The sequence below is a fragment of the Cryptomeria japonica genome, chromosome 7, assembly GCF_030272615.1.
Source record: "Cryptomeria japonica chromosome 7, Sugi_1.0, whole genome shotgun sequence".
In the NCBI taxonomy this organism is placed as follows: Eukaryota; Viridiplantae; Streptophyta; class Pinopsida; order Cupressales; family Cupressaceae; genus Cryptomeria; species Cryptomeria japonica.
The window spans coordinates 651,395,334-651,539,512 of NC_081411.1; the positions used below are offsets into that span (position 1 = coordinate 651,395,334).

General features: G+C 36.3%; 1 protein-coding gene across 1 annotated transcript; it reads left to right on the forward strand.

Moving 5' to 3' along the window:
- Positions 1–3,078: 3,078 nt before the first annotated feature.
- On the forward strand, positions 3,079–62,972 carry LOC131856892 (uncharacterized). Its single transcript, XM_059208848.1, has 6 exons — positions 3,079–6,637; positions 7,750–7,819; positions 7,903–8,413; positions 8,530–8,739; positions 8,861–8,948; positions 62,887–62,972. Exons 1-6 carry the CDS (start codon positions 3,079–3,081, stop codon positions 62,970–62,972), a joined length of 4,524 nt encoding a protein of 1,507 aa, XP_059064831.1.
- The last annotated feature ends 81,207 nt before the right edge of the window (positions 62,973–144,179 follow it).

Consider the following 144,179-nt stretch of genomic DNA (forward strand, 5'->3'; position numbering starts at 1 on the left):
ATACAGTAATATACTACGGTTTACCCTTCCAATAAATTAAATTGCCTTGTTTTGCTACTGTCCTCACTGCCTCTCCAAAATAGGAGCTTTCAAACAGGGTATAGACATCCATAGAAGCAGAAAGCACTTTTGTAAGATGTTATAGTTTCAATTGCCTTGGTGGACAGGTATACAAAATGTAGAAGGATAGACGAGGCATGTTAACTATTTGACAGAATGCCTTACAAAAATGCGGTCTCATGGAATGCCATGATCGCAGGGTATGTGCAAAATAGTTACAATTTAGGCATGCATATAAAAGGTAAATATATATACTACTGATTTAATCTACATTGCAATTTTCAAGAAATTGAGATGATAAATTGAATAAAAAATGATTTAACCTTCTAATTTATATAGTTAAAATTTCATGGTTATTGCTTGTTGAAGTAATCTTTTTATGCTATACTTTAATTTTCAAATTAAGAAGACACACTTACATTGATGAAAATTTGATTCTACACGGCACATGGATTGTTAGCTAGGTTTCTTTCTTTGGTCAATAAATTATTATTTTTTTTTATAGAATTTTGTTTAAACATAAATTCACATCTCAGTTCACTGAGTGGGTACAATTAAGTTTATGACATTGAATAAAATGGTTTTCTGTTTGAAGCTGAAAAAATCCCTTTCATATAATAATTGTTTAGAAGTAGTTTAATGAGTCAAATCAAATTTAATGTATATTATATAGTACTGAAATTATTATTATTTATTTTTTATATTTCCAGTTCAATAAATTTAAATTATTTTTATTCTTAACTATCATTATGTGATTGCAAAATTTGTTTTAAGACAACAATAATATATTTTCTATAATAGTTTTTTTTTATTTTAAATATTTTTATTTATAAATTTAATAACAGATTTATAATTTGAACATATTAAGCATTTGTTTTGAATAATTAAAAAATTATTTTTAGAAATCAATAATTTTAATAAGAAATCTTATTTTTGTATAAAATTCAATTCTTTTTAATGTTAATACTAATATATAAAAGTTTCACTTGTTCCAGGATTTCATATACAAATATTCCACATCAACTATCAATATTGAAGGTATGTCAAATACTTCCACAAAATAGTATTTCTTTTGCAAGTTAAATGGTTTTATGCAAATTTATTACATTCTCAAAATTTTGTTCATTTGCATGCCATTGTCATACATACAACACATTTTTGTTTTTCTATTTGCATTCCATTGTTAGTCATAGAACATTTTAATTGTTAAATAGTTTTACATAATAGTCTTCTTCCTAAAAGATAGAGGCAAATTGTCTATTATGATCTAGGATTTTAAGGAAATATTGTTTTCTCCAATTGTGTTATATAAAGAATATTGTCTCGATTGTATTTACAAGTACTTTTTTAGGTAACCATAAATCATTAAGAATATCTATATACATAGACATATCTTTCTAGAAATATATTTACATACTTTACCATACCATCAAAAATAAAGAAACTGTTCACCATTAGTCTACTTATAAGCATGTCGCCAAGTAAGTTTGCGCTCAGCTTTACGAGAATTTTCAAATTGTCCATGACAATCTATAATTTTTTTGCATTGCAGGTAACGAACTTTGTAGGTAACAAAATTGGTGAGTAGACAATAAATTTAAGTGCAGTATATAGTGTTCAGTACTTAGTGCCCAAAACTTGGAATTGAACAATTGCAATTAATTCTAACTTCACAATTTAAAAACAAAAACCTCTGTGCAAAAGGAAACTCAACAAAACTTAGGAGTCATAGAAATCAAAACATCTCAACATATGACAGGTGCTAATACTTGTGACATTGACAAAGTGTTAAAAGACAATGGCCTATGTCGAATTACAAATTTCAAATACAACAATGGCGATTGCTTATTCGATTCTCTAGAGTTCCTATTACAAAATCGATTCACCTCCATAGAATTGCGAAATGGTGTAATTGACCATTTCTTAAACTGCCTTGCAAGATGCGAAGCAGAAGCAATCAAGTCATACAACGATGAGATCAACCCTGAAAGTTTGTATGAAATGCACCATCTTCGAGATAGAAACACTTATCTACAACGCATGCGATTGTCCGCAATGACAACCACAAACGAAAAAGAAACAGGACTATGGGGAGATATTTTTTGTATCCATTGGATATCAAACTGGCTCAATATACAAATATGTCTTTGGTCAAAAACAACGGGAAAAAAGTATTTGCATTTCAAAGAATTTTCAAACACAAAATGCTATTCTTTACTCTTCCATGACACAAATCCACTTTCAGGGCATTTTGAGCCACTGTTAGAAATAGGAAATGAAAATACCAAATACACACAAAAGCTAACACTGCGCACATTAAAAAGAACACTTAGAGATAAGATTATGCCTTCGTGTTCTACAAAAAAACAATTGGAACAAGTCCTAGCCATTAGTAATCAGTCAACGCAACATATTGAACATCAACAAAGAAAAATAGGTAATATGACAATAAGTACAAGAGCAAAATCAACCAACACAAACTCCTCAACAATCACACTTCGTCAACTAAAAAAACAAATTAGAAGTGAAAAGCTTATAAATATTGAAGCTGCCAATGATTACAATATCCCCAAACCAATAGCAATCAACCCATCATTTCAACAAAAAACTAATAAGAGGACTAGTTCACTGTCACCAGTAAGAATTTTTAAAGACAGAATACAAGATACTCCTAAGTATACTTGTTCAATTTGCCTAATGTTACACTTTAAAAAACAAACTAGGGTATTTAAAGACAAAGAAAAAAACACTTATCAAACTCTATTGCAATTTGATCGTACTACAACAAGAAATACAATATGTCGAACTTGTAACAATGCATTACAACAACATGTGCTACCAAAATATTCAACACCACACAACATTCGTACTAATAAACCATTGCAACATGTACAACATCTATCCCAGCTAGAAGAACGATTGGTCTCACTGAGAATTGCATTTGCACAAATTTGGGAACTAGGCCATAGAAGACCACAACTAGGCTTGACCGGCTCGATAATTAATGTCCCAGCAAATATGGACATAATACAAACAGCACTACCACAATCTACTGACAGCACAACAACAATTGCAGTATCGCTAAAGAGGCGCCCGGAGTACAAAAACGCATTCCAGAAAGGAATGGTGCACCCAAACCTTATAATGCAAGCTTTGTTTCAACTATCAAGCACACCACTTTACAAATTACAAAATGTGCAAATCAACAAAGATTGGCAAGCCATCGTACAACACAATTCAAATAACCAAGAAACAATACAAATAAATAATACTGATACTGACACAGATAGTGACATGGAACAAGAACAACCATCAGAAACTTTGATACACGGATTCACTGAATCTAGGTGCATACACCAAATGCAGGATAAAATACTAGAAATTTCTCCCGCACAAGACAATTGTCCCATAGGCATTTTCCAAGACAAATATGCTGAAGAAATGAACTTCCCAACACTTTTTTTTGGCAGCGCACGTGATGATGACATTACGAAAAGGTTTACATACCAAAAGATTGCACAATGGGAACTCTTAACCTCACATAGACAATTTGCATATCACACAACTAACCTGTTTTTCAAAACTGTCAAAGTCCTTATACAACAAGTCATCTCAACAATGTGGGTAAGAATACGGAAAGGACAACTTAAAGGCAAAAAGCTAATTGCAAAAGATGTCAAAGAAAAGCCAAACCTAGAAAGAATGCTAAAATCAAATATTGGTTACATTGACTTTAAAAGAATTAGAATTTCTCCAGATTACACACATCAGCTAAAAAAAAATGTCTTTGCAATGATCCGACAACTAGGGCCACCAACTTTTTTCCTCACATTCACTAGCGCGGAGCAAAATTGGGAACCCTTGATGACAACTCTTCAACAACTGCATGATTTACACTACTCAAAAGTAGATGAACAAAGAGACATTACTCAAATTGGAAACCATAAATTCCAACTTATTAAAAAAGATCCAGTGACATGTGCACGATACTATAGGCATAGAATAAATGCAATGAAAAAACTAATACTATCTGATAATAGTTTCTTTGGAGACATCAGTGACTACTTCTCAGTAACTGAATTTCAAAATCGAGGAAATGAACATGACCACTTCCTCATATGGACCAAAGATGCACCAATCTACGGGAAAGCCACAACTAAAGATATAGTGCAGTTTGTTGATAAGTACATTACTTGTAGCACAGAACATTTAGACAATTCACTTGCAAATTTACATAAGCATCACCACACAAAGCAATGCAGAAGAAACAAAAAGACAAATTGTAGATACAATTTCCCATTTCCACCAATGCAAAACACAATGATACTTGAACCATTATTAGAAAAAAATGAAAAAATAATGTCAAATTCTACAAAAATATATTCCACATTGCAAATAGAAAATTATGATGCCTCTTGCACCGTGCAAGACTTCTTAGATGAAATCCAAATAACTGAGGATGAATACATCCTAGCACTAAGGTCAACAATCCAGAGGCCAACGTTACTACTACAAAGAAAGCCCTCACAAATATGGAACAATAGCTTTGCCAAACAAATGCCCTTGCTATGGAACGCAAATACAGATGCACAATTCATACTAAATGCATATGCAGCAGCAATGTATTGCAGTTCCTACATTGCAAAAGTTGACAAGTCAATGACACAAGCATTCAACAAAATACGTAAAGAGCATCAACATGAAAACATAGATGCAATACAAATGATAAAGAAACTTGGCAATGCACTACTAAACTTACAACAAATGTCATCACAACAAGCTGCCCACATTGTCCTCTCCCTCCCATTGAATAAAAGCTCACGCAAATGCATATTCATTGACACAAGACCTGATGATGAAAGGACATTTATACTAAAACCTCCAAAACAATTGAGAAAAGAACTAGATGACTCTGAAGATATTATTTGCAAATCTCTGATGCACTACTACATACAACGACCACCCACAATCGCTGCTATTTGCCTTGCTGAATTTGTTGCTACCTATAACAAAGATGGCACCAAGATCAAGCAAAAAGCAAAACCAAACATAATAAGGTTTATCAATTACAACAAACATATTGACATAGAAAACTATTGTAGAGAGAAACTAGTGCTATATGTACCATTTACCCTCAATGAAACCACACTAAAAGATAATTTCCTATCATGGGAAAGTGCATACACACACCATGAGAAAACAATACTAAAAAACTGTGCAAAATTTACATTTACTATTAACCCTACATGGGGTGACCTTGACAAAGCCATCAATGAACTCGATACAGAAAATCCTAACGATGTTAACGATGTCCATGTACCAAACAAATTCAATGAAGATGAGCTATACGACATAGGACCTGATATCAACAAAAAAAGCCTCAAAACTACAGATACAGTTGTCCATGGTGCATTTGAAATTGCAAAGCACACACAAATCATTGATAACAATGAATACCACAAATTAAGACAAATGCTAAACATAGAGCAACAAGCAATTGTCAAAGACATTGCCATTAAAAAGATGAAAAACATGCAAACACCTTTGCATTTATTCCTCACTGGCGGAGCAGGAACTGGAAAGACATTCACAGCAAAAGCTATCTACCAAACACTTCTCCGCCTTTACAGTGCTTCCATTGACAATGATCCAGACAAACCAAAAGGACTACTCACTGCATATACAGGAAAAGCAGCATTCAATGTTGGTGGAACTACACTACATTCAACATTCCACATACCTTTCAACAAATCAAACTTTGTACCACTTAGCATTGACACTCTAGATACAATGTCAAAACACTTCAGCCAATTACGCATCCTGCTAATTGATGAAATATCTTTAGTTGGCTCAACATTCCTCCGTTACATAGACAAACGTTTACGTGACATAATGCAAACACCCACAACATCCTTTGGTGGGTTGGACACAATATTTTGTGGTGACCTCTACCAAGCACTACCAGTACTTGACTCCATTATCTTTGAAAACAAGCCAACTGCTACAGATTTGTTGCCATATAATTTCTGGATCGACAATGTCAAGTGCTACCCACTAACAAAAACTATGCGACAAAAAGATGAAACTTTCATCTATATCTTAAACAAAATGCGTGTCGCTGCACAAACAAGTGATGACATTGACTATCTTAATCAACATTGCTTAAAGGAACCACCAGTTGACCCAACACTACCTCACCTCTTCTATAGAAAAGTTGATGTACACAACCACAATAATAAAATGCTAACAAAACTTCCAGGAGAAACAATTGTCCTCAATGCATTGGATGAGCAAGAAACCAATATAGACACAATTCGTTTGTATGACCACACAACTACTTTGCCTTCCGAAATTCACGTCAAACCAAATATACTAGTTGAAATATATGCTAGCAATTACAATACTCAAGATGGCCTTGTCAATGGATCTGATGGAATCTTCAAAATATATACAAAACACAATCACATTGACATCATTTGGATTGATTTCAATGACCCAATAGTAGGAATACAACAACGCAAAAAACTTGCACCCTATTACAATCCCACCATTCAAACAAACTGGACTCCAATACTCCGTATAACTAAAGCAATACAAAAACTAAATAAACAACCACACACTACAATAAGGAAACAATTTCCAATTCAAGTTTCATGTGCACGTACTATACATCGATCACAAGGCCTTACAATGGATGCTATGGCATTTGACCCCACTGGCATTAAACAACATGGCTTAACATACACAACACTATCACGAACTAAAACACTTGATAAATTATACCTCATACACCCATTGACTCCAGCAAATTTTAAAGTTAAAAAAAAAGTGCACATAGAAATGTTGCGTCTACTTTCAACTGCACAATGGAATATTGACAACAAACTTATTTGTTCCAACAACATTGACCACCTGCAAATATGCACACTAAACACACGTACCTTACAGGCACACACACTCGACATACTCAATGACAACCTCTTAATGTCTTTAGACATCTTGTGCCTACAAGAGACACACATACATCCATCTCAAACAAATCCTCTAGCCAACCACTTTAATATGTATACAATGTATAATGTCCATGGAATCTCAACATTAACAAATACAAAGTATCCTATTTCCAAATCCAAAACACATCATTCCACTAATATCGAAGCAATTACACTAACAATAATATTATCAACTACACAACTAAACATTTGCAATATTTATGCAAAGCCAAATACTCCAATTACACAAATTACAACAATTATTGATGAAATACTAAACATCATAGACCTTAATACACTACTCTACATTGTTGGCGACCTCAATATTGACATGTCCACACAAACCAAATCCAAACAAGTGCTTGAGAAACATATGCAAAAGTACAATATACATTTACTCTTAAAAGAAACGCACACCATAAATAAGCCACTAATCGATCACATATGGTCAAACTCAACTACTAACATATGCACCATTAATAGGATGGAAGCATATTGGACTGACCACCTCGCAGCTATTCTAACAATTCACAATCCTTAAAATTCAATCAATCCGCCTCAAACAAGCAAAATTCAACAAAAATTTTCACAAAACTCACTTTCCCAATAGAGCACTCACAATTTACAACTTTTTTTTCCTTCCCAAAAATACGCAAATAACATAATCATTACTCAACACTCTACTATTTTTCTGCAGCATTACGAATGCAACAACATACAACAATAGCACCAAAGTCTGAGATAATGGACAAGAACACAAGCAAAAGGTAATATACATGCACTATCTAAACATTACACATTCTCTTTTTCCTTACTACTATAGTACTAATACTCTTCCTTCTTTGCACAGGTCCAAAATTAACAATGAAATTTCATTATCAATCGACGACCTAAATGCCAGAAAAGCTGGAAACAATTTTCAAGGAGATGTTCTTGTCATCTACAAAGCAACATTGGACAAAGTGAACAAGACTAGAGAAGTTCTTCGTGCAGACCTCACAGATTTGAAGGGTGAAATGACAATAACCCTCACTGTCAGCAACAACTTACTACACAAATTTGAAGACAAAATCATCGTAGGCATGGACCTCTCTATATCAGATTTTGACGTTGTTCCACGCACTGACTACGACAGAGGTGATTGTGACTGTGTTCTTCTCCTCAAGGACACAAGCACTCTCCAAGTAATTCCACGTATTTTACATGACTACAACTTCATCCCAAACACCACAATCAGGCACTTGCTAAATAACACAAGTGACTATCCTATTGGCACAATAGGCGCTTTGGTAGTTGCAGCAAAGAGATCTGGTGTACAATACACTTTGGAAATAAAAGATGCACACAATGATAACGCTCAGGTTCACAGCTCTCACACTTCTTTCCCTTATCTCTACTTTTTTTTCAAACCAACCTCCATCATTCTTTACTTTCCCTTTACACACCATGCTTATGTATTTTCTTTCCTATTTTGCAGCTATGGATGAATGCTAACTTCACACAACACTATTTAGAAATAGAGAACAAACTACAAAGTAATGAGCTTCCACAAATGTTGTTCAAAAACATTGTGAAAAGAACTGATCTCAAAAATGCATTCCGCACAGGCATTGCTACATTCATTTGTACACTCAAAGACAAAAGAACATTGCAAAAGCTAACAGCACTCATGGAATCAACCAACAAGGTAAGAAAAACCAAATTTTACACAGTTCGCATGCCTTTTGTATTGTTCCACAGTTTGCACATGTTTGCCAACAAACCATCGTCTTGGCAGCTATATAATTGTTTCCTTCTTATGGTTGCAGGTCACAGGCAAATTAACTATTACAAATGCATTCTCCAACCCCTTCATTGCTTCTTGCACTGCCTGCAAATACAAGTTTGACACATTCGGCATGCTCCATGGCAACACTGCCTACTGTCCAAAGTGCCAAAAGGACATCAAACATGAATATTCCTTGCACCTTAAGTCAACTCTCACAATAGCTCCTGACCAGAAAATCAATTGCATCATAGAGAACACTATAGCAGTCCAGCTAATGCCCACTCTACAAGACTTATCACCTCAAGATTACATAAACGACAAATCAAAAGTGATCGAAGTTCTCCGTGACTTCTCTGCCCAAGGAGAGTTCACTCTCAACCAAACAAATACAATCATCCACACTTCTGCCACCACACACTAATCCAGAAACATACAACACAGGTAAGCAGTTGCTCCTCCTTACAACACCTTCATCAAATAACACATTCCTCTCCTCTTATTCTCAGATTTACCATCTTACACTTCTCCCTCATATTATTAAATATTGTCTACCCACTTTGCAGGTCTTCGACTCTTTGCTACAATCTCAATACGAACACAGCAAATGCCAGCAGCTACAACTTTTATAGCATGAATTTTGACTCCACAAATTAAGAACATTCACGTCTTCTTATTTCACTGGAACTAAAAATTTTCAGCAAATTCTATGATTACCTATAATTAAGTCTGCTATTGTATCTTTCAAATCATGTGACAGAAAGCAGTCCTGTATGTTTGTATATTTTAAAAAGTACAACATGTATGTTTATATATTTTAAAAACTACAGCTATGTAGCCTACTACTTAGAATTAGAACAAAGTGGAGTAATTTTGGATTTCACTGAGCCTTTGCCTTATAATGGAAGATCACTAACATGAATAGTCAGCCTCAGTTGTCTTAAAGATAAGTTCTTCTCATTTGCTCTGCATTTCTGTAACATTATTTGAATTTACATATCATGTACTCATATGGCTATTTCAACCTTTTTCACTATTTGTTTTACTTTTTATCTCTATATTATGATGTAGTGGTGATTTTAGTTATTTTGTTATCTTCTTGTTTCCAAAATTTCCATATATTGATAATAAAGTTAAAGTCATAAATTACGCTATAAGTTCAACAATTCTAGTGTGCTGATTTCTTTCAGTCTGTTCACATTTTAGGCATGGTATCTATGGACTGGTATCATATGATTAGTCTCATAAGATCAACACTGAATGAGAACTGTAATACATTAATATCCATGCGGTAAGCTGACAAAATATAAAGAGATTACATTAGAGATATTAAACCCATGTTTAAACTTAATTATTCAAGTGTCAGGTTAGATTCATATTTATATCGAATAGCCGTTAATTTTTAATTTTTTGCTTGTACACTTTATAAGTATGCCTGCTTGAATTGTGATTTGAACTTGAGTTGCTCTTCTTATGATTAGGCATTTTAAGCCATTCGACTACAACTCTTTGGACCTATTTTTATTTCGAATCTTTGAAGATACTTAGTTAAAATGTGTCTGTAGTTCAGTTCAGTTTAGATTTATTTCATACACCTATTCATTTTTTTTTATTAAAGTATAACTTTTTATTTTTTGAGATAATAAAGGAATGCGTTCTCTGGATTGCTGGGTCTGGGTTGGATTTTATTCCAGCACCAGTTTCTATATTTTTCTTTAAAAAATATTATTTGGATTACTTAAAAACACACTTCTTGGGACACTTAATGACTCTGTATTCTTTAATTTGTGACACTTAATGACTCTTTGTGCTTTTGTGGCATACCGAATGAACACATCCATTCTTTGGGTAACCAGGTTTAGGTCTGTTTTATTATTGCAATTTTTTTCTGCTATATCCAACTAAATCTCCAAATGGGGGTAACAGATTCTACAATACAACTGATTAAGGTGTCTACATGCATTGAAGTTTTAGCCCTATGAGAAGTCTATGATCACTGTGAAAACAGTCTACTAATACTTTGTACGCTGTTCTATTTTTCACAAAACCAGTAATTTGCCTTACAGTTTTGCATTTAATATATATACCATGTTTCTAATCACAGGTTGAGCACCTGTACTGTATGATTCGAAGGCGCCCTGCTATCAATTAATCATCATTTATTTCATTCCACTCCATTGCCTTAATCTCTTCTTGTGTATTTTTTTCGGTTTACTTGAATCTGATTTAGCAGCTATTATAAATGCCCAGTTCAGAAAATCAATGCCTGAAGTCCCTCCTGGCTACGACCCAGTAGCACATACCAAACACAAAACAAAGTCTCCTAAGAGGAATGAGCGAAAGAAGGAGAAGAAGCATCAGGTACAATCTTATTTGTATCCGCTTGTTTTATTTTAGGAAAAGTTGAACTAGGGCACATAAGCCAAGCACCATCTAGTTCGATGCAACAGGCTACGTCTGATTTGCATTGCATGATCTTTGCCCCATCTTTATATCAATGGAAAAATTGGGTTTATCGACTTAATTTGAATTGCAACATTTGGACTTCGAGCTCTACCCCCTCAATTGCCTTGTGCAGGAGTACAGCAGATTCCTGCTACAGTGCGGATGCATCCTATATGAAACAGATAGGGGGACCATTTAATGGGGATCCACTCAAGTAAATACATATTTTCTGTCATTATGTATAACCACAATCAAATTACACATACTTGGCATAGTGAAAGACTTGCCTATCGATCCCATGGAAAAGGGTCATATATACAATTTAGTCTTGCTCAAGAGATATATCCTTGTGACTGCTACAGATAAATTTAAGCACTGTTCTCGATTGATACTTAACAAAAATGCCTAAATTAATAAATTTACTATTGCAAATATTCATGCTACCATTCTTAATCTGTTCTTCTCAGTGATATGAAATATTTGTTTTTTATATTTCTTTTCAAAAAAGGTCTCTGATTTATAAATAACGATACACATCAATTTGATACAATGTTATTACAGAACATAATAATATTTCAAAATGTTTATATGAAATATACGAGTTAATATTGCTTGATATTAACTTTTTTTAATTTCTTATTAAAAAGCACCATTTTCATTATACCTCCTTCAATAAACAAGATACTCAATTTTAGTTAATATAAATATACTATTATTATATATCATATATAATTACTTTACAACAAAAATTAAATCCACTTTCTAACTAACTCAAACAGATTTTAATCAAAACATAAGATCACCATACAACTTCTACTTTTCTCCCCTCCCATCTACATTTCAATCATACAGACACCTAACTTTTGTTGTTCTTTACCATTATATCTAGCATATACATTAACACTCCCCAGTACCATCCATACATTTTCTATTCTCCTCTCGGCAGGAACATGACGCTTTGCGTCTCTTGTTTCCATGACGTTTCTTGTTTTTTCCTTGCCGCAATGAAATAATGAAAAATTAAAAAGAATGAAAAATTGTTGGCCACCATTTTTTAGTTGTGAATTTTTTCAGGCATTGGACATGAGGAGAAACCAGTGGGGTTTCACTCTATATATAGCCTATCGGCTAATTACTTTTCTCCTTAGTTTGGCATACAATACAATAAATTTTCAAAAATTAAAATTTTAATGTGTTGTATTTACATGTTATTAGTAGTTTTATGGAGTAAATGGCTTGAAAATCCTAAAATCATTTTAACAAAGCTCTACAACCACATCAAATTAGAAGTCACTAATAAGTCATTTTTATTCACATAAGTGTGGATTTGAGAAGAATATATGATGAAAGTAACTCAAATTATATTTAATATAGTGGTTAGGATTTTCCTCCATGTTTTCTTTTTGTCATCCCTTTATAATGTTTTTGTAACAAATTTTTTGACCTATTCACAACCAAACATATCATACCTAGGGATGTCATTAATGAAAATATATTTTTTAGATTTGTGACATGTTTCTCCATGTTGCTTGCGTGAATTTCAACACATTTGCAAGTAACATATTTCTTCACGTGATGAATATTTTTAGGGTACAACTGCTAGGAAGATGATGGTTGTGATTAGGGTGTTGTATATTTCTTCACATAACAAATATTTTTCATCGTCTCGTGGATCCTATGGGATAGACAAAATGCAACAAGTAATCAATAAAAAATAAGTGTCCATATTGAAGGTTGTTTTTTAAACAAATTTTAGTGTCTAGTTAATCATATAGGTCATTAATGGGTTTCAAAGGTTGAATGTTGTGGTCCTACACTATAATGCCCAACATTTTCTACATGAAAACTAGAGTAAATTTAAATAAATAAAAACCAATTTAATAATACTTATACCCTTAGAAGTGTGTTTTTTAAGTTCTTGGTATAAACTTCCTTCCATTGTACATCATAATTTTGGCATGTGTTCTTCCTCTAGCCTTAGTGTGGGCGTGTTGCCAACAACACTTCTTCTTGAAACATTGTTTCTTAACCTCCACACACCTTAAGATCCCCACTTTATCCTACTTTCATTTCAATGGTTTTATGGTTTCTTAGGAGACCTTTAGTCATCCCTCATAACGATAGTGATGAGGGATTGGCACCACAACCATAGGGTGTATTCACATCTCAACCTATAACACACATTCATTTAATAAATCGATTCCAACTAATATTTCCTCTCACTCTATACTTTCATTAGAGGCATTGGCTCCATAATAGGTTACTACAATTTCACAACAATTCGGCTAACCTAGTTAATACCCATATGAAGATGAGCCTTTGGATTTCTTATAATGTTTCTCACATCTTATTTATTCAAATAATTCTTATAACTCAATATAACTATAGGTTGGGTAATCACCAACATTCTAATTTTTCATAAATGTGGTGCTCTTTGGCAATATGATTATTGAAACATATTTATATAAAATATATGATACTTTTCTTAATCTTATCATTAATGAGATATCATTATTAAATTAAGACTATTCTTTCAAAATAATTAATTGAGATACTAGAATTCGCAATTATACAATGAGTCTAAATTTCCAAGAACATAATTCTCTATTACACCTATGAGATGGCCCAATGCATAAGTTCATATGTGATTAAACTACCAAGCTCCCATTTTGAAATTGAAGGCTCAACTAGTTACCATATGGAGATAGAAGTCGAATAATAAACTTGAAATGTCCTAATTGTTCAAACATAACAAACTAAATTTATTTATTATGTATATGTTCTCGTGCGCACGCACATACACACACACTGTGTGTGTGTATCGGTAAGTGCAAGAAGTTGTGTCCACTTAAGCGGATAGGCGATGAAACGGGATCCCGATTAGGCACGGGATCCCAAACCAAAAAATGATTCAAGATCTTGTATGCTTTGGGATCCTGAGCCTTATTAAAAAAAATTGAAATGAGACCCGGTTCATTTTTTCTAATTGGGATCCCGATTCTAGCCTCCACCAAGCCCTCCAGGTAGGCAGCCTACTCCATTTTTTTTTTCAAGTTTTAGTTTTTAATATATATTTTTCAATCCAACACAATAATTTTTAAGTTAAATTAGATTTTCACTTGATTATGAAAAGATTTTTTTTTGAATTGATTAGTTTAGGTTTTTTTTTAAATGTTAATTTAGGTTTTCATAATTAAGTAAAAAAATTTATATAATTTTTATTTTTCTTGATGAGAATTTATGTTCATAAACTAAACCCAAAATAAAAACAAAAATAAAAACAAAAATCAAAACGAAAACAAATAGCAAAGCCATAACAAAAATCAAAACAAAAACAAACACAAAACCATAACAAAAATCAAAACAAAAACCAAAATCAAAATGACAACAAAAATAAAAATAAAAATGTTGAAAAAACAAAATGAAAATGAAATTGTTGAAAAACCAGAACCAAAACCAAAATGAAATTCAAATTATAATAGGACCTATTATGCCCCCTTGAGACCTATTGGGGCCCCTTAGGACCCATTAGGACCACTTACCCTTTAAGACCCCTTAGGACCTGTTAGGTCCTATTTATGGCATATTATGATCTAGTTGCACCTATTAGGTCCTATTATGCCTAGTAGGACCTATTAGAACCTAAAAGGTCCTATTATGGCATATTAGGACCTATAAGGACCCATTAGGTCCTATTATGGCATATTAGGACCTATTAGGTCCTATTGTGCCTAGTAGGACCTATTAGGTCCTATTATGCATAGTAGGATCTATTTGTCCTACTAGAACCTATTAGGTCCTATTATGCCTAGTACGACCTATTTACAGTCCTAGTACGACCTATTAGATCTTATTATGGCATAATAGGACGTATTAGGTCCTATTATGGCATATTAGGACCTATTAGGTCCTATAATGGCATATTATGACCTATTATGTCCTATTATGCCTAGTAGAACCTATTACGATCCCTTAAGACCCCTTAGGACCTATTAGGACCCCTTAAGACCCCTTAGGACCTATTTGTCCTAGTAGGACCTATTAGGTCCTATTACTGTATAATATGACCTATTAGGACCTATTAGGCCCTCTTATGCCTAGTAGGACCTATTAGGACCAGTTAAGTCCTATTATTGCATAATAGGACATATTAGGTCCTAATATGGGATATTAGGATCTTTTAGGACCTATTAGGTCCTATTATGGCATATTAGGACCAATTGGGTCCTATTATGCCTAATAGGACCTATTACGATCCCTTAGGACCTATTAGGACCCCTTAAGACCCTTTAGGACCTATTTGTCCTAGTATGACCTATTAGGTCCTATTGTTGCATATTAGGAACTATTAGGACCTATTAGGTCCTATTATGCCTAGTAGGAGCTATTTGTCCTAGTAGGACCTATTAAGTCCTATTATGACATATTAGGAACGATTAGAACCTATTAGGTCCTATTATGGCATATTAGGACCTATTTGTCCTAGTAGGTCCTATTAGGTCCTATTATGGCATATTAGGACCTATTTGTCCTAGTAGGTCCTATTAGGTCCTATTATGGCATAATAGGACCTATTAAGTCTTATTATGGCATATTAGGACCTATTAGGTCCTATAAATGCCTGGTAGGACCTATTTGTCCTAGTTGGACAAGTATCAGGACCTATTAGGTCCTATTATGGCATAATGGGTCCTATTACATGTCTTAAGACCCCTTATGACCTATTAGGACCCCTTAAGACCCCTTAGGACCTATTATGTCCTATTATGACATAATAGGACCTTTTAGGACCTTTTAGGTCCTATTATGTCCTATTATGGCATAATAGGTCCTATTACATGTCTTAAAACCCCTTATGACCTATTATGACCCCTTAAGACCCTTTGGGAGCTATTATATCTTATTATGGCATATTAGGACCTATTAGGTTCTATTTGTCCTAGTAGGACCTATTAGGACCTATTAGCTCCCATTATGGCATAATAGGATGTATTAGGTCCTATTATGGCATATTAGGACCTATTAGGTTTTATTATGGGATATTAGGACCTATTAGGTCCTATTGTGGCATATTATGACCTATTAGGTCCTATTGTGGCATATTATGACCCACTAGGTCCTATTATGCCTAGTAGGACCTATTACGACCCCTTAAGACCCCTTAGCACCTATTAGAACCCCTTAAGACCTCTTAGGACCTATTAGGTCCTATTAGTGCATAATCAAACGTATTAGGTCCTATTATGCCTAGTAGGACCTATTTACCCTAGTAGGACCTATTAGGTCATATTATGGCATAATAGAACATATTAGGTCCTATTATGGCATATTAGGACCTATTTGTCCTAGTAGGACCTATTAGGACCTATTAGGTCCTACTATGGCATATTAGGACTTATTAAGACCTATTAGGTCCTATTATGCCTAGTAGGACCTATTACAACCACTTAAGACCCCTTGGGACCTATTTGTCCTCGTAGGTCCTATTATGGCATATTAAGGCCCATTATGACCTATTAGGACCTATTTGGTCCTATTTGTCCTAGTAGGACCTATTAGGTCTTATTATGGCATATTAGGACATATTAGGACCTATTTGTCCTAGTAGGACCTATTAGGTCCTATTATGGCTTATTAGGACATATTAGGTCCTATAAATGCCTATCAGGACCTTTTTGTCCCAGTAGGATAGGTATCATGACCTATTAGGTCCTATTATGGCATATTAGAACCTATTAGGACCTATTATATTATATTATTGTATAATAGGTCCTATTATATGTCTTAAGGCCCCTTATGACCTATTACGACCTCTTAAGACCCCTTAGGACCTATTAGGACCCCTTGGGACCTATTATGTCCTATTATGGCATAATAGAACCTATTAGGACCTTTTAGGTCCTATTATGGCATATTGGACCCTATTATGTCTATTATGGCATAGTAGGTCCTATCACATGTCTTAAGACACCTTAAGACCCCTTATGACCTATTACGATCCCTTAAAACCCCTTAGGACCTATTACCTGGCCCCTTAAGACCCCTTAGGACCTATTATGTTCTATTATTGCATATTAGGACCTATTAGGACCGTTTAGGACCGATTAGATCCTATTATGCCTATTAGGACCGTTTAGGACCGATTAGATCCTATTATGCCTATTAGGACCTATTAGGTCCTATTATGCCTAGTAAGATCTATTTGTCCTAGTAGAATCTATTAGGACCTATTAGGTCCTATTGTGGCATAATAGGATGTGTTAGGTCCTATTATGGCATATCAGGACCTATTAGGGCATATTAGGTCCTATTATGGGATATTAGGACCTATTAGGACTTATTATGTCCTATTATGGGATATTAGGACCTATTAGGACTTATTAGGTCCTATTATGGCATATTAGGACCTATTAGGACCTACTAGGTCCTATTATGCCTAGTAGGACCTATTACGACCCCTTAAAACCCCTTAAGACCCCTTAGGACATATTAGGACCCCTTAAGACCACTTAGGACCTATATGTCCTAATAGGACCTATTATGTCCTATTATGGTATATTAGGACGTATTTGTCCTAGCAGGACCTATTAGGAGCTATTGGGTCATATTATGGCATATAAGACCTATTAGGACCTATTAGGTCCTATTATGGTATATTAAGACCTATTAAGACCTATTAAGTTCTATTATGCCTAGCAGGACCTATTACGATCCCTGAAGACTCATCAAGACTGCTTAGGACCTATTAGGAGCCCTTAAGACCCCTTAGGACCTATTTGTCCTAGTCAATTTGTGCTATCATTTTGGAGCTAGAATAGATGCGTTCGCGTTTAATATTGTGTGATATCCACCTTTGCTATTTCATGGACTACGGAGCCGACATTTTCTTTTGCCTCGCAAAACGACAAATGTGATTAACATAATGTGTTATGCGCCTTCGATGTTTCAAGGGGCCATGACTATTTTGGCTCCAAAATGGACCTTTCATACAACGTGATAGCGATGTGTTAGTCAATCGCAATTGTTTATTTCAAAATCGACAGTGTAAAACACGTGACTAACACGCGTGTTAGTAATCCGTAATGTCATTTTGGAGCCATAATAGACGCATTTGTTTCAAGGACTGCATGGCCAACATGTTTTTTTATTCTCATGAAACAACGAATGCGACTAACATTGCGTGCTATCCACTTTCGCTATTTCACAAATTGCGTGGCCAACATTTTCTTTAGCCTCGCGAAACGGTGAATGCAACAAACATAACGTGTTATGCACCTTCGCTGTTCCTTTAGCCTCATGAAACGATGAATGTGACTAATATAGCATGTTATGCGACTTCGTTGTTCCGCGAACTGCGTGGCCAACATATTTTTCACATGTTTCAAAACTTTGTCGATAATTTCTAGTATATCTAATTTATGTTCAATTTTTAAGTTTCTTTCTTGATCACTTATGAAATTATTTTAAACTATTTGTTAGTATTATACATGGAGTCTAGTTCTCTCTTCAATTATCTTGCCCCATTCCCTTTGATGATATGTAATGGATTATTTATATTGTAATAATAATGCATTTCTAAAACCTAACCTCAAGTAATCTTGTTGATCTATCTTAAATCAATCATTGACATACTTGCATTATCATGAAGGAGAGAAAATTGTCTTCAATCCAAGTCTTCACAATTTACACATCTCTATTCCATATCTCACATTAATATCTCACATCTTGCTCAATTTCATTGTATATCAAAATTGCATTATTACAGAAATCAACACTAATCCTTTTAGAGTAGACTTAATGATATGACATGTTTAGAGAAAGGATTATATTTATTAAATTTAAATTAACATATAAAGTGTATTTGTTTGTAGACATATAAAGTGTATGGAGACAAACATGTAAATTGTAAACATAATCGAGACAAATGCATGAAGATCAGCTATGTAACCATAGAAATGAACCGTTTTATAAAAAGAGCATAGTCATACAAGAACAGTTATACAATTTTAATGAGAGGACCTCCTCTGCGTTGGGAATCTCCTCTGTATCCTAACAAACCTCAGTGCTGGATGAGGACTATCATAACTAGTGAAAAAGGGGGTGTAGTCCAAAATAACAAAGTTCCATGGAAAGGTCGTGACATCAACAGTACTGTCATCAAGGCATGGCACCAAGGCCTGTCCACATCTCTAATGGGGTCTCACAACACACATGATGTGAATGCAAAGGAGATTCACTGGCTAGTATGTAAGGGCAAAATATACTGGTCACAGTTGCCTATACAAACTGACCGCCCCCGAATCGTGATTCGGTGAACAAGTACACTTCATCTATGTAAACGATGTACATATAATCCCTGGTATAATATCTTGGTGTAGTCCAAAATAATGAAGTTCCATGGAAAGAAGGTCGTGACATCAATGATACTGTCATCGAGGTGTAGCACCAGGGCCCTTCCACGTCTCCAATGGGGTCTCACAACACACATGATGTGAGACCGAGTTAGAGTCACTGACCAATACGCAAGGGTGAAATATACTGGCCATAGTCGCCTATACAAACTGATCATCCCCCGAATTGTGAATCGAGTGAACAAGTACACCTCATCTATGTAAACGGTGTACATATAATCCCTGGTATAATATCTTCCCATGCGAACTTCCCACTCATCGACCCGTCTGGGAGTTACTCTTTGGATAATATCCACAATAATAATATCGGGGAGGTGCTGAAATAACGCAGAGTCTTCGTGGTTCTCTGTGGTCTATAGCAATCTACATATACATACGATAAGAGTTAGTAATATAACTACAACATTCAATAAATGTAAGACATAAGAGTGTTAAGCACTAAAAAAATGTAAGACATAATTATATCGTAAGAGTATTAATTATTTAACTAGAGCATTCAATAAATTTAAGACATAAAAGCATAATATTGAAAATTAAGTTGCATAAAACCTACGCCTGTCACCTGATGTGTACGTGAACACCATTACCAGATGAACACGATGACAAATGGGACTTGCATACAAAGATACATTATAAAAGATGGTTAGGGACAGTAACAGTCAACATTACAACGAAATTACAATAAACAAAGTTGTTCCATATTACACAACATGTTGAATGAAGAATGGCTAAACATGAAGCACACATATGACCTACTTACAAATAGAAAGCTTAAGCTGAACAAATAATACCAAAATTTGTATCAGTGAGCATCATTCTATGATCCTTGTCCATTTAAAAGACCATCAAAAGCCAATCGCCGATGAGGACTCCTATGGCAAGGTGTTGAGGGCGTAAAACACTGTCACACGTGTGGATCACTTTCACTGGCTACAAGACATGACGACTAAATAAACGCGATGGAAAATAAAACACATTAAGATCAGAGTGTAAATAAAACCAACTCTAAATAACAATTACATAAGTTTGTGGCTATAAAATTAGAAAAAAACATATGATTGTTACTTATATAAATTTTCACTGTATTACTTTATCATGACAAAAGCAAAAAGTTGTATCTGGTCATGATTACAACGACAAACTAAAAATTCAATGGCTCGTTGCAAAAGACATGTCCATGAAACACTCTAATTGAAAGTGCACCAGATTATGCTCCCCTAATTTACTAGACAACCATCGTGTTTTCTACAAAGATTAATGTGTGGAAAACCACAATTTTGTTTATTGTGTTTTGAATTTACACTATGTGTTGTGGCATTTATGATAGTTTAATTTAGATTAAAAAATGAAAGTGTTTAAAAAATTGCACGTAAGATTTTGACAAGTACAATCTTAGGGGCGTAGCTATTGTGGCTCCAAAACATTAGCATCGTATCGATGGCATGCATAACATACATGCATACCCATGCTCAGTTGCAGGTAGGCCCCCACATGAGCTGTGGTGATGTGGACATAGTGGGACATCAATTACGACAGTAGTGCAGACTAAGGTTAAGTTAGATCTATGAAAGGTATACGTTTTCATGGTCGGCTCTGGTTTTTATCTATTCTTGGTTGAATTTTGGTAGAAAAATGGTTAAATTCCCATGCTCCTATTGTTTGTACTACTGCAACAATAACACTATTGTCTTTTACTTAGAGGGTTTTCTTATAACATGTATCATAACGCGCCTTGTTAGTCGATATCTAAATGAAATTTTTTATTATTTGTGTGCATATGATGAATCCAAGGTCTTCGAAGGATAAGATTATATGGGGGGGGGGGGTATAGGGGACATGGATAGGTGTAAGTGTTTAAACACCCTAACAGACTATGGTACCGAATATGTGACAAGTACTTAGATTCTAAAAGGGCAATAGCATGGAACTTGTGGTAGATGAATTTAGTTATTAGAAAGCACTTAAAAATTAACGCATAGCTTGATAAAAATTAAAATAATTTATAGACGTTGTTGTTAGTCTGACATAATCGCTTGTCTATTTTGGAATTACAGGTATCTCAAATTGAAATATGGAGGCCAACTTTTCTTTATAGACCAGCAAAACACAGGTCACATTTTGGGGAGGAACACTCGATGATAGGTTGGTGAACCTATTCATCTATGAAGACAACACATTCCTTTCTGCGGTAAAGTTAATCCTTGGACCTGAGTATCTAGACGGTGGATAGAGGTACAAAACGAATTCAGACATAGTGTCTCTGTTTATGGCATGGTGTTTGGAGCTTCGACTTGTTGTGAAAGTCAGAGAAATCATGAATAGGTGTGTCAAAAATGAATGGCTAGGGGGAATGAAAGGTTTATTGGGTTTGGCACGAGACATGGATGACTTTGATAGTGTGGACGGAGCATGGATTCACGTGAGTGAATTCACTCCTCCCTTGCGACCGTTCTTTCTCTGAAGCACCACATTCGATAGAGGCCACCACATTCAATCTGTACTGTCATTTTGGAGCCAGAATAGACATGTCTGCAACTAACATTGAGGGTTATCCACCTTCACTGTTTTGTGAACTACATGGCTGGCATTTTCTTTAACCTCGCGAAATAGCGAATGTGACTAACATAGTGTGTTATGCACCTTCACTGTTTCACGGACTGCATGGCTAGCATCTTTTTTTATCCTCCTGAAGTGGTTAATGCAACTAACATTGCATGTTATCCGCCTTCGTTATTTCGCGGGCTACATGACCATCCCATTTTCTTTAGCCTAGTGAAACGACAAATGCGAAAAACATAGTTTGTTATGTGCCTTTGCTATTTCACAAACTACGTTCCCGACATTTCCTTTTGCCTCGCGAAACGATGAATGTGACTAACATAGCGTGTTATGTGCCTTCATTTTTTCGTGGACTGCGTGGCCAACATCTTTTTTAGCATGTTTGAGAACTTTGTTGATAATTTCTATAATTGTAATTAAGCTGAGAGGCTTCCTACAGTCATATATATGGATGTCAGCCATCCGTGTACACACTTTCATCTCATTTAATGTAAGAAATTAGTTTAATCACCACCATTGAATTTCAAACCATGGTTTATTTTAAATTTGAAAACATTATAATTATTATTTTAACCGTTTAGAAGAGGGAAAGAGAGATGTGGACAGATGCGATTAGCAAAAATTATAATATGCAAAATTTCTAAATTGAAGTAGTGCCCTATTTTAATGGGGTGCAAATAAAGCCGCTTTTTGTGCCAATAAATATATACAGAATAGTCAGATATTAAACATGACAATATAAGTGGTTAATAAGTGATTAATTGGAGAATTGGTTTTCTAATTCAAAATCATGGCCAATAGTAATTTTATAGGCCAATAAATTTTAACACTATGAAAAACACATTTATAGCTCCTGACACGTTTATTGCAACTATATTACCCTAATGGTTTTTTCAACTGTTTATTTAATATCAATATAAACATAATGGCTTCGATTTTGGATTGTTAGTTTCATTCTACGAAGTAGAATTCATTGTGAAGATTGGAAAGGTAGCATAACAAATAGATGTTTTTGAAGGCAAGAAAATATGTGCTTTAACATTTTGAATGTTTTTTATGCATCTACAAATAGAGATCTTTATAATATCTCGGAAGATATAATTTACATATTAATTTATATTTTTAGCACGATTTTAGACGCCTATTTCTAATGTTTCTTCTTTGCTTCTAGAAATTAAGTCAGTGTCATGTTTTACACATTAAGTTTTCAGAAGGTGATTTGGAAATTTATTTCACCCATATTCACATAAAAGTGAATAAAAGTGAGGAAAGCGAATTTGTAGCGATGCATGATTAGCTATATTGTAGAGATACATACTCGATTGCATGGCAAATAGAGATAAATCTTCACAAGTTTCTTTCTTATGCAGGTCATTTCTTGTAGACAAGAACTAATCATTTTGATAGAGCATTTTTGGATGACACATTTTTACAATTCATCTCTCCTGCTTCCTCTTTGCCCGATTCCTCTTTTCAACCCTTTTTATAATTGGCACTAATTTTGATTTTCTTACTAATTTTATTTTTATTAAAAAGGTACTAATTTTCATAATTTGTGCATGCTAAAAATTTGAAGTTTACAAGATAGAATCCGTTAGGATTTTATCAAGCTTTAATTTAAGTATAGCTATTTAGAGTTATTAATGCTTATATAAATTATAATCATAATATTAAAATTATTATTGTTATAATTGAAACTGTGCAGTGTGCACATCCATCATTAATTGAATAAATTGATCTCTATGGGATCAGAAGGATGAAATAATTAATGAGTATCTGAATGTATAAAATCAAAATTTGTATCAAACCAATCTATGATTTTACCTTGAGAGTAAATTGTAACTTCAAATGTTTTCAATTGAAATAGGGTGAAACGTCTCTATTCTTGCATCATAAGAAGAAATATAATAAGGAATTTACTGTATTTTGAAAGTGAAACATTAATTATTATATAATATAATATAATATAATAATCAACTATGTTCAAGAATTGGGCAGTCTCTTACTCTGTCACATATGTACTTAAGATGGGTTCTTGAATTGCAGATGATAAGTTGTTTGATCATTTTTTAAAGAATATTAAAATCTTCACTTTTTCTTTATTAACATCATAAACGGTTTGAGATAGATAAGAATTTTTGAATTTTATTTTAAATTAAAATAAAATTATTTTTTAATAAAATAAAAGTAGAAAGTACCATTGAAATGGACGAATAATGTTAATGAAATAGTTTTGTTATTTAAATAAACATAGTATGAATTTATTTTGAGGTTTCCTCAAACACTACAAATATGTTCTTTCCATTGTGATTTTATTGGGAACTATTATTTTGAATTTTGAGCAAAATAAATGTAACTTGTATTTAGAGATTTTAAAAAGATTTTAATGTTAGAGAAATATTAAAATGATTAAATTAGGAATTAAAAATATGATCTAATCAAAAGATAGATTGTATATATAATTGTTTCTAAAATTTAAAATCTATACTTAACATATTTGTATTAATTTCAATTGTTAAAAATATGCAATAAGACACTTGGTAAATTAGTTACATCACTGCACTTTGCATTGGTTAAAATGACGTACAAAATTTTTTTGAACAAAAATGCAGAAAGAAATAAATAAATCAAATAACTAAAAAAATTCTTAATATCTTGGAAAAGTAAAAAAATCTATCCATGCAAATAAGGATTTTACTCTCGAGTCAATAAATCAAACATCTCTTCATGCAATTAAGGTTTTTAAATGCCCAATTATAATGATTACTGCAGTCAATATGTGTAAGTTAATGTATCTTCTAACTTATTTCCTCACAGAATTTATAAACGTCCAAGAAAAAACTTAAGCACTTTCATGGGTGCATTAAGCTACAAAATTCCAAGAAAAATAGATTGAAATATTACAATACTTAAAAAGAGCTAGAAAACAAAGCATGGAGGTTTTTAAAATTATTGAGATAATAGTATAAATAATTCATGAAACCTATTAAAAAATGTTCTAATGTATAATGAAGGGAGCATCTCCTTATATAGAAGACATTGTAAGAAATAGAGGGATAAGATTGAGAGGTGTAAAAGATAAATGGTCAGCTAGGATTAGAGGGTAGGTAAAAGAAATAAGATAATAATACGAGGATAGTCTATAAGATAGACTGACTCGGGAGAATAGGGCTAGGGTAGTCTATAAGATAGACTACGAGGGAAAACATCCTCATTGTCATCCACACACCTAAGAGATCCGAGTGCAAAGAGAGCAAAGAGTGCAGTCAGCAGCGATGGCATTGGTGCACAGATTTGATCACGTTCGTCGATATCAGAGGCCAGCAGATGCAGGAGAGTCAAAAAGTATCACAAAACCTCCTTGTACCTTGATGCATTAATTGTTGTCATAAATGCATGTTAGGTAGTGTAATAAAAAATATCAAGCGGGTCAAAAGATGGGAAGGCACGTTTGCATTGGTGCCAGGCACGTCTGGGTAGGGTACGCACGTCTATGTAGGATGCAACTGTGTCTATGCTTTTAAAAGTGTATGTGTCATATGCAAGCGCGTCTATGCATTGCAGGCGTGTTTATGCAAGGTAGACACATCTGTGTGTTTCAAGCGCGTCTGTGTAGGGTAGGCGCGTTTGTGAAGTATGCAAGCACGTTAGTGTTATAAAAGTGCATTTATGTCTTCAAGGTCGAATCGACAGTTTTGTGATAAACATATGTTGTTGATTGGATAAGTTGTTGAGAGGATACACTCAAGCAAGTCCTCTAGGGAATACTAGGATAGCAAATAGGGCTAAGATTGACAATTTTGTGATAGAACATACGTTGCCAATCAGGTAACTACTCAAGAGGATACACTCAAGTAGAGACCCTAGGATAGGATATAGTGAGGCACTTTGTGATGAACAGGGGGTACCATAGAAATTGACAATTCTGTGATAGAACATACCTTGCCAATTGGATAAGCTACTCGAGAGGATGCACTCAAGTAGGTGCCCTAAAAGATAGGATAAAAGCAACACTTTGTGATGAACAGGGAATGCTACTAGGATAGAGTGCCATATGAGAAATATAAGCACTAGGATAAAAAGAAGCACTTTGTGATGAATAAGGAGTACCACTAGGATAGAGCGCCATATGATAGATATAAGCATTAGGATAAAAAGCAACACTTTATGATGAACAGGGAGTACCACTAGGATAAAGTGCCATATGATAGATATAAGCATTAAGATAAAAACCAGTACTTTGTGATGAACAGGGAGTACTACTAGGACTGACACAGGTGATTTATTTGACTGCAGGAGGACCTACCTATGCTGGAGTCACGGGAGAGATTCCCTTCGACTCAGAGTTTATGACCAGAGCTGACATTTGAGGATAGAGCAGTAGTTGAGGCCATGGGATTGAGATATATTTTGTATGTGCCTAAGTTTCAGGTGAAGATGGGATTGCTGACTACATTAGCTGAGAGATGGAATTCAGAGACATGCACGTTTCATTTGTCGATGGGTGAGATGACAGTCACCTTGGAGGATGTATACAAGATACTGAGGATACCGATCATTGGGGAGTTAGTTCCTTATGATCGAGAGGGAGACATGGATGCACTGAGATGAGTGTTATAGGATCCAGGATTATAGATGAGGGTAGGACATGTGGCTTGGGACACTATGTCAGCTACATGGTTGGCTCTACCGACGGTGCTGGCAAGAGTGATCAGTGGGTTCTTATGTCTGGACAGGGAAACACAAGGGTTGGCTGTGGGATGGGGGAGGACTTTGGAGACATTGGTGACTGATCACACCAAGTTTGCATGGGGGTCGTGTCTGCTGGCACATGTGTATTATGAGTTGCATCAGTTTGCACATCATGGATCAACAGGATTAGGATGTGGAGTGACATTGTTGTAGGTATGAGCATATGAGCATTTGTCGGTCACATGACTGATACACTTTAGAGGTAGGGGGCATGGGCGTAGTTATGTGCATCTATACAATATGATTACTTCTCAGCCACAGATTGGGAGGCTAGAGTATTGGCACCGAGTGATCGATGAGGTAGATAGTGTGGTATGGAGGCCTTACTAAGACTGTGAGGAGTGGGAGGATGACGCAGTGGAGCTGTCGTTTATATTCTAGAGTAGGTATTTGATATGGAGGACACCATATATTATTGAGAGGCAGTTGATTGACTGAGTTTGCAGGCAGTTCGGTAGGATACAATGGATGCCATGGGGGTCAGGGATGTATGCACAGACAGTGAGGGATCAGGTGCATTTAGGGCCATTATTGTCGTATGATTAGGTTGTGACACAGATGCTAGAGAGGGTTCCCATGCCTTGGGACATCTGGACAGATGTGGAGGATGTAGGGATGGATGCAGAGTACATTGCATATTAGGTAGAGCATCCGTTTCCACAGTTGATGAATCTAGGGGAGCCAATAGAGGGAGACAATGGAGATGATAGTGGAGATGGTGGAGGCAGAGGCCGACGACGGAGGCGGGGTGCAGTGGTAGAGAGGAGAGTGGCTCAGAGGAGAGAGCGCAAAGAGGAGAGACAGGTGCATGTAGTAAGGGGTAGAGGTGGATTGCTATTACAGGTGCCAACAACATAGGTTCCCAGATAGGTACAGGGATGGGGACAGGGACAGGAGCAACCATAGGGACACGGTGAGGGGAGGGGGGAGGAGGAGGATGAGCTACTATCCTTGAGGGAGATTTGCCAGGGATAGGCAGATGAGATCCAGGATTTGGAGAGGGATACAACTAGGCTCAAGAGACAGTTGAGGGACACTAAGCAGGAGAGGGATCAGGCTATTCAGTGCTATACGAAGGCTGAGACAACACTGAGGGCAGGCAGGCAGGCAACAGAGGACACACGGACCGAATACACATATATTCTGTGGCCCGGGGAGGATATAAATTACTGGAGAGACCTGTACTATGGAGTGGTGCCACCAGATCAACGAGCTAGGAGCTTTCAGAGACCATCGCATACTACAATGACCACTGGAGAGAGAGATAGGAGATAGGCGTCTAGTGGTGGGATCATGGGTCCTACACCACCACCTGATAGAGGGGGCAGGAGAGATGATCCTGGGGCAGGGACTTCCAGGGCTCAGACTCCATGAAGGCCAGCTAGCTCCGAGGGAGGGAGTTCATCATAGCCTTAGAGGGCTCCCTATGTATCAGTATTTTGTACCATTTTTGTATGATGATGTAGACACCTTCGGGTGATTTTGTAGCCATATGCATTTTGACATCATTGTATCATGAGACTTATGATTTTTGAGATATATATATATATATATATATATATATATATATATATATATATATATATGAGATGATTCATCTTTGCGGAAACTATATGCATGTGTACCTATGTGGTGTTACTTCTATGTGATGCATGTATCTATGTGATACTTATGATGTGGATACAAATATGTACATGATGAAATGCAATATATTTTTGTTCTTTTATGTTTTTCATGTTATGCAGATGAATATGATAATGGAAATAATTATTTACATGATGAGAATGTAACATGTGCTAACATGTGTCGTGTGCAAGATGTGATGCAATTGTGATATCTATATGTATGTATGAAATGCTAAAATGTGGTAATGCAGGTGCAAACTATATGAAATGAAAATATTTGTTTCTTTTGGCGTGTCATTATACTCAGTCATATGATAGCAGGCTACACGGACTCAAGAAGGATGATGGAGGTCAATCAGAAAGGGGGATGGAAGATAGAAGATATGGAAGTGAAAAAGCTTCTTGTGCTATTATCATCATTGAGCTTTGTGTCGACTTGAATTTCATCCCCAGAATGCTACCCGCAACAAGTTAGTTTCACAAAATGCAAATGGAAATGCTACAAGAAATCCAAACTCAACCAATAAAACTACATGAAATACATATGAAGGAAAAATACTAATAATACCTTCATGGTTTATGTCTCATTGTGTCCTAACTCCACTGTTCCTGGTTGCAGATGGTGTGCTCTCAGACAATGCACTGATAGCTTCCAAGATGGCATATGAATAATGGACTGATAACTGGTATTAACTGATGCTATGATATGCAATGCTACATGATTATGCTATATGATAATTGCTATTTGCTTCAAGATTAAAACTCACAGATGCATAAGTTTTACAAATGATTTGCTTGAAAATGCACTTGAAGTCTAACTCTCTCTCAACTGAAGCTCTTGATTTTATAGACCTTGAGAGGATGAGATGATGTGGCTTAGATCAACGGTCATGATCAGATCTACAGATTTGGATGGTTGTGAGAAAAGGTGAAGGTTGAAAAAAAGGGGGAAGGAGAAGACAAGTGTCACTCATCTCACCTTGACTGGGTTGTTGTCTGAGGGAATCTAGGGATGGTTGGAGAAGATTTAGGCATGATAGGACAAGTGGACTCAAGTTCTTCCTAAGATGTAGGAGGTGTTGGAGAGAATATAGAAGATGGTTATGAAATATGTGTATGTACACCATATTCATTAAATTTGGTGGTTGAAGATAAATGATGAATTAATATTTAAGAAATATTAATTTCTTTAGCCACATGTTTGATGAGTTGGTAAAGGGAAGATGAAGTGGAGATGGAAGGTGAGTTGGAAGAGGGGGATTAAATAATTTAAGAAATTATTTAATATTTGAGACTATAGGATAGGAGAATACCTATTAAATATTAGATATTTAATTGATTGAAGGAGATAATTAAATATTAGATATTTAATTAACTTAGTTCGAGGAATATTTAAATATTAGATATTTAATTATTTTAGAGGAATATAATAGATGAATTAATTAATAAAATATTAATTAATAGAAAGACACGAAATGAATTAAATAAATTAAGCTTTTCAAATTAACTACTTAATAGAAAAATAAACATTAAATAAATATATAATATTTATTTAATCACTCATAGCCAATTTTATGTGTATACATTTTTCCCCTCTTTGAAATGATGTCGAGACAACATTGTTTCAAAGATTAAATCAAGTCTCGATAGTGCGCCTGGCGAAGATTAAAAATCCTGACTGTGTGCCCCAGATACTAATTTTTGGATATTGATTTGATGATGATGCCCCCTTGAGAGATCGTTTGTGCATTAAAGACATGGATGATCTCTTGATAGAGGAAGAATGTTATATGAAAGATAGATGAGTGGAGAGATTGCAGATTGATCAGATGAATTAGATTGATAAGATTGATTGGATTGAGATCAAGTCTGGTTTCAGGAAGGACATATCCTGTATAAGACAAAAGATGATCAAAATGTCTGGTTTCAGGAAAGATACATCCTATATAAGACATGATAGATGATCAAAACGTCTGGTTTCAGGAAAGGTACATCCTATATAAGACATGATAGATGATAGTTGAATGAATGATGAAGATATTAAAGTGAAGAATGATTCCATTGGATGATGATGTTGGTGCAGGTGTCGTAAGTGATCCAGGTGTTAGACCCACAGGCTCGAGAGGTAGTCATGATTCTTGACTTGATTTGTATCAATGAGGCACTTGTATTGTTTATCTGATATCATTGTATACTTGGACTTTTATTGTTTTATTATGATCTATATGCAGACATGGATTCTATATGATGATGATCTTTATTATGTTACTCTATTTGATGATGATGCTTTATGCTTTGATTATATGGATGCAGTGATATTTATGCATGTTATTCTATTTGATGATGATGCTTTATATGATGATGCAATGATAAATGCTTTTGTTGATTTTCGATTTTGATGATCTTGGATGCAAATGAAAATATTACTAACTTTAATGATATGTAAATGATGCAAATGCAATGATCTATATTGAAATGCAAATGAATGGCTGCTTTAATGATTATGATGATGTAAATACAAATGATCTACATGAAATGTTTTTGATTTTATATGTAATGTTCATGAATCTAAGTGTAAAGATGCAACTAAATGATTGTTAATGGAATGATAATGCAAATAATAATGATGATACACTACATGATGAATGAAATGCACTTAATTGAATGCAAATAAATGCAATGATGTATATACAACTAAATGAAATGGAGGATGATTAAAATGATTCTAAAAATGAATGCACCTACAATGATTAAATGCAAATTGTTTTTGTTTGTCCAAGTATACTCAATCTTTATTTATGACCATTGATCTGTTAATGAAATGATATGCTTATAATGCAACTGACCATGAATGCTTATAATGCAGATGAATAATGAGCTAATCCAAAATCATCTAACTAAAAATTGTACTGCCATTCTTCATATGCTATCTTGTAACAGTGCTTGATTTCATCATTGAGCTTTAAAATGTTGTAAGAAAATACAAGCAACTTGACATAATGATTCAAGATGACCTGGGTATTCCTTACATGGATTTCGATATAGCAAGTTAATACAAGAAACTTGATATAATGGATCAAGTTTACCCGAGTATTGCTTGCAGAACAAACAAGGATTATCCCCTTTCATGCATGACTTGGAACGTCCTCCTTGATCTTTTGCCGATCATATCCTGAGACAAGTACATACCATAGTAAGAGATAAACCAAAGACAACAATCAAAGAAAATAATCATGCCCCATCATAGCTTCTCTAGTCATGGACATCCTTGAGTTGTATAAAGTACATGATTAACAATAAAATCAAGATATAAACACCGAATCTTGCATGTCATTCACATGTTCTTATGGTCATTAACTGATATAATCATCTTGATGAACAATCTTTAATAATCCCATATTATTTGCTGATTAATTCTTCATTTTCTGAGTTTCACGATTCAGTTGTTGATGAAATGCCTTGATTTTTGTTGCTTTGTTGCTCGTTATCTGTTTCAAAATCCTAGGTGTTTTTGGTTTTTCTAAGTTTTTCGAATGTTGGATTTTCAAAGATTCAAAAGATCACCTTAGCAAAAAGGAATTAGGATTTTTCCCCCAGTGGAAACAAAAATTATTATGAATGTATGAATTGATCAAGATCCAAACCATGGTGGGATACAAATGCAGATTGATTGATTCTGATAAGATCCAAGACAATGACTATGACAAGTATGTCAAAGATTGATAATTGCTGGTAAGCTGCATATTTCTTGCTAAATGGTTCAGAGCAATGGACGCAAAAGATGGAATGGATAAGCTAGGATATGATGGAAGCGATAGATGCGATAGGATGGAGTGGATAGGTGCGCAAAGCGATCTCATAGATGGAGAACTCACTTTTTAGATAGCACCTGTTTACCAGGTTGTTAGGATCTAAATTTATTGCATTTTTTTCTTTCTTTTCATATTTTGATTTTTAGGGATTTTTTGTTTTGCTTTTCGGATGTTTACTGATTTTTTCAGGACTTTATATGCTTTTTATTGATTTTGTTTAAGGACTTTATATCTCAAGCATAGAATTTTTTGAGATGGACAGAATTGATAGGTTCATCAAACCAATCACCTTCAGGGGTAGATAACTTGTATGCTCCTAATCCATATGCTGCTACTATGACAAAAGGTCCTAGCCAATTTGGTTCAAATTTTCCTTTCTTGTCTTGGTCTTGCTGATTTCTTGGATTCTCCCTTAGAACTATATCACCAATTTGAAAAATGTGTGGCTTGACCTTGTGGTTATAGCTTCTTGCCATTCTTTGTTGATTTACTTTCAAATGATCTGTTGCATTTTGGCGACGTTCTTGAATCAGTTCTAGTTCCTGGAGTTGAGAGACTCGTTCTTCTTCTTCTGGTATAAGACCTTGCAAGGATACTCGTAGAGAAGGTATCTCTACTTCTATAGGTAATATGGCTTCTGATCCATAGACCAAACAATATGGAGTTGCCCCTGTTGGAGTGCGGATACTAGTTTGGTATGCCCAAAGAGCAGGATTTAGCTAAATGCGCCAATCTTTTCCAACTTCATTGACTGTTTTCTTCAAGATTTTCAAGATAGTTTTGTTTGATGCCTCAACTTGACCATTTCCCTGTGGATAATAGGGAGTAGAAAACCTATGTTGGATATGAAATTATTCACATAGTTCCTTCACATCTTGATTTTTGAATGGTCTTCCATTATCAGTGATAATGGTCATAGATAGCGACAAATTATATAATTCAAAATAAATGATGATATTTGTTTTCCTGTCACTATTGTTAAAGGCACTGCTTCAATCCATTTAGTAAAATATTCAGTAGCTATCAGAATAAACTTATGTTCGTTAGAAGATGAGGGATTTATCTTTCCTACCAAATCAAGGCCCCATTGTGAAAATGGCCATGATCCTATCATAAGATATAACTCTTGTGCTGGTGCATGAATGAGATTCCCATGGATCTGACATTGTTTGCATTTTCTAGCATATGTGAATGAATCTATCTCCATAGTAGGCCAAAAGTAACCCATACGAAGAAGTTTCTTAGCCAATGTTAAACCACTTGAGTGTGTGCCACAAATACCTGCATGAATATCATTAAGAACTTTATTAGATTCTTCTTGTTCAAGATATCTCAATAAAGTACCATCTAGACCACGCCTATAGGATATCAACAATAATAGTATAGTGAGAGGACGGACGGATAAAATTCCTTCTCTGATTGTGAGATAAGTCAAGAGGAAGGATATGTTCTTTTAAATACTGATAAGTTTGACCGTATGAGGATTGACTGGTTCTTGATATATGGCAAATTCGGTAGGTATGCTAGGATTTAATGGTAGGGGCTAAGATATCTTCCACGAGAAATTAGTAACGTTGTTGATTCTCCTTATTTTGCAAGAGAGATGCTATTGTAGCCATTGCATCTGCTGCTTTATTCTCATTTCTTGGAATCTGGGTGAATGATATTTTTTTAAAGTGTTCTTTAAACTCCTCCACTAGTTGTTTGTATGGCATAAGCTTATCATCCTTAGTTTGATATTCGTCATTTACTTGGTTGATGATAAGTTGTGAAACACCATAGACATATAGTTCTTTGTCATTTCATTCAATGGCCATTTTAAGCCCAATAGCTAATGCTTCATACTCTGTAGTATTATTAGTGCATGGAAACCGCAGTCTATATGATTTGGGAATTGTGTGTCCTTGAGGTGTGATGAAAAAGATTCCTGCGCCTGATCCATATTGTGTATAAGAACCATCAAAGTACAATTCCCAAAAGTTTGTACCTACTGTCAAGATATGTGCATCAGGAATTTCGATGTGCAAAGGCATGTCATTTTGTAAAGGTGCATCAGCCAACTGATCAGCGATAACTTGTCCCTTGATATCTTTCCGATCAACATACTCTATACCAAATTCACTCAGTATCATAACCCATTTGGCTAGTCTCCCTGTCAATGTCGACTTGCTCAACAAATATTTGAGAGGATCTATCTTTGCTATTAGTTTCACAGAATGAATCAATATATAATGTCGCAGCTTCTGAGTTGCAAATACAATTGCTAGACATGTCTTTTCTATTGAGGAATAATTTAATTCATAGCCAACAAGCATTCTACTGATATAATAAACTGCTCTTTCTTTTCCTTCATCATCATGTTGAGCTAGGAGGGCTCCTAATGATACATTTGTTGCTGAGATATAGAGCAACAATGGTTTCCCTTTGGTTGGTGATATCAGTACTGGAGGACTCATAAGATATTCTTTTATTTGCAAAAAAGCTTCTTCACATTTTAGATCCCATTTAAATGGAATATTTTTATGTAGAAGATGGGTGAATGGAAGACATCTATCTGCTAACTAAGAAACAAATCTCCTGATTGATTGCAATCTTCCTTGTAAAGATAGCATTTGACTTATGTTCCTAGGTGACTCCATCTCCATGATAGCTTTGACTTTTTCAGGATCTACTTCAATTCCATGAGCTAATATAATGTACCCATGGAGCTTTCCAGAGGTTACCCCAAATGCACATTTCTTTAGATTTAATCTCAATTGATATCTTTCCAGCCTGTCAAAAATCTTGCTTAAAATGTTCAAATGTTCTTTTCTTGTATGAGATTTTGCAAGTATGTCATTGACATAATCTTCCATAATTGTATGCATCATATCATGGAAAATCGTCATCATAGCCCTTTGATAAGTCGCTCCTGCATTCTTAAGCCCAAATGGCATAACGTTCCAGCAATATGTTCCCCATGCATAGGTGAAAGCTATCTTTTCTTGATCTTTAGGTGCGATTCTTATTTAATTATATCCTAAGAAGCCATCCATTAATGAAAACATCTCATGCCCTGCTGACAAGTCCACTGTGATATCAATGTTTGGTAGCGGGAAATCATCTTTTGGACATGCTTTATTCAGATCTCTGAAATCTGTACAGACCCTTGTGCTTTTATCTGGTTTTGATACTGGTACAATACTTGAAACCCATTCTGGATAAGCAACAGGTCTTATAAAACCCACTTCTAATAGTTTCTTCAGCTCAGTTTTTGCAAGAAGAGCAATGTGCAGATGCATCTTTCTTAGCTTCTGCTTAACTGGTTTTTCTTTTAAATCCACATTAAGATGATGCATGATAAGATCTGGATTAAGTCCTGGCATATCTGCATATGACGAAGCAAAATTTATTTGTCTTTGCTTAAAGAATTCCATGTATTCATTCCTCTCTTTTTCTGATAATAAGGCAGCATAATGAAGTATTTTAGGATCCTTTGATGTACCAATGTTTACTTCTTTTGTTGGTTCTATTAGGATAGCAGATCTCTCTTAAAAATATGCAGGAAGAATGTCCAACTTTCCATCTTTTGGCGCCTCAAAGAGGTTTTCACCATCAGATGCGTCCTTTATTTTCCCTTTTGATTGATCTAGTGTTGCCATGAAATGGTTTTCAACAATAGGTCTCTTTCCTTGTTTTATTTCACTTTTGCAACTAGAAAGTTTGGCATTCTCCCGACTATGAGAAATATTACTTGATTCTATAATGGAAGATATCTTAGGTGGGATGGGTTCAACAGTGTTAAGGTACATGGTTAAGTCATGATCATTGGAAAAGATATTCAATTCGGGGTTGTCTAAATTATCCCAATCAATTAGTTCAGGATGAAGAAGGGGTAAATCATAATCACTGTCATCATTAGGTGTTTCAACGTTCATGACATAATGATCATAACTTGGCATAGAATAGGTACTGTCATAGATTAAATGTTTTTGAGAATTGTCTTTCTCAAGCGTCTTCGATTTAGTTCTAACAAAACCAATATTAGCATTTTGTAGTTCACACTCAAGTGGTTCTTTAACTGACATTTGTCCCTAAAATGAATGGATTATATCAACACACACATCTTTAATACTACAAATTCCTTCTTGATTGACCTCATTTGCATTTTGGAGTTGACATACTTGTGTACATGATAAAGAGGTTTCTTTTGCTAGATTTTGTCTCCTTTCAAACTCAACTTCTTCTGGACTAAGAGTCAATCCAACTTGACTATCTCTTAATTCTTCTATGGTTCTATCACATCTGGATACATTTTATTCCTCTTTTGATGAATATCATGTATTTACATTTACTTGATCTATCCTCATTTGTACTTCTTGTGGCATTAATTATTTGTCTTTGTCATTCCCTTTCCTTTTTGCATATGCCTCTTTTCTCTAAATTCTGAGTTTTTCTTGCCTTCTTTCTAACTCCATCTTTTGTTTTGTAATAGACAAGTCTTCTTTTGTGATAGCTTATTGGTCTTCATTGTGTCCTTTACTTGATATAGTAGATAAGACATCTGGACCCCATTCATACTCATTTGAATCTGTCTCTGAATCCTGATCTAGGATTACCCCACTATACCATACTGAAATGTTGCATGGTGCAAAAAGTTCTCTGATTTCTGCTATCTCTATTTTTACTGCTTCTGGAATATCTTGTTCAGATTTTGCGTTTGTTTGTATTTTCAGAACTTATTGACAAGATTTTCCTTTACCTTTGATGGTAATCTCCTCTTCTTTCTTTACGTGTTCTTCTTGCTTCTTTTGTTTATTGGTTACTATTTCGGTTGCTTGATGTATCTTTTCTTGCCAATTTTCTTCTTTAGAAATTGATTTCTTTCTCCACTTTTGTTGTTGATGATTATGTTGCCTTTGATTGGATTTTAGATATCCAAGCCCAGATTTATCTTCTTTGAATTGCAAGTATGGACAAATAGGTTCTGAAATACCTTGATGTCGCTTACCAATTGGTCCTTTTCCTTCATATCCCATTTTTTGCATGATTTCATAACCTTTGCCATATTGTTTTATGGGAATATTGACTTCTGCTGCTATTGCTATAGTTTTATCTTCATCCTTGTACAACCAACCAAGAATGTCTTTGTCTTCATTTTCTTCTTCAAGAGTTCCAACACTAACAAATATCCCTTTAAACATATGTTTTGATCTTTCTGATGTCTTTGATTGAATATTTGTAGGCTTTCCATATGACTTAAGGGAAAGTGGAAAATTATGCAAAGAATATTTTCCCATTCCTTCATCATTTAATTTGAGATTTTCCTGAAAAGTTTCCCATAACTTTGCTTGAATTCCTTTGGTAGGATATACTGATTCTCTGTTATGTGGAACTCTTGTATCTTGTGTTGGCTTCAAATTATTGCAATATTGACTAGAATCTGCAATTATAGTGATCTCTTGTCCTTCATGAGGAAATTTCACACATTGATGATATGTAGAAGGAACTACTTGCATCTTGTGAATCCATGGTCGTCCTAGAAGAATGTTGTAAGATATGTTCAAATCTAAAACCTGACACAATGTATCCCTCCACAGGTCCTATTTTTATTCGTAGCACAACAGTTCCTTTAGAAGAACATTCTGCTTCATCATAAGCCTTGATGGTTATTTTCTTTTTCGGGTCTACTGCATTTTTTGAATATCCCAAAGCTTTTATCAAACTTAATTCACAAATGTTTAAGCCAACTCCTCCATCTATGAGTACACGTTTAACACGAGTTTTATTAATGGAGACTTCAACATGTAAGGGAGCATTGTGAGGATATTGTAAGGATGCATTATCATTTTCAGAAAATGATAAGCAATGAGGAGCTATAAGGTGCCCTACCATGTTTTGGAACTGATCTACATCCAAATCTTTTGAAACTATTGTTTCCACTAAAGCTTTCTCTAAAATTTCCTTATGCATAGGAGAAACCTTGAGAAGTTCCAGAATTGATATTTGAGTGAGTATTCTTTGTAATTGCTCTACTAAAGTGTATTGTTGTGATGTGGATGTTGGGTCTTTTGCTATACCTAGAAAGGTAACCTTTGCTTTGCTTCTCGTAATAACATTGATTGGCTCTAAAGATGGATTATCTTTAACAATGATTACATTTACCACATCATCATATGTATGGGTGTAATTCACTTTGGCTTTTCCTTTGTCATCTTTTAATTGGGATGATTCACCTTTGTCATAATTCGAAAGTGGAGTTTTTAAAGCTGGGTGTGATTCATTTGTTTTATGGCTATCCACTATGATGGTTCCATTATCGATTAGATCTTGGATAAGGTGTTTCAATCTCTGACAATCATTTGTTAGGTGTCCTTTATTCCAACGGTAATTGCAAAAATGATTGTCATCCACCAATTTGGCTTGCTAGCGGTTCATAACTTCTTGCTTCTGGCAAAACAATCAATTTGTTGGCAAGCAGAGTTTTTAGAGCTGATTCCAAAGGTTCTCCAATGTTTGTGAATTTCCTCCAAGGATTGGAGAAAAAGGACTTGACTTTATTGTTTTCTGGATTGTTATTGCTTGGGATTTGACTTGATAGATTAAAAATTGGTTGTTGTTGTATGAATTATTGTAAAGTTTTAGCTCTCCTTTCTTTACCATTGCATTCTCTATTTTCAAACCATTCTCGATCATTTTGGCAAAAGAGGGAGGACATTGCATTCTTAGTCGATAACTCATTTCATTGATAAGATTATCAATGAATATGTCCATCTTTTCTTGATTGGGTACATCTCGGGGATACCTATTAAACATGTGTTTCCATCATTGTAAGAAGATCATAAAAGATTCACCATTCTTTTGTTTAACATTGCAGAGATCCAACATCGTTAACTCATTCCTTATATTGTAGGAGCATTGTGAAATAAATCTATTCACAAGTTCTTCAAAAGATTTGATTCCAGATGGTAATCTTGAAAACCACTCCATTGATTGTCCATTTAAACTCCTAGGAAAAAGACGCATAAGGTAAGTTTCATCATGAGCAAATTCCATGCTCATAGTACAAAACTCCCTAATGTGATCCTGAGGATCGGATTTTCCATCGTATTTGTCATATTTAGGAATCTCGCAATGTTGTAGAAATGGTATCATGTTCAAATTTTTATCGAAAGGATATGGGCATATATCTTCTAATGAATACTTCTTGGAGCTTGTTCCATTTCGCATGTCTTGTATCTGTTGTTGTAGAGTTTGCATTTGTTGAGTAAGGTTTGATAATGGATTATCCACATAGTTTCTTCTTGTTTCTTCATGAGTTCTTTTATCACTACGCTCTTTTCTTGTGTCATCCCTTTCTTTCCTTGTTTCTTCATGAATTTCTTTGTTCACATCTTCATTATTTGGATCATCTATGTTTCGGGTGTTACTTGCCTCCACATCTTGTTTCAAGCTTTCTATGTTAAAGTCTTGTGGTAGTTTAGTTCCAGATTTTGCCAACATCAAAAGATATTTCTCTTTTTGCTTTGTCAACAATTTTTCCATTGGCCTATCAAATTTGAAAACTTGCTCGAGGTCTCTAATGGTTCTATTGACTACTTCTTTGTCAACAATGGTAAACCCAAAAGTTTGAAATACAGGATTATCTTCTTCCTCTATTTGTTGTTGTTTTCTAAGTTGTTCGTATTGAGCTCTAGTCCAAACTGGCATGTGATTATTTCAAAATTGTTGAAATTTCCAAAGGACAAAGTCAATAGGTGATTATTGGTTTAGGAAGATATGCTTTGTTGATTTTACCTCTATTGTTTGTTCGTTGTGATAAAGCGTCTCTTTGTTGAAAAGCATGTCTTTGCAAAATTTCACCGTCAAACTATGTACCGCAACCACGTAAGTAGTGACGAAACAGTGTAGGAATGTCCTATGTTTTAATAAGATCTTGCGATTGATATACAAGAATCTTATTCTTTTCTGAGTAGCTTTATAACTAGGTTTTCTTTTCTTAAGGTGATACTTAAAAGTCATATAAGCATTTGACAATTTACAAGTTTGTTTGATTCCAATTTTGGTGCAATTCTGATTTTGATATAACCTAGGTTCAAAATAGGAAAGATATATCCAAGATTATGAACCTAGTATAGATTGATCAAGCTTCGTGATAGAGGATTTGATTATCCTGATGAGAGACTTGACAATGATGTTGATTTTTTTTGCACTTAAGATGTTTGAATCAATAGCTTGTTGAATGTTGATGTTTATAGAACTTCTTGGGAATAATCTGTGGGATTAGTGACCTAGTTGTTTGAGCTAGTTTGACAATACGTGATGGTTTAGAGACAAACCTACTTCAAAAATTATTTTGATACTGACGTTTTGACACTTTGGTTTTGATTTGGTGTTTCAAGTGTTGGAAAGCTTTTGTATTACCCTTTTGATCAAACTTTTTCAGCAATTTGTTGGATTTTTTGCTCACGCATAGAAGATAATTTTCTTCAATTTTTGACCATTTGAAAAATGTAATAGACATAGAAGACATAATGTCTAATAAACAAAATGCGCAAGCAAGTACAAATTTTATGGCAGGTTGAGACAATAGTTGTTGAATCTCACATGGGGTTTCCCCGAGTCTACGCTATTCAAAGCAGATATTTAGATGCTTGACCCCACTGGCTCCACCCTCGACACTCACTTCTTCGGGGCAGCCAAGCACCAATTTCCATGAAAACTCCCCATGGCAAACTTTATATCTCTACTAGGAACCGTATGTGTGTGAGCCGCTTCAAAGGTCCGACCTCCTACGCTAACAACTAGAAGGATTTTGGCAACTAGTACAAGTGGTTTTTAGTAAAGGCTTCCGGTCATGTTGCGGCACTTTCAGCTCTGTAAATACAGAAGGTTCCCAACCTATAGAGGTTACGCTCCATAGGGTTTATGGGGAAACATAGTGTCGATACGAACTTATCAGCACATGTTGTTTGGGACTTTCATCACAAACACAATTTATTTATAGTGGATTGGAAGGACTCGATATTAACCCATTTCCACTTTTGGTCGTTCCCCTCTCACTGGCCCCCTTAAGGCAGCTCGAGAAGACAAGCCCTCTAAAGGATTTAATTGCTTGAAAGTAAAGAAAGCATAAAAGAGTGGGTTTGGCTTTTTGGTCACCCAATTAAGGGGAGAGCATATACCTACCACTTTTGAGACATGAAATATAAGTGTTCTTTTTAACCTTTTCAAAGCAATTGTTGGATAAGTCCTATTTGGAGATGTTTCTCCAACAAGCATGGTGTTTATTTTAGGCTTTTTAAAAATCTATGTGCAACTATTTTAGAGAAGTTACTAAAAATGTAAGTTGCATGCTGTCAATTTATCCTCTTAGTTAGACTAAATGAACAAGACATGATATATTACTTCCCAAAATAAGGCCTTTAATTAACTAGATGAGGAAATGCATAAAATTTGCCTTAAACACCATCCTGCACATGCATGTTAGTAGTTTGAAAAATCTAATTTCTTGGACATTCGGACCTGCAAGAAAATTTTGTTAGTTGGAAACAAAAGCGCTATTCTAACATATGCACTATCTTTCTCCTCAAATTCGCTAATCTTTAGAGCAAAAGCACTAACCTAGACTATAAAAGCGCTGCTCTGCGGATACAAAAGCGTGTTTTCTTTAATAAAAGTGCTAATTTAGAGAACAAAAGCGCTAACCTAGAAGACAAAAGTGCTACCCGACAATGCAAATGCATAGATTTTTAGACAAAAGCGCTAACCTTCATGGCATATGCGCTAACCTGTGATGCAAATGCGCTAACCTATCGAACAAAAGTGCTGTCAGAATTCACACATGTGTGAATCTGCATTACAAATGCATTAATTTTACTTTTTGTGAGATTTTTAAAGATATATGCGAGGTCCATGAGCCCCATGGTGGGTGCCAAAATGTGTTGACTTGAATTTCATCCTCAGAATGCTACCTGCAACAAGTTAGTTTCACAAAATACAAATGGAAATACTACAGGAAATCCAAACTCAACCAATGAAACTACATGAAATACATATGAAATAAAAATACTAATATTACCTTCATGGTTTATGTCTCATTGTGTCCTAACTCCATTGTTCCTGGTTGCAGATGGTGTGCTCTCAGACAATGCACTGATAGCTTCCAAGATGGCATATGAAGAATGGACTGATAACTAGTAGTTAACTGATGCTATGATATGCAATACTACATGATTATGCTAAAATTATTATGCTATATGATAATTTCTATTTGCTTCAAGATTAAATCTCACGGATGCATAAGTTTTGCATATGATTTGCTTGAAAATGCACTTCAAGTCTAACTCTCTCTCAACTGAATCTCTTGATTTTATAGACCTTGACAGGATGAGATGATGTGGCTTAGATCAACGGTCATGATCAGATCTGGAGATTTGGATGGCTGTGAGAAAAGGTGAAGGTTGAGAAAAAGGGGGAAGGAGAAGACAAGTGTCACTCATCTCACCTTGACTAGGTTGCTAACTGAGGGAATCTAGGGATGGTTGGAGAAGATTTAGGCATGATAGGACAAGTGGACTCAAGTCCTTCCTAAGATGTAGGAGGTGTTGGAGAGAATATAGAAGATGGTTATGAAATATGTGTACGTACACCATATTCATTAAATTTGGTGGTTGAAGATAAATGATGAATTAATATTTAAGAAATATTAATTTCCTTAGCCACATGTTTGATGAGTTGGCAAAGGGAAGATGAAGTGGAGATGGAAGGTGAGTTGGAAGAGGGGGATTAAATAATTTAAGAAATTATTTAATATTTGAGACTATAGGATAGGAGAATAGCTATTAAATATTAGATATTTAATTGATTGAAGGAGATAATTAAATATTAGATATTTAATTAACTTGGTTAGAGGAATAATTAAATATTTGATATTTAATTATTTTAGAGGAATAAAATAGATGAATTAATTAATAAAATATTAATTAATAGAAAGACATGAAATGAATTAAATAAATTAATCTTTTCAAATTAACTATTTAATAGAAGAATAAACATTAAATAAATATATAATATTTATTTAATCACTTAGCCAATTTTATGTGTATACAAGCTTTATTATGGCAATTAGGTTATGACAATCGAGGTATATGTTCGACCTGGAAAGTCATTGTATAAGTTTGCATGGAGATCAAACAATCGCAAACAAGGAATGCCCCAGTTCACACTAGACTCATAGTGTCCTCATATCCTTGGACAAGTCATAGCATTACTAAGAGACAATCCACAGACAACAAAGAAAAAACATAGGTGACAATACCCCATCCTCGCGTTTCTACTCAAAGACATCCTGGAGATAAAATCTCTAGTCAGAGACATCCTGGAAAAGCTAAAAGACATGTCACCAAAAAGATAAAAATCAAAAGAAAACCAAGACTCGACACCAACATCCACTATAGTCCTAAAGTTTAGTGTCTCTTGTCACTTGTATAAGTCTATTTGATTGCCGTCACAATGTTTGCCTTCACAAAAGGATAAGTAGCACTGAACCATAATGTTATCTGAGTCTGTTGAAAGATTTGATTTGTTGAAGCCTGTTGTTGCTTATGTCTTATTTGAAACTGGCCGAATCCATGAAACTGATACTTTATTGTGAAGAAGAATGGAACTTTATTATGGATCCATGATACAAGTGTTTCTTTATTGTGGATTGTGCGCAGATAGACTGAAGAAAATTGGAAGAAACTGTACTCCTTGGAACGTGGGATGCTCTTAGTGCCACACCCATCACTACACTTAGGATTTTCCTTAGCCACAGATAGGAGCTGATTTATTATGGATGGAAAGGGTGAAAAGGAGGGATTATTATGAGTGTATAACCAATCTTAGGTAGATCAATAACAAGCCATGATGGGAATGAGTAAGTTTATTATGGATGGATAGGTTGTGAGTGTGTGCAAAGTGAAAGGATGAGATGGAATCATGAAGGAGGGAGGAGAAATGTCTCTGCACATGGCGTCGGTGACCCGGTTTTCACCATGGTACTTTCTCAGGGCGCCACCAAAGTGGTTTTCACCGTTGGACAAATTTATCTCTCTTTATTTTTTTATTTATTTTTTATTTTTTTTGTATTTTTGAATTAGGACATTCTAAAGAGCTATGTGTAAAACCGGTGGAGGTGCATGCTGTTGATAGGATCCTCCAAAGGTTCACCCTCTGGGGTTGAGAGCTGATATGCACCAGATCCATAGGTTGTTGTGATGATGTAAGGATCAAGCCAATTTGGTTCGAACTTGCCCTTCTTCTCTCGGTCCTGTTGATTTTTAGGATTTTCTTTGATAACTAAGTCACCTACCTCAAATGTGTGAGGCTTCATGTTATGATTGTAGATGCATTGTTCCTTGACTAAATGATGTGTAGCTCCCTTGATTATCTTCCTTGATAAAGGAATTGAGATAGAGTTGCTAGCGTGTGAACTATGTAGGCCCATACACATGTCACCTAAAGAAGTTTGGGCATCCCTGATAACAAAGTCCTTTAAGGAAGCTCCATTAAGGGTCCATGATGTATCACTAGAAGGGAATGGATGTGTGAAACAAGTGGATGAGTTATGAAGGCTTGTGATTGCGAAAATAAGTGAAAGTAGGATGACATGATGGAGACTTAGGATCAACAAGTATTCTTTTTGACTTGAAATTTTAGAACTTTTGCCCCCAGTTATTTTTATATTAGGGGAGATCAACTCTTGTTCTTTTTGCTTTATAGGATTTTTATCTTTGACCTTGATTTTTTCAGAGTCCAATAGCTTTTGATTTTGATTTGGACTAAAGGACTTTTCTTTATTTTTAATTTTAGATTTTTCTTTTCAAAGCTTGATTTTTGATCTCCAATTAGTAAGGGTTTTTGTGATTCTTGTCAATCCAAGTCTGGGAGAGTGGAAATGGAATGAGTGGATGAAATGCTAAAGCAATGTGAGTTCTCAAGAGGGTTGGTGATATGCTCAATAGATTCTTTTTTGGAACCACTCTTAGGACTATTGATATCAAGAGCTGCTTGCACCACTAGAGGAGATTTGCATTTAGACTTAGTAGCCACAACACTAGGTGGTTCACACCAAATTCCTTGCAAATTGTTTATAGATTGTTCCTGTCGACTGAATACCTTAGGAGATAGTGGGAGTTGATCAACATGAAAGATATACTCACCACATCCCATGTCTTTAATCTTAAACTTTTCTTTGATCTTTGCTTGTTTTGATGTAGAAGGTTTTAAGGATTCTGGATCCACATATGTTGATGATGGAGTTTCTTCTCGATTGACTGGGATTGTTATTTCTGATCTAGGTCACAGATTGTTGCAATATATGAATGGGTTTGGATCAGCTTTGACGGTCACTTCAACTCCATTGTGTGGGAACTTGATACATCGATGATATGTTGAGGGAACAACTTTCATTTCATGAATCCATGGGCGTCTCAAGAGAATGTTGTATGTGAGATCTAGATCAAGGACTTGACAAACCACATCCTTAGTAACTGGCCCAACTCTGAGAGGTAAGGTGATTGTGCCTTTGGATGAGCGTTCCTCATCATCATATGCCTTGATGGTGATTGCATGTGTAGAATTCACAGCCTTTTCAAAATATCCCAATTGCTTAAGAGTATTAAATTGTCAAATGTTTAGACCGGCTCCTCCATCTATCAGGACTCATTTTATTTGATGTTTGTGTAGGAAGGATTCAATGTGTAAAGGTGCATTATGTGGTTGGCTTACAGAGGCATTGTCAGCTTCAGTGAATGTGAGAGAATGTGGAACGGAAAGGTATCCCACCATGGCTTGAAACTGGTCTACGTTTAGATCAGTGGGGACAAAAGTTTCTCTCAAAGTTTTATCAAGGATGGCTTTATGTGCGGGGGATATGCATAAAAGCTCATGCATGGAGATAAGCGCGGGTGGCCTCCCTAAATGTTATACCAAATCGTACTCAGGTTTGGTTGCTGAGGAAGCGGTGGTTTTAGTTGGAGCACCTTGCAGGATGACTTTACCTCAACGAGTTGTAACATTACATTCAGAAGAAGATCCAATGCCTTTTAGGACAACTTTGGGTCTTTGGGTAGAACTTTCAGGCATTTTTTCCTTTATGATAATGGTAGAGACATAATTGTCCATCGAAATATGATTAACAGTTGAATCATAGTTATAGGAGGATTTTGTATAGTTGGCTTGCTCATCTGTGGCTTTGGCTTTTCCCTTGTCATGTTTAAGGAATGGTTCCTTAAACATCTCATGTTCTTGATTGGATGAATATCCTTCGATCTCGATGTCACCTCTATCAATAAGATCTTGTATGATGTGTCGGCATTATGTGAACTGGCATAGCATTATGTGAACTGACATGAAGACATAATGATATTGTATGTTGTCATTGATGTCAATATGAGACATGGTGTGAACCGGCACATGTGATAGGTGAATAGAGAGAGGAACTGACATATGTATGAACTGGTTTATATGCCAAAGTAAAACGACATATTTGTTCAAGGTGAACCATCATGTAGTTATGGGAACTGGCACACGGAAGCATTGTATGACTACCGGTTGGTAGGTAGCTTCCACTTCAGGGTTTTTGGTTGGAGTACCTCAAGTCTGTGTGACTCAATCGATGATCTTCGTGTGATGAGTTAGAAGTATGATGGAGGACAGATCGTGTTGCCCCATAAGCTCTGTGCATGTGAAGGATCTTGCATGAAGAAGACTATTCCTATCTACCGCGGGAATGTGCGAAGTTTGTCAAACGGTGATAACATGTGATGGGTTATCAGTCGCCAAGAAATCGGTGGATAATGGATGATGGAGAATGTCTTGAGATCGATTCAAGATTGTTGCATTTAATGTAGTATGATTCAGCGGTCAAGATCGAACCGTTTGAATTGCTTAACCTAACAGGTTTAGGGTTTAGGGTTTTTGCCACCGACCTGTATGTTTCCTATAAGGTCAATGTTGTGTTTCTTTTTGAAGTTGTTGGCAAAAGTTGTGAGTGTGTATCCAAAGGAAGTGATACGTAATTCTTGCCAGACCAAAGGAGAGAAGAGATACCTGCAAAGTGAATGTGCAGAAGGAAAAGAGGAGCCTAAATAGATCTGCATTAGCATTGAGTGCTGTTAACAGATCATTGTAATTCCTGTTGATCTCTAACCACTTCAACAGTTGTAAAATCCCCTAACAGGGTAGCCTTAACTGGCTTGATTCAAAATCCCTTAAATCGGGTGGTCTTAACCGACTTCATTCAAATCCCTTAACCGGGTAACTCGAGGCTAATGAGTTCTGAGAAGCTAGAGAGCTTAGGAGATCCTTTCAACTATTGAGTTCTTGAAATCCTCTAACAAGGTGACCCTACCGGGTTTAACCCTTAACCGGGTATCCCTTAACCGGGTGATCCCTAACAGGATCGGTTCCTACCAGAACCTATTGTAATGTCCTTAACCGGACAAGGCTCCTAACAGAGCGGACTTCTAAAGAGTTCAAAAAGCAGCTTGTGGGTATTCATCCCCACCGTGGTTTTTCCCAGTTGGGTTTCCACGTGAAAAATATGTGTGTAATGTGAAATGCTTTTGTCTTGTGATGCTTTGTTTTACCTGTTAAGCACATGAAGGTTCTATGTTTTATGCCTGTCTATAAAACATATTGAACTCACTGTTGTGAAGATCTGATGGTCAGGTTTACCTGTTTATGCATGAGAATATAATAATACTGTAATATTGAGCTAAGAGGAAAGCTTATTGAGTGACCAGTTCATGACTGATTGAGCTGTATTGGATGTTACCGGTTGCACTCTATTTTACTGGTATCCCTGTTTTTCAGTCATTTGGAGTATTTGCTGTCAAACCAGTTTTGGACTGTATTTGTGCTTGTACTGATTCACCCCCCCCCTCTCAGTACCGGTTTGGTACTAGTGGTTCATCATTGAGTTATCAATTGGTATCAGAGCGCTCCAGGTCCTCTGTGTTGTAAGCTTAACCGCTTGAGGAAAAGATCCTAGTCAAATGATGAAGAGGGAAGGTCCAAAGTTTAACAGGGAAAATTTTGGTATATGGAAAGACAGGATGAAGATATTCATCAAAAGCACGGGTGTTCAACACTAGAGTTATGTTGAAAATGTATATGTTGTTCCTACTGGTACTCTCACCGATGACCAAAAGAGAGAGATACAAGAAAATGGGCAAGTCATGGAAGCCCTCATCAGTAGTCTATCTAACATTGAGTTTATTGATGTTCAGGACAAGGCAAATCCCAAAGAGGTATGGGATGCTCTTGAAAATATCTATGGTGGTGATGAGCATGTAAAACATGCTAAGGAAGAAAGCCTGAGAGGGAAGTTTGAAGACATGCAGATGGTTGAAGGAGAGACCATTCAGCAGTATGGAATAAGAATCAAAATAGTTGTTGGAGAAATAAAGAGTGCAGGTGGCAAAATAGAAGATTCCATTGTGGTAAGTAAAGTTCTGAGATCCCTGTTGTCGGTCTATGCAATAAGGGTTGTTGCTATTCAGGAGCTGAGATCAATTGACAAGTCTAAGGTGTCCTTGGACTCCATCATAGCCAAGTTGACAACCTATGAGCTGAATAGTTTTGATGGCAGTGTTCAAAAGACAAAATCAACTTTTAGAGCCTCTGCTATACCTTCCAGAAAAGGAAAAGAGGCTAGCACTAGTGGGGAACCTAATCAGAGCAGAGAAAGGAAGGATGAAGAGTTTCTGATGGAATTTGAAGCACTTCTTGCCAGGAAATTCTCAAAAGGAACTGGTAAATACAAAGGTAAGCTACCTTTGAAATGTTTCTCCTGTAACCGGATAGGACATCGCTATGAACTGTCCTAATAGTGACAACAAGGATAAGTCGGAAAGGTTCAAGAAATTCAAAGGAGGAAACCAGAGAAACTGTTTTGTGGCAGTTGATGAAGGTGTCATAGATGAGGAATCAGAAGATGAAGAGAATGAAGACATTGTGTTTGTTGTTGTAAAGGAAGATGTGGCAGACAAGAAGGTTCTTGTCTCCTGGTTTGATGATTCCAATGAGTGGATCATTGATAGTGGTTGTTCTCACCATATGACTGGTGACCGGAGCAAGTTTCTATCCTTAGAGGAGTATGATGGTGGTGTGGTTCGCTTTGGCAATGATGCACCATGCATGGTCAAAGGTAGAGGGTCCATCTCTTTGAATGGAAAGAGTAGTGCTGACAATGTGTACTGGGTTGATGGTCTCAGACACAACCTTCTAAGTGTTTCCCAGCTAAATGACAGTGGCCTCACTCTGCAATTCAAGAATGGAGTTTGTAGAATCAAAGGTAAAGATTGTAAATTGGTAGCCACCGGCATGCAGACTAAAGGTAACCTATTTCATCTGAATGCAAATATAAGTACATGTCTTATGGCTAAGCTTGATGATAGCTAGATATGGCATAGGAGATTCTGCCATGTGAACTTTGATAACATTGCGAAGGCTAGTAAGATCAAGGCAGTTAGAGGGTTGCCGATGCTGAGCAAACCGGATAATACCTTGTGTAGAGAATGTCAATTGGGGAAAATGTCTTCCTCAACCTTTAAAGGTAAATCTTTGACTGCTGACAACTTGCTTGATCTTGTGCATACCGATTTATGTGGTCCTATGAAAACTAGAAGTGTGTAGGGTGATAGGTACTTCATGATTCTCACCGATGACTGCTCAAGAATGATGTGGGTCACATTCTTGAAAGACAAGTCTGAAGCTTTTGGGAAATTCAAAGCTTTTAGAGAATTAGTGGAGAAGGAAAGCGGTAAAAGGATCAAGTGTCTCAGAACTGATCAAGGAGGGGAATTCACTTCCAGTGAATTCAACAAGTATTGTGAAGAATTTGGCATCAAGAGACAGCTGTCTGCCCCTCAGACTCCATAGTAGAATGGCTTAGCAGAGAGGAATAACCGGACGGTGGTTGAAGTAGCTAGAACCATGTTGATTCAAGGAAAGGTTGCTCACACCTTTTGGAGAGAAGCGGTGAGCACTGCAGTCTACACTATGAACCAGGTACTCATCAAAAAGGGTAAGGACAAAACTCCTTATGAGTATTGGACCAGTAAGATACCTGTGGTTAACTACTTTAAGGTATTTGGTAGCAAATGTTACATCAAGAGGAGTGAACATCAGGGCAAATTTGAAGCTAAATGTGATGAGGGAATATTTCTAGGATATTCCACCAAGAGTAAAGCTTTCAAGTGCTACAACAATAGGACTCAGAGAATTTTGGAAAGCATCAATGTAAGAGTTGATGAATCCTCTGAGAAGACTGAGGAAACCGACAGTGAGCAAGCTATAAATGAACTGGTTGCAACCTTCTGGGAACCGGTTGTCAGTCAACCGAGTACCAGTAACAGTGTTCCTGAACCGGTAAATGTTGATATTGATGAAGATGAGGATGAAGAAGAAAAGCAAGAAGAACCAGTTAAGACCATTCCTCGGTATGTCAAGTTGAATCATGATCCCAAGTAGATCATAGGTGATAAGGATGCAGGAATCCTTACCAGAAGAAAGATCAGAGAAAACTCATGTATGATCTCTGAATTTGAGCCTAAGTCATTCAAAGAGGCTCATAAAGATGAAGACTGGATCAAGGCAATGGAAGAAGAACTTGACCAGATAGAGAAAAATGGTACATGGTCCTTGGTACCCAGACCAGAGCATAAAAATGTCATTGGCACCAAATGGGTGTTCAGAAATAAGTTGAATGAGGATGGCACAGTGATTAGGAATAAAGCCAGACTGGTATGCAAAGGATATGCTCAAGAAGAAGGAGAAGACTATGGGGAAACCTTTGCTCCTGTAGCCAGATTGGAAGGAGTTTGTATGCTTCTTGCATATGCAGCTTTTAAGAGGTTCAAGGTATATCAAATGGATGTAAAATCTGCATTCCTAAATGGTGTACTTGAAGAGGAGGTGTATATTGAGCAACTAGATGGGTTTGCCCTATCTGAAGACAGTGACATGGTATGTAGGCTACATAAAGCATTATATGGTCTAAAGCAAGCACCTAGGGCATGGTATGAGCGCCTACATTCCCATCTTGTGAAGATTGGATTTGAGAGAACAAGTGAAGATAACAATATCTACTTGAAGTCTGAAGGAGATCAGATCTTGATCTATGAAGTTTTTATTGATGACATCATCTTTGGTGGAGATGACAAGATGAGTCATGAGTTTTCTGATGAGATGAAGAAAGAGTTCAAGATGTCACTCATAGGGGAGATTAAGTTCTTCATTGGACTGCAGATCCAACAGATGGAAGATAAAATCTTCATCACTCAGTCCAAATATGTCAAAGAGGTGTTGAAGACTTTTGGCATGGAAGATAGCAAACCGGTTGGTACACCGATGGTGACCGGTTGCAAATTGACAAAAGAGGATGATTCTGCACTGGTTGATGAGAAGGAATACTGATCAATGATTGGTACGTTGCATTATGTAGTGCATAGAAGACCAGATATTGCACATGCAGTTGGCATTACTGCAAGATTCCAAAAGAGTCCAAGAGAATCTCACTTGATTGCAGTCAAGCAGATTCTTAGGTATCTGAAGGGAACAGTTGACTATGGATTGTGGTACCCATACAACAATAATTTCAATTTGAAAGTGTTCACAGATATTGATTGGGCAGGTAATGTGGATGACCGAAAAAGCACAACCGGTGGTGCATTCTTTCTCGGTGGTAGACTGGTCTCATGGATGAGTAAAAAGCAGAGTTGTATCTCTCAGTCTACAGCGGAAGCGGAGTATGTTGCAGCTTTCATGAACTGCACTTAGACAATCTGAATGAAGCATGTACTGGAAGGCTTCAAGATCCCTGTATCTGAACTGGTAAGTATATTTTGTGATAACACAAGTGCTATCAATATATCAAAGAATCCGGTTTTACATTCTAGAACCAAGTATTTTGAGCTTAAGTATCATTTCTTGAGGGAAAAGGTTCAGAATAAAGAGATTGCATTGGAGCATGTGTCCGGTAAGGAGCAGTTAGCAGACATATTCACCAAGCCTCTCCCAAAGACAACATTTGTGCATTTGAGAGGTGAATTAGGGGTGTTTCCCCTTCAGGAGGTGAACTAAAAGTGATTGTTCCACATCAATCAGGTACTGGAAAGACAAATTTTTGGTTGATTGGTGTGTTGAAGGATGCTACTCCTCAGGGTGAGCAACATGATGAAATAGAGATGATTGTACCTCCACTTTGGCATTGTTGTCAAAGGGGGAGAAGGAGTGAAGCGAAAAGATATCTGTAGCAAATGAGGAGAATATGTGAAGCAAAGAAGATATCTTTTGTATATTTCCATCAATGCCAAAGGGGGAGATTGTTGGCATTATGTGAACCGGCATGGCATTATGTGAACCAACATGAAGACATAATGATATTGTATGTTGTCATTGATGTCAATATGAGACATGGTGTGAACCAACACATGTGATAGGTGAATAGAGAGAGGAACCGTCATATGTATGAACTGGTTTATATGCCAAAGTGAAGCAACACATTTGTTCAAGGTGAACCAGCATATAGTAATGGGAACTGGCACATGGAAGCATTGTATGACTACTGGTTGGTAGGTAGCTTCCACTTCGGGGTTTCCGGTTCGAGTACCTCAAGTCTATGTGACTCAATCGGTGATCTTTGTGTGATGAGTTAGCAGTGTGATGGAGGACAGATCGTGCTGCCACGTAAGCTCTATGCGCGTGAAGGATCTTGCATGAAGAAGACTATTCCTATCTACCTCAGGATTGTGCGAAGTCTGTCAAACGGGATAACACGTGATGGGTTATCAGCCACCAAGAAATCGGTGGATAATGGAAGATGGAGAATGTCTTGAGATTGATTCAAGATTGTTGCATTTAATGCAGTATGATTCAACAGTCAAGATTGAACCATTTGAATTGCTTAACCTAACAGGTTTAGGGTTTAGGGTTTTTGCTACCGACCTGTATGTTTCCTATAAGGTCGATGTTGTGTTTCTTTTTGAAGTTGTTGGCAAAAGTTGTGAGTGTGTATCCAAAGGAAGTGATACGTAATTCTTGCCAGACCAAAGGAGAGAAGAGATAACTACAAAGTGAATGTGCAGAAGGAAAAGAGGAGCCTAAACAGATCTGCATTAGCATTGAGTGTTGTTAACAGATCATTGTTATTCCTGTTGATCTCTAACCACTTCAACAGTTGTAAAATCCCCTAACAGGGTAGCCTTAATTGGCTTGATTCAAAATCCCTTAAATCGGGTGGTCTTAACCGACTTCATTCAAATCCCTTAACCAGGTAACTCGAGGCTAATGAGTTCTGAGAAGCTAGAGAGCTTAGGAGATCCTTTCAGCTATTGAGTTCTTGAAATCCTCTAACAAGGTGACCCTACCAGGTTTAACCCTTAACCAGGTATCCCTTAATCGGGTGATCCCTAACAGGATCGGTTCCTACCAGAACCTATTGTAATGTCCTTAACCAGACAAGGCTCCTAACAGAGCGGACTTCTAAAGAGTTCAAAAAGTAGCTTGTGGGTATTCATCCCCGGATGGTTTTTTCCAGTTGGGTTTCCATGTGAAAAATATGTGTGTCATGTGAAATGCTTTTGTCTTGTGATGCTTTGTTTTACCTGTTAAGCACATGAAGGTTCTATGTTTTAAGCCTGTCTATAAAACATATTGAACTCACTATTGTGAAGATCTGATGGTCAGGTTTACCTGTTTATGCATGAGAATATAATGATATTGTAGTATTGAGCTAAGAGGAAATCTTATTGAGTGACCGGTTCATGACTGATTGAGCTGTACTGGATGTTACCGGTTGCACTTTGTTTTACTAGTATCCCTGTTTTTCAATCATTTGGAGTATTTGCTGTCAAACCAGTTTTGGACTGTATTTGTGCTTGTACTGATTCACCCCCCCTCTCAGTATCGGTTTGGTACTAGTGGTTCATCATTAAGTTATCATGATGTTCTTCAAGCGATGGCAATTTCCTGTTTTATGTCCCTTGCTCTTGTGATATTCACAGTACTCATCATCATTCCATGAATTTGGTTTGACCTTTGGTTGAAATGGAGGATTGTCTAGAATTGTTATTATATTGTTTTCCACTAGCTTCTTGAAAGCCGATTCAAGTGGTTCTCCCAATGGGGTGTATTTGCTTCGTAGTTTTGAAGTTGTTTGAGTATTCACTTGATTGTTTGTAGAACTTGATCCAGAAAGAATGATTTTGGGTCTCACTGTGTTAGCATCGACAACACCATCATCTACTGTGTTCTTGTTCTTGTTCCAAAATTGTGGCTTGTCTTTTCCTTTAAAGTCCTCTTTGTTTTCTTTGAATATCTTAATGACTCCTTGTTCAATTAAGACCTTATCTATTGCTAAGCCTTTTTCAATGACATCCTTGAAAGTGGACAAACAAGCTTGTCTTAAGTCATAACCAATTTCTCTGTGGACATTCTGTGTGAACATCTCTACCATTTGTTTTTTGTGGAATTTCACAAGAGCATCTGCTGGCTAAATTCCTCCATCTTTGTAAGAATGATGAAAATGACTCCCCATCCTTTTGCTTGGTGTTGCACAAAGTGGTAACTGATATATTGGTCTCTATGTTATATGAGAAATGTTGTATGAAAGCTTTTGCTAGATCACCCCATGACTTAATTCTAGGTGGAAGTTGGGAGAACCATTCCATAGCTTGATCACCTAAGCTTTGTGGGAACAATCTAATCAAATATGTTTCTTCTGCTGCTACCTCAATGCAAGCTGTGAAAAGTTGTCTTATATGTGCCTTAGGGTCTCCTTTGCCTTTGTACTTATCAAACTTAGGTGTCACAAAATGTGTAGGAAAAGGAGGCATTGGAATGCTTTTGTCAAATGGATAGGGACATATGTCTCTCATTGTGTAAGCTGGCTTTGGTGTATTAATGTCCTCCATTTTATTTTGTAATTCCTTTATTTGCTATTCCAAATTGTTCTTAGCTAGAGATCGACTTCTTGGACCATATCCCATGCCTGAGCCACCAGGTGGAGGAAGAGGATACTATTGGTATTTTGGATATGTTGATATGGTTTTTTCATTGATGTCAACACTTGTCAACACTTGTCAACCTTATCAGCACTTGGAGATCTTTGGTTTTGTTCACTAACAAGTCAGTGAATTATGCACAATCACCGGTATTTGGTTCACCGTCAGGTTATGTTGTTCACTAGCACTTGGAATGACTTGGAGACTACTTGGTTATGTCAAAGACATTATTCAATCACTTGGTTTTGGAAATTTGGTTATTGGTTTGTTCGGGTTTGCATATTTGCTATTACCAACAAATAGGTCCAGGTTATGCACCGGCAAGCATATCTATTAAAGATCAGCACGACACATTATGGAGATGATTTATTATTATTGTAAATGCATTGAGCCGACATCATGCATCGGATATCGATTTATTTGTAATTGATTTTATTGTAATATCTTTTAAGTGAGCCACCCTATTCAATTGGTCTTAGGTTATGGTATAAATATAAGATCTCATTTATGAGATTGATATGCGATTTAAAAAAAGAATAGTAATAAGGTATATGCAAAAATAAGCAGAGATATACATGCAGACATCATTTGAAGGTTGAAGGAAGGTTTTCATGATGGCAATCAGAACTTAACCGGTACTAAATCCAGCATATGAAGATGCTATTTTGAGTAGTAAATTATCATTGGATTTAACCATCCAATTGTAGTCAGTGTGACTCTCATCTTGTGATTGAGAAGTGAGCTCTAGGCAGTTGGCTTTTCTGCATGTGCAGAATCCTTATTTTACACACATACTATCTGTAGAAGTATCATTTGATTGTGGGTAAGGCTTCCCACCATGGTTTTTCCCCTTACAGGGTTTCCACGTACAAATATTTGTGTTATGCATTGTGATGTTATTGTCTTTCTATTTCATGCATTAATCTTTACCGACACTGCAATTAACTGATAAAACTGTCTACCGGCATAAATTTTGGTTTACCGGTATTAAGCATTAAGTTTTGGTTAAGTTAATTTTGGTTGAATTTATTGGACAACTGATTCACCTCCCTCTCTCAGTTGTCTCCGGGACCTAACAATTGGTATTAGAGCCTAGTTCTCTTTTTGCAGATTTTTAACAGCTTGAGGAGATCCAATGTCTTCTAACTATTTCAGGAAGGACAATTCAAAACTTGATGGAACCAACTATGGCATATGGAAGATCTGGATGGAGACACATTTGAATTGCATTGGAAGGGACATATGGGATGTTACAAAGAATGGTTATACTGCTCCTACTCAAGGTCAACCTAATCCACCCAACTTGGCTAAAGATGAGGAAAATGATTGCAAAGAAAGAGAAGCACTTTTGAGCGCATTATCAGATCAACAAATCATGGGATTGTCAGATAGATCTACTGCTAAAGCTATTTGGGACAAATTGGAAACATTGAATGAAGGAGATTCCACAGTCAAAATTGCAAAACTTGAAAGCTTCTGGGTCAGGTATGAAAATCTGAAAATGGAAGAAGATGAAAGAATTTATGCTTTTATGGAAATAGTAAATGAAATTGTTTTGGGTATACAATGTTGTGGAGGAACCTTAAGTGAACATGAGATTGTTTCAAAAGTTTTAAGAGCTTTGCCACCGACATATTAAATGAAAGTTACTGCTATAAATGAATTGAGAACAATGCCTAATGCATCAGTATCTAGAGACACCTTGGTTGGAAAACTTTCAGCTTTTGAACTTGAGGAATTTGGTCTTGTTGCTACTATTAAGACAAATCTAGCTTTCAAAGCATCATCATCATCTGCAACATTATCATCATCATCTAAGAAATCTGATTGGAAAGCCTTCTATGCAAAAGAACTTGAAGATATTAGGAAGGAGAATGAAGAACTGGAAGAGCTTGAAGCACTATTTGCAAGAAAAATGCCTAAAGGTCCAGTTGGAAGTAAGTATGAAGGTAAAGCACCCTTTAAATGTTTTAACTGTAATAAGATTGGTCATATGGCTTCTAGATGTCCTAATAGACATGCAAGATTAAGAGAAGAAGCTAAAAGAACATATAAACCTAACCCTGATTATCAGAGATACACATTCAAGAAGAATAGAGACAAATCTTGTTATTATGCTGATGAAGGAGTTACTGATGATTTTGATGAGGAACCGACAAACAATGGATGCGATTTTGTTGCTATAACAGAAGATCAACCGACACCTTCTGTTCAACCAGTAGAGCAGGCCCTGGCAGCTAAAGTTGAAGATAAGGATGAATGGATTATTGATTCAGGATGTTCACATCACATAACTGTGATAAGAGTAAATTCTTAACCTTTCCGGATTACAATGGAGGTCTAGTGAGATTTGGAGATGATAAAGCTTGTATGATCAAAGGAAAAGGAACTATATCTTTTGATGGTAAGCACAATACTAATAATGTTTACTATGTAGAAGGTTTAAAGCATAATCTTTTGAGTGTTGGTCAATTAGTTGAGAAAGGATTTCAGTTACAATTCAAGAATGGTAAATGCAAAATCTTAAATAGAACTGGCTTGGAAATTGCAACCGGTAATCAGACTAGAGGTAATATCTTTCATTTGAACAACAATGAGAAATCATGTTTAATTGCACATATTGATGAAAGTTGGTTATGACATAAGAGACTTTGTCATGTAAATTTTGATTGCATTGTGAAAATCAGTACTACTAAGGCGGTAAGAGATTTACCTAAGATTGTTAAATCTCACAATCCGGTATGTAAGGAATGTCAATTTGGAAAGCAAGTTAGAGCCACTTTCAAGAGTATTCCAGAGAAGTCTAACAATGTTCTTGATTTATTTCATACTGATTTATGTGGTCTAGCAAGAACTAGAAGTATACAAGGAGATAGGTATTTTATGCTAATCATTGATGACTATTCTAGAATGTGTTGGGTTACTTTTCTCAGGGAGAAATTTGAAGTATTTGGGAAATTCAAACTATTCAAGGTGATGGTAGAGAATGAAACTGGAAAGAAAATCAAATGTTTGAGATCAGATCAAGGAGGTGAATTCACATCTAAGGAATTTAATACATTCTATGAAGTAAATGGGATAAGAAGACAATTATAAGCACCCCGGACACCACAACAGAATGGAGTTGTTGAAAGGAAAAACATAACTATCTTGGATGCAGCTAGAAGTGTGATATCATAAGAAAATCTACCTCATATATACTGGAGAGAAGTGGTCAATACAATAGTTTATACTGTAGACACCCAAAATTGTCATGTCTAATTAAATAAATATTTTATTTATTTAATTATCTAAGCCTAATTCTTCTATTAATTAAATAAATCCTTATTTATTTAATTAATTCATTTATCCTCTTCTAGCCTTATTTCTCATTTAAATAAATACATTTATTTATTTAAATTATCATTTTCCTAAATTAAATAAATATCTTATTTATTTAATTGATCCCACTTCTTCTATTAATTAAATAAATGTTTATTTATTTAATTAATTCATTAACCTTTTCTACACATGACACATGTCATTCATCTCTTAATTCATACACTTCCTACCTCTTTCATTATTTTACTATTTCTTCTACCTACCCTCTAATCTTAGCCGACCTCCTTTTACACCTCCCAATCTTATCCCTCCATTTCATATTGTGTCTTCTATTTAAGGAGATGCCTTCTTCACTATCAAACCCTAACTACTTGATCAATTGACTACACTACGATCCTACTTGCAACTACATTCCGTTCTTTGTTGAGCTCTTGTGCATATAAAATCTGAGAGCAAATATATCAAGCAAGATCAATGGAGATAGGAAGAATGGAGATCCAAACCCTATTGGACATGTGATGGTATAATCTTTGTGATTTCTTGTGATTTGCATTGTCTTAGGTAATCTTCATATGTTATGGTGGATCTTTGTTGTTGTTAGGCTAGCGTTTTGTGGTTGAATCCGTTTAGTCTTTCAATATTGTTATTATTGTTATCCATTTTCACCATATACATATACATTCAACCAAGTTCACATCAAAGGTGAAATCGGTAAGACCCCTCACGAATTATGGTTTGGTAATACTCCCACTCTTAAATATTTCAGAATATTTGGAAGTAAATGCTATATTAAAGAGATGAGTATATTGGCAAAATTAATCCTAGAAGTGATGAAGGAATATTTCTTGGTTATTCATCTAAGAGAAAGGCATATAGATGTTTTAACAAGAGATTGCAGAAAATTGTTGAGAGTGCAAATGTGAAGATTGATGAGCAGTTTAGAGGAAATTCAAGGTACATGGACTTTGAACCGACAATAGAGATAATCACAAATGAACCTACTGTGAATACAACGGTACAAAATGTTGATCCAGTTACTCCGACATCATCTGAAGATTCAACAGTTACTGAAGAACAACAACAAGTAAAAACACCTAGTTATGTAAGATTGAACCACTCCGAAAGTCAGATAATTGGAAATAAATTTCAAGGAGTTATGACTAGAGGAAGATTGGAAAATGAAGAGGTATGTCTTATTTCTCAAATTGAACCTACATCAATTAATGAGGCATGTGAAGATAAATATTGGATTAAAGCTATGGAAGATGAATTGGAACAAATTGAAAGGAGTAACACTTGGTCATTAGTTGCTCGGCCTAAAGACAAAAATGTAATTGGAACTAAATGGGTTTTCAGAAATAAACTTAATCAAGATGGTAAGGTAATCGGAAACAAAGAAAGATTAGTGTGTAAGGGATATTCACAGAAAGAAGGAATTGATTACAATGAAACCTTTGCACCGGTAGCTAGAATTGAGGCAGTCAAACTTTTATTGGCTTTTGCAGCACACAAGAACTATAAAGTATATCAAATGGACGTTAAAAGTTCATTTCTGAATGGAGATCTTGAAGAAGAAGTTTATATTGAACAACCTGATGGATTTTCTTTGACAGATAACAATGACATGGTTTGTAGGTTAAGGAAAGCTTTATATGGACTAAAACAAGCTCCTAGAGCTTAGTATGCTAGATTGGACAAATAGCTTTTGAAGCTTGGATACACTAAAGGTAATGCTGACAATAATTTATACTACAAAGTGACTAATGATGACATCTTGGTTATTGAAGTTTTTGTTGATGATTGTTGGCGACACATATAAAAATTTCCATTCTATATGTCGCCTTATTGAGTCATGTCCCCATCTGGTCCTTTGGTCGAGTCATGTGCTTTGAATTTCCCATGTAATCCAGCCTTTGTTGTTGTCTTTAAGTTTCATTGTGTTGAACTTGAACCTTGAACTTGAACCTTTTTGGTTCAAGGTTCAAAGTTCAACGGGCGTCGTATTAAAAGTTTTTTCCTCCCACGCAGCTTTAAGTCTTCTTTAGTTTTTGTTAGTATTTAGCATTGCTTGAACCTTGAACTTGAACCTTTTTGGTTCAAGGTTGAAAGTTCATGATTTGTCATGTTTATGTTTTTGTGTCGCGATTATTCCTCAAGATTCAGAGTTCGATGTTTAGACTTCTTGGAGATCATGTGACTTGTCATGAGGTGGCGGCGCAGATTTTAAGATATGATTAATGACGACAAAGAAGAGGAATATTCTTTCTTTAATGATTTGAAATCCGTCATTTATGGCAAGCGTGGCATGAAGATCTGTATTGTTAGATACAAAGTGACTTGGCATTAAATGCATGCTCGAACGCGATTATTTCAGAGTGAGGTCGCATGAGTGAAGAGTAATGAGGACAATTCGTGGTAATCATGGGTAAGATTTTCTCGACTTTTTAAATTGAGCAGTTGTCTTGTCGAGTTTGTCATTTGTGGATTTGTCTGGGTTGATTGGGGAAAAATCACGAGTTAAGCATGAGGCCCACTCTACTTAAATTAATGAACTCTTCTTCCCTTGTAAGTTCCTTACCAGAGCTAGGTGATACAACTTTAGTTCAATTAGATTTAGATGATTTCCTAGAAAGAATACGGAACCCAGCCACAGATTCTGTGATGAGAGATATTGCACAATGCGGTTTATTAGAAGCAGCCTCATTTCCCACAACTGCCCCTTGTCCCGAATTGCTTTTAGAATGTATGAACCACTATGATAAAGCTAACAAATGCATAAGGAAAAATAATGGTGAGGTTTTGTTGTCCATTCATAGACAGACGGTAATGGTTGCCATGGGTATCCCACATCGGGAACCCTACGAAGATTGGACTATTGGAAAATCTTATGGAATTTGTTCGGAGAAAAAGCAGTATTACAGAACTATTATTGCGCGAAATTGGCTTAGCGGGCTCAAGGTTGCCAAGACCCTTAACCCAAGAGCATTTGATTCCTGGAATAAGAGATTTGGTAATATTGTTGAGCAGAGTTAAGGGAAATTCACACTCCTATTGGGAAGACTGGATGTATTTCTTCATCCAGGTCACTCTAGACAAAAATCGGTTCATTGACTGAGGAACCGTTATTGCAGAAAGATTGCATGAGGGTTTGAGCAATTATCCTGGGATGCCAAATTTCTATATGTCTTCGTACCCGTTATATATGCTAGCTTGTGTGAGGGAGTGGCCTGGATTATTCCATGCTAAATGGGTTCAAGGTATTAAAATTTATGAGCATCACCCCCATTTGACTTTAAAAGGACATGTTGATAATTACCTTCACTGGAATGACATTTTTGCTGGGAGATTGACCTTTGAATTACAAGATAACTTTCATAGGAGAATGTCTGCAGAAGCGGTTGAACTAGTAAATCACTTCACTTACATAAGGGTTGGAGGTTTTAAAGGTGAACGCTTTAGGCTACCTAGATATATTTCGGACTCCTGTATTTTGATTGAAGTTTCCAGGAAGCTAGCTTATGTTGCAAAGGATTATGGTGAAGATTCTGACACAAGTGGAATTTTTCCTATCGATTTAGGCCATTACAATTGTACGTTTGTTTCTGATGCACTAAATCTTGAGTTAGAGTTTAAGAGATTTCATTTGAAAACCTTTGTGAAAAGGGATAACTTTGATAGTAAAGGTTTTATTGCCCAATATGTGAAAATGATAGTGCCTAATCAACATGTGCCCCAATTGGAGGATTATTGGGAGGATTGCCTAGATGAGTTTGAAGTGAGAAAGAGGAGTTGGTCCGGGTTGACTCTGAAACAGATTCATGACATGAAATTGCCAATGGATACCTAAGGTGTCACTACTGATAATGAAGATGTAATGGATTCAGAGTTTATGGAATGGATACATAATGAACCTCTCCTAGAAGTTGACTGGAGTAAAAAGATGGAAGATAGCGTACATGCACGCACTTTCAACATAATTCGCAAACAAAAAATTGGCTTAGGAGTTGCCGATTTCATCCGGCAAGGGCAACTAGTTCAAGAAACAAAAATGGAAAGAGGAAGATCGCAAGCAAAACTACTGTTTTAACTAACATCATTGTTTCTGTTGCAGGAAAAAGGAAGACAAAGATTAAAGAAGAAAAACTTGACACTGAAGAGGCACTTTCTATTGGTGGTCGGGTTACCAGGTCAAGGTAAAAGAAGAACTTTCAGCCACCTGCCGCTCATCTCATTCTTGATTTCGACACCGAGGAAGTACATTGTGATATGGAAACCCCTGTTTCCGATGCTGATAAGGTCTTAACTGATTCAGATGCTACTACCCAGGATTCACAGGTGCTTGATATCCGGTCTAATGCAGACACTGCTACATTGCCGCCTTCAAGAGGGCCTTCCCCTATGCAATCTAAGGAACTAACTCTGGCTCCTAAATGGCTAAATGACTCAATTACTAGGAAAAGAAATGTGGTGCCTATTTTGGTGTCGATGAAAGATGTTGTGAGTAAATGCCTAGGAAGATCCACGAAGCCTAAGCGGTTAAAAATGGAGTCTATGATTGGTTTTGACGAAGACACAAAGCATTGGACTACAGACATTGCTAAACCTACATTTGATAAGTATGCTACCACTACTTCATAGGTGGATTATACCATTGAGCGAGTTGATTTGGGGGTTGAAACTAGAGCAGTTGATGTGAAACATTTGGAGACTTCGACCAAACGAATTATCTCCCGTACTTGGAAGGATGAGAAGGACAAGGGTGAGTTGAAGAAAAATTTAATGCAAATGGCCCATTATATTCATGATTTGCAGAACAGTCTGTTGCCATTGTCTCAAAGCTCGGTGCCCTTTAGTTCAAAATCCCCAGGTAATCAGAAGTTCTTTGATGAGGTTCAATGAAACAAGATGATTGCAAAGATTTTCTCTGAATGGCTCACCTCGATCATGCATCAAGGAACCAATTACATATTAGATTTAGTCCAGATTTTCAAAGATGCTAATGAAGTTACCAAGGAGTTGGATGCCGACTTAATAAGACTAAATGGGCAGTGATTTCAAAGCAAATGCACGGCAGTCAACGTTATGGCTTGATGAATTTTCTTGCCGAAAGACAAGTGCTAGGGTTAAACGAGGATATAATATTTATATGCAAAGAAAGCATAAAGTGGCACAACCAAATCATTGAACATGGTTATAGTGAATCAGTCATCTACGAGGCAAACTAACAACCTTGAGGATGACCATGCAAAAGGATTTGCGCTGCGTAGATGTCCAATTGCTTAAGGAAGATAGCCAGACTTTGGAAGATACTGCAGAGATGATCAATCAATTCAACAACCACATTAAACAAATTAAAGTGGAGAAATCCTTGGCTGTGGAAGATTTTACGAGGATTTCCAAAGTGGAATAAATGCTCATAGTTTGTCTGGATCACTTGGATTCACACAGGGACGAAGTACAAATGGTGAAGAGGAAGAAAGAACTCTGGAAGCAAAGGGTAATACACATCAGCCTGCCGCATGTAACAGTAATTCAGGAGTTCTTGAAGGTGCATCGAGAGTGGAGTGTGGCAAAGGCGGTTATGGTGTCAATCCAAAATAATAACCAGGCAATCCGACTAAGACAAAATCAACAACATGACTAGCACTACTGGCAGTTGTTTGACAACGAGTCTAGTCATTTTTTTTAGTTTCAGTTATGCAGCTAGGGTAGTTTCTCATTAACTCTTTCGAGTTAATTTTATCTTTGGTTCAAACTATTGGTTTGGCGACCTATTTATATGTTTTGTAATGACTTTATAAGGGTTCACTAAGTTTTTGAAAAACTATCTCTTTAATTTTGTTGAATGACTTTGTGTATGTGGAAGGTGGATGATCCTCTATGAATGAAAATCTAAATGACAGTTATCTTTGACCTTGAATCTGTGTGCTTGATGTTTGAAATTTGGTTTATGTGAGAATCTATTTCAAGAAAAGATCTGTTATAACTTTCTATGTGCGCAAAAAATGACCAGTCAAATTCATCTTTTAAGCTTTTCATTTTGTTTTAGTGTACATGTGAAGTCTGTTGGCTTTATACAAAGAGTTATATATGAAACAATGCTTGTGTTCATTTGGTGTTGATTGGTGAATGCAATTACCTTTCTGTGCTTTCTGGTGAAAACTATAATATTGGTTGTGTGTAATTTGGAGCCGATTGAATATATATTAAAGGGAGTTGTACCTTAATTCAGAGGTTAATCAATATAATGATTTTCCAACTGTTTGGTAAAAGTTGTCTTTCATTTCTCGAGCTATAGTATATAAAGATTAAATAAATTGTGAGACAAATCTGTTTACCAACAAATTTTTGGCGACTCTGCTGGGGAGGAACAAGAACAATTGGTTTTAAAAAACAAGGTCGTCATTTCAGTGATACTTTTTTCTTTATAAATGGTGCTGCCTCACGAAGGGTTTTTACCTATTTTACAACCAAATTTAAATTGGGTGCAAGAAGAGCAAAGTAACATTATCTCTGAGTTAGATACTCTAGCCTGGAGACATAGAAGAAGTCGAGCTGAATATGATAGCATAAGTGCTTTCCTTGATGAAATAGAAAGAGAAGCAGACCATCCTATGATAATCTTTGAGAGGGTAATTGTTCCTAGGGTTTTCTTTATTCAAGTCCCTGATAATCAATTACAGAATCCCGGATGCTTGTTAACCTGATCGTTCCACACTGGACTCTAAGCCGTATACTAGATCCCAAAGAAGGGAGGAGGTTTTTGATCTTGTCTTTGAAGAGTTACAGAGCTTAAATTTTCAACCTACCTTCTCACCTCAACGAAGGGCAAGAAGTAGACCTCCATCCCCATTGTCGTCATCACCTGCGTCCTCAGTTTGTCTAGCTTTGATCCTGCACGGTGTTGTCTTGCTGAATACATTCAATCCGACCCCTCTTAATATCATACTCCCAATGGTAGCAAATAACCCATGGGGGGCTACTGTAGGTCCATTGAATTTAGGTTTGAATCTTAACCCCTTGCCAAAAGGTGCTAGGGATCATTTTCCCAAATTTTGTGGAGATGGGACGGTAACTGTTGATGAGCACCAGAATTCTTTTAGTGTAGCCTGTGGAGTAATAGCAGTTCAACACGAGGATGTGGCTGTCAGGTTGTTTGTCCAGACACTAACAAGGGTAGCAGCCGATTGGTTTTATCACTTGCAAAATAGTGTGATAACAACCTGGCAAGATCCGAAGATAAGATTTGAAGCTAGATTTAAGGTACCTGAGGATGAACATTCCGTCTTAGCCCAATTATCCCAGTTAAAAAAAGAAATTCCTGAATCTATGAGGGACTTTGTGGCGAGGTTTGATAAGATCTTGCACAAGATCCCAGTTAATCAAAATCCCTTAGAGGACAACCTTAAATGTTTTTTTATTAATTCTATGCCTTCTGAAATAAGTTTCCTGATTTGTAAGCAAAGGGTTGCAGATTTGAATGCCGCTAAAACTCTTGCAGTTGAATTAGAAGATGATTTGATTACAACGGGTAAATGAAAAAGAGAAGTACAAACACTTAATGCCCAACCTTCAGCTTCTTTAGATCCTATCATCCAACGGTTAATGAATGATGTGATTGTCTTAAAGAGACAGACTCCTAAAGCAAGTACTTCATAGTCTCAACCATACCAAGACATTCCTAGGAAATATCCTAACCAACAGGGAGGAAATAGAGGAAGACATTTACAATTACCTCCTGTACAACAAAGACTTGCTATTGAAGCACCACCCCTCAAGACAAACACATGTGTGTTTCATTTAACTGATGAACATGATGGTTCTTCATGTCTAGAGATGGTTCATTTTTCTTAGATGATCAGTAAAGGAGAAACAATCTTAGAAGCTGATGAAGGAGGTTCCCAAAGTATGCCTGGAGACTCTGAAATTCATTATATGGAATATGTCTCCGACTCAGAAAGGGGAGGAAACATGTTGGTCTCTTTGGAAGATTCCTCATACGCAATTCTTACTAGAACTCAGCAAAATTTGAAGTCTCAAGATGTTTTAACACCCGTTCATAGCACTGTAAAAGGAAAAGAAATTCTAACTCATCATGGAGGTGTTTCAAAAGTTGTTCAAGAAGTTGCTTCTTCAAGTTCTGATTCATTTAATAATCCTTTTGATATCATTGAATTTTGCAAGTCATCCTGTGTTCAGATTACTCCAGCTGAGTATTTGAAGTTAAACCCTAAGGAGTTAGATAGACTAGTTGAATTTGTCAAGGGAAACGATGCTCATGCCTTAGCAAGTGAAACCCAAATGTCGGTGAATGGCAATTCTCTAGCACACGAAAATGTTAGTCTTGCTTTAGTAATTCCCAAAGTCTCATTGAAAACTATTCCTCAACAAGCCGAATTGATTGAACCTAATCTTGAAAATAAACCAGAACCTTTCTATGTGTCCTTATATATTAATGGGCATAAATTGAGCAATTGTATAATAGTTCAGGAGCATTAGAAAATGTCATGCCCTCGGCCATAGCAAAAGCTTTAGGTTTAACCTTAACAAAGACCTTTGGAAAATGTTACTCCATGGATTCCAAGCAGGTTCCTTTATTAGGGAAAATTAAGGATGCATAGGTCGCTTTAGTAGCACACCCTGACAAGAGAATCAAGTTGATGATTCTAGTGGTTGATATCCCTGCTAGTTATGGCATGTTGTTGAGTCGCACCTTCTATAAAGATATGGGAGGGGAAATTAGAATGGATTGGTCTCAGGCAATGATCACGATTGGAAAACATAGAGTTATTTTGCACCCTGAAACAAAAGCTAAATACACAGTCTTTCCCTTAGATGATCTGAAAGCTCAGGTTTTGTATCAAGATTGTGGTTTTGGAAATTATATGATATCAACTGATCCTCAAGGTGTGGATAAAGCTATAGATTCAGGTATGTCTGATGAAATCTGGTCTATGGAATTTGATGGGAGTTGTTCATCATCTGGTTCAGGGGCCGGGGTTGTATTAATACCTCCCCAAGGTAAAGTTATTCCTTATGCTTTCAAATTGGAATTCTAAAACATGAATAATAAGGCCGAATATGAAGCTTTGTTATTAGGTCTTGCTGAAGAGAGGAGACTGCAGATCAAAATGTTGAAAGTTAGAGGAGATGCTGAACTTATTGTAAAACAGGTGAGAGGTTTATTTGTTTTTAAAAATGAGAGACTGAGACATTACAAAAATTGTGTTTGGGATGAGATCGAAGCATTCGATGCTTTCTCAATTGAAGCGGTACCTAGGGAGTTTAACTCGAAGGCTGATTCTTTGGCGGTATCTGCAGCTTTATTAGTGCCTCATCCTGATTTCACAACCAATACTTACAGGGTAGAATTAGTTTATAGACCCAGTGTGCCTAACAATTCTGAATCCTGGCAGGTATTTGAAAATGATAAACAGATTCAGAACTTTCTACAATGTGCTGAGATTTTTACATCCTTATTTTATGAAGGATCAGAGGCGAGTTGTAAATAGTTTTCTCCCAATACACCAGATGAACTGCATGATGGAATGTTACAGTTGAAATGAAATCCCAAAGGGTTTAGTTTCTCTTGAGCATCTTTTTGATAGAAAAGATGGGTATGTTAAGCGAGGGGAGAAAGAGTCTCTTGTAATTCAAAACTCTGGTATGAGCAAATGAACATTGGTACCAAGGAGGATCCTAAATTTGTTAATTTGGGAAAATGTTGTTCCGAAGAGGAGAAAAGGAGGTTCATCAGCTTGTTGGTTGAGTTCAAAGATGTTTTTGCATAGAGCTACGATGATTTAAAGAATTTCAGGGATGATAATTTCCAACATCACATTCCTTTGAAACCAAGTGTCAATCCTTTCCGGCAGAAGTTGAGAAATTTTAATCCATAAGTAGCAGAAGTGATCTTCCATGAGGTAGACAAGATGTTGAAAGCATGAATTATTTATCCTTTACATCATTCCACCTAGATTGCTAATATCATTCCTATTCGGAAGAAAAATGGTCAAATACAAATCTGTGTTGATTTCAGAAACTTAAACCAAGCAAGTTTGAAAGATAATTATCCTCTGCCAGCAATGGACCATATTTTCCAAACTATTTCAGGATCAGAGATGATGTCCATGTTGGATGGGTTCTCTGGATATAACCAAATTAGTGTCTCGGAGCAAGATCAACACAAGACAACCTTTATAACTCCCCGGGGCACCTTTGCATATAATAGAATGCCTTTCAGATTGAGTAATGCAGGGGCAACATTTCAAAGAGCGATGGATCTTTCCTTTGGGCATTTGAGGGATAAGATCATTATGGTGTATTTAGATGATTTGACCATTTTCTCCAGGAAGAGGAAACATCATGTACGAGATTTGAGGAAAGTTCTGGTGAGATGTAGAGAGCATGGAGTATCGTTAAATCCTAAAAAGTCTATTTTTGGTGTCACAGAAGGAAAACTTCTAGGACATATTGTTTCACAGGAGGGGGTAAAGGTAGATCCACAAAGAGTAAAAGCAATACAACAGCTCAGTCTTCCAATACAAATGGAGTGAGGTCCTTCTTTGCATAGGTGAACTTTCTAAGGTGTTTTCTTCCCAATTTTGCTGAAACTACTAACTATATTATAAATATGATGAGTGAGAAGGTAGTTTTTAAGTGGACTGAGGTAGGAAAAAGGGCCTTTGAAGAAACGACAATTGCACATGCACCTACTCTAGTTGATCTGGATTTTAGTAAAGACTTTATTATTTATTGTTATGCATAAGAGCATACAATGTCTGGAATTTTAGTGCAGAAAAGCGAGGATAATGAGGAAGTTCCAATTTCCTTCATGAGTGTACCTCTGAAGAAGCATGAGTTAAAATACTCGCAGACAGAGAAATAGGCTTATGCGGTAGTAAAAGCTATGAAGCAATTTAGGTACTATATACTTCATTCACATGCAACTATTTTTGTTCCCAACTCTATAGTGAAAAGTGTTAACTCAATAGGATTTTGGTATCAACAATAGAGCATCTTGGGTCTCTAAGATTTAGGAATTCAATTTGGACATCAAGCCCACTGAAGGGGTCAGAGGAAAAGGACTTTGTAAATTAATGGCGAAGAATAAGTTTGAAGAGGAGAAGAATCTACCCTTAACTCTATTTGTTGGTCATTAGGATTCTTGGTTCACCGATTTTGCCTTTTATCTCACTTATGGAGACTGTCCAGACCATCTTTCTTCTAGGGAGAAACGAAATTTGAGGCTGAAAGCTACAAAGTATGTTATCTTTGATGATATACTATATTAGAAGGGTTTAGATGGCACCTTTCTCAGGTGTGTGGATAAACCGCATCAAGAGGCTTTATTGAAAACTTTTCATAGTGAAGCATGCAGGGGTCATTTCTCTTCTATGGTTACTGCATATAAAATCTTGAGGAACTATTACTATTTGCCAGGAATGTTCAAAGATGCGTATGCTTGGGTGGCGAAGTGTGAATTGTTCATAGGTAAACCCCAGCTGGCTACCTTGCCCTTAAGACTCGTAGTAATTGAAGAGCCCTTTAAATAGTGGGGGTTAGATTTCATTGGTCCTCTGAACCCAATTTCAAGTGCAGGGAACACTCACATATTAACAACAATGGATTATTTCACTAAGTGGGTGGAAGCTATCCCTGTGAAAAAGACCACTACAAAGATTGTGTGTGCATTCCTTAAGGACAATATTCTTGTCAGGTTTGGGGTTCCTTAGAAAATAGTCAGAGATAATGCATCAAATTTCTCTTCATCTGAGTTAATTTTATTTTCCTATGATCATGGAATTTCTTTGGCACACGCTTCTAATTATTACCCACAGGGTAACGGTCAAGCAGAATCAAGTAACAAGAACTTAATCAACATCATGAGGAAGTTGGTTGGTGAGAGTTTTAGGGATTGGCATAAGAAGTTACATAAGGCACTGTGGGCAGATCAAACTTCACCAAAACAAGCCATAGGGATGTTGCCTTTTGAGTTCATATATGGCATTGGCACTCAACTCTCTCTTTAGAGTTAGCAGCTTCCAGATTGTAGAATGTAGTAGAAGATGCATTCTTTCAGAGCTCCTTTGAAAAGAGAATTATGTTCTTAGCCAAGATTGAGGAAGAGAGGGAAAAGCTGGTTGATAGGATTACAGAACATCAGATGAGTTAAAAAGATTTTTGATCAGAAGGCAAGACCCAGGAAATTCATGAAAGGTGATCTAGTGTTATTATGGGATAAAAGGAGAGAGCCGAAAGACGCTCATGGAAAATTTGAGTCATTGTGGAAAGGACCTTATGTAATTCATGAAGTAAGGGGCCCCAGTTCTTTTAAACTTGCTTATCAAGATGGCTTTGAATTACCCCTGTCCTACAATGGGCAGGACTTAAAATTGTATCAATTGTAAACAGGCATCCCTTGTCAGTTTGTACGTACAATTTTGTTGTGTTAGTATGGGAGCGTCAGTTTTGTTGTGATTCAGGCCTTTGTTTTAAGTCATATTGCGAAACTAGGGATTCTGAGGTTCTTTGCTTGGTAGTTTACAGTTCCAGTCCCCATGCAGAGCCACTGTTGGCGGCACATATAAAAATTTCCATTCTATATGTCGCCTTATTGAGTCATGTCCCCATCTGGTCCTTTGGTCGAGTCATGTGCTTTGAATTTCCCATGTAATCCAGTCTTTGTTGTTTTTTGTAAGTTTCACTATGTTGAACTTGAACCTTGAACTTGAACCTTTTTGGTTCAAGGTTCAAAGTTCAACGAGCGTCGTATTAAAAGTTTTTCCTTCCGCACGACTTTAAGTCTTCTTTAGTTTTTGTCGGTGTTTAGCATTGTTTGAACCTTGAACTTGAACCTTTTTGGTTCAAGGTTCAAAGTTCATGATTTGTCATGTTTATTTTTTTGTGTTGTGATTGTTCCTCAAGATTCAGAGTTTGATGTTTAGACTTCTTGGAGATCATGTGACTTGTCATGAGGTGGCGACGTAGATTTTAAGATATGATTAATGACGACAGAGAAGAGGATATTCTTTCTTTAATGATTTGAAATCTGTCATTTATGGCAAGTGTGGCGTAGAGATCCGTATTGTCAGATATGAAGTGACTTGGCATTAAATGCATGCTCGAACGCGATTATTTCAGAGTGAGGTCGCATGAGTGAAGAGTAATGAGGACAATTCATGGTAATCATGGGTAATATTTTCTCGGCTTTTTAAATTGAGCAGTTGTCTTGTCGAGATTGTCATTTGTGGATAAGTCTTAAGAAGAGTTTTTGGAGCAGGAAGAAATAGACTATGATAGGGGTTTTTCAGATGACAGAGGAAGGTATGTTCAACAACTTTCCTAATTGGTGCAGTCTTTAGAATAGATCTGGGTATTTTATTTAGCTGTTTGTTTCCATTTTACCTTTTCTTCTTTGTCTGGGTTGATTGGGGAAAAATCACGAGTTAAGCATGAGGCCCACTCTACTTAAATTAATTAACTCTTCTTCCCTTGTAAGTTCCTTACCAGAGCTGGGTGATACAACTTTAGTTCAATTAGATTTAGATGATTTCCTAGAAAGGGTACGAAACCCAGCCGTAGATTCTATGATGAGAGATATTGCACAAAGCGGTTTATTAGAAGCAGCCGCATTTCCCACAGTTGCCCCTTGTCATGAATTGGTTTTAGAATGTATGAACCACTATGATAAAGCTAACAGATGCATAAGGAAAAATAATGGTGAGGTTTTGTTATCCATTGATAGACAGACAGTAATGGTTGCCATGGGTATCCCACATCGGGAACCCTATGAAGATTGGACTATTGGAAAATCTTATGGAATTTATTAAGAGAAAAAGCAGTATTACAGAACTGTTATTGCGCGAAATTGGCTTTTGAGGTTTCAAAAAGGGGGCTCAAGGTTGCCAAGACCCTTAACCCGAGAGCATTTGATTCATGGAATCAAAGATTTGGTAATATTATTGAGCCGAGTTAAGGGAAATTCACACTCCTTCTATTAGGAAGACTGGATGTATTTCTTCATCCAGGTCACTCTAGACAAAAATCAGTTCATTGACTGCGGAACAGTTATTGCAGAAAGATTGCATGAGGGTTTGAGCAATTATCTTGGGATGCCAAATTTTTATATGTCTTCGTACCTGTTATATATGCTAGCTTGTGTGAGGGAGTGGCCTAGATTATTCCATGCTAAATAGGTTCAAGGTATTAAAATATATGATTATCACCCCCATTTGACTCTAAAAGGACATGCTGATAATTACCTTCATTGGAATGACATTTTTGCTGGGAGATTGACCTTTGAATTACAAGATAACTTGCATAGGAGAATGTCTGCAGAAGCGGTTGAACTAGTAAATATCTATGGTAGTTTCTTTACACAATTTAATCACTTCACTTACATAAGGGTTGGAGGTTTTTAAGGTGAACCCTTTATGCTACCTAGATATGTTTCAAACTCCTGTATTTTGATTGAAGTTTCCAGGTAGCTAGCTTATGTTGCAAAGGATTATGGTGAAGATTCTGACACAAGTGGAATTTTTCCTATCGATTTAGGCCATTACAGTTGTAGGTCTATTTCCGATGCACTAAATCTTGAGTTAGACTTTAAGAGATTTCATTTGAAAACCTTTGTGAAAAGGGATAAATTTGATAGTAAAGGTTTTATTGCCCAATATGTGAAAAAGATAGTGCCTAATCAACATCTGCCCCAGTTGGAAGATTATTGGGAGGATTGCCCAGATGAGTTTGAAGTGAGAAAGAGGAGTTGGTCCAGGTTAACTCTGAAACAGGTTCATGACATGAAATTGCCAATGGATACCTAAGGTGTCACTACTGATAATGAAGATGTACTGGATTTAGAGTTTATAAAACGTGTACATAATGAACCTCTCCTAGAAGTTGACCAGAGTAAAAAGATGGAAGATAGCATATAGGCACACACTTTCAACATAATTCACAGAACAAAAAATTGGCTTAGAAGTTGCCAATTTCATCCGGCAAGGGCAACCAGTTCAAGAAACAAAAATGGAAAGAGGAAGATCGAAAGCAAAACTACTGTTTTAACTAACATCACTGTTTCTATTGTAGGAAAGAGGTAGGCAAAGATTAAAGAAGAAAAACTTGACACTGAAGCTGCACTTTCTATTGGTGGTCGGGTTACCAGGTCAAGGTAAAAGAAGAACTTTCAGCCACCTGCCGCTCATCTCATTCTTGATTTGGACGCCGAGGAAGTACAGTGCAATATGGCAACCCCTATTTCTGATGTTGAAAATGTCTTAACTGATTTAGATGCTACTACCTAGGATTCACAGGTGCTTGATATCCGGTCTAATGCATACAATGCTACATTGCCACCTTTAGGAGGGCTTTCCCCTATGCAATTTATGGAACTGACTCTGGCTCCTAAATGGCTAAATGACTCAATTACCAGGAAAATAAATGTGGCACCTATTTCGGTGTCGATGGAAGATGTTGTGAGTAAATGCCTAGGAAGATCCACAAATCCTAAACGGTTAAAAATGGAGACTATGATTGGTTTTGACGAAGACACAAAGCATTGGACTGCAGACATTGCTAAACCTACATCTGATAAGGATGCTACCACTGCTTCAGAGGTGGATTATACTATTGAGCGAGTTGATTTGGGGGTCAGAGCCAGAGCAGTTGATGTGAAACATTTGGAGACTTCGACTAAATGGATTATCTCTCATACTCTGAAGGACGAGAAGGACAAGGCTGAGTTGAAGCAAAATTTAATGCAAATGGTCCAATATATTCATGCTCTGTAGAACAGTCTATTGCCATTGTCTCAAACCTCGGTGCTCTTTAGTTTAAAATCCCCAGGTAATCAGAAGTTCTTTGATGAGGTTCAACGAAACAAGATGATTGCAAAGATTTTCTCTAAATGGCTCACCTCAATCGTGCATCAAGGAACCAATTACATATCAGATTTAGTTTAGATTTTCAAAGATGCTAATGAAGTTACCAAGGAGTTGGATGCCGACTTAATCTCGTGGAAAAAAGAAAAGACTAAATGGGTAGTGATTTCAAAGCAAATGTGCGACATTCAACGTTATGGCTTGATGAATTTTCTTGCCGAAAGACAAGTGCCAGGGTTAAACGAGGATATAATGTTTATATGCAAAGAAAGCATAGAGTGGCGCAACCAAATCATTGAATAGGGTCATAGTGAATCAGCTAGTCTACGAGGCGAACTAACAACCTTGAGGACGACCATGCAAAAGGATTTGCACTGCGTAGATGTCCAATTGCTTAAGGAAGATAGCCAGACTTTGGAAGATACTGCAGAGATGATCAATCAATTCAGCAACAAAATTAAACAAATTAAAGTGGAGAAATCCTTGGCTGTGGAAGATTTTATGAGGATTTCCAAAGTGGAATCAATGCTCACAGTTTGTCTGGATCACTTGAATTCACACAGGTTTAAAGTACAAATGGTGAAGAGGAAGAAATAACTCTGGAAGCAAAGGGTAATACACATTAGCCTGCGGCATGTAACAATAATTGAGGAGTTCTTGAAGGTGCATCGAGAGTGGAGTGCGGCAAAGGCGGTTATGGTGTCTATCCAAAATAATAACCAGGGCAATCCGACTGAGATGGAATCGACAACATTACTAGCATTGCTGGCAGTTTTTTGCCAGCGAGTCTAGTCATTTTTTTTTAGTTTCAATTATGCAGTTAGGGTAGTTTCTCATTAACTCTTTCGAGATATTTTTATCTTTGGTTCAAACTATTGGTCTGGTGACCTATTTATATGTTTTGTAATGACTTTATAAGGGTTCACTAAGTTTTTGAAAAACTATCTCTTTAATTTTGCTGAACGACTTTGTGTATGTGGAAGGTGGATCATCTATGAATGAAAATCTAAATGACAGTTATCTTTGACCTTGAATCTGTGTGTTTGATGTTTGAATTTTGGTTTATATGAGAATCTATTTCAAGAAAATATCTGTTATAACTTTCTATGTGCGTAGAAAATTACCAGTGAAATTCATCTTTTAAGCTTTTCATTTTGTTTAGTGTACATGTGAAGGCTGTCGGCTTTATACAAAGAGTTATATATGAAACAATGCTTGCGTTCATTTGGTGTTGATTGGTGAATACAATTACCTTTCTGTGCTTTCTGATGAAAAGTATAATATTGGTTGCGTGTAATTTGGAGCCGATTGAATATCTATTAAAGGGAGTTGTACCTTAATTCAGAGGTTAATCAATATAATGATTTTCCAACTATTTGGTGAAAGTTGTCTTTCATTTCTTGAGCTATAGGGTATAAAGATTAAATAAATTGTGAGAGACAAATTTTTTTACCAACAATGATATAATCTTTGGAGGAGAAGATGGGTTGTGTAAATACTTTTCTAACAAAATGCAGCGAGAATTTGAAATATCTATGATTGGAGAGATAAAATTTTGTTTAGGATTGCAGATTTCACAGACTGATAAAGGTATATTCCTATGTCAATCTAAGTACTTGAAGGAATTACTAAAGAAATTTGGCATGGAAAACTCTAAACCGGTAAGCACACCTATGACTACAACTGATAAATTATCTTTGAAGGATGAATCAACACCTGTTAATCCGACTAGATACAAGTCTATGATAGGAGGTTTACTATATTTGACACAAACAAGACTTGATATTATGAATGCAATATGTATTGTTTCAAGATTTCAAAGTAATCCTAAAGAAAATCATGAATCAACAGTGAAAAGGATTTTCTGGTACCTACAAGGCACTACAAATCTTGGTTTATGGTATGCTAGAGATGAAAATTTTGATTTATGTGCATACACAGATGATAATTGGGCAGGAGATGTAGATGACAGAAAAAGCACCACCGACGGAGCATTTTTTCTTGGTAGCAAACTAATTTCATGGTTGAGCAAGAAACAAAGCTGTACATCACTATCAACAACAGAATCAGAATATGTTGCAGCAGCAACTAATTGTACACAGGTATTATGGATCAAACAAATGTTGAAGGACATAAAGGTAAAATGCAAGGAATCTATAACTATTTATTGTGATAATATGGTAGCAATTGATATATCAAAGAATCATGTATTTCACTCTAAGACTAAACATGTTTCTATCAAATTCAATTTTCTAAAAGAGAATGTTGAAGCAAAAGAAGTGAAATTGGTTTATGTGAATATTAAAGAGCAGATTGCAGATATTTTTACAAATCCTTTGCCTAAGGAGACTTTTGAATATCTCAGAGAACAACTTGGAGTCCTACCCCCACCGGTAGAGACTTAGACAGTTGATGTTTTTCATCAACCGGTAGAATTAACAAAAAAAACTTTTATTCCAGTTTTGGTGAGGAGAGCTACTTCTCAGGGGGAGTAGTTGGATAAATTGGTTAATTGGTAATTTGTATTTGGTTTTGTATTGCTTTGGCATTTGATGTCAAAGGGGGAGAGATATTATGGTAAAACACATTTGGGGAGAGATTATTCCTAGGGGGAGAGATATTATGTATTTTGATTTCTGGTTAATGATCTCTTTGGGAGATTGTTGGTTTTTGGCTTTTGGCATTTCTGTTTTGGCACTTTGATGGTTTTTCCATTTTGTGTTGCCATCAATGCCAAAGGGGGAGCTTGTTGGTATTTTGGATATGTTGATATGGTTTTGTCATTGATGTCAACACTTGTCAACCTTATTAGCACTTGGAGATCTTTGGTTTTGTTCACCGACAAGTCAGTGACTTATGCACAGTCACCGGTATTTGGTTCACTGACAGGTTATGTTGTTCACTGGTACTTGGAATGACTTGGAGACTACTTGGTTATGTCAAAGACATTATTCGATCACTTGGTTTTGGCAATTTGGTTATTGGTCTATTTGGGTTTGCATATTTGCTTTTATCGACAAATAGGTCCAGGTTATGCACCAACAAACATATCTATTCCAGATCGACACAACACGTTATGGAGATGATTTATTATTATTGTAAATGCATTGAGCCGACATCATGCATCAGATATTGATTTATTTGTAATTGATTTTATTGTAATATATTTTAAGTGATCCGACCTATTCAATTGGTCTTAGGTTATGGTATAAATATAATATCTCATTTATGAGATTGATATGCAATTGGAAAAAGAATAGTAATAAGGTATATGCGAAAATAAGCAGAGATATACACGCAGACATCATTTGAAGGTTGAAGGAAGCTTTTTGTGATGGCAATCAGAACTTAACCGGTACTGAATCCAGCATATGAAGATGCTATTTTGAGTAGTACATTACCATTGGATTTAACCATCCAATTGTAGTCAGTGTGACTCTCATCTTGTGATTGAGCAGTGAGCTCTAGGCAGTTGGCCTTTCTGCATGTGCAGAATCCTTATTGTACACAAATACTATCTACAATAGTATCATTTGATTGTGGGTAAGGCTTCCCACCATGGTTTTTCCCCTTACAGGGTTTCCACATACAAATATTTGTGTTATGTGTTGTGATGTTATTATCTTTCTGTTTCATGCATTAATCTTTACCGACACATCAATTAACTGATACAACTATCTACCGACATAAAGTTTTTTTTACCGGCGTTAAGCATTAAGTTTTGGTTAAGTTAATTTTGGCTGAATTTATTGGACAACTCATTCACCCCCCCCCCCCCTCTCAGTTGTGTCTGGGACCTAACAGATACTGCATATATGGATGGTATTGATCATAAACATGTTCATATGGAGGAGGTATATAATGATACTCTTTATGAGAACCACCTGGTATAGAGTCATAATGAGGAATGGAATATCTGCTTTGTCCATGTATATCATATTCTACAAGCATGTCATGAGTTTGTTCTTGTGTAGTGCCCTCGAATTTGACATGGGGTTTTCTTGTGTCCAAAATTTGAGCATGCCTCTGGATATCCAATTGTTTTGGAGGTTGGTCCTTAGCATTGGTATGCAATTGACTGTATTTATCTGCATAAGACTTCCATAATGGTCTGCGTAGATGGAGTTGTTCATGAGATGCTCTTTCATAAGTATCATAAGCTTGACCATGTGTATTTGGGACCTCAGGTTTTTCAAACAAGGATGATGGTGACTCGAGCACGAAATGCAGTCCTCTAGTACGTCCACTATTAGGCCTCCTTTGATCCATGTTGAGTTGAGTTTCTTGGATAGGTTGATTTTCCACTATCTGGGACATGTCAAAATCATGAGGTATTTTAGCTCCACTTTGTGCCATCACTTGTAAGAAATATTGTCTATCTCTTCTCATGATTTCCTCAACCAATCTATTAAAATGGGGATCCATAATAGAGTCTTCCACTTCTATTGAATGTACTGAAATGTTGTCCATATTTTCATTGTGTGTATCATTGTTGTTTGCGTTATCCATCTTCTCAACATTCTGAATGTTTCTATAAGTGTCCATGTCAGGTAATGTGGTATGATTAGAATTGAAAAAGATATCGTTGTCATACTCATAACCACTCATGTTTGCAGACTCTTGAGCCTCTTTAGCTTCTCTCCTAGATTTTTGGGAACGGGTTTCAACCATGAACTAGGTCTTAACCAAGATGTGTGAGACTAGATGAAAATGGAAAAGTATGGAAGACCAAGAGTTGGATGGAATGTAAATGAATATGAGGTGTACTTGCAATGTCCAAAGTGTAAGACCAAGTATGTATGTAGTAGAGTAGGTGTGGCTTCCAAAGAGATGATAGTTTCTCTTGATGAGGTAAGTTGACCTTGACTCTAAGTAAGACCAAATGAGACCCAAAGGTGATAGACCTTGATGAGGGACCACTTAGCAAAATGTTGTTGTATGTAGTGTGTTGACAAAGCAAGATGAGGACAAGCAAGTGACCTTTTGACTCAAGTTTAGACAAATGTGAATGTAATGCAAAATGTAAAGCAATTATGGACTTTGTGAGACCCAAAAATAGGCTGAATGATAGATGAAAACCCAGAGAAATAACCTAGGAAGCTCAATAAGTTTGAAACTGACTGCTCTTGTTTGCTGGGCTGTAAGTGTTTTTCAATACTGAATACATACGTGCCTGTATACTTGACAGACGCGATTTACCAACACAGACGTGATTGAACACTACACAGATGTGTTTATGAGATTTTGTGAATGCAATTTTGCTTATGATAACACATACATGTTTTTGTCCTACTCAGACGCGGTTAAATGACACAGACGTGTTTCTGTCAGACACAAACACGTTTCCAGAAACTGAGTGCAATTTTTCCAATTTGTAAAGTTGTTGTTGTGACCAAATCTAAATTTTTGACTATTTTTCCATGACAAGAGGACACAATGTTGATGAGGACTCAATGTTTGCAAGTGTTTGGACTTAAAATGACTAAAAAAAAGTGTGTTGTTTGATGTAAAAAATGTTTTGCATACACTTGAAGACACAAAAGACACAATGTTTTGATGTTTGGTCTTGAATGTTTAAAAGAAGACAAGCACAATTCTTATGGTTGACCAGGATAATAGTTGTTGATCCCACATGAGGTTTCCCCCGAGGCTACACTATTCAAAGCGGATACTTAGATGCTTGACCCCACTGGCTCCACCCTTGGCACTCACTTCTCTGGGGCAGCCAAGCATCAGTCCCCACAAAAACTCCTCGTGGCGAAACTTGTATCTCTACTAAGAGTTGTATGTGTGTGGGCTGCTCCAGAGGTCCGACCTCCTACCCCAACAACTAAAAGGATTTTGGCTTTCTAAAACAAAGAGGTGCTAGTAAGGGCATCCACTCGTGTGGCCATACATGCGACACTTTCGGCTCTGTAAATATAGAAGGCTCCCAGACAGTAGGGGTTACGCCCTACTATTGATCAAATAAATTTGTTCAAATAGGTTTATGGGGAGACATAGTGTTGGTATGAACTAATCAACACACGTTACCCATGGCTTTCACCATGGATACAATTATTTATAGTGGTTCAGAAGAGGTGGGTTTTCCTCGCTACCACTTGGGTCGGTCTCTCCTCACTAGTAGTCCTAATGACCACACGAGGAGATAGGCCCTCTAGATATTAAATAAAAAGAGCCTATTGCTCAAGACGCAAAAGGCACTGGTTCAATTTTAGTGCACTAATTGAAGTGTTTGATAATCTATGAAAACAAGGCACATAATAAAGATCAAAAACCCTAAAAATTTTGCAACAAAGATTTGTTAGTAGTTTTGCAATAATACCCCTCCTCCAAGCACACAAGTTAGGTAAATTTTAAATCCAAAAGACTTTGTGAAAATGGGGCCTTTGACAAGACGCGTTGCTTCAAAGATAAGTTGCACCAATTTGTTAGCTATATCACAAGATGTTAGCCCAAATAAACCAGATCTGAAATAAAAATGATGAAATAAAGCCCTAAAAATTGGAACAAAAACCAAAATTGAAAAATAAAAAACATAGATGCGATTAAACCTCACGCAGATGTGGTTACAGGACACAGTCGTGCCTTCAACCCTCACAAATGCGTTTCGACAACACAGACATGAATCTGCAACACAGACATAATTAAAAGGCTTACAAACGCGATTCAGAAACACAAATGCGACTCTGCAATTTGAAAAATGTAAAATAATGTCGAGGACGCAAACGCGATTCTAGGGGTCATAGATGCGACAGAAAAGCAAAAACGCAGTTCCAAAATGCGCAAACGCCAATATGTCGAAATGTTGTCAGAAAGTCAGATCTGCAACTTTAAAAAGCATAAAAATCTGCAACCAAGATGTTAAGTGCAAAAGGACAAGAGTCCCACCGGGCGTGCCAAAATGTTTATGGTAAAAATGGAAACAACAATATTGAAAGACAAAATGAATTCAACCATGAAACCCTAACCTAACAACAACAAAGATCTACCATAACATATGAAGATTACCTAAGACAATGCAAATCAATGAAATCACAAAGATCATACCATCACATGTCCAATAGGGTTTGAATCTCCATTCTTCCTATCTCCATTGATCTTGCTTGATATATTTGCTCTCAGATTTTATGTGTGCACAAGAGCTCAACAAAGAACGAAAATATGGTTGATAGCTAGATCGCATATGAAAGTTCGAATGCTAGAATGCTTAGGAGGTTTTTGATAATGAAGGATGCATCTCCTTATATAGAAGACACTGTAAGAAATAAAGATTGAGAGGTGTAAAAGATAAATGGTCGGCTAGGACTAGAGGGTAGGTAAAAGAAATAAGAAAATAATAAGAGGGCAGGTAATGTAGGAATTAAGAGATGAATGACATGTGTCATGGGTAGAAAAGGCTAATGAATTAATTAAATAAATAAAGATTTATTTAATTAATAGAGGAAGTGAGATCAATTAAATAAATAAAAGTATTTATTTAATTTAGGAAAAGGATAATTTAAATAAATAAAAGTATTTATTTAAATGAGAAATAAGGCTAGAAGAGGATAAATGAATTAATTAAATAAATAAATATTTATTTAATTAATAGAAGAATTAGGATAAAATAATTAAATAAATTAAAATATTTATTTAATTAGACAGGGCAATTTTAGGTGTCTACAAAAAATATATATATTAGATCTGTGACATGTTTCTCCACGTTGCTTGCATGAATTTCAACACATTTGCAAGTAACACATTTCTTCACATAATGAATATTTTTAGGGTACAACTGCTTGGAAGATGATGGTTGTGATTAGGGTATTGTATATTTCTTCACATAGAAAATATTTTTCATCGTCTCATGGATCCTATGGGATAGATAAAATGCAACAAATAATCAATAAAAAATAAGTGTTCATATTCAAGGTTGTTTTTTAAACAAATTTTAGTGTGTAGTTAATCATATAGGTCATTATAGGGTTTCAAAGGTTGAATGTTGTGGTCCTACACTATAATGCCCAAAATTTTCTACATGAAAACTAGAGTAAATTTAAATAAATAAAAACCAATTTAATAATACTTATACCCTTAGAAGCGTGTTTCTTAAGTTCTTGGTATAAACTTCCTTCCACCGTACATCATAATTTTGATGTGTGTTCTTCCTCTAGCCTTAGTGTGGGGGTGTTGCCAACAACACTTCTTCTTGAAACATTATTTCTTAGCCTCCACACACCTTAAGATCCCCACTTTATCCTACTTTCATTTCAATGGTTTTATGATTTCTGAGTAAACCTTTAGTCATCACTCATAATGATAGTGATGAGGTATTAGCACCACAACCATAGGGTGTATTCACATCTCAACCTATAATACACATTCATTTAATAAATTGATTCCAAATAACATTTCCTCTCACTCTATACTTGCATTAGAGGCGTTGGCTCCATTATAGGTTACTACAATTTCACAACAATTCGGCTAACCTAGTTAATACCCATGTGAAGATGAGCCTTTGGAATTCTTATAATGTTTCTCACTTATCTTATTTATTCAAATAATTCTTATAACTCAATATAAGTATAGGTTGGATAACCAACAACATTCCAATTTTTTCATAAATGTGGTTCTCTTTGGCAATATGATTATTGAAAAATATTTATATAAAAATATGATACGTTTCTTATTCTTATCATTATTAAATTACGGCTATTCTTTCAAAATAATTAATTGAGATACCAGAATTCACAATTAGATAATGATTCTAAATTTCCAAGAACATAATTGTCTATTACACCTATGAGATGGCCCAATGCATAAGTTCATATGCGATTAAACTACCAAGCTCCCATTCTGAAATTGAAGGCTCAACTAGTTACCATATGAAAATAAAAGTCGAATAATAAATTTGAAATGTCCTAATTGTTCAAACATAACAGACTAAATTTATTTATTGTGTACATGTTCTCGCACGCGCGCGCGCGCGCACACACACACATACACAGAGAGAGAGAGAGAGAGAGAGAGAGAGAGAGAGAGAGAGAGAGAGAGAGAGAGAGAGAGAGAGAGAGAGAGAGAGAGAGGAGAGAGAGAGAGAGAGAGAGAGAGAGAGAGAGAGAGGAGAGAGAGAGAGAGAGAGAGAGAGAGAGAGAGAGAGAGAGAGAGGAGAGAGAGAGAGAGAGTATCGGTAAGTGCAAGAAGTTGTGTCCACTTAATGTGGAAGTTTTGCACTTAGAAAAAAGTGCAAATCGAGTGAAGTGGATAGGCGAAGAAACATGATCCTAATTAGGCAAGGATCCCAAGACAAAAAATGATTCGAGCTCCCATATGCTTTGGGATCCCGAGCCTAAATTTAGAAACGGGATCCCGTTTGGTAAAAAAATATAATATTTTTTGAAACGGGACCCAGTTCATTTTTTCTAACTGGGATCCTGATTCTAGCCTCCACCAAGCCCTCCACATAGGCAGCCTACATTTTTTTTTCATGTTTTAGTTTTTAATATATTTTTTTCAAACTGGCATAATAATTTTTAAGTTAAATTAGCTTTTCACTTGATTATGAAATTTTTTTTTTTTGAATTGATTAGTTTAAGTTTTTTTTAAATGCTAATTTAGGTTTTCATAATTAAGTAATTTTTTTTATATAATTTTTTTATTTTTCTTGATGAATGAAAATAAAAATGTTCATAAACTAAAACCAAAATAAAAACCAAAACCAAAACCAAAATCAAAACGAAAACAAAAACCAAAACAAATAGCAAAACCATAACAAAAATCAAAACAAAAACAAAAACAAACAACAAACAACAAAACCATAACAAAAATCAAAAGAAAAACCAAAATCAAAATGACAACAAAATGAAAATAAAAATGTTGAAAAACAAAAACAAAAATGAAATTGTTGAAAAACCAGAACCAAAACCAAAATGAAATTCAAATTATAATAGGACCTATTATGCCCCCTTAAGACCTATTAGGACCCCTTAAGGCCCCTTAGGACCCATTAGGACCACTTACCCCTTAAGACCCCTTAAGACCTATTAGGTCCTATTATGGCATATTAGGACCTAGTAGCAACTATTAGGTCCTATTATGCCTAGTAGGACCTATTAGGACCTAATAGGTCCTATTATGGCATATTAGGACCTATAGGGACCTATTAGGTCCTATTGTGCCTAGTAGGACCTATTTGTCCTAGTAGGACTATTTAGGTTCTATTATGTCATATTAGGACCTATTAGGTCCTATTATGCGTAGTAGGACCTATTTGTCATACTAGGACCTATTAGGTTTATTATGGCATGTTAGGACCTATTAGGTCCTATTACGCCTAGTACGACCTATTTACAGTCCTAGTAGGACCTATTAGGTCCTATTATGGCATAATAGGATGTATTAGATCCTATTATGGCATATTATGACCTATTATGTCCTATTATGCCTAGTAGAACCTATTATGATCCCTTAAGACCCCTTAGGACCTATTAGGACCCCTTAAGACCCCTTAGGTCCTATTTGTCCTAGTAGGACCTATTAGGTCCTATTACTATATAATAGGACCTATTAGGCCCTCTTATGCCTAGTAGGACCTATTAGGATCAATTAAGTCCTATTATCGCATAATAGGACATATTAGGTCCTAATATGGGATATTATAACCTATTAGGACCTATTTGTCATATTAGGACCTATTAGGTCCTATTCTGACATATTAGGACCCATTAGGACCAATTGGGTCCTATTATGCCTAGTACAACCTATTACGATCCCTTAGGACCTATTAGGACCCCTTAAGACCCCTTAGGACCTATTTGTCCTAGTATGACCTATTAGGTCCTGTAGTCACACAAATCTGTCCAGCTTAATTAAATAAATAAATGCTATTTATGTGATTAAAAATCCACTAGCCATCAATTAATTAAATTAATATTTAATTAATTCATTCCCAAACATTCTTCTATTAATTAAATAAATTATTCAATTTATTTTAATTAATTCATTAAATCAAATTTCAATCAATTAAATAAATAAAATCTATTTATTTAATTAAAACCCCCTATTCCTCTTTTAAATAAATTAAATAAAAACATTTATTTAAATCATTATCCCCCCCCACTTGCATTTTCCTACAAATGCAACTTGCACTCATTTATTGAAATAAACTAATTTTATTTTAAATAAAAATCCTATTTTCCCTTACCCACCAAATCCAATTGCAAAATCTAATCCCCTTCTAGATTCTTCTAACCCTTTCCTAATTAGCCTAATCCATCCCCTAATTATTGTTACATTCCTAAGCAAAATGGAGTCACTTTTCAAAGACTTTAAAAGTCTTTGAAAAGCATTTAATGCTTTGTGTGTTCAAACAACTTAACCCCTAAAGTCTTCAAAAACCACTAATGGCTCTTACATGACCATTCATGGCTCTTACATAACCATTTATGGTTATTTCAAACTTGTCCCCCCAAGCATTTATTGCTTTGACCATATTTATCCTTCTTGCCTTTGCACAAGAATTTATCCATTGGATAAAAGCTTTATTCTTTGAATAAAGAGTTTATTCATTCAATTAACCTTGACTTTAACTCCCAAAGTCATGTCAAGCATTTAATGCTTATTTCCTCTCCTCTCAACCTATCTCACATTGACACTTGTCATCCTGGGATTGGGTTGAAAGCCCTCACATGGATTTGAAATCATTCAATCCTGACCCTTGTTGAGATTACTCAATCTCAACCATCCATTGCTCCATTTTTCCTATAAATAGAGCCCATTTCTTCATAATCCAGATCCTGAAAACTTGTATGCATTTAACCTATAAGCATTTTAGAGAGCATTTAGCATAGCAAACTAATATCTTTGTTATTTTAGTTAAAATCAATCATTTTAATAGCATCTAGTATTTTAGTTTTTCATTTCCCATTTGAAGCAAAATACTCAAATCTCAATCCTCCACAAGCATCCATAGTGCAAAAAGCTGCTGCGAGCTACACTATTTTGGAACTTGGAGAGGAGAAGAAAAAAGGAGAAGAAGCTAAGAGCATGTTAGGAGGTATTTGGAGATGCCTCATCATATTTGCTTCTTTAGTTAAATATGCTTTCATGTTTTTAGTATCTCTTTTGATATGCCTGTTTAGATTAGTTTTTGATTGATTAACACTAATGGTTTCTTGTGTGTGTGTTATTTATCTCAGACTAACCTTGTCCATTTTGCAGAGCATCAGGTCCTATTATGCCTAGTAGGAGCTATTTGTCCTAGTAGGACCTATTAGGACCTATTAAGTCCTATTGTGACATACTAGGAACTATTAGAACCTATTAGGTCCTATTATGGCATATTAGGACCTATTAGGTCTTATTGTGGCATAATAGGACCTATTAGGTCTTATTATGGCATATTATGACCTATTAGGTCCTATTGTGGCATAATAGGACCTATTAAGTCTTATTATGGCATATTATGACCTATTAGGACCTATTAGGTCCTATAAATGCCTAGTAGGACCTATTTGTCTTAGTTGGATAGGTATAAAGACCTATTAGGTCCTATTATGTCCTATTATGGCATAATGGGTCCTATTACATATCGCAAGACCCCTTATGACCTATTATGACCCATTAAGACCCCTTAAGACCCTTTAGGACCTATTACGACCCCTTAAGACACCTTAGGACCTATTATGTCCTATTATGGCATAATAGGTCCTATTACATGTCTTAAGACCCCTTATGACCTATTACGACCCCTTAGGAGCTATTATATCCTATTATGGCATACTAGGACCTATTAGGTACTATTATGCCTAGTAGGACCTATTTGTCCCAGTAGGACCTAATAAGACCTATTAGCTCCCATTATGGCATAATAGGACGTATTAGGTCCTAGTTGGGCATATTATGACCTATTAGGTCCTATTGTGGCATAATAGGACCTATTAGATCCTATTGTGGCATATTATGACCTATTAGGTCCTATTATGCCTAGTAGGACCTATTACTATCCCTTAAGACCCCTTAGGACCTATTAGGACCCCTTAAGACCTCTTAGGACCTATTTGTCCCAGTAGGACCTATTAGATCCTCTCACTGCATAATAGAACCTATTAGGTCCCGTCATTGCATAATAGAACCTATTAGGTCCCGACATTGCATAATAGAACCTATTAGGTCATATTATGGCATATTAGGACATATTAGGACCTATTAGGTCCTATTATGGCATGTTAGGACATATTAGGACCTATTAGGTCCTATTATGCCTAGTAGGACCTATTTACCCTAGTAGGACCTATTTGTCCTAGTAGTGCCTATTAGGACCTATTAGATCCTATTATGGCATAATAGGGCCTATTGGGACCTATTAGGTCATATTATGGCATATTAAGACTTATTAGGACCTATTAGGTCCTATTATGCCTAGTAGGACCTATTACAACCCCTTAAGACCACTTGGGACCTATTTGTCCTAGTAGGACCTATTATGACCTATTAGGTCCTATTATGGCATATTAAGGCCCATTATGACCTATTAGGACCTATTTGGTCCTATTATGCCTAGTAGGACCTATTTGTCCTAGTAGGACCTATTTGTCCTAGTAGGACCTATTAGGACCTATTAGGTCGTATTATGGCATATTAGGACCTGTTTGTCCTAGTAGGACCTATTAGGACCTATTAGGTCCGATTATGACATGTTAGGTCCTATAAATGCCTAGTTGGACCTATTTGTCCTAGAATGACATTTATCAGGACCCATTAGGTCCTATTATAGCATATTAGAACCTATTAGGACATATTATATCAAATTATTGCATAATAGGTCATATTACATGTCTTAAGACCCCTTATGACCTATTACGACCCCTTAAGACCCCTTAGGACCTATTAGGACCCCTTAAGACCCCTTCAAGCATATTATGTCCTATTATGGCATAATAGGACCTATTAGGACCTTTTAGGTCCTATTATGGCATATTAGATCCAATTATGTCTATTATGGCATAGTAGGTCCTATTACATGTCTTAAGACACCTTAAGACTGCTTATGACCTATTACGGCCCCTTAAAACCCCTTAGGACCTATTAGCTGACCCCTTAAGACCCCTTAGGACCTATTATGTCCTATTATGGCATATTAGGACATATTAGGACCGATTAGGTCCTATATGCCTAGTAAGACCTATTTGTCCTAGTAGAATCTATTAGGACCTGTTAAGTCCTATTATGGCATAATAGGGCATGTTAGGTCCTATTATGGCATATTAGGGCATATTAGGTCCTATTATGGGATATTAGGAGCTATTAGGTCATATTATGGCATATTAGGACATATTAGGACCTATTAGGTCCTATTATGCATAGTAGGACCTATTACGACCTCTTAAAGCCCCTTAAGACCCCTTAGGATCTATTAGGACCCCTTAAGACCACTTAGGACCTATATGTCCTAGTAGGACCTATTAGGACCTATTACGACCTCTTAAAGCCCATTAAGACCCCTTAGGATCTATTAGGACCCTTTAAGACCACTTAGGACCTATATGTCCTAGTAGGACCTATTAGGACCTATTACGTGCTATTATGGCATAATAGGGCCTATTAGGACCTATTAGGTCCTATTATGGCATATTAGAACCTATTATGTCTAGTACGACCTATTTCTCCTAGTAGGACCTATTAGGTCCTATTATGGCACAATAAGATGTATTAGGCCCTATTATGGTATATTAGGATGTATTAGGACCTATTAGGTCCTATTATGGGATATTAGGACCTATTTGTCCTAGTAGGACCTATTAGGAGCTATTAGGTCCTATTATGGCATATAAGACCTATTAGGTCCTATTATGGCATATTAGGACCTATTAGGTGCTATTATGACTAGCAGAACCTATTACGACCCCTTAAGACTCCTCAAGACTTCTTAGGACCTATTAGGAGCCCTTAAAACCCCTTAGGACCTATTTGTCCTAGTAGGACCTATTAGGTCCTCTTATGACATAATAGGACTTATTAGGTCTCATAATGGCATAATAGGACCTATTAGGTTCTGTTATGTCCAGTAGGACCTATTAGGACCTATTATGTCCTATTGTGGCATAATAGGACCTATTAGGTCCTATAATACCTAGTAGGACCTATTAGGTACTATTAGGTCCTATTATGACCTTTTAGGTCTTATTATGACATAATAGGACCTATTAGGACCTATTAGGTTCTATTATGGCATATTAGGACCTATTAGGTTCTATTATGGCATATTAGGACCTATTAGGACCTATTAGGTCTTATAAATGCCTAGTAGGACCTATTAGGTCCTATTATGGCATATTACAACCTGTTAGGACCTATTATGTCCTATTATAGCATAATAGATCCTATTACATATCTTAAGACCCCTTATGACCTATTACAACCCCTTAAGACCCCTTAGGACCTATTATGTCCTATTATGGCATATTAGGACCTATTAGGACCTATTAGGTCATATTATGGAATATTAGGACCTATTAGGACCTATTTGTCCTAGTAGGACCTATTAGGACCTATTAGGTCCTATTATGGCATATTAGGACCTATTAGGACCTATTAGGTTCTATTATGGCATATTAGGACCCCATAAGACCCCTTATGACCTATAATGTCCTATTTTGGTATATTAGTACCTATTAGGCCCTATTATGGCATATTAGGAACTATTAGGACCTATTAGGTCCTATTATGCCTAGTAGGACCTATTAGGACCTAATAGGTCCTAGATTATGGTATATATTGTGACCTATTAGGTCCTATTATGGAATATTAGGACCTATTAGGACTATTAGGTCCTATTATGCCTAGTGGGACCTATTTGTCCTAGTAAGACCTATTAGGTCCTATTACACCTATTAGGTCCTTTTATGGCATATTAGTGTTACTACTTATCAAATTTCCATTAGTTTTATATACAAAGTCATTCTATATACTCTAGTCGGTTACCACTATCAAAATATTTAGTTGGTATGAATAGTCTAGTCGGTTACAGAAGGAAAATAGTCACAAAGCCCAGTATACACCGAGCTATCTACCGAGTGTTATTTCATGTCTACCGAGCAGTAAAGATAATACATCGAGTTGATATACATCGAAACATGTTACAAGATCAAGGCACATAGAATCGTTATCACATTGGAAATTGCACATATAGATTTTGTATAATTTTGAGGTCATCTAACCAATGAAATATTTTGCATGGTTATTTATTCAAGAATTCATGTTTGTAAGATCGAAGCAATGAATCAGATCACCGACTTGAGAAGTCTATTTATACAGCATGAATTTAGGGTTAGAGATATATGTGAATGAGAGAAATGTGTGTACATATGTGTATGAAGCAAGACTTATGTGATACATGAGAAATCACAGAGTATTATGACTGTTACAGAGACATAGAGGTCACCGAGAAGGTTATCAGAGAACAGTCAAAGAACAGAGTAAACAAAAGGGTTTACCGAGTTACTTTATGAGTTACCGAGGTATGCTATAGGCAAGGTAATCTTATTTTGAGCACATAGAATCTGCTACAGCATTTCAGATGTAAAGTTGCAGATATTTGTAAAATCTTATTGTAATATTTTGAAGTTGTAAGAGAAACCTTTAACAGGGTAAAAGACTCTAATCAAGTCTATAAATTGTAAATCCTCTAACCAGGTGCAACATTTATATAGTGTTGTAAAATCCTTTAGCAAGGTAGATCTAACAGATCTTGTTACTCCTAATAGGGTAAGCTATCAGAAATAGCTAAATATGTAGCTCTAACTGAGCACTCTTTATTATTGCAGTAGTGAAGTTGTGGGTGCCATCCCCACAATAGTTTTTCTCTCTAACCAAGAGTTTCTGCGTAACCAAAATATATGTGTTATGGAGTGAATCATATATGATTGTTACTTATTTGTTTTAGCTTTTACATCAGTTTTTGGTTTATGCATAATAGTAAAGATATTGTTAATAAAAGAATTTGAAGTACTGATTCACCCCTCCCCTCTCAGTACATTAGCTTTCCATATTGGGCCTAACAATTGGTATCATAGCTTGAATCTTGGAAAAGGGTTTAACTGCCTAAAGAGAAAGATCTTATCAATGGAAGGCTACAAACAATCTCGGAGGATTGTGTATCTGCAAGAAGAATTGGATCATGCTAATCAAGTGATTGCAGACATGCAAAGACAAATGCAAAAATCTCTGAAAGTGAGAAGAAGATTATCTGATGATTTGCAGGACTCTCAAGAGTTAGTGGAACAAATTGAGACATCATCTGAGAATAGTATGACTGAAGAACTGAAGAAATGATTGGACAATTGAAAGAAAAGAACAAAGCACTGGCTGATCAACTAAAAGCAATGAAAAGGGAACATGAACATTTCAGCACACAGATGACTGAAAATCTTGATGCATTGAGGACAACCGAGGACAAAGTAAGAGATCTAGAAAGAGAGAAACAACAACTTGAAGCTTTAGTATCTGATAAGGATGATGAAATCATAAGGTTGACTGGGATTCAACAAAATATGACAGATCAACTAGGTTATGCACATCATGAAGCAAATCTGAAAGATGATGAGAATCAAGCATTGAAACTTGAAGTATCAAGGTTGAGCAATGAACTTGAAATAGAGAAGAAATCCAAGGAAACACTGAAGAAGAGTTATGAAGCATCAAAGATGTTGGATGACCAACTGAACGCAAGATGACCCTACAAAGAAGGAGGACTCGGTTACAAAGGAAAAGACTCTACCGAGAAGGGAATCTGCACTACCGAGAAAGGAGAATCATCAAAACAAGCTAGAAAAAGGAATAACATCAAAAGGAAGAAGCCTATTTGCTACTACTGTTGAAATCAAGGTCATACTGCCAACATGTGTCAAACCAGAAAAGGTAAGCAACCGAATCCCACTAAGACCAATGGTTATTGTTACAATTGCAATAAATATGGTCACACATCTAATCAATGTAGGACAAAGTCTGTTAATAATTATCAGAAGGCAAAATTCAAAGGGTTTTGTAAAAACTGCAATAGATATGGACATAGTACCGAGAAGTGTTGGTTTAAGCAAAAGAACCACATGTGGTCTGCACACCGAGCAAATACTAGAGGCTACCGAACTCACACGGATCCTTACCGACAATATTCTGCAGTACCGTGGGATTACAATACAATAATATGGTGTGAATGTTGTGGAAGATATGGACATATAAGTGCCAACTGCTTTATAAGGTTTGGAATGAATAACTGAAGATCATGGAGAAATCCTGGTATGGCATGTTTTCATTGTCACAAAGGTGGACACTTGGCTAGAGATTGCAAAGATCAACCTAGAGAAGACACTGAGGAAATAAAAGAGAAATAAAAGATGATTTGGAGAAAGAAGGAAATTGTGTCAAATAAAGAAAGCATCTTACCTACCGAGTTAGGTGCTCCCACTCCAAATTAATTGGTAAAGGTATGAAGGGACTGCATTCTCACAAGGTTAAATCTTAAACAGTTCCTATTTTAGTATGTACTGAATTCAAAATCTGCATAGTAAGATGTAGTAGTAAGTTTGAAATTCTATCAAAGTCTTTTGGAGCACTTTACAGGAAATCTGTCAAGTCGGTGAACTCAGGAAGCCTATCAAGTCGGTATATGAAGGAAATTTGGTTACTCGGTTAAAGGAAAAAAAAAGGGAAAGAAAGTTAAGTGAACCGAGTGCATTTAATGTCTTTGACCTAACTTGCATGGAGCCCGATAAGGTATTTTTGAGTACTTAAAGGTTTTTCGCGGTCATTTTCAGTCAGCAAGTTTTCGAGAAGCGGAGCAGAGCGAATCAAGGTGATCAAACCATCTCAAAGCAAAATCTAAGGTATTTACATCGAATCTCATCACATTGCTAAGCTGGTTTACCGAACTCATTAAGTTGTTATTATCTGCTGAGTGTGAAGCGTCTGCCGTTTGTTAAGTTCTCAAACCCTAAGGTTCCTATGTCAATTTTTATCTGAAATCAAAATGGCACCTAAGATCCAAGACCCCATTGTTGTCAAGAATGTAGAGAAGCCCTCAATAAAATACTCTGACTCCCAAAATTGCATCTGAACCGGATGACAAAACTAACTTTTCACTCATCTCAGATCGAGTCTTGTTAGTCGAGGATGTGAGATTCTTCACAAAATGTTGTGTTGAAGAACTCGATCATGTTGAGATCAAAGATGCATATGATGAATTGTGCACAGATGGTAAAATGGATAGCAAGTATGAGCATATCAAAATCAAGGGATTGACTGAAGCCCTAACCTATCCCCATGTGTTCAAACCCCAGTTGGTCAAGTTTGTACTAAGCCAAGTGCATGATGATTTCATGTGGCTACAAGAGCAACCGTTTAAGATCACTAAAGAAATCATTCATCTGATCAGCGGTTATCTTATCTATGATCATGCCCGAGCACAGAAAATGATATCACAGAAGGAATTGATCAGTTTGATTGGAGTAGAATCTGATTGCAGAGGTCTGAAGTTGAACAATGTCACTGATCCTGAACTCAAATTTGCCATTAGAGTAATTGGTAACTGTTTCTTCCAATCGGCAAGGGAAAACAATGTACCCTGTGTAGCAGTGGACTTAGCATACAAAATTGTTAAGAAAGGCATGAAAATTGACTCATGTGAAGTATTGTTGAAGAACTTGTTTGAAATTCTGAACACAATCAGGAAGCTGAAGAAGAACAACTCGGCAAATACTCTAAAATTTGGATCACTACTTGTATGTATGTTTTTCTACTTTGAGAAGTTTTTTCCAACAGTCGGTAAAGTTGTTTGGGAACTACACCAACCAATCACCCATCAGATCAATGACTTCATCAAGAAGTTAGGTGATAACTTTAATGATATAATGGATGATTACTTCAGCAAGTTCCAAGAGAAAATGCATAACAGGTACCGGATTCCACCACAGCTGGTAGAAAAATACAAAGATGAAATATGATAATGAAGGAAGCATCTCCTTAAATAGAAGACACAATATGAAATGGAGGGATAAGATTGAGAGGTGTAAAAAGGAGGTCGGCTAGGATTAGAGGGTAGGTAGAAGAAATAATAAAATAATGAAAGAGGTAGGTAGTGTAGGAATTAAGAGATGAATGACATGTGTCATGTGTAGAAAAAGATAATGAATTAATTAAATAAATAAAGATTTATTTAATTAATGGAAGAAATGGGATCAATTAAATAAATAAAATATTTATTTAATTTAAGAAAAGAATAATTTAAATAAATAAATGTATTTATTTAAATGAGAAATAAGGCTAGAAGAGGATAAATGAATTAATTAAATAAATTTAATTAATAGAAGAATTAGGCTTAAATAATTAAATAAATAAAATATTTATTTAATTAGAGTGGACAATTTTGAGTGTCTACATTTTGCCCCTCTTTGAGACAATGCGGCTTGTCGCGTTGTTTCAAAGAAGATAAGATGAACTGATACAGAGTTGCCCCAGTATGGGAATGATATGCCCCCTCGAGAGATTGGATGAAAATGTCTGAAAAGATTGCAGACAATCTCTCGATAAGAAAGAAAGGCTAGAATGGACTGACCGAATAAACTGACAAAGTCACGGGATGAGGAAGACTGACTCGGGAAATGAAGGCTAAGGCTAGGGTAGGCTATAAGATAGACCACGGGAAAAAGACATCCTCATTGTAATCTACACCTTCACGAGATCAAAGTGCAGAGCAAGAAAAGAGTAGCAGCAGTCAGCAGCGATGGCTTTCGTGCACAGATTCGACCGCGTTCGACGATTTCAGAGGCCAGCAGAGGCAGGAGAGCCGGTAAGTACCACCAAACCTCCTCGTACTTTGACGTATTTATTTTTGTCATTAATGCATGCTAGTTAGAGCAATAAATGCGCTTAGGAATAGGGTACAAAAAAGTCTAAAATCGTGTAACCGCGTCTGCGTCGATGCCAGGCGCGTCTGTGTCCGATAGGCGCGTTTGTGTCCGTGCCAGGCACGTCTGTGTCTGGAACCGTGTCTATGTCAAATGCGGGCGCGTTTATGTCATGCAAAGGCGTTTGTGTTTCAAAGTCGCGTTTATGAAAAATATAGGCACGTTTATGTCATACAGGCGCGTCTCTGTTGTTTAGGCGCGCTTGTGAAGTCTATAGGCGCGTTTGTGTCCAAAAATGCAAGGTTGTGTCTTGTAGGTCAAATCGGCAGTTCTGTGATGAACATACGCTGTCGATTGGATAAGCTGCTGAGAGGATACACTCAAGCAGGTCCTCTAGGAAGACTAGGATAGATCAAGGCACTTTGTGATGAACAATGAGCACCAAGATAGAGTACTTTGTGATGAACAGGGAGTACCCAAAGTATGAGCAGCACTTTGTGATGAACAGGGAGTGCAAATGTGAGTAACACTTTGTGATGAACAGTGAATGTCACACACGTAGTACTTTGTGATGAACAGGGAGTACTACTAGGATAGAAGCAACACTTTGTGATGAACAGTGAGTGTCACTAGGATAGATAACCATATGCATTTAGATAAAAAGTAGCATTTTGTGATGAACAGTGAATGCCACCATGACTGACATGATTGATTTGCTTGACTGCAGGAGTACTTGCCTATGTTGGAGTCACGGGAGAGATTCCCGTCGACTCAGAGATTGCGACCTGAGCTGACAGCTGAGGAGCGAGCTGCCATCGAGGAGATGGGCTTGAGACATGTGCTGTATGTGCCCGAGTTTCGGGCGAACATGGGACTATTGACTGCACTTGCCGAGAGATGGCATTCTGAGACATGCACTTTCCATTTGCCGATGGGTGAGATGACAGTCACCCTTGAGGATGTCTACAGGATTCTGCATATACCGATTGATGGAGTTTTGATTCCATATGATTGTGACAGAGATAGGGAGGCATTGAGACGGGTGTTTCAGGATCCCGACCTAGAGATGAGGGTAGGACATGTGGCATGGGACACCATGACAGCCACAGGGTTAGCATTGCCAGCTATGATCGAAGGAGCTATCAGTGGGTTCTTGTGTTCGGATAGGGTGACACGGGGATTGGCAGTGGGCTGGGGCGGAGCACTAGAGACACTGGTGACGCAGCACACCAGATATGCTTGGGGACCATGTGTGTTGGCCCACTTATATTATGAGCTTCATCAGTTTGTATACCATGGGTCAGTGGGATTGGGCTGCGGGGTGACACTACTGCAGGTTTGGGCCTATGAGCATCTGCTGATTACCCAACCGATACACTTCAGGGGTAGAGGTCATGGATGCAGCTTTGTTCATTTATATGACATGATCACCTCGCAGCCGCGGATTGGTAGGTTAGAGCATTGGCGGCGAGTGATAGATGACATTGATGTAGTCATCTGGAGACCGTATCTAGGATGTGAGGAGTGGGAGGATGACGCAGTGGAGCTGCCCTACACCTTTCGGAGTAGGTACCTGATTGGGCAGACACCCTATATATTAGAGAGACAGCTGGTGGACAGGGTATGCAGGCAGTATGGCAGGATCCAGAGGATGCCACGAGGCTCGGGTATGTATGCCCGTACAGTTAGGGATCAGGCGCAGTTTGGGCCTTTATTGTCATATGATCAGGTGCTGACACAACTGGCAGAGATGGTGCCCGTACCCTGGGATATGTGGCCAGAGATCGAGGATGCCAGGATGGATGTAGAGTATGCAGCATATTGGGCAGCGCATCCATTCCCCCGATTGACAGATCTAGGAGAGGTACTGGAGGGAGATGGAGGACGAGATGATGATGATGATGGTGGGGGTGATGGGGGCAGAGGCCGATGGAGGTGGAGGGGGGTAGTTGGGGAGAGGAGAGTTGCACCTCGGAGAGAGGGTGGACAGGAGGGACAGGCTCAGGTGGTGAGGGGTCGCGGTGGATTGCCCCTACAGGTATCGGCAGCACAGGGTCCCAGAGTATAGGGACAGAGACAGGGATAGGTACAGGGATAGGTGCCAGTAGCACAGGAGCAGGGACGGAGACAGGTACCCGCTGAGGGAGAGCCATAGGCAGAGGCAGAGGGTGGGGATCCAGAGGAGGATGAGCTGATTGAGCTCAGGGAGATCTGCCAGGGCCAGGCAGATGAGATACAGGATCTGGAGAGGGAGAGAGACCGACTCAGGATGAGGCTCAGGGATACTGAGCGGGAGAGAGATCAGGCAATTCAGCGCTACACAGAGGCTGAGACAGCGCTGAGGGCAGGGAGGCAGGCGGCGGAGGACACAGGGGCAGGCTATGCATATGTCCTGCGGGCAGGACAGGAGATTGCCTACTTGAGGGACCTTTATTATGGTGCAGTGCCAGCAGATCAGCGGGCGAGGAGCTTCCATAGACCATCGCGTACAGCGACAGCTACGGGAGGGAGCCGGAGGAGACAGGCATCGAGTGGTGGGGTTATGGGTCCTCCACCACCACCAGATAGAGGGGATATGAGGGATGATCCTGGGGCGGGTCCTTCGAGGGCTCAGATTCCATCGAGGCCAGGCGGCTCCGAGGGAGGGAGTTCATCATAGCCTTAGAGGACTCCCTATGTATCAATATTGTACCATTTTTGTATTGTAGACACCTGCGGGTGATTTTGTAGCCATATGATTTTTTGACATCATTGTATCATGACACTTTTGATTATATATATGAGATGATTCATTTTTTGCGGCAGCTATATGCATGTGTACCTATGTGATGAGATGTTTCATGATGTATGTTTATGATACGGATGCAAATATGTACATGGTGTAATGCAATATATTTTTGTTCTTTTATGTTTTATATGTGTATGCATGATACAAATGTGAATGTAAGTAATGCAGATGAATATGATAATGCAAATGTAAATTGTGCTAACAGGTGTTGTGTGCAGGATGTGATGCAGTTGTGATATCTATATGTATGTATGAAATGCTTATATGTGGTAATGTAGGTGCAGCTACATGAAATGCAAATGTTTTTGGTGTGTCATTATACTCAGTCATGTGATAGTAGGCTACGCGGACTCGAGAAGGATGATGGAAGTCAATCAAGAAAGGGGGGATGAAAGACAGAAGATATGAAAGTGAAAGAGCTTCTTGTGCGTTATCATCATTGAGCTTTATTATGGCAAAATAGGTTATGACAATCGAGGCATATGTTCGACCCAGAAAGTCATTGTACCTATTTGCATGGAGATAAGACAGTCACAAACAAGGAATGCCCCAATTCACACTAGACTCACAGTGTCCTCATATCCTTGGACAAGTCATAGCATTACTAAGAGACGATCCATAGACAGCAAATACAAATAGGTGACGATACCCCATCCTCGCCTTTCTAGTCAAAGACATCCTGGAGATAGAATCTCTAGTCAAAGACATCCCGGAAAAGCTAAAAGACATGTCACCAAAAAAGATGAAATCAAAAGAAAACCAAGACTCGACACCAACATCCACTGTAGTCCTCAAGTTTAGTGTCTCTTGTCACTTGTATAAGTCTTATTTTATTGTGGTCACAATGTTCACTTTCACAGAAAGGATAGATAGCACTGAACCATAATGTTGTCTGAGTCTGTTGAAATATTTGATTTGTTGAAGCCCATTGTTGCTGCTGTGTCTCATCTGAAACTGACTGAATCCATGAAACTGATACTTTATTGCGGAGAAGATGAAACTTTATTGCGGATCTGTGATGCAGATGTTGCTTTATTGCGGATTGTGCACGAATAGACTGAAGACAGCTGGAAGAAACTGTACTCCTTGAAACATGTGATGTTCTCAGTTCCACACCCATCACTAGACGTAGGATTTGCCTTAGCCACAGATAGGGTCTGATTTGTTATGGATGGAAAGGGATGTGAAAAGGGAGGTTTATTATGAATGGCTAACCAATCTTAGGTAGATCAATAACAAGCCATGATGGGACTGGGTAAGTTTATTATGGATGAATAGGTTGTGAGTGTGTGCAAAGTGAAAGGATGAAAGTGAATCCTGAAGGAGGGAGGAGCAATGTCTCTACGCATGGTGCTGGTGACCCAGTTTTCACCATGGTACTTGCCTAGGGTGCCACCGAAGTGGTTTTCACCGTTGGACGAAATTATTTCTCTTTACTTTTTTCAATTTTTCAATGTTTTTTGTGTCACAAGGCGCCTGTTTTCCAGGTTTTCTCCAAGTAACGATTTTTTTGTTTTATAATTTTTTTTGTATTTTTGAATTTTTTGATTTTTTTGTATTTTTAAATTAGGATATTCCAAAGAGCTATGTGTAGAACTTGCGAAGGTGCATGCTGTTGATAGGATCCTCCAAAGGTTCACCTTCTGTAGTTGAGAGCTGATATGCACCAGATCCATATACTGCTGTGATGATGTAAGGACCAAGCCAGTTTGGTTCGAACTTGCCCTTCTTCTCTCTGTCTTGCTGATTTTTGGGATTTTCTCTGAGAACTAAGTCACCCACCTCAAATGTGTGAGGCTTGACTTTATGATTGTAGATGCACTGTTCCTTGACTGAATGATGTGTAGCTTGAGTGTCTGTCTTCCTTGATGAAGGAATTGAGATAGAATTACTAGTGTGTGGACTACACAGGCCCGTATGCGTGTCACCTGAAGAAGTTTGGGCATCACTGATAGCAAAGTCCTTTGAGGAAGCTCCATTAAAGGTCTGTGATGTATCACCAAAAGGGGATGGATGTGTGGAACAAGTGGAAGAGTTATGAAGGCTTATGATTGTAAAAAGAAGTGAAAGTAGGATAGCATGATGGAGAATTAGGATCAATAAGTATGATTTTTGACTTAAAATTTTAGAACTTTTGTCCCCAGTTATTTTGACATTAGGGGAGATCAACTCTTTCTCTTTTTGCTTCATAGGATTTTTATCCTTGACTTTGATTTTTCCAGAGTCCAATAGCTTTTGATTTTGATTTGAACTAAAGGACTTTTCTTTATTATTGACTTTTATATTTTTCTTTTCAAAGCTTGATTCTTGATCCCCAATGACTAAGGGCTTTTGTAATTCTTGTTGATCCAAGTCTAGGGGAGGAGTGGAAATGGAATGAGCGGATGATATGGTAAGGCTATGTGAGTTCTCAAGAGGGTTGGCGATACACTCAATAGATTCTTTGTTAGAACCACTCTTAGGACTATTGATATCAAGAGTTGCTTGCACCATTAGAGGAGATTTGCATCCAGACTTAGTAGCCACAACACTAGGTGGTTCACACCCAATTCCTTGATATTGCAAATTGTTTGTAGATTGTTCATGTTGACTGAATGTGTGAGGAGATAGTGGGAGTTGCTCAACACGAAATATATACTCACCACATCCCATGTCTTTAAACTTGAAATTTTCTTTGATCTCTGCTTGTTTTGATGTAAAAGGTTTCAAGGATTCTGGATCCACATATGCTGATGAAGGAATAGCTTCTCAATTGACTGGGATTGTTATTTCTGACTGAACTTGCAGATTGTTGCAATATATGAATGGATTTGGATCTACTTTGATGGTCACTTCAACTCCATTGTGTGGAAACTTGATACATCGATGATATGTAGATGGGACTGCGCTCATTTCATGAATCCAAGGACATCCTAGCAATATGTTTTATGTGAGATCTAGATCAAGGACCTGAAAAACCACATCCTTTGTAACTGGTCCCACTCTGAGAGGTAAGATGACTGTACCCTTGGATGAATGCTCTTCATCATCATATGCCTTGATGGTAATTTTGTTTGTAGAATTCACAGCTTTGTCGGAATATCCCAATTGTTTAATAGTGCTCAATGTACAAATGTTTAGACCTGCTCCTCCATCTATCAGGACTCGTTTTATTCGATGTTTGTGTATGAAGGCTTCAATGTGTAGTGGTGCATTATGTGGCTGACTTACAGAGGCATCATCAGCTTCCGTGAAAGTAAGTGAATGTGGAATGGAAAGGTATCCCACCATGGCTTGAAACTAGTCCACGTTCAGATCAGTAGGAATAACAGTATCTGTCAAGATTTTGTCAAGAATAGCTTTATGTGCAGGAGATATGTGTAATAGCTCAAGGATTGAAATGAGCGCGGGTGTCTTCCCTAACTGTTCTACAAGGTCATACTCAGGTTTGGTTGATGAAGAGGCGGTGTTTTTAGCTGGAGCACCTTGCAAAGTAATTTTACCTCGACGGGTTGTAACATGACATTCAGAGGTAGGTTTGGAAGAAGATCCAACACCTCTTAGGACAATCTTGGGTCTTTGAGTAGAATTCTCAGATGCTTTGTCCTTGATGATAATAGTAGAGACGTAATTGTCCATTGAGATATTATTGATAGTTGAATCATAGTTGTAAGGTGCTCTAGTATAGTTGGCTTGGTCGTCTGTGGCTTTAGCTTTTCCCTTGTCATGTTTTGGGAATGGTTCCTTAAACTTCTCATGTTCTTGATTAGACGAATGTCCCTCAATCTCAATGTCACCTCTATCAATGAGATCCTGTATGATGTTCTTCAGTCGATGACAATTTCCTGTCTTATGACCCTTGCTCTTATGAAATTCACAATACTCATCATCATTCCACCAATTCGGCTTAACCTTTGGTTCATATGGAGGAAAATCTGGAACTGTGATTACCTTGTTTGCCATAAGCTTCTTGAAAACTGACTCAAGTGGTTCTCCCAATGGAGTGTACTTCCTTCGTGATCTGGAAGTTGTTTGAGTATTTACTTGATTGTTTGTAGAACTTGATCCTGAAAAGATGAATTTGGGTCGCACTGTGTTGGCATCAACAACACCATCATTGACTGTATTCTTGTTTTTATTCCAAAATCTTGGCTTGTCTTTTCCTTTAAAGTCATCTTTGTTTTCCTTGAATATCTTAATGACTCCTTGTTCAATTAGAACCTTTTCTGTTGCTAAGCCTTTTTCAATGACGTCCTTGAAGGTGGACAAACAAGCTTTCCTTAGATCATAACCAATGTCTTTGTTAACATTTTGTGTGAACATTTCTACCATTTGTTTTTGTGGAATTTCACAAGAGCATCTGCTGGCTAGATTTCTCCATCTTTGTAAAAATGATGCAAAAGATTCTCCCTCTTTTTGCTTGGTGTTGCACAAAGTAGTGACTGATATGTCTGTCTCTATGTTGTAGGATAAATGTTGAATAAATGCCTCTGCTAAGTCACCCCATGACTTAATACCAGGTGGAAGTTGGGAGAACCATTCCATAGCTTGATCACCTAAGCTTTGTGGGAATAATCTCATCAAATATGTCTCTTCTGAAGCTACTTCAATGCAAGCTGTGAAAAATTGTCTTATGTGTGCCTTAGGATCCCCTTTTCCTCTATACTTGTCAAATTTAGGCATCACAAAGTGTGTAAGAAATGGAGGCATTGGAATGCTCTTGTCAAATGGATAAGGACATATGTCTCTCATTGTGTATGTTGGCTTTGGTGCATTTATGTCCTCCATTTTCTTTTGTAAGTCCCTGATTTGTTGTTCCAAACTGCTCTTAGGTGGAGATCGACTTCTTGGACCATATCCTATGTTTGAGGTACCCATTGGAGGAGGTACATGTTGCATATGTGGATGATATTGATCATACACATGTTCATATGGAGGAGGTCTATATTGATGCGGCATATATGGAGCACTTGGTATAGATTCATGTTGAGGAACACCATATCTATTTTGCGCATGTATACCATATTCTACAGGCATGTCATGTTCTATTGTGTTGCCCCCAAATTTGACATGAGGTTTCCTTGTGTCCAAATTTTGAGTATGCCTCAGAATATCCCATTGCTTTGGTGGTTGATCCTTAGCATTGATATGTGATTGAGCATATTTTTCTCCATAAGACTTCCATAATGGTCTGCGAAGGTGAGTATCATATGTTTGACCATGTGTATGTGGGACCTCTGGTTTTTGAAGCAAAGCTGATGGTGATTCAGGTACCATGTGTGGTCCTCTATTTCCTCCACTATTAGGTCTCCTTTGATCCATGTTGGAGTGAGGTTGTTGCAAAGGTCTATGTTCCATTATTTGAGACATGTCAAAATCATGAGGTATCTTGGCTCCACTTTGTGCCATCATGTGTAAGAAGTATTGTCTATCCCTCCTCATTATTTCCTCAACCAATCGATTGAAATGGGGATTCATAATGGATTCTTCCACATCTGCTGAATGTACTGAAAAGTTGTCCACATTGTCATTGTGTGTAGCATCATTGTTTGTAGTGTCTGCATTTTCCACATTTGGAATGTTTCTATAAACATCCATGTCAGGCAATGTAGTGTGCTCAGTATTGAAAAATAAATCGTTGTCATACTCATAAGAACTCATGTTTGCCGACTCTTGAGCCTCTTTAGTTTCTCTCCTAGATTTTTGAAGACGGGTTTCAACCATGAACTAGGTATTAACCAAGATGTGTGAGACTAGATGAAAATGGAAAAAGTATGGAAGACCAAGAGTTGGATGAAATGTAAATGAATCTGAGGTGTACTTGCAATGTCCAAAGTGTAAGACCAAGTATGTATGTAGTAGAGTAGGTGTGACTTCCAAAGAGAGGATAGTTTCTCTTGATGAGGTAAGTTGACCTTGACTCTAAGTAAGACCAAATGAGACCCAAAGGTAAGAAACCTTGATGAGGGACCACTTAGCAAAGTGTTGTTGTATGTAGTGTGTTGACAAAGTATGATGAGGACAAGCAAGTGACCTTTTGACTCAAGTTTAGACAAATGTGAATGTAAAGTGAGATGTGAAGCAATGATGGACTTTGTGAGACCCAAAGACAGGTTGAATGCTAGATGAAACCTGAAGAAACAACCTAGGAAGCTCAAGTATTCTGAAACTGATTTCTTTTGTTTGCTGGACTGTGAAATTTTCTTGCAATTTTGAACACAGACGCGGTTTTCGGACACAGACGCTACTCTGTTTAACCCAGACGCGCTTCTGAGATTTTCTTGTTTATGTTTGCTGGGCTGTAACAGTTTTTTTTTTTTTTTGCAATTCTGGACACAGACGCGACTGTATACTTCACAGACGCGGTTATAAACACAGACGCTATTCTGCCCTTCACTGGCGCGTTTATATGACTCAGACGCGGTTAAAACAGACACAGACGCGTTTCTGTAAAATTTTTGCAATTTTTTCCAATCTGTGAAGTTGTTTTGTTGTGACCAAATCTGACTGTTTTTCATGACAAGAGGACACAATGCTGATGAGGACTCAATGTTTGCAAGTGTTTAGACTCCAAAATGACTCCAAGAAAAGTGTGTTGTTTGATGTAAAATTGTTTTGCATACACTTGAAGACACAAAAGACACAATGTTTTGTTGTTTGGTCTTGATTGTTTGAATGTTTAACATAAGTCAAGCACAATTCTTATGGCTGGCCAAGACAATAGTTGTTGATCCCACATAGGGTTTTACCCCTGAGGCTACGCTATTCAGAGCGGATACTTAGATGCTTGACCTCACTAGCTCCACCCTCGGCACTCACTTCTCGAGTCAGCCAAGTATCAGTCCCCATGAAAACTCCCCATGGCGAACTTTGTATCTCTACTAAGAACCGTATGTGTGTGGGCCGCTACCAGAGGTCCGACCTCCTGCCCCAACAACTAGAAGGATTTGGGCTTCTAAAACAAAAAGGTGCTAGTAAGGGCATCCGCTCGTGTGGCCATACATGCGGCACTTTCAGCTCTGTAAATACAGAAGGCTCCCAACCGATAGGGGTTACGCCCTACAAATGATCAAATAAATTTGATCAAACGGGTTTATGGGGAGACATAGTGTCAGTATGAACTAATCACCACACGTTATTCATAGTTTTCACCATGAATACATTTGATTATAGTGGTTTGGAAGATGTGGGTTTTCCTCGCTACCACTTGGGTCGTTCTCTTCTCACTAGTAGTCCTAATGACCACACGGGAAGACAAGCCCTCTAAAGATTAAACAAAAAGAGCCTATTGCTCAAGACACAAAAGACAATGATTCAATTTTAGTGCACCAATGGAAGTGTTTGCTATTCTACGAAAACAAAGCACACAACAAAAATTCAAAACCCTAGCCAAGGACCTGCAACAAAAGTTGTTAGTAGTTTGGGTTGTTTGACATAATCACCCCTTCCCGCAGACACACAAGTTAGGTACATTTTAAAAACCCAAAAGACTTTGTGACATAGGGGCCTTCAACAAAATGTTTTGCTTCCAAGACAAGATGCACCAATTTAGTTAGCTAGATCTGAAAATGTTAGTCCAAAAATAAACCAGATCTGAAACCCTAAGTACAAAATCCGAAAATTGAATCAATGAAAACTTCAAAATTCCGAAACAGTAAATACATAGACGCTGTTACCCTCAGCACAGATGCGTCTGGATAACACAGACGCGGTTCTGTGATGCACAGATGCGCCTAAAAATCACAGACGCTCCTTTCCGACACAGACGCGGGTAGAAATAACACAGACGCATTTCTGAAACACAGACGCTCCTTTCTGAAACCTGCAAAATAAAATTTGTCGAAAACACAGACGCGATTCTAGATCCCGCAAATGCGCCAGAAAATCAAAGACGCGATCCGAAAGTTCACAGACGTGGAAAAAAAAACAAAAAAAAAAAAAACTAAAATGCTATCGAAAAATGTCTGATCTGCAACTTCAAAAACGCAAAATCTGCAACAAGGAGGTTAGATGCAAAGGGACAAGAGTCCCACCGGGCGTGCCAAAATGTGTATGGTGAAAATGGATACAATAATAATAGAATTGAAAGGCTAAATGAATTCAACCACCAAACCCTAGCCTAACAACAACAAAGATCCACCATAACATATGAAGATTACCTAAGACAATGCAAATCAAATGAAATCACAAAGATTATACCATCACATGTCCAATAGGGTTTTGATCTCCATTCTTCCTATCTCCATTGATCTTGCTTGATATATTTGCTCTCAGATTTTATGTGCACAAGAGCTCAACAAAGAACGGAATGTGGTTGCAAGTAGGATCGTAGTGTCGTCAAAATGATCATTAGGGTCTGATAATGAAGGAAGCATCTCCTTAAATAGAAGACACAATATGAAATGGAGGGATAAGATTGAGAGGTGTAAAAAGCAGGTCGGCTAGGATTAGAGGGTAGGTAGAAGAAATAATAAAATAATGAAAGAGGTAGGTAGTGTAGGAATTAAGAGATGAATGACATGTGTCATGTGTAGAAAAAGATAATGAATTAATTAAATAAATAAAGATTTATTTAATTAATGGAAGAAATGGGATCAATTAAATAAATAAAATATTTATTTAATTTAAGAAAAGGATAATTTAAATAAATAAATGTATTTATTTAAATGAGAAATAAGGCTAGAAGAGGATAAATGAATTAATTAAATAAATTTAATTAATAGAAGAATTAGGCTTAAATAATTAAATAAATAAAATATTTATTTAATTAGAGTGGACAATTTTGAGTGTCTACAGTTGTCATTTGCACACTTTTAAAATTCCGAGTGGTCCCATTAGAAGTATGTAATTCTATTTCTAAGGAATTATATGCACATATTGAAACTAGATGGAAATATGCCCTAGACTCAGAGAAAAAAATCAGAGAAAGAAGTCTGGTGCATCTCTTTCCTGATATGTCGGTTGATGAAATAAAAGAACATCTAACAAATAGCCAAACACAATTTATAGTAAAACAAAAGACCTTGAAATTGATGAATGGCCTATATATAGACGTGGAGAAGGAAACAAAAGAGCAATGGAAGGACATCTTTTGAAGAAAGAATGCTGGTGAACAATCTACAGTGGAAATGGTTGATGTCATCGACCAAGAGCCTGATGTCACCGAGCAAGACCCTGCTGACACCATTCAAATAGATGAAGATATCATGGATGCAGAGGCACCTGAAAAAGAAATGATAGAAGGCAATGCTTATGCAAAAATTGTCTCCAGTGATTCTATTTTGGAACAAGTTCAGCCTTACCCATCGATCAATCAACCTGCTACAACCGAAGCTCCTCAAGATACAGGTGAAGGCACCGAAGGTCAAAAGTCTATAGCAGAAGGTACTTCACAAGAAAAAACCTCTCAAGCACCTTCTAGCATGAAAAATGTTACAGCTAAGACACCAAGCACCGAGACACCGAAGGACACTACCAAGGCTAAAGAAACCGACCAAAGTGTTGTCTCTACCAAGTAACCTACCGAGGGTCCTCAGGCCTCTCAAGCTATTATAGTGGTTCACCCGGTGAAAGATAAAGAAAAGAAGTTGAAAAAGCATAGTTTCAAAATTGATTTATCAAAACCGATAGTGTTGCCCAATGTAGACATCTCCAAATTGAAAGGGCAAGCACTCACTAAATTCGGTGAACTGTGCAAAGCAAAGGCCGAACAGGAGAAGCAACTGGCCATACAAAAGAAGAATAAAGTACTTCAGAAGGTAAAGACCTTACTATCAGATATGCTACCTTCAGCTACAGTATCAACCGATGCAACCATCCATATTCAATTGGATGAACTCCTAAATCAGATTGAGACATCTGGAGTAGATGCATCCGAATACTTGAGCAAACTAAAAGGCAAGGAGCTAACTGCTAAAATGATAGAGGAAGTACATAAATCCATTGCTATTGGCAAGGTAAAACTTGTCAAATTTATTGCTGAGTTGTCCCCTCAACTCAAGCACATTCTTTCATTTTTTCAGAAACTCTGCACATTTTCTTTATTCCTTAAGGACATTAAGAATAAAATAGAAGCAATTGAGAAAGAGATCACCGATCTCTCAAATAAGTTGACCCCCAAGCCCAATTCAGTTCAGAATTTTTATACTAAGCTACAAAAGCTCATGGCTCAACAATTGGAACTGAGGAATGAAGAACACAAGATCAGGATGGACATAATGACACTTCAAACATTATTCCTTCCTCATCTTTCATCTGTTCAAGAACCTTTCAACCGAGCCACTTACCTCTCTACTACACAAGAGGGAAGCACTTTAGATGGCTTAATTTCATTATTGGCTGATATTAATGCACAAAATTCTTTAATGGACAGTGTACAGGATACACTCTCTGTCACTCTCACCGAAGCCAAGACAAAGTACAAATCCATTTTTGATCAGTTGCCACCTCCAAATGGTAACTAAATTTTGATGTTTGTCAAAAAGGGGGAGTATATCATCAAAGTATATATAGCATCAAAGTACACAGGGGGAGTGTATAGTATTCAAAGTATCAAACAACTAGAGTGTAGTATGTAGGGGGAGTATATCGAGTAGAATGAGTAGAATAAGCAAAGTATCCAAGAGCAGTGAACTGAGCAGTGAATAGAGGAAAGAACAGTGATTATAGAGTACTGATCATCGAGCACACATAATCAGAGTTTTGTACAACATATTGATAAGGGGAGTATATTTGATTATACTATTTCATTGACTAATGTATATACTGTATGTTTAGTCAAATTTTGTAAAGTATACAGATTTTTGAGTAATGCCTTTGAAAGTAGTTTTGTCAAACATCTCAACTAATGTCAAAAGGGGAGATTGTTACTACTTATCAAATTGCCATTAGTTTTATATACAAAGTCATTCTATATACTCTAGTCGGTTACCACTACCAAAATATTTAGTCGGTATGAATAGTCTAGTCGGTTACAGAAGGAAAACAGTCACAAAGCCCAGTATACACCGAGCTATCTACTGAGTGCTATTTCATGTCTACCGAGCAGTAAAGATAATACACCAAGTGAAACGTGTTACTAGATTCATTGAATCTGGACACACATATGAAAACGTGTTACAAGATCGAGGCACATAGAACCGTTATCACATTGGAAATTGCACATATAGATTTTGTATAATTTTGAGGTCATCTAACCAATGAAATATTTTGCATGGTTATTTATTCGAGAATTCATGTTTGTAAGATTGAAGCAATGAATCAGATCACCAACTTGAGAAGTTTATTTATACAACATGAATTTAGGGTTAGAGATATATGTGAATGAGAGAAATGTGTGTGCATATGTTTATGAAGCAAGACTTATGTGATACATGAGAAATCATAGAGTATTATGACTGTTACAGAGACACATAGGTCACCGAGAAGGTTATCAGAGAACAGTCAAAGAATAGAGTAAACAGAAGGGTTTACCGAGTTACTTTATGAGTTACCAAGGTATGCTATAGGCAAGGTAATCTTATTTTGAGCACATAGAATCTGCTACAACATTTCAGATGTAAGGTTGTAGATATTTGTAAAATCTTATTATAATATTTTGAAGTTGTAAGAGAAACCTTTAATAGGGCAAAAGACTCTAATCAAGTCTATAAATTGTAAATCCTCTAACCAGGTGCAACATTTATATAGTGTTGTAAAATCCTTTAGCAAGGTAGATCTAACAGATCTTGTTACTCCTAACAGGGTAAGCTATCAGAAATAGCTAAATATGTAGCTCTAACCGAGCACTCTTTATTATTGCAGTAGTGAAGTTGTGGGTGCCATCCCCACCGCAGTTTTTCTCTCTAACCAAGAGTTTCTGCGTAACCAAAATATATGTGTTCTAGAGTGAATCATGTATGATTGTTACTTATTTGTTTTAGCTTTATGTTATGTTACAAGAGTTTTTGGTTTATGCATAACAGTAAAGATATTGTTAATAAAAGGATTTGAAGTACCGATTCACCCCTCCCCTCTAAGTACATTAGCTTTCCATATTGGGCCTAACAATTAGGACCTAGTAGGTCCTGTTATGGCATTTTAGGACTTATGAGGACCTATTAGGTCCCATTATGCCTAGTAGGACCTATTACAACCCCTTAAGATCCCTATTATGTCCTATTATATGTCTTAAGACACCTTAGGACCTATTACAACCCCTTGAGACCCCTTAAGGTCCCTATTATGACCCCTTAAGACCCCTTATGTGATCAAATGTTGTTGATAATATTGTATATGTATGTTCTCAAATGTGTCTCTAGCTTGTACATGCATGTATATGTTTTATTATTTATTCATTTTAAATGTTAGTTTAAAAAAAATGTTTATTAATTAATTGAATTTAAATGTATATATATGCAGACCTCAAATTACAAATGGATGAGTTTGACATAGATGAGTTGCTTAATCCATAACAGGCTCCACTCCCCCCTGATAAACCAACTGATGGTGCACCACCTCCACCTCCACCTCCACCCTGAACTCCTCCTACACACCCATGTTGACCTCCACCCCCTGGTTCTGATGAGGCTCGTGTAAAGTTCTGATGCCAATAGCTAACAAGATGAGAGGGGGAGGGGGGGGGGGTGAATCATACAAACTTAATCTTCCATAAAATCAACAGATTCAACCTCGGTAACTTATACTTCAACAATATAACCAAAAACTGCTAAACATGCAAACTCATAAACACATAATCATCATAACACATATAACACCAGATTTAACATGGAATCCCAAATATGGAAAAACCACCGTGGGATTTTGGATCCACTAATAAATATACTCTTCTAGAGTATGCTCGGTTAAAAGAAAATCCTGTTAAAGATTACAAACACATTGCTAGATGTGACCCGGTTAAGGGATTTCCCTCATATCTGTTAGGATATTCACTTTGTTAGAAATGACCTTGTCAAAGGATTTCAAACACTCATTTAGAATATTACCTTTCTAGAGGGTTTACAAATAAGACTGTTAAGTCCACTCGGTTAAGAGATTTTTTGTCACTTACAAAATAACAATAATAAAAATATATCTGCAACTTCACATCTAAAATGCTAAAGCAGATTCTTATTTGCTCAAAACAATCTTGTCAAAGGACTTATCTTGTCCCTCTGCTGGGCTCCTTACTCTATTATTCAAACATGTCTTCAAGCTTCTGTGCTCAGTAATCACTATGTAGCATCCCTGTGCTTACACTTGCCCGCATACATTGTTTATCAACAATTCCTTATTTATAAACAATTTGCTAACTGCTGAATCTCCTTGATCACATTTCCCATGATCAATCTTAGCCATCAGATCATCAATCTTGACTAGGTTCAATGCATCCTTCGATCTGAAAACATTTTACCTCGCCTTGGGACTTGCATTCCTTTCTTGGAACTTGCACAAGGTTATTGCGGTTCAATTTGAGCTGTAGATCTTCCTGCTAATCTTCCATTGCCATAGATCCTTAACAAACTTCATGTGCGGCATACCAATCATTTATACATCTCTAGCTCATCAGCATCCTTCATTAAATAATACTTTTATCCATCCAATGCGATCTGTCATAACTTGGTTGCAACTTGGTAAATACTAAGCTTTACTCGATAGACATTCCGCCTTCATTAACCGATATCGATAACCTTAGGGTTTATCGACTAGGTTCCTTAGGGTTTACTGACTAGGTTCTTTGCTCGGTGACATAGTATAGTATTAACCTTACAATCAACAACATATGTAGGATATCAAAACAATCTAAACATCATGATCTCATCATTGTCTAACTCGATAATAGTTGCCCATTGAATAACTTATTTCTCCCCTTTCTTATCACATTCTTTCTGTGTCTTTTACCGACATCTTAATTATCTTCAAATCAATCTTCTCAAGATATGGCAACATCATACTGAATCAGAAAATCAATTTCTTGACATCAATGATAAAATAATGTTATAAAGATAGTTATCATCATTTTTTCAGTTATATCAAATAATCTTCAACAACCTTCTCAATATCCTTAATGAATGTCAACAATCTCCTTCTATTGAAATGCCAACAATCTCTCTTTCTACTGAAATGCCAACAGCTCGCTATCGAGGCATGATTGGTCAGAATGTTGGAGCCATACAAGAAAGAGTACATGAGATCCTTAGAGAACCCTACATATCATGCCACATGGTGTAGTTTGCATCGAAGATGCAAAATGTTCTTGATGTAGTTAGAGCCATTGATGAGGAGCTTGATTCTCATCATGCATGGAGAGAGGAGAGACACCAGTTCTATTCATATGGTCTCTCCTATAGGCAAATTTTAGACTTGAAAATAACCAAGGCACACATAGCTCCTTATTTTGCAGACCCTATCACAATGAACCTATTCCTGCAAATAAATCATGCATATCAATGAGGTGGTGTATAATCAACATATGGCTAATAGTTTTTGGGAGTGGTGGTGGATGGTATTTGACTAACCACCACATGCTAACTTATAGTTCCCCCTATACTTTTTGAGGAAATTATATGTAGAGTTTATTCGGGGTTTAAAACCCAATTATTTTGATATCAGATCATTCCAGAGTGTTGGTGGTGGCATGCCACAACATAGGTTGGGGGCACGTATTGACCCCAACTAACCTGTCCCTCGCCAACCCATTGTGGATCCCCCTTCTATTGTTATACATGTTCCTATTCACTAGAGTTCTATGATCTCGACATTGGGTGCATTGACTACACTTACCAATACCCTTAGAGAGCAGACATTTGATTTGGTAGTTGGCCATGATGCTAGTGGAGATTTAAGAGGAGATGATGATGACATTACAACCATTCCCCATACATCAACACCCCATTTTTGTTCTAGTTGTCATTGATTATGCTATGGGCCCAATGGTGATCCAAGTGCATCCAGTTCACATCATCATCCATCCTCTTCAGCTGCACATGGAGCATCTGGTGATCATAATTATAATATTGGGTCCTATGTTGATTTTCTATGTGTCGATGATCATCCGACAAATGAACGTGATAGACTAGCATGTATGTAAATTAGATATATAATTTTAAATTAATTAATGTATTATATATAAAATTGAGCATATATATAATGTATATATTTAGTTCATGTATGTATGTATGTCTTGATTATATGTCTCTAGGCCATGGCTGGGGGATGCATGTCGACTAGATCTTCATATTGTTTTTATAGTACTATCGACACCTCTCAATCTCAACACACCTTTTGGGATACTATTTTTAAAATTCAATTGATTTTTTAATTTAATTTTTAAAGAAATTACATAAATTATTTAACTTATAACTTCGAGTACATAGTTTTAACTTAAATTTTAAATGTAGATTAATTTAGACAACCATGTGCATACATATTATTAATTTGTTGACCTATATAAATTTAAATGTCAAACTTTTTTAACTTAGGGAACTGTGACACTGACTTCCACGTCGGATCATCCACATGTGATTGTTGTGAGTTCTCGTCCAACATCAGTTGTTGTAGATGAGCCCATAGATATTGTACATTGACTCTCTAGTTGATTAATTTTTTTATACATGTCTAGATATAATTTTTTTACATTTGAACAATCGAGAGGTTAAGTTAATGTAAAAACTGAATTTTGTTACAGGTGGACATGACTATTCAGATGAGTTTTTTAGACCCATATCATGGTGACCCTCTTGTTGGTTTTCTATAGACATCGACTGCATTTTAGGTGAAAATTTTGATTTATAATAAATAATTCAATTTTTAAATAAAATTAAATGTATATGTAGATAAACCGTATAGCTCGTTTACACTTTCATGTATACATGCTCTTTTTTGGTGTTGTGGGATCTCATTAATACCACTTTTGCTTCTGACATTACAACCACTCAGACCATAACACCTGCACATAGTGATGTAGAGAACATGGATGTGCATATAGGAGATTATCATCAAGTACACAATATATATTTAAACTCACTTCAGTACCCATTTTAAAAGCACCTAATTTTAGGATATGTACATGTAAAATTTCTAGGAGGTCTAATATTTTTTTTTATATAATTGAACATTATTTATTTAAATTTAATATTTATATTTTAAATTCATTGAGATCTATGTGAACTATAGCATGAGATAGGAAAGACATTGACAACCCCCATAGCACATGGAGATGCAAAGCACCCGATGGATAGAGGAGATGAGCCTACTCAAGTACATACGACAAGTTTTTTAGTTGTAATAGTTATTTGAATTGATAAATTATAAATATAAATTTTTAAATCATGTAATAGTTTTAAATTTATATTTCATGTTGTAACTCACAAGTTCATTTTTGTCTTGTAGAGTGATTCTCTTCATTTTGGTTCGCATGGCTTGAAGAGGAGTCTAGATTTTAGGGATTCCTCTTGATTTTAGGGGAGCTAGATATAAATTTATTATAGATCTTTCATGTAGTTTATTGTTCCATCGTGAACTTATTTTACATTTGAGCACCTATGCCAACAATTTTTGATTCCATTCTTCAACTCATTCAATATTCTCACATACGTCAAAATCACCTAAAATACAAAATTGACAAAAACATGCAAGTTCCCTCATCCATATAGTCCATGTGCTTGCATTTGAACTCTTAAATGAATGTCATTTTGCTGATCCACTAATTATCTCACAATTAAGTCTGGGCACAATTTTCTCTTCTTCAACTAACCAAAAGAATCGTTGAATTGTAGAGTTCACACTTGATCCGGTAGATAATGTTGTATTGCATCAATCCACAATTGCACATGCATCTTTAAATTTTACATTATGTTCAAATTTTCATTGCTCTCTAGCAAGAATTCTTTTAACACATGCACCAACTCCATCATGTTCTTCTTTACCATGTCTAGCTTTAAAAAAACTCCATTACTGTTGGATATTGTATTCCTTGTGAGCCCTTCTTAACTAATAAAACATTCAAGCATTCTTGAATTGTCTTGTGCAATTATCTAACCATATAAGATTATCTGTCATCTAGATTCCTCTTTCTCTTAAATTTTTATAAAATATGCTGAAATAATATTGAAGAAACTCTGATGAGTGCATTCGGTTATCACTCACATAGAAATGGTACTCCCTTAAAAAATTTCTATCATCCTCTGTGCTACCATCTGCATGTCTATAAATAATATGAACAAAAATAGCAACTTGAGTGGAATTCTGATATTCAGATTGGATTTCCTCTTTTGGCTTAAGAGTATAGTTTGTTGCAAAGTCCACCACTGATAGTATACTTCCAACTGGAAATGAATTTCCACACGTGCGAAATTGAGCATCAAGTCATCTGGCTTGTTGAGAGTGTGTCACATATTTTGGTACAATCTTAATCTTAAATTCTGACATGAATGCATGTACACTAACCTTTTTCATGATTAAATCGACACACTTTCCTATTTTCCTATCCTTTAAGGGACACTCAACATTCTTAATCTTCTAACATCCACTAGTTGTTGTCCAAAATCATTTTCACTACTCATGCATACATTCTACTAGTAATGAAAAATTTCCACAACTAGAACATTGTCCAGAGATACATGAACGTAAATAAAATAATCATCCAACATTTCTTTCACAAAATAAACTTGATACAAATTCCTTGATTGTTTCAGGTGGCATATTGATACCACATTCCTGGATAAGCATGTTACTATGCAAAACACAATGTATATATCGAAAAACATCATAATAATAACAAAATTGCACGTGCATTTTACAACAAGAGATTCTTTGCTTATTAATTTTCACATACCAGGGCTTGCATTTCTCAAACGACATTTGACTTGTGGTAATATTTCCAAGTAACACAACTTCATCCAATAATTTTCTATAAAATTCAGTTTGAGTTGTGTCTAATAGGTGTTTTGGATGAGGATCATGAATTTTCAACCCCACTCTCAACTTTAGAACATCTCTAGCATTAGACAAAACCCTTGTATTATCATGCCAAAAAAATTTAACCAAAGATTTCACTTCAATATTCAATTCAATATCTAACCTTGGAAGTCTGCCATTAAAACTCCAACTTTGGTTGATTGGATCATTTTTAATACTTTCTCTTCTTTTAGTTGCTCTTACCAATATTTTAGGATGTATCTTTAAAATTCAACTAATGTTGCCTACCATCCTTTTATTCAAGGTTGTTTTATTCAAATAGCAGTTGTTATAGCTCGTCGTGTCGTATTCTTATCCTTAGATTGACTTTTTTTTCCAATAGATTCAACGACACTTGCAAAAGTAGACTAAACATGCTTAACTGATTCATCTTTTTTTGTTGGTTTCACAAAGATGCCTATTTTTTTCATCACTTTGCTTTTTTTCCACATTCTCATCAATTGCATAATCAGTTGTTATTGAATTGTAATTTTTTTTGATAAAAAAAATCTTTGTATATTCTACTGGCATAAGTTCTTATCTATCTCCAAGAAATCTTACCAGGAAGATTATCCAAAACTTTTTAAAATTTTTTTTATAAAAAAGTTTTCTTGATCTTCAACAATAGGAGGATTTTCATTTTCACCATGTTCATAAGGATTTTCACTTTCAACATTCAAAGGAATTTCATCTTCACCAACACAAGGGTTTTCATTTTCAGTATCTCTAATTTGTTTCATTTTGTCATGAACAATTGTATCAATCTCAACTTTGGTATATCTAGCTTCTACTAAATCATCAACATGAATATCATCTATAATCACATTATCCATGTCTATCAGAGAAGGATTTGAAGATGTACCTGGATTTGAGGATGTAGTACTTGGATTAGTCTCCATAATTGTATCATCCACATCAACATCATCCATAATTGCATCATCTACGTCCATCTTATCCCCCAAGGCATCATCTTGAATGTTTGTCTCTTCCATTGTTGTGGATCCAGAAGCATTAGGATTATTCATTTGTCGAAACCTCATTCTTTTATCTCTTTAACGTTTGGCCTCCTCTCTTTTTTCTTGAATTTCCTCAGCGGTCATTTCCCTTCTTTGTTTCTTCTTCTGATGTTGTTTAGGCCCCATGACTAAAAAATTATGCAATGATTGCCACCTTCAAAAAATGGATATAAAATTGCAACAAAAGAGCATCCAAAGGACAACTAGATTATAACATATTGCATAAAAATCCGTATAAAAGGTCATGTTTGATCAGTTATAAGTGTGATGCTAAAAATGTGGTATATAAGAGGCATACACATATAATGAGACAATATAATATAATTGAAAATCTTAATTTCAAAACTAAATCAAAGATGCAACCCATTAGCCTTCTTTGAGATGTCCCATTTTCCTCTATTCTTGAGGACCTTGAATGTGTTGAATTGATGGGCTCTCAGCGGAGCAATGACCTCCAAAGTGGTAACTCAAGAGTTGAGTAGCTATTTGATCATGATTGACTATGAAAATGATATGAAGTGCATGATTCAAGAAACTAGATTAACATGCTATGATTAATCCAAATGCTAATTACCAGATAATTGAAGTGCAAATTGCCTATAGTAATGATGCCTAAATTGATATGAAATGGGATCCATATTGCTCCAAAATGAGGGATATTTATAGGAATTCCAAGGCCAAAGCTAAGGTGGCAGGAATCGAAGGTCCAAATTTGATTTGAAGATATCAAGGGCCACGATTGAGGAAGTTGGAGAAGAGGTTGGAGGAAGGGACACTTGTCATCTATATGGTGACAAGTGTCAAGGAGCCTTGCTCATGAGAGGGAAAGTGTCCAAGGGAGGAGACATGTGGCAAAAGTGCCATGTGTCTCACGGAGAGAATATCCACACCATGGGAGGTTAGGATAAGGAGGTTAGAATGTGCAAGATTGGATAGGGTTAGTTAGACCCAAGATTAGATTGAATCGGTTAAGTTAGGGAATGGTTAGGTTAGGTGGTTAAAGTTAGGAGCCATGTGCTCATTTGCATTTAGAAATTCAAATAATTGGAAAATGGTAATTAATCTCAACAAACTTGAGTTTGTTAATCTTAATTAGGGATTAGAAGAATTGATTAATATGGGGAGACATTAATTAATTTAGATTTAATTAATCAAAGGGGGATGTGAGATGAACTATATAAATAAATCATTTAGATTTATTTACTAGTAGATGAATAGAGAAATTAATTAAATTGCTTGTGAATTCAATTAATTGGGAAGGGGAATTAATCAAATAACTATGTATTTAATTAACTATCTTCAGACCATTTTTAGGTGCATACATTTTGCCCCTCTTTGAAGCGATGTGTGATGACGCGTTGGTTCAAAGAAAACTTGATTGATGATGTTATTGATATTGATTTTGATAGGATGTAGATTTGATCTTGATTTGATGCGGATTTGGTTTCGATGTGATACTGTTTTGATTTGGAGATGATAAATCTCGATATGATGCGGTTTTGATTTTGGAGATGATAAATCTTGATATGATGCCCCAGACTCTGATTGATAAAAATTGATGCGAGGATGCCCCCTCGGGAGATGAATCGGATAATTTTTGAATGTTTTTGAATTTTTCGCAATTTTTTGATTTTTTTGAAATTTTTGAAATTTTTAGATTTTTTAATGGTTTTCCGATGTTTAGAGATTTTTAGAGTCAATCCGATTCATTTCCCGATAAGAAATTTGAAAATATTGTCCTGCCAGGTTGCTTAATTGATTAGATGATTAACAATAAGTGGAATAAAAATCCCACTTAAATGCTCCATTATGAGTTTAAAAAGGTGAATTCCTTTTTCCACTCCTCATTTGTGCACTGTAGTTGTTGGAGAAAAATTGCTCTGGAGGAAGGAAATGGCGATCCTGTACCACCAGCATAGGTTCGAGCGAGTTCGGTTATATGAGCGTCCTCCGGCATACGGTCCATCGATATGTACTTTGAGAAAACCCCGCTTTAGATTTAAAAAAAAAAAAATTAGCGTTTGAATTAAAAATCATTTTTTAGCGTTTTTGCCAGATGGGTTGGGAAAAAAATTATATTTTTGAAATGGGTTTTTCGGATTTAAAAAAAAAAAATCATTTTAACCCCAACAACAAAATTTAATTATCTCATGCATTTTTTTTTTTGTTTTTGAAATTTTTGAATTTTTGGCGGGAGAGGGAAAGGCGGAGTGGAGGAGAGGAGGGCAGAGGCGGAGGCGGAGCCCCGACGGTGGCCGCCATTGGGGCCACCGCGGGTGCCGCGGGAGGCGCCTTGGGCCATCACGAGCGCCGCCAGCACTGCGGGTGGCGCTTTGGGCGCCACCGCGAGCGGGGGGAATATAATTTTTTTTTTTTTTTTCGATATTGATTTTTCTGATTTTTTGATTTTGAAATTTTTGAAACTATTCCGATTTTTAGATTTTTGACTTGATTTTTGGAATTTTTTTATGATTTTTGATGATTTTGACGATTTTGAGAAAATGATTTGATTTGTCGATTCATTGGATTTGCTGTCAATTGGATTTGATTTTTTTGATTTTTGAAAGGGTAAGATTTGATTTGATTTTTTGATTTTGATAGGATAAGATTTGATTTGATTTTGATTAGCTATCTAATTGATAAAATTAGACGCTCCTGATTGATAAATTTGATGACCAGTTCTGATTATCTCAATGCATGCACGAGATGAGATAAGATTGATAATGACCTCATGATAGATGAGTGTCATTGATAGGGGCCCAATGAGATTTGATAGAAATCTCAATTGAGCAAAATAGATCGATAAATAGATTTGATAGATAGATAAATCAAGAAACTGATATGATGAGGTGATTTGATTGCAGGAGAACTTTACTGTTCTTCAGTCTCGAGAGCGTTTCCCGAAGACATGGATGCTGATACCCCGCCTTAGCCAGGCGGAGCGAGATCACATTAGCAGACGTGGTCTGTCTTCCCTTCTTGACATGCCCCGACCCCTGATAAATCGAGGATTACTGACAGCTTTAGCAGAGCGCTGTCATAGTGAACATAACACATTTCACTTGCTGACTGGAGAGATGATAGTGACACCCGAGGATGTCTACCGAATTTTGCGGATCCCTGTGATGGGCGATTTAGTATATTATGATCTCAGTGAGCGGGGTGGGACAAAGGCACTTTGTCGTGTGTTTGAGGATGACAAGATCGACGGGTATGATATTGCGTGGCAGGAGATGTTAGAGCTAGGGCATGCCACGTTACCTACTGTGCTTGCTGGATTTATTGGAGGCTTCCTTTGTCCTGATCATAGGTCAAAGGGATTATCTGTTGGATAGCTATTTGATCATGATTGACTATGAAAATGATATGAAATGTATGATTCAAGAAACTAGATTAACATGCTATGATTAATCCAAATGCTAATTACTAGATAATTGAAATGCAATTTGCCTATAGTAATGATGCCTAAATTGATATGAGATGGGATCCATATTGCTCCAAAATGAGGGATATTTATAAGAATTCCAAGGCCAAAGCTGAGGTGGTAGGAATTGATGGTCCAGATTTGATCTGAAGATATCAAGGGCCAAGATTGAGGAAGTTGGAGAAGAGGTTGGAGGAAGGGACACTTGTCATCTCTATGGTGACAAGTGTCAAGGAGCCTTGCTCATGAGAGGGCAAGTGTCCAAGGGAGGAGACATGTGGCAAAAGTGCCATGTGTCTCAAGGAGAGAATATCCACACCATGGGAGGTTAGGATAAGGAGGTTAGAATGTGCAAGATTGGATAGGGTTAGTTAGACCCAAGATTAGATTGAATGGGTTAAGTTAGGGAAATGATTTTCTCATGCATGTTAATATGAGATGGATGCAATGCAATGCAATGGTGTTATTTTATATGCTTTGAGATTTGATGAATGTCATGCATTGATCTTACTAAATGAATGAATGATTTGATACTTTATATGAATGATGCCTTGGTATGCAATGGTTACATGAGATGAACTAACTTATTATGCAAGATGAATGAATTGATTATTTTTGTTATTGTCCAATGTACTCAATCACGTAATAAGAGAGATAACACCATGTTAGCTTTGGCCTTGGAAAAGATGAGCATTGTGATCCCATGTAGAATGAAATGCAAATCTATCTTAAAATGCAATGCAATGCAGTGATCAGAGCGGTCATGGAGTCATTGCTTTGTTTCATCATTGAGCCTTTAAAATGTGGGAAGTGAGTGCAAACATCAATGGTATAATTGAACCATGATGACCTGAGCACTACTTTCCTAGGTTTTGATATTTCAAGTTAGCACAAGCATCGAGGTATAATTGAATCAAGATGACCAGAGTGTTGCTTGCATAAAATAGACAGTATTAACCATTTCTATATGCAAGTCCGAAATGTATTCGATGATACTCTAATGATCATTTCCTTAGACAACTTTGCACATATTAATGATTAATTTACAGACAGTAGACAAGAAAAATATCATGTCCCTTCCTCGTTCCTCTAGTCAAAGGCATCTTGGAGTTACTCAGAAATCATGATAGCAAAAATCAAAATAAAATAGTTGAACCATTATTGCCAAAGTGTTAAAATCATGAGTCAAGATATATCAACCATTGATATGTGTTTTGTCATGTTTAGATTGATATGTGATAGTTAATGGTTGACAATGTGATCTTATGTTCAATGTTGGATGTGTCTTAGTTTTTCGCTTGACAAGCGTTGTTTGACTATTGTTCTACCTGCTTTGGTTAAGCTCAAAATGATCAAAACTTTTTGCCCCCAGCTAGGTTCAGGATTTTGCCCCCAGCCTAGAAACAAACCTTTATTATGATATAGTCAATGATCCAAACCATGAGGAGAAATCACCCAGGACGCCTGCGTATGTACAAAGGCTTTATGATGAATATGAATAGCGCTGATGGAAAAGAATGCAAGTGGAAGAAAGCGTGAATCAATAGATGGCAGAGCTAGCCGACAGATAGCGCCTGTTTGCCAGGTTTTCACCATCTGTTTTTATTGCACTTTTTCTCATATTTGATTTTTTACTGTTTTTGCTTTTTCACTATTTTTGGATTTTTTGCTTTTTCACTGTTTTTGGATTTTTCTGCTTTTTCACTGTTTTTGGATTTTTTGCTTTTTCACTGTTTTTGGATGTTTTTTTGCTTTTTCATTGTTTTTGGATTTTTTCAGACATAAAACTTCTTTAGATGCATGCTATTGATGGGTTCCTCGAGCTGATCTCCATCTTGTGTTGATAGCTGATATGTCGTTGACCCAAATACTGCTGTGACCACAAATGGACCTATCCAGTTTGGTTCAAATTTTCCCTTCTTTTCTCGATCTGACTGATTTCGTGGATTTTCCTTTAGTACTAGTTCTCCCACTTGAAAGATTTGTGGTTTGACCTTGTGATTATAACTTTGGCACATTCTTTTCTGATATACCTTTAGATGATCAAAGGCATTTTGTCTTCTTTCATGGATCAGTTCTAACTCTTACAGTCTCGATACTTATTGTTCTTCATCTGGGATAAGTCCTTTTAGTGATACACGTAGAGAGGGTATCTCTACTTCGATTGGCAATATGGCTTCTGATCCATATACAAGAGAGAAAGGTGTGGCACCTGTTGGTGTGCAGATACTGGTGTGCTAGGCCCAAAGAGCAGGGTTTAATTGAATATGCCAATCTTTCCCAGCATCGTTCACTATCTTTTTCAGGATTTTTATAATAGTTTTGTTAGATGCTTTTGCTTGCCCATTCCCTTGTGGATAATAGGGTGTGGAAAATCTGTGTTGGATCTTAAACTTCTCACGTAGCTCTTGTACATCCTGATTCTTGAATGGTCACCCATTATCAGTGATAATGGTCATTGGTATTCCATAACGACAGATGATGTAATTCAAGATAAATGCAGCAATTTGTTTTCCTGTGATATTTGTGAGAGGTACTGGCTCAATCCATTTTGTAAAATATTCTGTAGCTACAAGGATGAATTTGTGACCATTAGATGAAGAAGGATTTATTTTTCCTAATAGATCAAGACCCCATTGGCAGAAAGGCCAAGATGTTGCCAAAGCATGAAGTTCTTATGCTGGTGCATGAATCAAGTTCCAATGGATCTGACATTGTTTGCATGTTCTAGCTATCTAAAAAGAATCTTGTTCCATAGTCGGCCAATAATAGCCCAAGCGTATGAGTTTTTTCGAAAGGGTAAGACCACTTGAATGATTGCCACAAATGTCGTTATGGACTTCCTTTAAGGCCTTCTCAGATTCTTCTTGTTCGAGACATCTTAAAAGAGTACCGTCTAGACCTCGTTTAAATAGGGTATCCGCGACAAGAGTATAATGGGAGGATTGGCGAATAAAGTTTCTCTTTTGATTTTTTGATAAATCAGGAGGTAAGATGTTATCTTCCAGGTATGTGTAAGTTTGGCCATAGTGGGAGGAATCATGTCCTATAAGTTGACAAATGGTTTGGGAATCAGGACAATTATGAGACGAGTAAAACAACTCTTCAACCAGGAATTCATAACGCTCTTGATTTTCCTGTGTTTGTAATAAAGAAGCAATTGTTGCCATGGCATCTATTGCTTTGTTATCATTTCTCAGAATTTGTTCAAAAGTGATTTCAACAAAATATTTCTTGAAGTCATCCACCATCTTTTTGTAAGGCATGAGTTTGTCATCTTTTGTTTGATAGTCATCATTGATTTGATTGATTACAAGCTTAGAGTCTCCAAAGACTTTAAGTTGTGTAATTTTCCATTCCACAACCATTTTGATACCTGTAACCAAAGCTTCATATTCTACAGTGTTATTGGTGCATGGAAAGCTTAATTTGTATGCTTTCGGGATGGTATGACCTTGTGGTGTGATAAATAGAATTCCTGCTCCTGATCCGTGCTGCGTATATGAACCATCAAAGTATAGTTGCCATGCTTTTGTTGTGACTGTTAGGATATCAATGTCAGGAAACTCAATCTGTAGAGGATGATCATCTTGAAGTGGTACCTTTGCTAGTTGATCTGCGATGACTTGTCCCTTGATATCTTTTCTATCTACATACTCAATATCAAACTCACTTAGGATCATGATCCATTTTGCTATCGTCCTGTCAATGTTGCCTTGCTAAGCAAATATTTCAATGGATGAATTTTAGCTATCAACTTGATGGAGTGAGACAGTAGATAGTGTCTTAATTTTTGAGAGGCAAAAACTACCGCCAAGCATGCTTTTTCTGTTGGGAAATAGTTGAGCTCATATCCCACTAGTGTTCTGCTGATGTAGTAGATGGCTCGCTCTTTTCCTTCATTATCCTATTGTGCAAGCAAAACTCCTAATGATACTTCAGTGGTCGATACATAGAGCAATAATGGCTTGTTTGGAATTGGTGACATTAGAACGGGTGGTTGCATGAGATATGCCTTGATCTTGTTGAATGCATCCTCACATTGATGGTCCCACTTGAAATGAACATTTTTATGTAATAGATGGGTGAATGGTTGACATTTATCTGCTAATTGAGCCACAAATCTTCTGATTGACTACAGTCTTCCTTGTAGTGATCTGAGTTGACTTATATTCTTGGGAGATGCCATTTCCATGATTGCTTTGACCTTAGTTGGATCTACTTCGATACCTCTAGCTGAAACAATGTATCCCAATAGCTTTCTTGAAGTGACACCAAAGGCACATTTCTTAGGATTTAGCTGTAGCTTGTACTGTTCTAACCGATCAAAGATCTTTTCCAGTATTTTGATATGTTCTTCTCTGTTGTATGATTTTGCCAAGATGTCATCCACATAGTCTTCCATGAATGTATGCATCATGTCATGGAATATTGTTGTCATAGCTCTCTGATATGTGGCACCTACGTTCTTTAGTCCAAAAGGCATGATGTTCCAACAGAAAGTACCCCACGTACATGTGAAAGCTATCTTTTCTTGATCTTCAGGTGCTATTTTAATCTAAATGTATCCTGAGAAACCATCCATTAGAGAAAACATGGAGTGTCCAGCTGTTAAATCTGCAATGATGTCAATGTTAGGCAAAGGAAAGTCATCCTTTGGACATGCATTATTAAGATCTCTGAAGTCTGTGCATACTCTGATACTTTTGTCTGGCTTTGAAATAGGAACAATGTTTGATACCCATTGAGGATATGCTATAGCTATGATGAATCCTACATCTAGTAATTTTTTAGTTCTGCTTTGACCAAGAGAGCAATATGTGGATGCATCTTTCTTAATTTCTGTTTGATTGGTTTGGCTCCTGGATTGACATTTAAGTGATGCATAATAAGCTCTGGATCCAATCCTGACATGTCTGCATATGACCAGGTGAAATTGATTTACCATCGTGTAAAGAATTCCATATATTCTTTCCTTTCTTTTTTTGATAGAGAAGTTGCTGGATGTAGGATCTTTGGTTGCTCTATTGTCCCAATATTAACTGCTTCTGTTGGTTCGATCAAAATTGATGACCTTTCTTGATAGTACTTAGGTAAAGTGTCAAATCTCCCATCTACCAGCGCCTCAAGGAAGTTTTCACCGTTAGATGCGTCCTTTCTTTTTATTTTTTCCTAATCTAATGTTGCTAAGAAATGGTTTTCAACATCAGACTTGATATTGTTTTCTTTATTTTTGCTTTTGCGACTAGGAGATTTGGCACCCACTTGACTGGAAGATGCGTTGCTGAAATTCCTGGTGGAAGTTGTTGTGGGTTTGATTGCATTAAGATATACAGATATGGCATAGTCATTTGGAAAGGTATCGATGGTAGTATGTCCTTCATTTTCCCATTTGATAAGTTCGGGGTGAATTAGAGGTAAAGGATCATCAGGTTGAGATGCTTCGAGAGTATTTAGGGTCATGATTGAGTTATCAAAGTTTTCGATATGTATATCAATGTCTAGAATGGTGCCCTCATCAGAATGACCTCGCCCAAGAAGTTCTTGATCATCCTCAATTAAGTCCAAGTCAACCGAATGTGATTCTAATTCAAGTGAACTAGTTCCTAATGTTTGCTCTGCATACGTGTGAACTACATCGACTCCTACATCTTCTTTAAAGCAATTTTCTTCAGCTGATTATTTAGAATGATAGGAATCCCATTTCCATTTGTCAGAATTTGTCTCACTTGCAGCTTGCAATCTACAAATTTGTTCATATAGCTTTTGATGTTTTTCTTCTGTTTGTCTTGCTATATCTTTCCTTCTTTCATATTCAACTTCTTCTGGACTGAGATTGAGTTCTATCAACTTTACTATCAGCTCTCCTTGATTAGTACTAGGTTCATGCTTGTTTTGATTGAGAGTTAATGTTGCTTGAGAGGTACTATTGGTTTGTTTCTCTTATTGATTTGAGGATTGTTTCTTTTGCCATTTCATGTTTGGTTGTGCTCATTGCTTTGCAGATGCTTCTTCCCTTTCAATTGCAAGTTGTTCTTGTCTGTTTTCATATTCTTCTTTTTGTTGGTTAGAAAATGTGTCTTCTGGTAGAGTAACTTGTCCATACCCTAAGCCTACTTTGTCTGTAGCTTGCTGATTATGAGGTTGGATAGGTCTTGAGATACCTTCTTTTCTTTTTCCTATAGGACCTATTCTAGTGTATCCCATCTTTTGAAGAATGCTGAATCCTTTTCCATATTTTTCTGTAGGTATTCTGACATTGTTGACCTTTTGTTGAACTTCTTCATCTTTGTATAGCCACTGTAGCACATCTTTGTCTTCTGTCTCCTTTGATAAGGTTCCAGCACTAATGAATGCTCCATCAAATATCGAAAGATGTTTCACAATTGGTTGTTGTTTAGAGTTTGATGGTTTTCCAAAGGATTTAGGAGAGAGTGGTAATTGTGATATTGAGTATTCTCCGTTTCCTTGATCTCTTAGCTGCATTTGTTTTTCCATACTTGATAAAATAGAGGCAAAGGATTGTTCTTTGGATTGTGTGTTCAAAGATGACGCCTCCCTGTTATGAGGAACAATGGCTTCTTGAGCCATTTTTAGATTGCTGCAATACTGGAATGGATTTGAATTTGCAGATATTGTGATTTCTTGTCCATCATAGGGAAATTTGACACACTGATGATAGGTTGATGGGACAACTTGCAAGTCATGTATCCATGGTCTCCCCAGGAGTATATTATATGATAAGTCCAAGGCTAGAACTTGGCATGCTGTGTTTTTCTATAAAGGTCCCACTCTAATGGGTAGTATCACAATTCCCTTGGAGGAACGTTCTTCTTTATCATAGGCTTTTATGGTGATCTTTTTGCGGTGATCAACTGCATCTTCTGAATATCCTAAGGCATGAACAAGACTCAATGAACAAATATTTAGGCCAGCTCCACCATCTATTAGAACACGTTTAACTCGCATTTTGTGAACAAGGACTTCAATATGCAAAGGAGAATTGTGGGGATGTTGCAAGGACATGTCATCTTCTTCGGTAAATAATAAGCAGTGAGGAGTTGTATGGTGTCCCACCATGGTTTGGAATTGATCTATATCAAGATCTTTGGACCCTATGGTATCTACTAATGCTCGTTCAAGAATCTCTTCGTGTGCAGGTGACAGTTTTAAAAGTTCTAAGATGGATATTTGTGTGGGTGTTTTCTGTAATTGATCCACTAGATTGTATTGTTTGGTAGTGGATGACATGTTTGTTGTAGGACCCAGCAAAACCAATTTGGCTTTGCTTCGTGTGATAACATGAGCAGGTTCATGATGTTGTTTCTCTTTAACCACAATTACATTTACCACACTGTCATATGCATGAGCATAGTTTACCTTTGCTTTACCTTTACTGTTCTGCCCTATTGATGATTCACCCTTCTCATAATTAGGATGTGGAGTTTTGAAAGCTATGTGAGATTCGTTTGTTGTATGTCCATCCATGGTTATTATTCCATTATCAATCAAATCTTGGATGAAATGTTTTAATTGTTGACAAGCATCGGTTTGGTGTCCTTTGTTTCGATGGAAATCACAATAATGGTTGTCATTCCACCAAGCAGGTTTTACCTTGGGTTCAAAATTTCTTTCTTCTGGTAAAGTAATCAATTTGTTTGCGATAAGTGTTTTTAATGTGGATCCAACGGGTTCACCAATGTTTGTAAATTATCTTCGAAAGAAATTTTTGATAGTTGCTTTTTGGTGATTGTTGTTTTGCTGAGCTGCTGCTGAGTGATTGGATAAGTTGAAAACTGGTTGCTTCGGTTTTACATTGTTGTTATCCACTATCCCGTCATTAACGACATTACGATTTCTATTCCAAAATTTTGGTTTATCATTGTGATTGTTGTTGTTAGTGTTGTTAGGAGGGTGAACTCCTTTGAATATTTTCAACTCACCTTTCTTTATCATGGCTTCCTCCATTCTGATTCCATTGTCAACTATTTTTGCAAAACTTTGATTTCCTTGCATTTTAAAGTAATAACTCATTTGATCATTTAAGTTGTCGATAAATATGTCCATTTTTTCATACTCCGGCACTATACAGGGATATCTCGAAGCTAACCACCTCCATCATTGTAAGAATGTCATGAAGGGTTCTCCGCTCTTTTGTTTTGTGTTACACAGGTCTAGCATGGTGACTTCATGCTGTATGTTGTAGGAATATTGGGATACAAACTTATCCACCAACTCTAAAAATGATCTGATTCTTGGTGGAAGTTTGGAGAACCATTCCATAGCTAGTCCAGTTAAGCTTTTTGGAAATAGTCTCATTACGTATGTATCTTCATGTGCAAACTCCATGCTCATTGTGCAAAATTCTCTTATATGATCTTGAGGGTCAGTGCTTCTATCATATTTTTTCATACCTAGGAGTCTCGAAACCTATAGGAAACTGTATCATGTTTAGGTTTCTATCGAACGGATAAGGACATATTTCTTGAAGCGAGTATCGTCTAACATTTCCTCTTTGCATATCTTGAATTTGTGTTTGCAGTGTTTGTAGTTGTTGTGTGAGAGTCATGATAGGATTATCAACATGATTTGTTCTAGCATGACCCTGATTTTGCATTCTAGGAGGATCTCGATCTCTTCTTGGTTCATCCCTGGTCCTTCTTGTATCCTCATTGGATTGAGCGTTATTTAGAATTTCTACTTCATCCCTTTTGGGAATATTAGTTTCCTCATTGTTTCTGGTGTTATTAGGAATTGACGTGTTATTCATTTTGAGACCAAAGATGTCCTCATATTGTTCATTATTAGGAGGAGGATCAATTTTCTTTTGTGTCAATTTGTTTACATCAAAATCTTGGGGGAGTGTAGCACCAGATTTGGCTAACATTAGGAAATTTTATTTTTTTCTCCCTCCAATATTTTTTGCTTAAATTTTTCGAATTGAGGATCTTTTTTGATGTCTCTGACATGTTGTTCTATTATTTCCTCTTCAACTTGTATTTCATCTTCATGTTCCATGTTTCTATAGTCTTTAGTTATTTCAAACATTTTGATTTCTGTTTCTGCAATCTTTCGTCTCTGAGCCCTGGTTAGAACAGGCATACATGTGCTTTGAATGTTTTTCGAGGTTTAAATCTTGAGAAATGTGTCGTTATAAGTGATCAATTGTTGAGGTGAAAGTTGTGGATGTATAGACACAAAATGATCTTTTCAAGTATTTGCTTGTTTGCAAGTTTTTCGATCTTAGTTTTGGAGTGCAAATTTTGTGATTGTTGATATGACCAAGTTCAAATAGGAACGATATATCCTATGATAAAGAATGAGGTTATTTTGATCAAGCATTGTAGTTTCATGATTAAAGGATGATAGATCCTAATGAGAAACTATGTTTGAACGATCAAAGACAATGTGGTGTTGCACTTTAAGGTGTTTGATCTTTAACTTGTTTGAGGTGAATACTTGAGACCTTTGTGTGTCTTGCTCTTGAATATGTTTTTGATAGAAGATAACCTGATTGAATGACCCAACAAGATGACCTACTCTCTATGTTTGATTGTTTGAGAAATGGGTTGTTTTGGTTTTCTGATTTTGATGTAGTTTACCAGAAATGTTGACAAAATGACCAGGAACGCTGCTATACTGACCAGAAACGCTGCTGTTTGGACCAGAAACATTGTTGTTTGTACTAGAAACTCTGACAGACTTACCAAAAATGCTTCTATACTGACCATAAACACTGACATACAGACCAAAAATGCTAACTGATAGACCAGGAACTCTGTTATGCAATACAGTGACTCTAAAGTTCAAATAATGATATGTAGGTTTAGCAAATTGAGTGTTTGAACTTAGGAGATTACAATTTTGACCCAACTCCGTGAATTTTAGACTCAAAGAAACTCTAACAGACAAACCAGAAACTCTAATATGCTCAAGCTTTAAGAGTTAATGTTGAAATATGAGAGATTTGACATTAACACCAAGAGAGTTGACATTTGGATTGAAAATGCGACTATTTGGACCGAAGGTGCGACCGTTTGAATTGAAAGAGCTAATGTTTGAACTATAAAAGCTAATGTTTGGACTAAAAGAGAAATTGTTTGGACTGAAAAAGCTAATGTTTGGACTGTAAATGCGATTGTTTGGACCGTAGATGTGAGTGTTTGGATTGAAAGAGCTAATCTGCTGCAAAACTTGTGAATTTGACAGTTTGAAGTTTGAGTTTTCAATGTTTGTTGTATTTCAATGGATGAGATCTTGACTTGACTTATAAACACAGAAATCAGATTGTATTTTTGTCCCAAAGGTTTTGAACAATTAAAAACACATCAATTAGTCTATCCTAAGGAGATTGGCTGAGAATGAAAACCTTTGCTTGCTGACTTAGGTACACACCCAATAGCTAATCAGAATATGACCGCTGAGCATCACACAATGGATTCTCAAAGCCGTATTATCCGACTCCAAACACTAATGGGGGCATGATATGGCAAGTGTCTTGGGAGAGTTACTATCTCTCTTGCACAAAGATTATCACCCTTTCGGAGGTGAATCAGGTAGCTTCTATTTTTATAGTTCTTAGTCAGGAATTCTGTTTGAAATTACCCCTTGAAGTCACGCAAGCATGATTGAGGCCTATAGCCCGACAAGGTACCGAAACAAGTTGTAGTCACGTAAATGTGATTGAGACCGCGAGGCCCTACAAAATGCCCGATATGAGAGATCTCAAAGAGAAAACTCAAATAATCCCATCCTCTGAGACTTTAATCATCAGAGGCCTATTTATTATAGTGAGTTAGAATGCTCAGGTCTAGCTGTACTCACTTGGGTCATTCTCACAGGGTGATTACTTTTTCCCACTGTGACACACCCGCTAAAGATATGCACTATTGAAAGCAAAGGATAAGTCTAGCTTTCTGATCACCTAAGAAAGGTGGGAGCATACTCGCCTATCATCAAGACATATAAGACATGTTTGTTCATTTCCATTGTAATTAGTCCATGTGCCTAATTTAACAAATATAAGTGCAAAATCCCATGGCTGCAAACAAAGTTAGTAGTTTATATTGCATTCTTTGGCGGTGAAATAGTTTATGACTCCGGTCTTTCACAGTGAAATAAGTACCTGCAAAAACCAACAATCTGCAAATTAGGCTCGGGAAAATGATAGTCCAGAAGTAGAAATGAGGAATGCAACATACAATATTTGCAAAATTAATAAAGAACTAAAAACACCATCAAATTGACCAAGAATGCCATCATATGTGCCAAGAACGCTGCTCTACACACCAGAAATGTTGTTCTGCAAACCAAAAACACTGTTCTACAAACCAAAAACACTATCAAACAGACTGAAAATGCTGCCAAATGTACCAAAAATGCCACCATACATACCAAAAATGCTAAAGTACAGACTGAAAGTGCTAAAGTATAGAAAAACAGAGTTGAGGAATCTCCCATAAATGTCATTTGAGGTGCCGGAACGCCACAAAAGAGGCCAAGAATGTGATTCGGGAGCCCAAGAGAGCTAATCTGCACTTCGAAAGAGCTAATCAACCTGTCGATGAAATTTCCTGCAAGCAAACTTGTTAAAGATCAAAGGGGCTAGGCCCCACGGTGGGTGCCAATTAATGTGATGCTAAAAATGTGGTATATAAGAGGCATACACATATAATGAGACAATATAATATAATTGAAATGCTTAATTTCAAAACTAAATCAAAGATGCAAACCATAAGCCTTCTTTGAGATGTCCCATTTTCCTCTATTCTTGAGGACCTTGAAGGTGTTGAATTGATGGGCTCTCAGTGGAGCAATGACCTCCAAAGTGGCAACTCAAGAGTTGAGTAGCTATTTGATCATGATTGACTATGAAAATGATATGAAATGCATGATTCAAGAAACTAGATTAACATGCTATGATTAATCCAAATGCTAATTACTAGATAATTGAAATGCAAATTGCCTATAGTAATGATTCCTAAATTGATATGAGATGGGATCCATATTGCTTCAAAATGAGGGCTATTTATAGGAATTCCAAGGCCAAAGCTGAGGTGGCAGGAATCGACGGTCCAGATTTGATATGAAGATATCAAGGGCCAAGATTGAGGAAGTTGGAGAAGAGGTTGGAGGAAGGGACACTTGTCATCTCTATGGTGACAAGTGTCAAGGAGCCTTGCTCATGAGAGGGCAAGTGTCCAAGGGAGGAGACATGTGGCAAAAGTGCCATGTGTCTCAAGGAGAGAATATCCACACCATGGGAGGTTAGGATAAGGAGGTTAGAATGCGCAAGATTGGATAGGGTTAGTTAGACCCAAGATTAGATTGAATGGGTTAAGTTAGGGAATGGTTAGGTTAGGTGGTTAAAGTTAGGAGCCATGTGCTCATTTGAATTTAGAAATTCAAATAATTGGAAAATGGTAATTAATCTCAACAAATTTGAGTTTGTTAATCTTAATTAGGGATTAGAAGAATTGATTAATATGGGGAGACATTAATTAATTTAGATTTAATTAATCAAAGGGGGATGTGAGATGAACTATATAAATAAATCATTTAGATTTATTTACTAGTAGATGAATAGAGAAATTAATTAAATTTCTTGTGAATTCAATTAATTGGGAATGGGAATTAATCAAATAACTGTGTATTTAATTAACTATCTTCAGACCATTTTTAGGTGCATACAATAAGTATTAGAGTTATCTTGTATTAGCTAATAATTATTTATTTAATTATTAGTCTATTATACTCCACGCTTAAGCTAAACTTGGACAAGTAATAATATTGTAATTATTTAAATACACATTATCCCTTTAGGGTTTCTTTAGGGTTGCACATATTTAGGGTTGCAAATATCCTTTTATAAGGATTGTATTGTACTTTTTCATTAATTAATTCCCTCTCTGAATAATAATTTTTTTCTTCAAAGCCATTATTGTGTTTTTGTCTCCAATCTTCTCTTGTGACAGGTATTTTGCTTACAGGTGCTCTTGGGATATCTGAAGTTGTATTTTCTCAACTTCTTCATGGTATTTTTTCATTTTCACGCTTTACAGGGTACAAAAATCTGTACGGTTGTACCTGCAAGTGCATCAAAAAAATTTCGTCAATTTTTTTCCCTCTTTATGCCCTAAAACAGGGGTTTTTTTTCTTTTGGCCGTAACTTGGTCATACAGAGGCTCTTTTTCAAAAAAATTATATCATTGGAAAGCTCTTTTTGAGCTCTCTTCAGATATGGAGGTTTGATCTTCTGATTTTTCTTTTTTGATGGTGTTTTTTGCTGTCAAAGATAAAAGTTCCTTTTTGCACTCCATGAGACATAACTTGAGCATCCAAACTCTGTTTTTTGAAAAATTTATATCGTTAGAAAGCTTGTTTTGCGTTCTTTCCAGTCATATGGGTTTTCTTTCCAGATTATGATCCAGGTACATTTTATTCAATTTTTTTTTCTTTTCAACACTCTGGTGAATATCTTGGATGTTTCAGGTCCTGGAATCACTTTCTTTAACTAGGATGTCTCGTCTTTGGCTGTTCTTTCTGTATTTCCAGCCTTATGTCTCTTTTGATCTTCATATACATCATTTTGTAAGCATTTCCTTTTTTACAAGTGCACTGAGATAAAGTACCACCATGCATTGTATACTTGGGATTTTGCACATCTTGTGCCTTATTGTACATGCACTACATTATAAAGTACCATGGGGGGGTCGATGTTTGCCTTTGTTTGCCATCTACCTTTTTCACATGAGTATTCCTTCTACGACATTAGCCTTATGATGTGTGTCAAGTGAATGTTCCTTCCATGACACTATGTACTTTCTCTGCACCTTCGATGTTCCTGGTTCTTCATCATGCAGTTCTTGTTGGTCATCCTTTTCAGTGAACCTGTCCCTCACCCTTGTCCGCATTATGGGGGGGTTTCTCCTATTATTCTAATGCTTCCTTGGTTCGTTGGATCAACTCTTCAAGCTTTGGTGTTTTATGCCATCTGTATCTTCGAGTTCAGTTGTTTGCCTTTGTTTGCCATCTGATTCGAGTAGTGTTATTTGAGGGCACTCATGCAAATTACAGTCTTCTCTACCTGATCATCTTCTATTTTAGTGGAGGTTCTTCAGATCGACAATGTTTGCAGGTTCTTCATGATTCAGTGATTCTCTTGCTTTTTCCATCTCTTTTTGGAGTAGAGTTTTTTCCCACGTGGTTTTCTCTATTTCTTTGGTTCATAGAGATTTGGTTGTGATTGGGTACCTCATTAGGCTTTGTTGTTGGGAGACAAATTTTTTTGCCTTCTCATGTAGTTGCATTTTTTTGCTTCATGCATTTAGCTTTTTAGCTACTCCCTAAGTTCATCTTAAGGGGGGGTGTTAGAGTTATCTTGTATTAGCTATTAATTATTTATTTAATTAATAGTCTATTATACTCTACACTTAAGCTAAAATTAGACATTTAATGATATTGTAGGTATTTAATAACTATTCTAATTATTAAATACATATTATCCCTTTAGGGTTTCTTTACGGTTGCACAACTTTAGGGTTGCAAATATCCTTTTATAAGGATTGTATTGTACTTTTTCATTAATTAATTCCCTCTCTGAATAATAAACTTTTTCTTGAGAGCCATTATTGTGTTTTTGTCTCCAATATTCTCTTGTGATAGGTATTTTGCTTGCAGGTGCTCTTGGGATCTCTGAAGTTGTATTTTCTCAACTTCTTCAATAATAATTGCTATATATGCTAATTTTTTGCTAGAAATACAAAGAAAAATGAAACAGGATCCCGTATCCAAAACGTGATCCCATTCTATTTTAAAATGGGATCCAGTTTTAGATACAAGATCCTATTTTATTTTCAAATGTGATCCCATTTTTTTTTTGTAGTTTTAATTATTAGAAAAAACAAAACGGGATCTCGTATCTTAGACGGGATCCTATTTAGGATACAGGATCTCGTATCTTAGATGGAATCCCGTTTGTAACAATTTTGAATTTCAGCCCGGTTGTTCCTTCGGATTTTGACTTGGGAAATGGCTCGAAGAGCCGACCCTTTGGCTTGGACCTGGTTTGACCCACAACTTGAAAGCCAAATCAACCTTCATACAAAATAATGACTTCAAAAAATATATCTAAACACCAAATTTTCAGATTTTTTTAAAACAATGAAAACCTATTATAGTAGAGAGTGTGTAGATTCTAAATATGTGATTTTTTTAAAAAATGGATCAATAATTTTATCTTTAAAATAATTTCTAATGAAAGAGGTCCATAAGTTTAGGTCAAATTTTTCTTGTCGTACATGAGGATTTATCAAAACAATGATTATGCTCAGTAAAAAATTAACAAAAAAAGAAATGCAGAAAAAATTTGCAAAAAAATATCTTCATCAAAGGCGAGTGAGTTACAGATATTTTCCCAAAAGGATTTAAAAAAATACTTTCATTTAGGTCAAATTATGCTTGCCGTACACATGCATGGTATGGTCTTGAAAAGTAACTTTTAAACTATAGGTTTTAGTAATGCCTAATCAAACTTAATTTTTAAGATCTGGGTATTAAAATAAATTACATATATGGAAAGTAGACTTCGAGCACTAGATTTTCAAATGCTGAATTTTTTCAAGATTCATTCTTTAGGTGTTTCATATTTTCAGACCAAACAAGGCAAAATCTAAAAAATAGAGAAAAAACTTCCACTTTTCGATTAAAAAGTGGACTCAACTTCTTGCAGGCACCCTATATGTGTGTCTGTGTGTACACATATATGTATATATATATGTGTGTGTGTTTGTGTGTATACAATATATGTATATACATATATACATATATATGCATATACACACACATATACATATACATACACATATACATATATATGTATATGTATATATGTGTGTGTATATATGTATGCATGTATATGTATATATATGTATATATATGTATATGTATATATATGTATATATGTATATATGTATATATATGTATATATGTATATATATGTATGTATGTATGTATATATGCATACATACATGTATATATATGTATGTATGCATATATACATACATACACACACACACACACACACACACACACACACATATATATACATATATGTATGCATGTATATATGCATATATATGTATGTATGCATATATACATACCTATATATATGTGTGTGTGTGTGTGTATAAATATGTATATCTATCTATATACATATATATACATATATATACATATATATATATATATACATACATATATACATACATATATATGTATGTATATATACATATGTATATCTATCTACACACACACACACATGTGTGTGTGTGTGTGTGTGTGTGTGTAGATAGATATAACTAAAATCCACACTGATATTAAGCATTGGAATATAACTTATAGATATAAGAAATATCAATCATAACACACACACACATACACATATATTGTATAAAATAAAATAAAGGATATGTTATCTTTAAAGAAGAGTTGCATTATAATTGGAGTCCTTGCCTTAGGAAAAAATAGGAGACTTGGAAAGGTTGAAAGTAAACTTAGTAAGATGGACCAAGGATTTTATAGAAAGTATTAGCTCCTCGTCTCAAAATAGGCAAAAGGGGCATGCATGTGTTATTGAACAAGGTATCAAGAGACATGAGATAATAAAGTTATTTATATGTTAATATATCTTAGATAAAACAATCTTGATTCATAAAAATCAATTTCATTAAGGTTAGTGACTTAGAATTCTATTTGATAGAGCTCTTATGTATACATAATTGCATGCTTTGTTATTCTAGTGAACTAGTTAAAATTGGTTGTTGGATATTGCTCATTATTATTGCTGCTAGGATATTTTGTTGTCATTGATGTCAACATATTCCTGTGTATTTCTCTGATGTATGCAGATTGGGAAGATCTTATGATCCGGTTTTGCAGTGTTGTTTTGTTGATCACTGTTTTGCAGAGTTCAATATTTCCTCTGGTATATTATGGTGTGATTAGATCTTGTGCTGAGATTTTTGGATATTGTTTGGGATGGTTTTGTGTATCTCCAATTCATATGGTTCATGATTTGGTTCTCTACAAGTTATCTTTCTTCGTGATAGTTGTTGATTGATTGTGTTCTTGTGCTTTCAGATGTTGATCAATGAAGATTTGATAAGTGGTGTTGGTGTAGCTATTTATAATGATCCTAACATGCTTTCTGGTGTTTCATAGTCATGTCCTATTTTTTTTGGTGATCCCAATTGATCATTGTGCGAATTTTTGGTGGTTTTCATCAACCGGTGATGATTTTCATGTTATGCGGTTTTCCTAGTGGTGTAGCGTGTTGTAGTTGATCTTGGCATGATTTTCGGTGGAGTTGTGCATTTGGGAATTTGAATTAGGTCTATAGTATGCTATATAAATCATCATATTGGTTCAATGGTTGATCTTTGTACTGTGTGATGTAATTTTGTAATTGAGGGTTGAGGGTTTAGCCGACCTTGTTATCAAGGTTGATGAATTGTATATATAGGTGATATGTTCATGTAATTTAGGTATCGATGGTGTGTCTACATTATCAAACAGAGGTTTATGTGCGATCAAGTGATCTATCTTTTGGTGTTGGGATTGAGAAGAGATTAGTGTTGCAGATGAGAAAATTGTGCTTAATCGGAACTATAATAAAGAATTTGGAGATGCTATTCTTTCAGTTCATTTCTTCCAAATTCTAATCCGAATCTTGTTGTAAGTCAGTGTGACTTCCCCAAGGGTTGTATCCTTCTAGGCAATTATCTTTTGAGCAGTGAGCTCTAGGTAGTGTGCCTGAATGCCTGTGCATTCCCCATTTTAATATTTTTACATACTACTGCAGAGTATCATCTTACTGTGGGTAGGTTCCCACTGTGGTTTTTCCCTTAACTGGGTTTTCCACGTCAAAAATCTTGGTGTTGTGTGTTATGTTGTTAATTATCTTATCTTCATTATTGCTATATTTTATCAGATATGTTTTTGTAGTTAAGTTTGTGTATCCGGTGAAGACTGATTCACCCCCCCTCTTAATCTTCCTTCTTGGTTGCTGCTAACAATTGGTATTAGATATAGATCCTCCGGTCGAAGCTTAATCACTTGAGGAGATCCAAGGTGGCAGCTCAAGGTGTTATCTTTAAGAAGGACAGTTTGAGGTTTGATGGAAGTAACTATGCTATATGGAAGGACTGGATGGAAGTGCACTTGAAATGTCTTGGAGAAGATTACTGGAAGATTACAAAGAATGCCTGTTCTGCTCCTCCTAATGGATCGACTACTCCTGATGGGATCAAGGAAGGTGAACATAATATTAGAGTGAAGGAAGCATTTCTTAGTGCCCTGACTAATTCTAAGATGACAAATGTGATGGGACTTCAGACCACACATGAGATTTGGGAGAAGCTTGAAATATTGCATGAAGGAGATAAACAAAGTGAAAGTTGCTAAGTTGCAGAGTTTGAAAGGAAAATATGAGATGTTGAATATGGGTGATGATGAGAACATACACTCTTTTATGGCTAAGGTGAATGACCTTGTCTTAGGTATCAAATGTCCCCATGGAACCCTTGAAGAAGACAAAATTGTTTCTAAGGTGCCAAGATCTTTGCCTCCTGCTTATAAACATAAGGTTGTTGCTATTAATGAGATCCAAAGTGTGACTACAATGACAAGAGATATATTGGTTGGAAAGATTGATGCATTTGAGTTGAGTGAGTTTGGAGAATCATATGAAAAGTCTGAGACTAAATTTAGATCAACAAAATCTATATCCAGAAAGCAGAAGTATGATCCTGATCAGTGCAAAATATCTAGATACATGAAAGAGAGAGAAGAGATATGGAAGAGCAAGAAAAAGAGTTGGATGAGCTTGAAGTATTGATTGCCCAGAGATTGCCTAAAGGATCTGGTAAGTATGATGGAAATTTATCCTTGAAATGTTTCTCTTGCAATAAGATAGGACATTTTTCTTCTAGATGCCTGGATACAATGACTAAGTATGACAGGCATGATAAGTTTGATAATCATGATAGGAATGATGGATATGAGAAGCATGGAAAGTATGATAAGTCTTACAAGCCTAGCCAAAATTTTAGGAATTAAAAGAACTATTATTATGTTGTTGATGAAGGTGTTACAGATGAAGAATTAGAAGGAGATGAAGCTGTATTTCTTGCCATTAAGGAAGATGGACCTGTACCTATTGATACCACTAGCTGTATTGTTGAGGAGAAAGCTCCGATTGCTAAAGTAGAAGAGAAAGATGAATGGGTAATTGACAATGGTTGTTCACATCATATGATCGGTGATAAAATCAAATTTGTGAGTATGGAAAGGTATGATGGTGGAATAGTTAGATTTGGATATGACAATGCCTGTGTGATCCGTGGGAGTGGTTCTATTTATTTTGATGGTAAACATAACACTGATGATGTATTGTGTGCTGAAGGTCTGAAGTATAATATTTTGAGTGTTGGACAAATGGTTGATAAAGGGTATGATCTACAATTCAAGGATGGAAGATTCAAGATCCTAAATGCCTCTGGAATAGAGATTGCATCTGGAACTAAGACTGAAGGTAACATTTTTCACTTGAATGCTGGTGAGAAAAGTTGTTTGATTGCTCAAAATGACAAGAGTTGGTTGTGGCATAGGACAATGTGTCATGTTAACTTTGATTCAATGGTTAAGATCAGTTCTACACATGCTGTTAGAGATCTACCTAAGATTGTTAAGCTTGCTAATTCAGTATGTAAGGAATTTCATTTGGGTAAGCAAACAAGGATTTCTTTCAAGAGCAAGCAGTATACATCTGATGGATTGCTAGATCTTGTGCATACTAACCTGTGTGGACCTACAAATGTTAGAAGTGTGTAGGGAGATAGCTATTTTATGCTTCTAATTGATGATTATTCCAGGATGTTGTGGGTTGTCTTTTTGAAGGAGAAATCATAAGCATTGGACAAATTCAAGATATTCATAGAAAAGGTGGAAACTGAGTCTGGACTGAAGGCGAAGTGTATGAAAATCTGATAGAGGTGAAGAATTATGTTCTAGTGAGTTCAATTCATTCTGTGAGAAGCATGGAATTAGAAGGCAATTATTTTCTCCTAGAACCCCTCAGCAGAAAGGAGTTGTTGAAAGGAAGAACATAACTGTCTTGGATGTTGCAAGGACTATGTTTGATTGAAGGAAATGTTGTGAAAATCTATTGGAGAGAAGCTATTTGCACTGTTATTTACACATTCAACAGAGTTTATATTAAAGGTGATACCAGTAAGACCCCTTATGAGCTATGGTTTGGTCATGTTCCTACTGTGAGATATTTCAGAGTATTTGGTAGCAAGTGTTATATCAAGAGAGATGAGGATATAGGAAAGTTTGATGCTAGAAGTGATGAAGGAATTTTCTTGGGATATTCTACAAAGAGAAAAGCCTACCAGTGCTATAATAAGAGACTGAGAAAGATAGTGGAAAGTGAAAATGTGAAGGTGGATGAGAACATTGGGAAAGAGATCAGGTTTTGTGGTTATAATGATAAACAACATATTGTTTTAGCTCCTATTCAGATTGAAGAGTCTAAGTAGAATGATCTGGTAGAGACAGTTAACCCAGATGTTGCTGTTGCCGGTGAAGAAGTGTAGGAACCTGAAAATTAGAATAATCAGAAGACTTTGAGGTATGTAAGACTGAATCATTCCGAAAATCAGATTATTGGTGATAGGCATAAAGGTGTGATGACTAGAAGAAGGTAAGCTGTTGAAGAAGTATGCTTGATTTCTAAATTTGAACCTAAAGATGTTGTTGAAGCTTGTAAAGATGAAAATTGGATGAGAGCTATGGAAGAAGAATTAGATCAGATTGAAAAGAATAACACTTGGGAACTTGTGCCTAGACCCAAGGATAAGAATGTTATTGGTACTAAATGGGTATTCAGAAATGAATTGAATGAAGTCGGTGAAGTTGTCAAAAACAAAGCTAGATTGGTCTGCAAAGGATATTCACAGAAAGAAGGAATTGACTATGAGGAGACTTTTGCTTCGGTGGCTAGACTTGAAGCTATTAGACTATTGCTTGCATATGCTGCTTATAAAGATTTCAAGGTATATAAAATGGATGTCAAATCTGCCTTTTTGAATGGTGATCTTGAGGAAGAAGTCTATATTGAGCAACCTGATGGATTTTTATTATCTGATGGGGACATGGTATGTAAGTTGAAGAAAGCTCTTTATGGATTGAAACAAGCCCCTAGAGCCTGGTATGCTAGATTAGATAAATATTTGTTGAAATTGGGATTTAATAAAGGTGTTGCTAACAGTATTCTGTACTTTAAGATTGAAAAAGAGAACATCTTGATTGTTGAAGTCTTTTTTGATGATATTATCTTTGGAGGTGATGATGACTTAAGCATTAAGTTTGTCGGTGATATGCATAAAGAATTTGAGATGTCTATGATTGGTGAGATGAAATTCTTCTTAGGTTTGCAGATTTCATAGTCTGGAAAAGGTATATTCATAACTCAAACCAAGTATGCGAAGGAATTGGTGAAGAAGTTTGGGTTAGATGACTCAAAACCGATTGGAACTCCTATGGTGACTAGTCGTAAATTGTGTAAGAATGATGAATCTTCGAAAGCTAATCAAAGTTTGTACAGATCTATGGTTGGTGGACTACTATATCTTACTCAGACTACACTGGACATTATGCATGTTGTGTGCATGGCTGCTAGATATCAAGTTGATCCAAAAGAGAGTCATGTCACTGCTATGAAGAGGATATTTAGATACCTGAAGGGAACTGTGGATTATGGTATGTGGTATCTGAGGAATGATGATTTCATGCTATGTGCTTACATTGATGCAAATTGGGCTGATGATGTTGATGAACGGAAGAGCACTACCGGTGGAGCATTCTTTTTGGGTAAGAAGTTGGTTTCATGGGCTAGTAAGAAACAAGATTCAATATCCTTATCTACTACTGAAGCCGAGTACCTTGCTACTGCTAGTAATTGCACTCAGGTAGTTTGGATGAAGCAAATGTTGAAAGATATCAGGGTTATCTATGATGAGCCTACTATCATATATTGTGATAATTCTAGTGCTATTAACATGTCAAAGAATATAGTATAACATTCAAAGACTAAGCATATGTCAATCAAATATCATTACTTGAGAGAGCAAGTAAGTGAAGAGAAGGTGAAGCTGGAATATGTATCTTCAAAGGAATAAATTCTTGATATTTTCACTAAACCTTTGCTCGAAGATACATTTTTCTATTTGAGAGACAAGTTACGGGTATCCACCCCTCCTTGTGTCAACTAGATGCATTGAGTTGCATCAATTTGGTGGATTTCAGTCTTATCCTTTTATTCGAATTGGTGAATTAGTGTTGCTCCTCTGCCGGAGTAGTCTATGCTTTGGGGAGAGAGATTCATGTTTCTATTTTGGGGAGAGTATGTTTGATTATCTGTTTTGAGATCTTTGGCATTGTTGTCAAAGGGGGAGAGATATCATGTGAAAAACTGCTTTATATGTCTTGATCTTAGGGGGAGTTTGTTGGAGATATCTTCTTTCTTTGCATTGATGGTTTTTCACATTCATGTGTTGCCATCAATGCCAAAGGGGGAGATTGTTGGATATTGTTCGTCATTACTGCTGCCAAGATATGTTCTTGTCACTGATGTCAACATATTCCTATGTATTGCTCTGTTGTATGAGATTGGGAAGATCTTATGATCCGGTTTTGCAGTGTTGTTTTGCTGATCATTGTTTTGTAGAGTTCAATATTTCCTCTAGTATATTTTGGTGTGATTAGATCTTGTGTTAAGATTTTGGGATATTGTTTGGGATGGTCTTTTGTATCTTCAATTCATATGGTTCGTGATTTAGTGCTCCGCAATTTATCTTTCTTTGTGACAGTTGCTGATTGGTTGTGTTCTCAAGCTTTCAGATGTTGATCGATGAAGATTTGATAAGTGGTGTTGGTGCAGCCATTTCTAATGATCCTAACATTCTTGATGGTGTTTCCTAGTTGTGTCCTATTTATTTTGGTGATCCACATTGATCATTGTGCGATTTTTTGGTGGTTTTAATCAACCGGTGATGATTTTCATGTTATGCGGTTTTCCTGGTGATGTAGCGTGTTGCAGTTGATCTTGGTGTGATTTTCGGTGGAGTTGTGCATTTGGAAATTTGAATTAGATCGGTTATGCTATGTAAATCATCATATTGGTTCGGTGGTCGATCTTTGTATTGTATAATGTAATTTTGTAATTGAGGGTTTAGTCGACCTTGTTATCAAGGTTGATAAATTGTATATAGGTGATATATTCATGTAATTTAGGTATCAATGGTGTGTCTACATTATTAGAGAGAGGCTTATGTGTGATCAAGTGATCTATCTTTCAATTTTGTGATTGAGAAGAGATTGGTGTTGGAGAGTAGATAGTTGTGCTTAACCGAAATTGTAATCAGGCATTTGCAGATGC

What these genes read in the sequence shown, in the direction of transcription:
- LOC131856892 (XM_059208848.1), top strand. Translation starts at nt 3,079, where the DNA reads ATGGACATAATACAAACAGCACTACCACAATCTACTGACAGCACAACA. An exon ending in AAACTGGACTCCAATACTCC is followed by an intron (nt 6,638 to 7,749) that starts GTATAACTAAAG and finishes ATTTTTCTGCAG; the next exon opens with CATTACGAATGCAACAACAT. An exon ending in GACAAGAACACAAGCAAAAG is followed by an intron (nt 7,820 to 7,902) that starts GTAATATACATG and finishes TTCTTTGCACAG; the next exon opens with GTCCAAAATTAACAATGAAA.